A 139,869-nucleotide genomic window follows, 5' to 3' on the forward strand; every position below is an offset into this window, starting at 1 on the left:
ACCCTTAGAGTTAGTCCTAATATCTAACCTAAATCTCCCTTGGTGCAGATGAAGTGCATTACTTCTTGTCCTACCTCTCGTGGACATGCAGCACAATTGCATCCTCTTTATAACAGCCCTTAATGTACTTGAAGACTGTTACTCGATCCTCCCTCAGTCTTCTTTTCTCAAGACGGAACATGCCCAGTTTCTTTAATCTTTCCTCACAGGTCAGGTTTTCAAAACCTTGTCGCTTTTGCTGCTGTCCTATGGACTCTGCAGTTTGTCCAGCTCTTTCCTAAAGTGCGGTACCCAGAATAGGACACACTACTGCTGAGGTCTCGTCAGTGCCAAGTAGTGTGGGACAGTTACCTTCTATGTCTTACATATGGCAGTCTTCATACACCCCAGAGTGATATTAGCCTTTTTCACAACTGCATCACATTATTGTTTTATATTCAGTTTGTGCTCCACTATCATCGCTAGAGTCTTTTCACCAGTAATCCCACCTAGCCAGTTGTTCCCCATTTTTGTAGTTGTGTATTTGATTTTTTCCTTCCTAAATTAAGTACTTTGCACTTGTCTTTATTGAATTTCATCTTGTTGAATTCAGACCAATTCTCCAATTTGTCAAGGTCATTCTGAACTCCAATTCTGTCCTACAAAATGCTTGCAACTGTTCCCAGCTTGGTGTCATCTGCAAATTTTATAAGCGTATTCTCCATTCCATTACCCAAGTCATTAATGAAAATATTGAATAGTACCCGGACCACGGACTGACCTCTGCGAGACCCCCCCACTAAATACTGCCTCCCTGTTTGATGACAAACCATTGATAACTACTCTTTTGAATATGGTTTTTCAACCAGTTGTGCACCCACATTCTAGTAATCTAATCTAGACCATATTTCCCTAGTTTGCTTATGCAAATGTCATGTTGGACTGTCAAGAGCCTTACTTAAATCAAGATATGACGGGAAGGAAGCTTCGAAGCTGCTGACGTTCGATTTATTCTCACACAGCCCTCACTGCTCAGTGGGGCGATCCCAGAATCCCTGTTATCCAGACCCAGACGCTCAGATCACCTCAGTCTCTGACTGATTGGCTGGGGCACCTGCCCTTCAACTGCTCACTACTCTGCAGCCTACCCAATGGAGGGAGCTCCCTGTGCCTTTCTTCTCTTCTTGCTTATGGTTTTCCAGCCCTGGCTCTTTGGAGCGTCTGCTGTCCGGTGTGGTGACTCAATGCCACTGAATACCATGAATCCCTGTTCAGGGGACATAGGAGGGGGAATTGTAAAGGGCTGGGACTGTAATTCTCTGCTGCACAGTGGGGCTATGGGACCCAAATCACTCCTGTGAGTGAAAGACTCCAGCCTGGGAGTCGCTAGAGAAGGGCTGGGGGTTATTACGATTGTCCAGAAAACCCCCTTCAAGTGACAGGGCTGGGATACAGGGCTGAAAGGGAGTGGGGGGACGGGACTTGGTCAGTTTCCTCAAGTCTCCTTTGTCTTCTGTGTTAGATGCGAGTCCGTTCACAGTATCTTGTCTCCCAGTGACAATGAACGGAATTCTGGGAGAATTTGTCATTTTCCCTCGCCTCAATCCTGGAGCCTTCAAAAGCATCATCTGGCACAGCCCCTCCCCTGCTAATGCTAAAGCCTATGTGTCACAGTTATACTTTATAACTTTAGCAGTTATCACCCCAGGGGCCCCTGGAGCGCTGCCCCACGTTTCAATGGAGGACGAGAGATATCGAGGGAGAGCAAGACTCCACAACCAGAGCTATTCGCTGGAGATCAGCAACCTGATGCTGGCAGACGTTGGCATGTACAGCTGGGAGACAGCAAGTGCAGATAGCAATATCTTCTGTAGCTATGACCTGCACATCCACAGTGAACGTGTGGAGGGGAGATGGGATTTGCACTTAAAATAGACCCCAGCTCTGCAGAAACCCTGTAATGCTGTTTCAGCACTGATCAGCATCAAAGTGATGGCTGGGCTGGGCTTGCTGGTAGCATAAAATTTTTATAGATTCCAAGACCAGAAGGAACCATTGTGATCCTTTAGTCTGACCTCCTGGATAACCTACCCCAAAAGGATTTGCATTTTACCCAGAGGAGATCATCTGGCACAGCCCCTCCCCTGCTAATGCTAAAGCCTATGTGTCACAGTTATACTTTATAACTTTAGCAGTTATCACCCCAGGGGTCAAAAATCATGAGTCAGGACCCTAAGATCATGAGATTATGTTAAAAATAATAAATTTTGGAGTGGAGGGTTAGTTGTCTTCTGGCTTTGGGGCCTTTAGGGTCTCACTTGCTTCAGGCTACCAAGCTTTGCCCTGCAGCTATGAAAGCTACAGACTTATTTCTTTTTTAAATGAAAGCTGAGATCCTCCTGCACTAGGAGGATGAAAAAATACAACACTAAAAATCGTAAGGCTTGCTATAACATCACAAGAGTGGGCAACTGGGCCCCAGAAGTTTAGTTTGGGTACAGCAGAGCAAGGTCAGCTCTTATAGAAAGTGGCCCAGTGCAAAGGACCAGGGCGTAGGCGGTCTGGCCTAGTGATCACAGCTGGGCTAGTGCCCACAGGTTCAAGGATATCCATGAAGTGGTAATCAGCAAGCAGGGATCAGAGTAAATGCTGAAGCTGGGCTTGGTAGGCAAGAGTCAGACTCAGGCTAGGGTCAGAGAGTAGAGATCAGAGATAGTTACCAGACTTGAAACAGGAGGTGAGGGTCGGGTCGGGTCGGGTTGGGTCAGGCCAGGGTCAGATCAGAAAGCAAGGTGAGGTGTGACATCACAGCAAGCCAAAAATTTATGTAGGTGCCCAGATAACTTCCTAGTCCACCCTCAGTTTAAATAGTGAGCCTGCACCAATCAGAAGGCTGCAGGGTGCTGTCACTCTAGTCCCTTCGGGTGGTACTTCCTGCAGTGCTCGATCTCCCTAGTGTGCCTTGAAAATGGCTCTCTACTGCCTCCCAGTGGCAATGTAGCTGTCCTGGGCTCTGCAAAGCTGGGTTCTAGTCCCACAAATCCTTACAAATCCAGCCTCTGTAATGCCCTCACAGAACAGAGAGTTATAATGACTGGGTGCCATTTGGAGCGTTGCCCCTTGGGCCTGAGCGGGTTGCCATCATCCAGGGCTGTTTCTGCTAGGAGGAGAAATTGACGCTCCATGGGAGAGGTTCTCTGGTGCGATCTTGCTTATTTGCAAAGAACGTCCATAGAGTCATATCTCCCTGGCTGTAGTAGAAATACAGAAGAGCAGGTAGTTCAGAACCCCCACATCTGCCCCTCCAGTGGGCTCCGTGCCCAAGAAGTCCCATATCTCTGTTCCCTCTCAGAGTTGTCACATTCACTCCTCCTCCTCGCTTTGTGCAGCTCAGGATGCTACCTTTAAAAGATTTGCTGACATACTTGTGTCGGTCATGAGTGTGAAAAATCCTTCTCCTAACTGCCATAGCATTGCCGGCAAAAGGTTTTGTGTTGACGCTTTTATGCCAGCAAATAGATCCTGTTGCTGGAATAGTTTATGTCATCAGGTGAGCTAGTATAAGCGAAGGAACTCTTGCTGATATAAGCCACTTCTCTGCTAGGAGGGTTGGCAGGTGTGCCTCTTCTGATATAGCCTTGGTGGCAAAGTCTTTCTAGAGTAGATAGTGCGTAAAACACACTCCATCTGCTGCCAGTCTCCTAGTCCCTGCATCTACAAGCAGAGAAACCCCTCGGCCCACACAGCTTAGCTCTGATCTTCCTTGGGCATTCCCTATATTGTTTGTAGCAGAGGTTTTCGATATAAAGGGGCTGGGGGGCTCCTTCTGTGGAGCCTGAAATAGGATGTTTGGCCTCCACTGGTTTTAAGGGGATCTGTGATTGTAGATCAAACACGCCCCCCATGGCAGCTGTTTGCACCTTTCAGAGCATTATGACAATCTTACCTTAAAACGCAGGCGGATAATGATTTTTTTTTTACTTTTTAACACTGAAAGTCCTACAGAATCAGGGTCTGCCACTGGAGGGGGGCTCAGCTAACCTCTGGGAGGCTGGCATTGTTCTCACCCGTGGGAATCAGTCTCTAAATGAGAGGCCATTAACTCTCGGGTTTCAGCACTCCCCACCACTGTAGCCTCTGGCTGTCACAGGGAGGGCCCTGCAGTCGGTTCTCTCCACAGCAGCCTCTGTGCAAAGTTATTTTGTATTTCCCACCCCCAACCTGGGCCCCAGAGCGACTGTCGGAGCTGGAGATCAGGATCCAGTCTGTGATGGCTGGGAACGGCACCTGCAATGTGATCTTCACCTGCAGCGCTGGGGAGGAGAACGAGACCATCAAATACATCTGGACACGCCCAGTAGGGGCCCCTGTTTTCTCCATTGAGGAATCTCTGCTGGTCCAGCACAGACTGGGAGACAAGGACTCTCCCGTCACCTGCACAGCCATGAACCCCGTTAGCAACAGCTCGGCAAGCGCCTCCCCCAAGGCGGCCTGTGAAGGTGACGCTCGCTCCATCCCTCCCCCTCGAGCGCATGCCGCACGGAACGGTCTGTGCAGGGCTGGCTCTTATATATACACACTGCTGCTCTGGCTGGGTTCTAGAGCACAGTGAGCACCACTGGAGGGCTCGCAGGCTTTTTAAAGGGCTACTTCCCAATTCATCCTGGTGCTAGGCAGGAAGATCTATGGCTGGGGGTTCTGAGCATTGTGCTGCATCTGGCCCAATGGGAACAGCTGGGCATCTGCGTCCCATCCCCATCCAGGCTCTTCGGAGTCGGAGCTCCCAGCACCTGGTGCAGATATGGGTTTTCCAGACTGAGGAAATCTCCTAACCATTGATTTATTCCTTCAGGTCCCAGCCTGCCCCAGGCCACGTCACTGCCCTACTGCCATGCCAAGGGGATCCTTGTGTTGGGGGTGCTGGGAACCCTGATGGCTGGATCCTCACAGTGAACGTCCTCGCCGCGCGGGAGCAGAGACAGCACTGAGAGGAGAGGAGCTTCCACTGTGGCGCTGAATCCATCCTGACACTTCCCACACTGCCAGACAGGGGGATGCGGCAGCGGGGTTGGCTGTGGTTCCCAAAGGGTTAATACGTCCTGAGCGGGCAGAGGAGGAGCAGCAGCTGCCTACACAGTGCTGAGGACTCTGAGCCCAACATGACTCCCTGACCCGTGCCCTGCTGCTGTGGGGCGTAGGCTGGGGAGTGACTCCGGGTGGGAGGGCGTGAATTTCTGGGGGATGCCTGCTCCCACTTTTCCTTGTGACCAGGAAAGCCCCAGGGAAATGCAGCTGGGCTCAGAATTGGGGATGGGAGGAGCCATGCAGAATCAGATCCAGGCCCCATTGTGATGCTGCCTGGGGGTATCCACGGCTGTGGGCACCTCGCTACCACCTGCCCTTCACACAAAGCAGCCTTGTCTGTGCCTGCCAGGGTCAGCTCTGCTCCCCAGCTCCATCAGCCCTCCCCTCTAGGCCTACACAGGCCCTGCTGTCCCTCTCCTGCTTAGCAGTAGCCACAGACTAACCCCCGAGAGCTCCCATTGTCTCCCTGGAGCATCCAGCCCCTGCTCCACTGGACACTCGCAGTATTCACTGATCAGCTGCTTCCAAATAAACTATACCAACTCCACCCCACATCACCACTCTGCTTAACACACAGCACTTACACTTTTATGTCACTCTAAACAAGTCTAAGTTTATTTAACAGAGCACAGAGACTCCGGTCATAGCAAGTAGAGAGACTGGAAACAAATGGCTGCATATGTCATTAAATCATCACACATTCTAGAGCCTAGATTAATAAAATAGCATAATGTCTAATGAAGTATTGTTCATGCAAATCTCATGCCTAATAAAATATTGCTCACCCAAAGTCCTTGCAGTGTTTTCCACCTGTGACCCTCCCTCCAAGAGACATGCATGCTGTCAGTTTGCCTCCTCGGGGAAGGATTCAGTTCATCCTTTTGCATGCCGAGACAGACCAGACCAAGCCTTTGTCTTTATTCATAAACGGGACCCTCCCGCCCCCTGCTTGTTTCTCTTGTAGATTTCACAGTCTCTCAATTGGCATCTGGCTCAGTGTGCCAATAGGCGGACAACACAGTCCTATGGCCAGACAGGGAGATAAGTGTCAGTTACCGCCTACCAGATAGGAACATTTCCAAGATACATACCCTCGTGGACTCCAAGCCCTTACGAACACAATTTTCTGCACAGATTCATAACTCCTTTAACAGTATGAGAACATAATCACAATTATGGTGATCACTGGCTCTTGTAGAGACCTCATGTGCCACCTGATATTGGCAGATACCTGATATTCGGCTGGGGATCCTTGTAAAACCCTATGCACCCCTCTTCCAGTCAGCAGCAAGGGGTCCCTAGGTCCTATTCATCTGCTTCAGCATCCCCTCTCTGACAGTGACCATGCTGAACGCCGGGTCTTTGTGGCTAAAGTCTTGGCCTATTCCCAAGGATCTCTACGATTCAGTCATCCCTAGAGCTGTAGCCTAGACTGCCTCCCCTGCATAGCTCCCTTGCTCTGTCAATGAAAGCAACAGGGGGAGTGGGCGCCCACAACTGAGAGCCTCCCAGCCCATTCGGGAAGCTTCGTATCCAGGATCTCTTGGGGGCGGTGTTAGAATTCCACCCCCTGAGCGTTCCACGTCTGGTTACTCACAGACACGTCTGTTCAGTGAAAGGTTTAATTCATCTGCTAATGCTAGTATGCAGACTTCTGGGGAGGAGCACACCTGGGCAGAAGAACAGTGGAGAGCTCTTTGCAGAGAACACACCAGTAGGGGGCAGAAAACAATTCTCCTGGCTCATGGCCTTCCCAGCATTTTGACTGCTGAGTGAAACCTGCTTTAGCTGGAGCCTTTGAAGCCTTGCAAAAGCTGTTAAAGATTTTGTTCTCAATAAATTCGTCGAACTACCATACTCGATACATTGCTCATGTCCTGCCCAATCTTGGCTTACCCACTGCCACTGTCACTATAAGACATTACAGAATTAAGCCATTTGTATCTATTGCCTGCAAGGTGTCTGTTACTACCAACCCTCTTAACCAGATCTCCTAGTGGTACCGTTTGGTCATGTGTCCATGTATGGTCTAATTGCTGGGGTGGAACTGACTGCCACCTACTATGGGCAGCTGATATTTTTTGCATAAGAAATGGGCAGAAACTGCTTTATCAGGAGGAATGAAATCACCTGCTTTTTGATTCCATATCCACGTTTCTAATTTTCTCTTTATGGCGCAGACGAATCTCGGGCATTGTCCCATAACTGTAAAATGGAAACTCCCATACACAGCACCCCCTAGTGCTGCACTGAAGGTCTGTCTCTGCTTAGCTGAGCTCACAGCAGAGGAAGAACAAGTGCAGCCCACACTGGCACGGCTCTCTGGCCTTTAGATTGCATGTTTTACAGATAGGAAAACTGAGGCACAGAGCAGGGGAATGACTCGCTTAAGGTCACCCAGTAGGCTAGTAGCAGAGCTGGGAATAGAACCCAGGTCTACTGAGTTCCAGTCCGGTGCTGTGTTCACTAGGCCACACTGCTTCCTACACCCTGCTTATCTGCACAGTCTCCCTAAGCTATTGGCCTGCAGGTCCCTTCTACTCTGGCTCCCCCACAACCATTCCTGGTGCCCTCCCATGACCAGGATCTAATGCTTTCAGTTCCACCTACTATGCAGCTCCCCACTCTAGCTCCTACCACCTGGCATCCTTGGTCTCCACAGAGTCCTCAGCTCCTTCCCACTGCCCCTCCTCCCTGGCCCCTGACACTGCCTCTGCTTCTTCCAGTTACTGTCACTGTGGATCCCGCTGTACATATGCACATGCCTCATGCATGGAAAATCAGGTTCTTTCGAATTGCAGTGTCTTTCAGTGCTGTGCATGCCCCCTATGGCTTCCCCTGTTCCTGTGGAGGTGTGTCATACCCGGAGTACAATCCAGACCAATGAATAGCTGTGTCAGCCTGGGGTGCCCTTTACACTGCTTTGCTGTTGTAACCTCCAGGCTGGACTGCTCACAAACAGCCTCCATCATGCAAGTCACTCCCAGCGATGTCTGGGTGCTCTTACCAGTCTTGGTTGTACTGCAGAGTGACCCCAACTCACTCCCAGTCTTAGATTTCCCCCCAGAAATGTACGTCCTGTACTGCCCAGCCCTCTCCCGGACAATACAAGTTTATATAAAGTCAGTTATTGCTTTAATAGAAAAAATGCACATAACTTGCCACCCCAAATGGATTTTCCCAGAAACTTCAATTTAAACACACTGGATTAGATAAAACAATAAAACAAACTGCTTTGCTACAAAGAGAGAGCTTTTAAGTGAATACAAGCAATGAGGAATTAAAGTCAGAAATGATTATGAAAAATAAAGATAAGAGGTTTACTAACATCTAACTTAACAAACTATCAGATTCAAGCAAAATTTCTCACCACATGCTTTCAGCAGTTTTACTGGCCAAACTATAGGTCAGGAACCTTTCCCAGAGTCCAGCAAATGCTTCTTTTGTCACTTCAGGTGCAGTGAATGCAATGGGCAGGAGTGGGGGTCCCGTGATGTGTTTGTTCCTCCTTTTTATAATTTCAGTCCCTCTCTTGAAAAACATTTCCAGCTAGGCAGTAGGGGACGAAGAGTCTGTGTGGAAGGATGTTCCCTGCTGCTTTTTTCTCACCTGTCTGAGCTTTCTTTGATTCCCTTCCTGCTTGATGACTCTGTTTACTGCTTAAATGCAAATTAAGTAGAGTGAGTGGCCGAGGCCGTGTGTGGCAGAGCAGCGAGTTGTTACTTGTGTTCAGTATTGTTTCTCATTCAGATTTATCAGGACTGGGTCTCCTGAGGGAGTTTAAGGAAGAGGAAGGATAGGCCAGTGCTTAGAACACTAGCCTAGGACTTGGGGAAGACAATTCCCTGCAATGTCAGACTCCCTGTGTGACCTTGTATAACCCACACACCTTCTGGGTGTAGTGTTCTGTCCCATCTAGTGGCACCAAGACCACTTAGAGAGAGAGAAAAAATGAATCTGCTCTACAGCCTTAGCTAACAGCCAGTCGGGTTTTAGCTCTTGCGGTAAAGGCTCATGCACTAAGCTCCAGAAGCCCCAGGTTCAATCCCGCCCATTGCGGACCGGGGTCTGTCAGTGTTACACTTGCACAAGTCACTTAGCTTCTCTGTGCTTCAGTTTCCCATCTGTAACATGGGGAGAACAGCATGGCCCTGCCCCACAGGAGTGTTGTGAGGATAAACACATTAAAGCAGCGGTAGGCAATTATTTTTTTGTCAAGATCCAAATTTCTTGTCAAAGGTATAGTCAAGGTTCAGCCTCCGGAGAAAATAATAATTAAAAAAAACCCCCAATGATAATGATAGAAAGTAAATGAAAAGATTTTAAGGTCTGTTCAAAAGCATCTGGAGGTCTGGATTTGTCCCACAGTCCGGCTATTGACTACCCCTGCATTACAGGTTGTGAGGTGCTCAGATAGAATGGCAAGGGTGGGGTGTCATATTGGTAGACAGCTTTGGGCTGCATTTTAGCAGTTAAAGAAGACCTGATTTGGTGTTTCTCAACCTCATGCCATTTAAAGGAGAGGCACATAGGGCAAAACTCTACCTATAAGAGTTGGCATATTTGTTTTGAGCTGTCACTCCAACCATAAGTAGCTGAGCTGGGGTTAGTGCTGGATTGACATCGGGGATAACATGGAGTCTTTTTGTCAAAGAATCCTCTTAGTAAACTGTTCTGATCTTTCCACCACCCTTTGTGGGTAGTGGGGACTGGAAGAAAATATGTCTGAAGTCATTCTGTGGCCTCAACACTTGGAGTTCGGAAGTAGTAAGCCGTGGTCAATAGCTACTTCTTCCAGAATGCCAGAATGAGGCTTTTAATTTTTTTTTTGACCTGCTGAGTTATAGGGCTAGTGAAAAGCAGAATTTCTACAGCTGATTATTAATATATTACAGGAGCGTCTGGAGAGTCCAAGCAAATCAGGGCCCCATTGTGTTAGGTGCTGTACAATCATATGGTGAGAGGCAACCTCAGACTCAAGGAGCTGACTAGCTAAATAGACAAGACAGATAAAGAGTGGAGGGTGAAACAGAGTCACAGAGCAGGGAAGTTATTTGCCTAAATACCAGTGGTTTCCAGAGAGGCATGTCTCTTTTTCAGACATCCAGTGCCATTTATACAATACAATACACAACGCACACAAGCAGCTCCTAAGCACCTTTCTTTGTAGCTGCCTCATCCCTATAAACCGGAGTAACTTTTTTCTCAACATGCTTTTCTGCGGGCTAGCCCTTTAAATTTGACAGAGCCAAATACCAGCAGCCCTAAAATGGTGATTTGCCACTGCACTGGGTTGCTGGCTGCTGATTCTTCTTCCTTTCCAGTTGGTATGTATTAACCCTGGTTATGTTTTCCTCTGCTTTTTCCCTTCTTATTTCTGAGAAGCTGACACATTCTCACAGTAGATTAATGACAATTCAGACCTTAAGGCCCTGATCCTGCTAGAACTGACTAGTACAGACTTAGACCCAGCTGGAGTCACATATGGGTCTCTGTTATAAACAAGGAATATTTGACCACAATATTAAAATATGTATTTTAAAAGAAATGCATATGGATCTACATAATAATTCTTAGCTCTTCTTAGCACTTCTCAACTGTAGATCTCAAAGTGCTTTCAAAAGAAAATTAATGTAAATATTATTTATCATCTACCTAGGGCCTGATCCTCCAAAGACTTAACTGTAGATCACAGAATCATAGAAATGTAGGGCTGGAAGTCCACCTCCCTGTGCTGAGGCAGAAACCTAGGACTTTCCCTGACAGGGGCTTGTTCAACCTGTAAGGGCTGGTTTAGGGTTAGTTGATCTGGAGGACTGCTTGCAGTACCTAATGACAATAATGCCTAGTGCTTATATAGTTTAGTTTAGTTAAACTCATGTCTTTGTCGGATTAGAGAATTAGATTGTGAGCTCTTTAAGGCAAGGATCATCTTGTCTGTATCGCTGTGACTATGACTTTAGCGCATTGGGACCTTGCTCCCTGCTTGGCGCCGCGGGCCAGACACTCTCAGAATAGAAATAAATAGTAATAATGATCCCCATATTACAGATGGGGAAACTGAGGTGCACAGGCAATGACATGCCCAAGATCAATGGCTGAGCCAGGAATAGAATCCAGGTCTCCTCATTCCCAGCTAACCCATCAGCCCTCTTTATAAACAGCAATTAATAACAATATTCCTAAGGCTAATACAGGCAATAGCAAGAGAGAAAATCTGCATCAGGCAAACCAACGCATTAAAACTGTATGGTTTCATAGTAGCAGCCGTGTTAGTCTGTATTCGCAAAAAGAAAAGGAGGACTTGTGGCACCTTAGAGACTAACAAATTTATTTGAGCATAAGCTTTCGTGAGCTACAGCTCACTTCATCGGATGCATTTACATTTTATTTTATTTGCTGTAGCTCACGAAAGCTGATGCTCTAATAAATGTGTTAGTCTCTAAGGTGCCACAAGTCCTCCTGTTCTTTTTTTAAAACTGTATATTATTGTGCATGGTTTTTCTTGGCCCGGTGTTGACAGGTGTTCGGCACTAGGCCTGTTTTATTTAGATCCTAATCAATACAAGGGAACGTTCATCAGCTGCGTTCCGTGAGCCGCTCCAAGAGCGGACCCTACTTTCCAACGCGCCCATTTGCCCTTAACAAAGATGGTAGCACTCTCCCATTCTCTTCAGTAGTGTGAAGTCAGATGCCGGATGTGCCCGCCCGTCTGCCCTCTACCAACATGGCGGCCGCCTCCCCTTTCTCATGCCATTGAAACCACCCACGAATACCCCGGATGGAGCCGCCAGCCTCCCTCCACAAAGATGGCGGCCGTGCCCCATTCCTTCCTGGGGCGGTGAAGGAAGGCGGCGGGATCCCGGATGTGTGCAGCCCCTCCTCCTCCACCGCCGCCCCCCCCGCCCACTCGGGAGGAGGTGCCGGTTACCCGGATGTTGCTCCTGCTCTAGCGGCAGCGGCCGCCTCCCTCGGACGGGGAGAGAAGCTGACGGATCCAATATGGCCGCCCTGATCCTGAGGAGAGAGTGAGAGGCCTAGGGAGCTCGGGGCAGCCCCCCCAGTCCGACAGCAGCAGCCCCTGGGGGCGGGGAAAGGAGGAGCGGGGGGAACCAGCCCCTGCAAAGATCCAAGCTCCCCCCAGCTCCTGCCACCCCCCCGGGCCCTGGGTGTCCTGTTCTCCGGGGGGAGGGGCAGCCTCTAGCTAATCCTGGGGGGAGGGGAGCACTTGCCATAGCCCCCCCTGTGCCAGCTCCCACTGAGCCCCACCTCCTGGGGTACGGGGGGGATGGGGAAGAGAGGGTAGAGAGCAGGCAGCTAGGAGGGTCCCTGGGTTGATCATTTCTGGGGAGGAGCGAGTCATTCATTTCTAGCTTCCCATCAGCCCTCTTTCCCTGGGATCTTTATTTTTGTTGGGGGGAGGGAAAAGGGCAATAGAGTTGGAGAGAGACGCATGACAGGCAGGTGGAGAGTCTCAGGGTGGCTTTTTCGGGGGGGGGGGGGGAATAAGCTAGTTAAAAACATCCACATTTTCCAGCTTCTAATAAACCCAGTTTTCCTGATTTATTTTTTAAATGGGGAGGCAAGATTAAATGTGTATATTGACGTGTGGGAGAAGAGGGGATCGTCTCTGGGGGAGAGAGTTGCAGGAAATTAAAACAAGACACTTTAAAAAGCCTTTTCTCAGCTTCATATTAAACCAAATTTCCCTGGCCTAGGAAGGGAGAGGAAAGGGGGTCAGGGACAGGAAAGCAGGACTAGAACTGCATATTGAAATGTGGGAATTGCTAGGTAGTTATAGCAAATATTAGTTAATAAAAAAGGAGGAAAGAAGCAATCACAGGTAAAAAGCAAGCTGTGTGATGACATTAAGCATCTTCAGATAACCCTGTTTTGGTGGGTTAGTTATATTTTGGGAGCTTATTCTTAATTTCTGGGGGAGTCAGATTTTTAATTTTTTTAATATTTAAAAAATGTAGGAAGATACAGCTGTACAAAGTGGGGAAGAGCCTTAAAGTTGAACAGCTGCATGGCCAGTTTTCTGAAAATTTAACACCCAATTTCTAAATCTCCTGCTTTTGGAGAGGGGTCTGTTCTTTGGGGTAAAGTAGTATTATGGGAAGAGTGTGTGTGGGGGAAGACAAGCACTAAAAGTAACAATCACAATTAAAAATAAAGAAGAAAGTACAGGTTGAATTTTCAAGTATTTTGGAGATTCTAATGACTTTTTTTCTTGGTTATTGTGGTAGAGTCTTTAACTTAAATTTCCCAGAAATTCAGTTAGTTCTAATAAAACTAGAACAAAATAACGTGGGAGCAGAGGAAAGTAGACAAACCCTCCTTTTTAAAAAAAAAATATCTGTTTTTTGCAAGAGTGGCAAAGGAGCTACTAGTAATAAGGAAACAGAGAAGCATCAAAGCTTTAGAAAAATGATGTTTTTAAAAGAAATGACCTAGAGGGTGCAGGATAGATTTTGGATCTTCCCCTCCTCCCCTTCCTTTTCTCAGTGGGGTGAGGTAGATGGGGAGATTTTGGCATCAGAGTTGTTAGGAAAATTCTTTAGGCAAGACTACCTGCTTTAATACCACACTCTGATGATCTAACTGTAGAAGTTAGGCTTCCCTGACACGAGAGACATACTGTAAAATCATTCACAAAGAGCTTAAGCTGTTCTGCTGGGTTTTTTGTTTATCTAAAAAGTAAAGTAAAAGGGAGGAATAGAAGAACTCTTCAAAAATTCTTGTTCAGCCCCATGTTCGAATCAGTGCAGTAGAGCGGATATAAACAAGACAAGAAGAGCTTCAAATTAAGGTTGGTCTCTGTTTTGTCTGTATTTATGTATCATTTTATAATATGCTAGTGTTTCATCCACTTCAGTTTGTCTTCATGGGAGGTTCTATTAGTCCATAAGTGGAGATATTGTGCCTTGTGCTGGCTTCTGTTGTGTGAACTAACTTAGCCTCCAACTGCCCAGCTGATGTGTAAAAGTTTCTCACAGGGTCTAAGCCTTAAACCATTGATTCATTTAAAACTGAACATGTGATTTGAGGGAGGGGTGTGAGTATGGATCTCAATCCAAGACATGATACTAATTGCTGGGACTGAGTCCAGTTGCTCTTGGTTTATCTTCTTACCAGCCTTCTAGAATCATAGAATAAAGGAGAATACTAGAAATTCCATGACTTGAAACATTTAAAACTAGACTGGATAGTGCTGTAAATGAGCATTTCCTAAAGTGTGGTATTACACCTCCCTGGGGTTGTCTGAAGCTTTGTGCACATGTGTGTGAAGAAGACATGTACCTTAAGGTGGGTAGGCTTTTAACAACACATGGCACGGTTCTGTAATGAGTTTCATTTTCTTGATGGTGGGATTCAGCTTCCAAAAGTTTGAGAAATGCTGCTCTAGATAAATACGTAGCAGAAAGTTCTGTCCTGGAGATGAATGGGAAGGGAGGATGGATGAGAAGTGACTTAATATATCGGAAAAAGAAAAGGAGTACTTGTGGCACCTTAGAGACTAACAAATTTATTTGAACATAAGCTTGTTAGTCTCTAAAGTGCCACAAGTACTCCTTTTCTTTTTGCGAATACAGACTAACACGGCTGCTACTCTGAAACCTGTTAATATATCGGACATGTCTGACCTCTTTGCTTATATAAACAGGTTTTTGGATAAGGTTGGCTAGACTTGAGAAGTTTTCACAGTGTGGTCCAGGTGATAGAGTACCGGACTGGGAGTCTGGAGATGTAGGTCCAATTCCTGGCTCTGACGCTGACCTGCTGTGTGACTGTGAGCAAGCTGCTTCACCTTTCTATGCCTTAGGTTCCTGATCTGTAAAATGGAGATAATGATACTGACCTCCTTTGAGTTTGCTGGATTGGGACAATGCTATATTAGAGCTCAGTAGTGTATAAATAGCCAAAGCGCTGTTCAGAACACTTGTTTTTCAGAAGAAACTCTGGATTCTTAGTTGAACTTCCATGTAGCCTTAGACTTGGGGTCCAAACCTGAATTGAGCCTGACATTTGGCTAGATCCATCTTTGAAGCCCACTCATTTAAACTAGCGTGTTTGGTTAGTTCTACTGCCTGTGGCTCCTTAGGCCCTGCCTACACTATAACTTTTAACTGAGTGTGTAACTAGCCCTCTGTTTGGCTGTAAACATAGCTTGTGTCTATGCCCAACATGGTTATATTATAGTTAATAACTCTCTGGTAGCTGTTACGCCCTTGCCAGCAGCCTGGGCTACTGCGTGGCTGTTTTTCTCTAACTATTCTGACAAACTTAATTTGCTTTGTAGATGGATTCCCTCACTGTGCTTGTGCTTCTCAATTGGCTGGTCTTATCCTCCCAGTTTTCTGAGTGGTAGGAAGTATCTGAGTGCATTTCTGTATGTCTTACTCATCTGTGTGTGTGTCCTCCTGGCACTCCATCCATTGCTAAGGCATTATAGTAGAGCACTTGGATACTTTGCTGGTTAGTGGTATAAATACCTGAAAAGAAAACTGCCTAGTTTTCCCATGATACGCTGACACTATGCTGCCTACCAGTGTTTGTAGCGTGGATGTGCAAACAGGATGGATATGTGGTTGTGCTGTGGGAATAAAAGCCTGTTGCGTGGCCACAACCATTTTTGTTCTAACCTGGTTAGATAAGGGTGTCGTGACCAGGATACAAAACCATGGCTGCCGTTATAGTGTAGACAGTATTTTAAGTTGTTTGGCATTGGAGTCGGAATGGGCGTGTCATATTGAAAGCCATCTCTGCACTGAAGAAGAAACTGTTGAAAAGACTACTTTAAAACAGTGGGTCACCCCAACAGGGTTACAATCAGTTTGTCTAACAGTGTAAACCATCTTTAAAAAAAGAAAAGAGTACTTGTGGCACCTTAGAGACTAACAAATGTATTAGAGCATAAGCTTTCGTGAGCTACAGCTCACTTCATCGGATGCATGTTTAAAAACTTTGGCTACACTAGTTCCTTCTCTAAGAGCCCTTCTCTAACCCCTGTCTGTGCTACAGATTGAACCATGTTGATTATAACAGGTTACTGACACACTCATGACCTGGTAAACAGTTCCCAGCTGTACTAGAAAACTTGTAACAGTATTTGGCAGGTGAATAGCACAGGTGCAACAGGCTTTTTAATAACTAGCCACTGAGCAGGACTAGCTGATGTTGAATGCCCATGTCCTGCCTGCAATACAGCTTAGAACCCCAGTAATTCAGTTTCAGCTGTTAGCTGTGTAACACACATTGGGCTCAATCCAGTTCAATGCAACCACTCTGTGGCATTTCTGCCAACGTACAGAAATCTCCATACTGTATCAGATCAATGGTTCCTGCAGTCCAGAATCCTGTCTCTGGCAGTGACAAATACCAGTTGCAGAGGAAGGTGCAAGAAACTCCATAGTAGACAATTATGGAATAATACAGGTTTCTTTGAAACTCCGATTAGTGATTGGCTTATGCCTTGAAGCAAGAGTGTTTATACCCCTGATATTTAAAAATAATCCTATCTAATGTGCCTGATCTTGTTATCTGTATACATGTCTGGTTCTTTATTGAATTATTGTTTGCTTGTCCATACATACCATGCTTCGCAGTTACATTTGTTTGCATTCTGGCAAAAATCAGGCAGTTCTCCCATCTTCCCTCTCCAGATACCATAGGTAGAGGATTGTGGGTGTCTTTCAGAAGATATAGTCCACATTGGGGTATCCCGTGCTTAGAAGCCTGAGAATTAAGAAGACTTGCTAACCTTGTTATACACTCATTTAAGTATTCTAGTCTACGTGGCAGAAGAACCATCCAAGAACCTGATTGCAGCAGGCCTGACGATCATTTTGTTGTTCATCTCATGAGCAGGGTTGAAACATTATGCCATGTGCACAGTTGGGAACCTTGAGTTAAATATGTTTAAGCTTGGCATGATTCAATTTAAATAATTAATTGTCGGTAAATGTCAATTTCATCGATACACAAAAATCGATGGGAAAAAAAATCCATCAATAACAGCTAGTAAGCGTGGCCTCCACAACATCTTGGGCCTGTAGAGATCTGGTGTCCCTGGCCCGGAGCTATTCAGGGAGCCCTGTGCAGTCCCCTGTCATGGCTCTGCCTGCCCGCTCGCTCGTTCACTCATGGCTGGGCGTATGGGGCCTATTCAGCAGTGGGATGGTCTCTCCAGTGGCTGGGAGCTTGTCCTTCTCTTCATGAGCCTGGCCTGGGGTCACTGCTCCACAGCCTTTCCTGTGCCCGGGTGTCTCAGGCCCTGCTGTTAGCACTAAGAGCTCCCTACAGCCCCGCTGTCCATACTGCACTAATCCAACCCCCCCTTAATTTCCTGCAACTGCAAAAATTAAAATGATTAAAAATGAAAAATTCTTACAAATAAAAATTATTGTGAAGCTTTACAAATAAAAACAATATTAATTGTCAAAATTACAAAATAATCAAATTTTGTCAAGTCTAAATATGTTGTATATAGACACTCAAAGGCTCTAGTGTGATTTTTAAAAACAACCTATGCTATTTTTTTTCCTGCTTTATGATATAGAAGGCCTTAAGTTAGCACCTCCTCCACCCCACTCCCAAAAAAAGTTTTGCTTTAGAAAGATTGGGAATGCTAACTGTACAGTGTCTTTATTTGTACTGGGTCTCAGTGATGCTGGATGGGAATGGGCCAGAGACACAAAAATTGGGTCACTGGTCAACAGCTCACAAACCAGACAAATAAGAAGTGTCATTCACATACCATAAATTAGCTTTCAAGCAGGGCATTTGAAAGACATGCTGATTCATAATATGGAACCAAGAGAAGGAGGATTCTTGATGCTGGAACTTATGGAACTTGGATACAGACAAAAAATACTGTATTGGTCCCTTTGAGTAAAGAATTAGGGAGTTTATGGTGGTTGTGATGGTCTGGGAACTTGAAGAAAAAGATAATCCTTGAGGAAAGAGACATTTTTAGTATTATAAGAATAAATAAATGCTTCTGTCCCTCCAGAATTTTGCACTTACATAGTTAATTGCATTTAAAAGGGAAAGGCATATGTTTTTAAAAAGACCTTGTCAACTTAATCAAATTTTCAAACAGGGGTTTGACTTTTTTCATGTACTCTGATTTCAAGCAATATGTAAGGGCAAAACAGTTTTGCAAAAACTTAAGTATGAGAGTATGTGTTTGGACATATGACTTCAACAGGACTATTCACATGCTTAAGTTTTTGCAGGATTAGGGTTTACGGTCCTGATCCTGCAAAGACTTTTTCCACATGCTTAACCTCATGCACTGGTGTAGTTTCACTGAAGATTAGTGGAACTGTTCGCAATGTGTAAAGTTAAACATGTGCATAAGTCTGATGGATTGAGACCTAAGATTGCCATTACTAAAAGGGATAGGGTTGGGGGGGGTGTATATAATGGTACTTTGTCTAGTGTCAGTTGAAGTATTTCCCCTGTATAGTGGGCTTCCTCTGTTTTTGTGAGTCTTTCACTCTACAACAGATGGAGAAAGCAATGTGTTTTAAAACAAAAAAACTAATAAAGTGTGATTGTAAAACTAAAAGAATAGGCAGGGCTGACTCGGGACTGGTGGAGAAGCTGAAACTATCTAAACTTTGATTAGATTTCAAAGTTGATGGTGGCCCTTTTAAAAATATTCCTTGTGTGTTACTAGTAAATTCCTGAATTATGAAAACAAGACTTAAAAAATACAATTTACCCTGCAAGAGGTAGAGCGTTAAGGTTGACTTTGGAACATTAACCTTCCATTTTCTGAGTTTTATGCAAAATCTCAACCTCAGGTTTGCACTTGTATAGCTTTTAATATACTGCGTGCGTGCAGTTTTTATGCATAAAGGATAGCGTAGATCTATTACTCCATGGAATAATTTTTTGGCCATTGTCTTAATTTAAAAAGTGAGTATTTTGAGAAAACACCCCAGGAATCTGTGTGTAGTAATAATCTAGTCTCCTAATACTATTTGAATTGATCTATTGTAGAACATATGGGACTTAAGTAGGGTTGTGGTTTTTTTGTTTTTGTTTGTTTGTTTGTTTTTTTTTGGCTGTTCAAGTTACTTATACCTATAGCTTTCTGAGTAGTGTGGAAGGGGAAAAAAAAACAATAACAACCACCCCAACTCCTTCATTTGAATAGATGTGTGTGGGGGTGAAATAAATGTTTATATACTGGCTATTAAACTCAGTAATAGCTAGCTAGCCTGTGATGCTAGAATGATCACAAACTTTATATCACGTGTGCAGGTGTAGTGGTGTTTTTGTAGCCATGCCATAACAGGCTTGTCTGTCTTGGTTACAGTGAACACAGTTGAGTTGTACCTGTACATCCATTTTCTGCAGAATATAGCCATGTGGCTCAGATAGATGCTTGCAAGTACATGCAAGCTGTGTGTGTTTTTGTCAGTGCATTCTGGGAGAACCTGGGCAGCTGTCTAGTGCCTCAGTGGGACAGAGTGCCCAGAGGATATGTGTGCATATAGTGTGAACAGCCTGTGGACAGCGTGCTCCTCGAGCATGAAGAGCTGGGAGGAAGGGGGAACAGGCAAACCACTCATACTTGCTCACTGCCAGTGGTCTTGCGTATGCTGCAAAATAAGTGCTATGAAGTGTTTACAGGAAAACAACGGAGCATGCCAACAGCATATTAAAGGGATGCCATCAACTTAAAATCACACTTCTGCATACAATTTTTACCCATTTTTGTTACAAATAATAAAACACCTAAGATCACTGAGTAAAAGAGAAGAACTCTTCTCTGTTTTTGCCATTTTGCTTCATGTATCTTACAGCAGTTTTTATCGTTCACTTTCCCTGTTTGTGTGGGTCTTTCACACAACAGCAGGAGAGAGAGAAACATGTTTTAAAAAAATCTCTAAAATTGGCTGGAAGAGTTAAGACACGTAACTACTACTTTGTAATTAAACTTTTGAAACTGGCTGCCTCTCCAGTTGACTATGTCCCTTTAATCATGTAGGGTGTGGACACAAACAATTGGAGCAGATCTTCACCTGGTTTATTTTGGCAGGAAGCTATTCCAGTTTGAGGAGCTGGACTCACTTCCTCTCCTCCCTCCAAAAAAACATGCCACTTGCTTGTTGCAAACTTGGGTTAAGAACTGTCCTGTACACAGGGTTTTAGTCTTCAGTGAGAGAGCGTTTCCCATCCATACACCCACACCTTCAATCACAGAGCAGCTGTAAAAGATCAAAGGATTCTAGTCCTTTATACATATATGCTACTTTACAACAAAACAGGTTGCGTTCTCCTAGTTGGGTGACTTTGAAATTGGAGGAGAGCAGAGTTGGAGGGGAAGTGGAGTGTCTTCTATCCTGTACACAATGGAAGCCCCTGATTAAAGCAGCCTGAATACAACAGACTTAAATGTTGTTCTGGGGTATTGCAGCAATGAGAAGCTGCCTGCTGGGACTTCAAGAGACTGGAGTTTTTGTGCTGAATTCTCATTTTTGTCCAGTGTGTACAGCATAGAATTTCCTTATGCTTATTAATTTTTTTTTAATTTTGCACTTCATTTTCCAGGTGTTTGGTACTTGTGTATATATAAAATGTACACACATGCCTTAGAATTCTAGAGTAAGGGGTTGTTAATTTAGTTTATACCTCAAGCATAGGTTTTATAAATCCTAATGTCCCTAGAAATGTCATGAAAACAAAAATACTTATTTAAACAAATTGTGTGTATGCATATGTATAATTGGCATTCAAACCTTGCCCTGCAGTGTTGGATTCCCAGATTCAGCATCAGGCCTACAGCATGGGAACCAGGAAGTGAAACTTGAGTGAAGTGAGCTGTAGCTCACGAAAGCTTATGCTCTAATAAATTTGTTAGTCTCTAAGGTGCCACAAGTACTCCTTTTCTTTTTGCGAATACAGACTAACACGGCTGCTACTCTGAAAAGAGTGAAACTGAAGTGCCCATAATAAACAAACAGTATAAATGGGGGGGGGGGAGAGAGGAAGCAAGCTAGACTTTTAGAGTTGGTTTTTTAAAATATGTTTGTAAAACATGGAAGGTAAGTTATTTTCTTGATAGTGCCCCTTAAACTGACCTGAGTGTGTGGAGGCTGAGGAGTGCAAATTATGTACATAGGTGCTTCAGGATAGAACTTTGGTTGCATGGGCTATTCCCCATATCTAAAATGATTAGTGTTGCCACTCTATTCTTTTGTGTTATTGCTGCTACTGGTGGATTGTGGGAAAGAGAAGGAGGAAAGTGTTACTGTGTAAGCTGCTAGATGCAGTCTAGCTAATGAATTCGGCTGAATGATACTTGACACTGCTTTGGTGTCATCTCTGTAGAGATCTCAAAGCATCTCACAAACACTAAGACTTATGACTGAGGAAGGCGAGCGTCATTCTCACTTTTTTGTAACTGGAGGAAACTGAGTCACAGATTATGAGCCTACATCCAGTGAAGTCAGTGGATCAACTCCATCAGCTTCAGTTGGGTTGGGATCAGATTCTAAGTGACACACACAAGGTCATGAAGCGAGTGTGTGTGGATCCCTGCTTGCTATCACTTCATAGACAGCCAAAGTAAAGAATATGTGATGGGGACGATATGATCCTAGCTCCTGCAAGCTAGGCACTTCTACCTTCTGCACTAGCTCTAGGCAGCAGAGAGGGAACTACTATAGTTAATCCACTTGGTCATGAAGAGAAGTTGTCACACAACAAGGTTGGCTTGCCCAAATGCAGCAGAAAGAAACTTTATACTACATCCAGCATGTGGAAAGGGTATGTATGTTAATGATGTGGTTCTTTAAACTGCTGTAGTTAAAGCAGTATGACCTTCCTCAGTGGATGTGGTTGTATTGGTACAAAGGTGCTTATACCAGTATAGCAATCCCTGTGTGGAAAGGGGAATAAGCAATACTGGTGTAAAGTACCTTTATATTGATATAACTGTGTCCACACTTGGGGTATAGTGCTATAACTATTTTGGTTAAAAATAATCAGACCCCTGACCAAAATGGTTATACAAATATAAAACCTGTGTAGTCCAGGCCTAAAAGTTGGAATATATTGTTGGCCTCTAAATATAACATTGATTGCTCATTTTGAAAAATGCTTTTGGCCACTTTTGTTACAGGAATTAAAAAAAATCACTATCCATTGCAGTCTTAATATTTCACACTGTTATAGCACCTTCTACCCAAGGATCTCAAAGCATTTTGCCTTAACCAGTTAAACTTATTGGTGTCCTGTGAGTTGGGGAAGAAGTATTTAGAGATTGGTTTGCTTACTGCTGAAATGCACTCATTTCTGGCGTGGAACATGAGTGCACTTTAGCATCCTGTATCAACAGCACACAGCACTTAAGAGCAGAAAGTGAATGAGCTTAGCACTTGCAGCTCTTATATCTTCAAAGTGCTGCACAAACATTCATTAAGCCTCACAACAACCTGTGAAGTAGGTCAATATTGTCATCCTCATTCGTGAGTCATTGATGGAGCCAGAAATAGAATTACGATTCCTGTCTCTCCATTCATGCTTACTCCATCAGGCCATGTAACCTCTCAGAATAACACACCTTGGCAGTGCCCAGCCTCATTTTGTTGAAGTCCCCCCCATTCTGTGAGTTGGTAGATGGGTGCCCTCTTTCTATATCCCCTTTTTGTACCATGCTGTGATTAACTTCTTGTTCTGTCCTTTTTTTTTTTCTAGTTGTCTCCATTGCCTCCATTCTCTAAAAGGCTATGTGCTACTCAGGGTGATCGTCCACTGACTCTTTGGGTTTGGACCTTGTTTTCTTGCACCTGAGTCAAGTGCCACAGGACTAGAGATTGGGGGATGGAAGGGAAGCATGATCAGGTCAGCAGCTGCCTGCAGCCCTATGCGTGTGAGCTGCTTCAATGGCCAGCTGCAGTGGGGGGGAAAAGACAGGTGGTTTTCTAGGAGCCACCACCTACAGTAAGGGGAGCAGGTTGCAGTGGATGGAGAAGATGATCCAGGGTTCTGCAGTTTTCTCGGCCTCCACTGCTCTTTTCCTTTCCCAGTCTCCAAACTGGTTTGATATCCCTGGGCCTGCTCTCCTAAGCAAGAAAATGTTGCTGTATCTGTGGGTTGAAACCACAAGGCCAAGTTAGGAAGACTCCGTAGTTAACATCCTGACTCTTGTGAAAGGACTGCTCAGGACCTTGGTTTGACGTGTCGAAGGAAAGAACAGGAGGAAATCTTGGACAATGTAAAGAACCTGCATTCTTCGAAGGAAACAAAAGCGGTTTGATTAAATGAAGCTGCTTGATCTCCCCAAGCTGGCAAATTGAACATCTCTTGATGTTTCACCACTTTTGGTTCTCTTTTAAAATGCTGTCTCTCTTCAGCCCACCACTCATTTGAGAGGGGTCTCTTTCCCGTGGCTTTTTTTACTGCTTGCTTTTACATTCTGTCACAACCTCAGACACATATCTCTTGACTTAGGCTATGTCTTCCCTGCAGAGCTAATTCAGGCTCTTATTTGGCTGTTTCCCCTAACCCCCATCCTGCCCACAATCACATCCCTCTCATCTGTGCTTGGTGCTTTCACAACTTGGGCTGGCTGGAAGCGTAGGGTAGAATTCTGTGCTCCTTTCAACTGGGCTGATAACCTGCCTGCTTTGCAGTGAGGATGCAAGCTAAACCACTTGAGTGTTTCAATGCTCCTCCAATGCTTTTCCATAGTTTCCCTCTGTGTGCCCAGAAGGACAGACAAGTTCAGTGGGAAAGAATCATAGAGCAGCTCAGCTTATTGCAGCACAAAGAACCATAGGATATGCCCCTTAAAGTCCTAGTATCACACACGTGGGTGAGTTCAGCACCAGTGAGGGTGCAGTGATTTGAGCAGGGCTTTCTTTGGTTGCTCACACCCGTGCTAGGCCTAGGTGCTGATCACTAGAGTTAATTGTGCAGTGAGGACATCCCTGTAGACGTTTCTGATGGTAGGGGTGTCAGTGACCCTGATGGAAGACCTACAGTTGAAGTGTAAACATGAGTTAACTTACACTTTCTTTATTTGAAAAGAGTGTGTGCGCGTGCGTGTGTGTGCGCTTGCCCGCACATGCCTGTGTGCACATGTACACTTTTAATTGGAGCGTGAGGATTCCATAGCAGCCCTGGAAGAGATTAATTCCCAGACAGCATGAAAAGTCAGGAGTTCCTCTGTGGTACAGATTTTTGACAGTTAAAGGATATAATGCTATCAGTCCCCAACTGTTAGGCAACTGTGCTTCCGCATGGTCATATTCTTGCTGTAGGTGGGCCTGAGAGACAGGAGCAGGAGGTGGAAAGAGGAGATCTCTTTTCTAAGATTTTAATTGGCAACATATATACACTCCCTTGGTTGAGACTTTGAAACAACTTTTTCTCTATTGTTTGATCTTTACTTTTAACAGTTGCTACATCTAAGTCCAGTGTGTACCTTGTAAAAGTACAGCTCCTTCAGGAGAAGCTGCATTTCAAAAGAGATAAGCAGGGCTCCTGATTTTAGATTTTAACCAATAAAACATCTCTTCCCCCACATACACACAAGTGCAGTATTTATTCAATAAATACCAGAAGTGGTTACTCAATTCATATTGACTTCACCTCTTTTTCCTAGTGCAGTTAGTTTATTTATGTGATGTTCCTGCTCCTTGGCTCATATCTAAGGGCTTGTCTACACAAAGCAGTAATACGGTCTATGGGGATTGATTTCTAAAGTGCACAAAGGTGTTCCACGTGAATTGGTCTGTATAGACCCTACTGGTTCGCGCTCGTAACATAGTGCTGTTTGAAACAGTACTACATGTGTATATACAAAGAGAGATCCCTAAAACCCACTGATTTTTGGACAGCTACATGGAACTCAAATTAGTTTTTTAAAAAAATATATACATCTTCCCCCCCCCCTCAATTAAATTAATAAACTCCAAAAACCAGAAGCCTTCAATACAAGCCTTTTTAATGTCTTTAAAATGTTTCTCTGTCAGTTTTTTACAGCATTATTATTTGTGTTCCCACAGTGTGCTTTGTGCTCTGCAGTGCCTGCTTCCAATCTAGTGCAGTCTGTTGAAACAATTCAGACATGTGCAGTTTTTTTTCCCCATGTAGCTTAGCAACTATGGAGGACAACCTTCTCTGAAAGGGGGTAGGCAAAAATAAATCATAGATGCCTCCCATCAGAGGCCCAGTGCAGCAGGAGGCAGAGATCGCACTGTGTGTGACCCAAAATTGGACATGCGAAGCATTCTCTGCCTACCCCAAGCAGCCTACCTTGCCTACAAATATCCATGCTGATGATGTGCAAACTTCATATTGGGTGTAAAAGCTATGTAAAAATAATAGTAAGTTTATTTTTTAAAAGACGAGTTCAGAAATTCACAGCTGTGGCTGTCTTGTCCTGTGAGAACTTTTCAACTCAAAATTGTCCTAAAACTTAAATTTTTGCTTTTAAAAAAACCAACCTGTTGCTTCTCTTCTCCCCCCCACCTCCACCCCAACAAACCTTCCCTTGTAGTGAGAACCTGGAAGTCGAGCTGATTCTAAACAAAACCATAACTGGCTAAATGGGGCATATGTCAAGATGAGAGAAATGCAAAAAATAATACTGCAGAAAGAAGGACCAGGAAACTGGGTTTTTAAAAGATTCAGTTTTAATAATCTAAGGTGGAGTTTTAATATTGACCGGGAACCTATTTAAAATACGATTAAATTCAGTCCCATTAATGTACTTAAATATTGACAGGGCCTGTCTTTATGAGGTCTCTTAACGCTGAACAATCTACCATGGGCAACTTTCCTTAGCTATGTTAGTGTCCAGGTATCCTCTCCTGTGATCACTTTCAGAGCATGAGTAGGTAGATAAGGTTTATGTTCTCAAAGCTCTGAGAATTCCCTCTTCTCTCCTCACCTGCCCCCAGATTGGGGGCTTGATACAACCTCCTTGTTGGAACAAGTCAATGCGACTTTTAATCAGCTATGGAAATGAGAACATTAAGATGAAGACACCTTCCAAATCAGCTGCTCTAAACTGACAGCCCCTGTCACCGTGGGAGTAATGTCTGGCCATCAGACTAGGGTATCTGGCATGGCAGGGTTTTGACTCGTAGGCCAATAATTCCCAGCCTTTTGGGGCAGTTTTATAGCAGGAGAGTGTGCGTAACTGAATGATAGACAGGTGACATAGACTAGTCTAGAGATTCACTGAAGCAAGAAGGGGTCACAAAAGTCTGTTCCTATCTGATTTTAAAAGTGAAACAGGTTTGGGACTGCTTAGTACCTAAACTGGTTCTTGCCTAATACTTGACATATTGGGCTTGCTGTTTCATTGTGATACCAATGGCTGCTCTCAATGATTTTGTATATTTGATGGCCTTTATTGTAAAAACCCTGCTCATAGGCCTTGGATGGGGCCATTAAGCAGACTCTGCTTTATCTCCATAGTTGGATGCACTACTGTTAGATGCAGGGGTCGTTGCTGGAATGGAAAAAGCTAACTGTTCACTTGATTACTTGCTTGGATTCCTTTCTGTATTCTACACTAACCACTTCAGGCATTGTAACTTGTATATATGCTTGCTAGAAGGTATTTGGGATCATAATAGTTAAAGATGGTATCACAGAAAGGCTGGTCCCTGTAAATGAAGTAGGTTCAGTGCCCCTGTGCCAGGACAGGCGGTCCCATTTGGCTAATTAAGAGTGCTGGGCAGTATTAGGCTGTTCAGCTTGGGGCTCTTCGGTATTAGGAAGGGGAGTCTCCCTGAGTCAGAGCAGACTGGTTCAGTCAGGAGGGTAGTGAGAGCTGCCAGGGGACTGGAGGAGTCCAGATAGGAAGCAGGAGGCATTTCCTGGGAAAAGGCTGAAGGCAGGGAGAGCAGCAAGACGGGTTTGCTGGCTGGCATCCCCAAACCAGAGAGCAGAACTGAAGGAGCACCATAGAAAGTTGCTTGCTGGCTCTAAGATGGAGGGGTAGGGGAATGGGGGTGGGGGATGAAGGCAGGGTAGTAGTGGAGGGGCTTACTCACCGGGCCAGAGAGCTGGACCTAGCGGAACCATGAGAGAGCTGGGGGAGTGAGGGATGCTTCCCTGGCGAGAAGGCTCCCCAGCAATGAGGTTGTGGGGGTTCCCACTGGGAAGGACAAGGGTGCTCTCCAGTTGGAAGGGTTAGGGGGGCTATTCTGGTACAAGGAGAGGAGAGCCAGGGTATGGTGAGAGATGTCAGGGCAGTGCTAGGGAGCTGGAGTGTGCTGAGGTCTGCTGAAGCTGTATTTGATGCTTTGTCTAGACTGTGGTGTTGTGACTTATGTGCCCAAGGATGTGTGTGTTTCTCTTGTAATATGTTAAATGCACAAGGCTTATGGGAACTAAGAGTCTTTGCACTGTTTCTGGCGACTCTGAAGGAGGGAAGCCGAGGCAGGTGTGCCTGTCATGCCACAGCCTGTCACAGGAGGGCACTCAAGGTGGGGCAGCCTGATGACCGATGAAAGACTTGCAATACAATTAATTATATTCCACCCCTTGAAGGGTTGGATAGAGTTTGTGCCATACATTTTGCACCAAGTCTCTCTCTCTCTCTCTCAATCTAAGTCTTACACATGTGCAGGTGGCAGGATGACAAATTACCAAGCAGGGTGAGAATTGAATCACATGGTGTGAGTGGGAGGAGGAAAAGTTAAACCACCTTAACCTCCATAAATGAAATGCTTCAGTTGTGCTAGTATTTAGAGAGGGGAACTAGGTGTCAGGGCTCCTGGGTTCTCTTCCTAGATTTGCCACTTGTCCATTGGATGGCCTTGGGCAAATCGCTTACTCCCTCTATGTGCCAGAGTATTCCTCTGTAAAAGAGACTGCACCTTTCTCAGAAGGGAAACTGTGAAGCTAAATTAATGTTTAAAATACTTTGAGATGCTTAGATGAAAAGTGATATAGCACTTTATATTGGTCTATAGATATGTTCATGCTAGCCATTCAGATACCATGGGAGTAGCGTCAGTATCTGGCTAGATACCTCATGGAAAGCTTCTCTCCCCCCTCTCCTTTGTGAAAAGCTGGTTAAACACTGTTTTTGCATTATGTCTTGAAGGCCAGTAGACTGGTCTCTAGTGAACAGCAAGATGGAGTGATTTCCAGCATCTTTATAGTAGGAGGAGTTGGTAGAGGAGATCAGATACAGGGCTGGTGATCAGGACTCCTTGTTTCTATTTCCAGCTCTGACACAGACTTGTTGTTTGGCCCTTGAACATACTCTGAGCCTAAGTAATCCCACTTTCCAGATGGGGGAAATATAATCCTGCCTGGTCACCGTAGGGACTTAGGTGAAAAGCACTATATAGAGAGAGGTGGGAAGTATTGGTATGAATATTATGACTCTGAGCACAGACTGTTCCTGATGCAGGAATTCAGACCACAATTTTCATTTAAGTAACATGTGAAGAGTAATTAGGGAACAAACCAGCAAAATTCTTGATTAAAGCCTGTTGGACCTCTTTATCTTCCAGGGTTGCAGGGCTGCGAACAGCCCCCCAATCCTTTGGAATTGGGTGGCACGTGGTGGGATCAGCCATCGTGCAGGATGGACACCTTGAAACGGAGTCGAGCACAAGCCTGGCCAGAGGAGACTGGGGACAGAGAGCATGGACTCTATAGTTTGCACCGCATGTTTGACATTGTGGGCACTCACCTGACCCACCGGGACGTACGTGTGTTGTCCTTTCTTTTTGTGGATGTGATTGATGACTACGAGAGAGGGATGATCCGCAGCGGCCGGGACTTCCTGCTGGCACTAGAAAGGCAGGGCCGCTGTGATGAGACCAATTTCCGCCAGGTGCTGCAGCTGCTGAGGATTATCACGCGCCATGACCTGCTGCCCTATGTCACGCTGAAGAGGAGAAGGGCTGGTAAGTCATCTGATCTGTGTCCTAGGCTGCTCTTAGTGCTCTATTGAGAGCTTTAGAACTCTGTTGGCAGTTTAAGTCAAGCTGCTGCTGCTTTGTGTTGCTGAGAAGTGAGATGATAAAAACTTGTCTGTGGCTGTCCAGTAACCATGTGGGCAATGGTCTGTGCTGCCGTGAGGGACAACCTAGTTGAGTTTTGAGGGCTGTTAAGATAACCTGTCCCATCAGAAGGCAGGGGTAGACCATACAGTAGAACCAGAGTTACAAACACCAGAGTTATGACCAGTCAACCACATACCTCATTTGGAACCGGAAGTATGCAATCAGGCAGCAGCAGAGATCCCCCCCCACAAAAAAGCAAATACAGTGGAGTATTTTGTTAAACATAAGGTACTAAAAAAAAGTTGACAAGATAGCATTTTCTGTTCTTGTTTCATTTAAATTAAGATGGTTAAAAGCAGCATTTTTCTTCTGTTTAGTAAAGTTTCAAAACTATATTAAGTCAGTGTTCAGTTGTCAACTTTTGAAAGCACTACCATAATGTTTTGTTTGGAGTTATGAATATACCAGAGTTACGAACAACATTCATTCCCGAGGTGTTCATAACTCTGAGGTTCTACTATATTATGAAGTTGATCAGATCAATGAGCAGCAGCAGAAAAGTGTCCTGAAAGGAATCCCTACTGGTCCCCATGAGCCTAAAGCATAATGGGGATGATGGAGGACATTGAGATTTGGAGGGGATTAGTGTACTGTTGTGAGATGCTCAGACAAGGAACGTGGGGGAGCTGAGATGCAGATGCCTGCCTCTTTCCTCCATTTCTTTGCTTACCAATAGCAATACCATGCAGGATTTCAGTGACTGATTGTCACCCTGAGAAGATACAAATTGACACACTTGAGAAGCAAAGAAATCCTGAACTATGGTAGTCTGGTTATAGTTCCCACATGCAGCAGGGTCTTCCATTTTCTCTAATAGCAGAGAGCTGTAGTATGGTCTCCTGTTGCTAATGCTTTGTTACTCCTACAAAACAAACCACTAAATATCTGTTAGTACTTGGATAGAGTTAGGGCTGCATATTTGCCATGTAATCATGGATCATCTTTTTTAAAACAAAGCAAAATTAAGCTACCTTTATTCATTTATTTACAGAAGTTTTGGGGAAAATATTCCTTTTTAGACTGAAGTCTCTCACTTGGTGCTGTTCCAGTTGTGAAAGTCTTTTGGGGAAAAATGGAATAAGTTCAGTTGGTTTTGATGCTTGTATGTGTAAGGTGAGGATAGGAATGGCAAGCACATGCTTGGGAGCTTTCGTGATACAAATTGTTTTCACTTCTCTTGCACTCAATTCAGAACTGGGTGTTACAAACTCCAGTGCACTGTGTACCTGCTGTCTTTGATGATGACTTGATATTCACTACACTGTGGGAGGGAAGCATTTTGAAATGTTAATAATGTCCTGGTTATACCCTCCCCTTGCTAAGCCCTGGGGATATGCACATTGTAAGTAAATCAGGGTGAACTTTGAAATAGACTAGGGTGCAGGGGTGTAACTCTCTGAGAGTGAGGCTTCAAAAACACATTTGTCTTCCAGGGTCAAAGATAATGTGTATGGGGGGCTAGGACTGTTTCTCAATCCCTCCTTCTTTCCTTCATCCCACAAAAAATCTGTTCAGAAGGGGTTAATGACCCTTCTGCTTTCTCCTCTGCCCTATCCCATAACCTGCTTTCATACATTGTGTGCTCTGCACACTCAGCATTCTGCAAAGCACTGGTCTGGGAGATGTATTTGAATGTGGGATGTAATGAACATTTCAGTAACCACCCAGTTACAGTGATTCTCCCTTCCAGATCTGAGCAAATTAACCTGTAGGGTCTCAGCCACACCACAACTCTGTACCAATTTTCCAGCTTCCAAACCTTCCTGGATCAATGCCATGCATCCATGGGCTGTGTACTGCCTTAGAGCATACCAGGATTCCAATGCTTGGCCTAAGAAACTTTGATCCAAATTAAACAGAACCTGAGAGATCCACCTGCCAGAAGTGGGATGGAAACTTTCACTTATAACAAGGAAAGATTGTAATCAATTTTTTGCAGAATTTAAACTTCCATTTTTATAAAAAACAAAACACAACTAGCCCTTATAGTTGCAAATGTAAATCAACGTAATTCGGGCTGAGTCAGCTGCTTTTGGCCTTCCTAAACCACCATGAAATTGACATGTCTCTGATCAGTTTTCAGAGTGAAAATGAAAACTGACCTTAGACTTGTCAATTTCATGCAGCCAAGTTTCTGGTCAGTTTGCAGAGTGAAATTGACAAGTATTTGATCAGTTTTCACTGTTGTTCATAGCACTATGGACAGCAGTGGCATTTCATGCTACTGCTTGGGAAAGCTGTGAGCAGCTATATAGGCAGGCATAGAAATGATACACAGGTGGAGGGAAAAGGGGACCAAAAACAGGCTGGGGGAGGTGTCAAGTTAGTAACTACAGCCCAGACTTTCTCCTGAGCTGGTTGTTCCCAGGCTTTCTCCTAGCAGGACACATCATGCTCTCCATCTCATTTGCCTGAGAGACTTTAAACTTCGATACTCTTGATTTGGAGCTAAGGAGACCCACCTGGTCTGGTAACTAGGGTGAATCAGAATAGCTATTTGTCCCCATGAAAACTCCTAGAACATGACACCTGGGTTCTCAATAGCTCTTGCTGCTGTCTATATTAGTCTCTTAATTTAATCTGATTACTTTTAGCTGTGTCACCTTGTAGCACCCTGAAGAATCCTCCTCCTTCTTTAGTGTTTAGGCAAGGGTTAACATTAAAAATTGATGGCATTCCAGTTATCATATTATGGTGTTGTCTTGCCTATATGGCAACTGTAGGTAAACGTTGACAATTTAAAGGTATCCACTATAAATCAGCGTATATTACCTTTCTCTGAGAAGGACACCCATTTGCTCTCTGTTCATTGACTTGTCTTCACAGCATTGGTAGCTCAAGATATAACTTAAGTGTTGCCTCTCACCCAACTCCTGCCCACACCCACAAATGTCTTGCTTGCGTTAAGTGGTCCTTTAAGCTCACGCTAGATGGCCTGTTGGGGATGAGAGTTGGAACTGGAGTGCTGCTGAATCTAGAGCTGGGGGATGCAGTGACTTGAGTTACAGCTCCTCAGCTGCTAATCCAATCATTCTGTGTAGTGAGAAGAACAGGAGTACTTGTGGCACCTTAGAGACTAACAAATTCGTTAGTCTCTAAGGTGTCACAAGTACTTCTGTTCTTTTTGCGGATACAGACTAACACGGCTGCTACTCTGAAATCTCTGTAGTGAGTGTTTCACAGTGTGGCTGCCCACACTTGAGCTAAGCTAGTTTGAATGGTGTGACTGGAGGGTATTAGTAATTCAAGCTAACTGTTGCAGTGAAGACAAACCCTAATAGAAGAGAAGATTGGGAGGAACATATACACCAGCTCTTAATTTTTCTTGACAATAAAATGTTGGAAGTAGTCGTCAGCATAATAGACAGTTTCATTTCCTCAATAACATATGGTAAACCTGGAAGTGAATCAAAGAGCTGTGATGAGCCGAGTGTCAACACTATTTTTTTTTTAAATTGGTATTTTGCCATATAGTGTTCTAACATAATGGTTATACAGATGAAAGTAGATTTGCATTTACCCGGAAAGTGAATAGAAGAGCTAAGTTTACTGCACCTTTGGGAAGAAGGGATGACTGTGGTCAAGGCACTGGACTGGAACTTGGACATCTGGGTTCTCATCCTGATGGCCACAGACCTTGACATTGGGCAGGTCACTTAATCTGTGCCTCAGTTCTCCATCTGGAAAGTGGGGATAAGGTTTTTCGTCCTGGTCGTGGTGGTGTGACGATAAACTCCTTTGTGTTTGTGAGGTTCTCAGAGATTGCTGTGCTGAGGGACAGAGCCATAGAAAGCCTCTAAAGAAAAAGTAAAATAATTCAGCTTTTTATCAATCGTGTTTTAAGGCTTCCTTCATTATAGTGTCTGGGATCCACCTTTCCTTTAAGTCAGGAGGAGCTTCAATAGGAGGGCAAGTATCTTTCCTCCATCCTGGGGGGGTGGCCTTCAAATGTTAAGACCTATTGGCCAGAGGCTCATAATAGAACTCACAAGCTGTGTCCATAGTCAGCAACCTTGGAGTAGGGCTGGGCTTTTCATTCATGCATCATTCCTGAACTTCATTGTGTATGGGGCCCTCCTCTTTTGCTCATGCATCATCCTCTGGCCAGTGAGTAACTGGCAAACTTTTAAGCCCTGACATAAAGGCTCCAGTGACTTGAATGTGCAGCCACACTCAATTATATTTCATTTTTCCTTCCCCTGTTTGGGTTTTAACCAACAAAATTAAAGGGAAAAAAGGAAAGTTTGAGAATTGAAGCAGACTGAAATCCAGAGTTAGTTCCCCCACAGCAGTGTTAACCATATTAGATATATATGATATATATCTTAAATTAGATATATATTAGATATATACATAAATTCACAGTACAAACACTTATGCACATTGTGACTGAATTAATATTGCTTTGAGATTCCCTGAAGACACCTGGATTTTAAAAAAAAAAGTTAAATAATGATTTCATTAGTTTCAGGTAATTCATGTGTCCCAGAACTCCCCCTGCCAGTTTTCTGAGCATTACAATAACTTTCAAATTTTCATTAAATGGTTCTCTTCCCTCTTGTGTGACAAATCCAAACAAATAAGCAGTAACTGAGAAATTGAGTGTGTAAAAAAATGCTGAGAACAAGTTTTTTTTTCTTGATTTTTGTTTGTGTTTGCGGTGTACGGGGTCTCTGATATTGGAACAATAGTAGGTAAAAATTCAGTGAAGCGTGATGCTTATTTTAAAAAAATCTAAACTGAAGGTCTCTTCTGAATTTGCACATAAGTTCTCACATTTTACATTTGTACAAACAGCACTTCTATTAATCTTCATCTCTATGTCCTGTTGCATGGCGGATTGATTGAAATCATCTGTTTCAATCTAATTTTGCATTTGTACTTTTTAAACTCTTCTCTTCCTAAAGATTCTCAAAACTTGTTATAATTAATTACATTTTTGTTCACCAGCACAACATTGTATCTATACACACTTATTTAAGCATTTATATAGCTTAACATAAACTTATTCAGATTCATAATTTTTGTGTTTTATTGTTGGAAAACAGTGAAACATTTCTTATTTACTAGATTAACTTTTTTTACTGATTGTTGAGCTGCATTTGGAGGGAAATTGAAATGGAATTAACACACAAAACCAGCATTTTAAAATTATTGGTTGAATTAAATTATCTTAAATGTGCTGTATGCATAAGAAAAAACTTATCAAAGCATTTACCATTTAAAACTGATTTATTAAACAAAGGACATTTTTATATTTAGTGAATTGAACTAATTGTTTTTGGTCGACATATCCTGCAATATTTTAGAACTAGTAGACCTTATCCTCTCTCACCTCATTTTTATTTATAGGCTGGAAGAGGGCAACGTGCTTTTTTATTAACACTCTGAATGAACTAACTATTGAACTGAACTGGTTGAATAAACTGGAATGAAGGAAATAGAAGAGGCTGCTGCTGCTGACAAAAGCTGCTTTAGCACTTCAACGAACTCTATTTCCAGATACTCAGCCAATGATTTCCAGATCTTGAGCCTGTGATTTCCACCAGTTCAGGGTTTGACTTTCTTTAAAACTTTGGCAGCATATGTGTACTGCTTGAATATTATTTTTATTTAATTTAAATGATTTTAGTAGTTTAAAGTAAGTTTAGGTGTTAACAAAGGATGTTGTAATTTAAATTTATTTAATTTGAATTTTAAAAATCAGAATTTTTCATCAATTTTGATAGTCTCCAGGTTGTTTTCACTGGCATAAGAGGATAGTAACTATGCTCAATGATTGCACTCTGATCTTGCATAATAGCAGTTTCCTGCCAGTCTCCTCTAATACAATTTTGAAACTGGCTGGAATCAAATGCCTAGATCAATGGTTCTCAAACTGTGGGGCATGGAGGAATGTTCATGGGGTCATGCGGTGGGGCCCAGGCCAGTGCCCCCATGGGGAGCAGGAAAGGGAGTGCCATACTTCCAGCCCTGCTCTGCCCACAGGCCCGGTTCCACCCCCAGTCTAGCGCTTCCCCAGACCTGCTCTGCCTTTAGCCCCTGCTACTCCCCCATTTCCAGTTCTGCCCCCGGCTCCGCCTTCAGCCCAAACTCCACTGCTGAGGAAGCCTTGGCTGTGCATTAATGTGTGAAGGAAGGGGGCGACAGATTCCGTTAATAGTAAGGGGGGGAGGTGCACAACTGGAAAGTTTGTGCACCACTGACCCCAGACTCACGTGATCTTACTATGTTTCAGTCCACTGCTGCATGATTCATAGATTCCAAGGCCAGAAGGCACCATTATGATGATCTAATCTGACCTCCTACCTAACACAGGTCAGACAGCTTCCCCAAAATAATTCCTAGAGCAGATCTGTTAGAAAATACATCCAGTCTTGATTTAAAAATTGTCAGTGATGGAGAATCCCACTACAGTCTTGGTAAGTTGTTCCAGTTGTTAATTACTCTTACCATTAAAAATGTATACCTTATTTCTAGTCTGAATTTGTCTAGCTTTAGTTGCCACGCATTGGATTGTATTATACCTTGCTCTGCTAGACTGAAGAGCCATTATTAAACATTTGTTTCCCATGTAGGTACTTATAAACTATAATCAAGTTACCCTGTAACCTTCTCTTTGGTAAACTAAATAGATTGAGTTTCTGGAGTCTGTCACTATATATGATAGGTTTTCTAATCCTTTAATCATTCTCATGTCTCTTCTCTGAACCTTCTCCAGTTATTCAACATTCTTCTTGAATTGTGGGCACCAGAACTAGGCACACTATTCTAGTGCCAAATACAGAGGTAAAATGGTCTTTCTGCTTCTACTTGAGATTCCACTGTTTGTCTCCCAGATCTCATTGTGTCTTTTGGCCAGTGTCTCACTAGGAGCTCATGTTCAGCTCATTATCCACCATGACCCCAAATCTTTCAGTCTCTCTTCTCAGGGAGAGTCCCCTATCCTGTAAATATGGCCAATACATTCTTTGTTCCTAGATGTATACATATACATACTGTTTGCACCCATTTATTAAGTGGTCCAAAGAGAAATAAGGAAGAGTTCTGCAATTGTTGAGCATACTTAAGTCTTTCATCTGAGATTTCAGGTTGTAATGTGGACAAGCCAAATGGGTGGCCAAGTCTGAACTCTGTGGGTAGCCTGGAATATACTGGGTTAAGATGCAGAGGGAACACAACTACTAAGTATCTTTAAAAGTAGGTAATAGATTCAGAAACTAATACAAAATTTGGTCAGCAAATGTAGGGAGTGTAAGTCAAGGATGAAAAGTTCATTCAGCTGAGGACCTGTGAGAATAGACTGCGCTGTTCTATACATACTGCTTTCTGGACAGGACACACCTGCAAATGAAGGAAACTGAATCATGCCCTGAAGCAAGGAAAACTTGGATTAGTGATTCCTTGCGAATGTAAGAGTGGAACCTGGGTGAGATTTAAATGAGAGGACTGTTATGGTTATCAATAGATTGCTCAGGCAATTAGGCTATAAGGAGGCCTTTGGGAAGTTTGACCACTGGGAGGCATTCATGGACAGAGGACAGTTCTCAAGGGATGGACTCCACCTGAATGGGGAGGGAAATAGACTTCTGGGATGGGGTGGGCACAACTCATTAAAAGAGCTTTAAACTAGGAACTCAGAGGAGACTGTTGGGAGATGCTCATGTAATCTCCACGCCTGATTTTAACATTGAGAGGGAGGAAAATCAAGTAAGAGAAGATACATTAATGAAGAAAGGAACAGCCATGAGTGGGAGAATGGACATTAAGAGGAAGGATAGATAAGCGATACTGGCAGTGGAATGACTGTACCCAATTAGGTGAGGAATGTGGGCGAAACCAAGCAGCAACTGCTAAGATGTTTGTAAACCAATGCAAGGAGCCTGGTAACAAAATGGAGGAACTAGAACTACTGGTGCAGGAAGTGAAATCAGATTTATAGGGATAAGAGAGACATGGTAGAATAGTAGTCATGACTGGAAGACAGGTATTGAAGGGTGTATGCGGTTCAGGACTGGAAGACTGGTATTGAAGGGTGTATGCGGTTCAGAAAAGACAGAAATAAAGGCAAAGATGGTGGAGTAGCACTGTATGTTAATGTTGAGGTAGACTGTAAAGAAATGAGAAGTGATGGAATGGATAAGACAGTCTGTTTGGGCCAAAACCACTTTGGGGAAGAAAACGTCTAGAGGTTCCCCTGATATAGTGGTTGGGGTGTGTTACAGACCACCAGGATCCAATTTGGATCTGGATAGAGACCTCTTTAATGTTGTTACTGAAATAAATACTATGGGGAATTGTGTGATTATGGGAGACTTTAACTTCCCAGCTATAGATTGGAGGGCAAATGTTACTACTAATAGTATGGCCCAGATTTTCCTGGATGTGATAGCTGACAGATTTCTTCACCAAATAATTGTTGAACAAACGAGAGGTGATGTCATTTTAGATTTGGTATTGGTGAGTAGTGAGGACCTCATAGAAGAACTGGTTGTAGAGGACGACCTTGGTTAGAGTGATCATGAGTTAATTCAGCTTAAACTAAAGGGAAGGATACACAAAAATAGATCTAAAACAAGGGTCCTGGATTTCAAAAGAGCTAATTTTAAATGAATTAGTAGGGAAAGTGGACTGGATTGAAGAACTCAGGGATCTGAATGTGGAGGAGGCTTGGAGTTACTTTGGCAAAGTTGCAGAAGCTATCTAAAGTCTGGATCCCAAGCAAGGGGAAAAAATTCATAGGGAAGGGTTGCAGATCAAGCTGGATGAGCAAGAATCTCAAACAGGTTATTAATCATAGAATATCAGGGTTGGAAGGGACCTTAGGAGGTCATCTAGTCCAACCCCCTGCTCAAAGCAGGACCAATCCCCAGTTTTTGCCCCAGATCCCTAAATGGCCTTCTCAAGGATTGAACTCGCAACTCAGGGTTTAGCAGGCCAATGCTCAAACCACTGAGCTATCCCTCCCCCCCCAAGAAAAGTCTACAGCACCCGTTATTCCCAGGAGGTCTCCCATCCAAGTACTAACCAGGCCCGACTCTGCTTAGCTTCTGAGATCTGAGGAGATCGGGCATGTTCAGGGTGGTATGGCCGTACAGAAAGCTTTCCTTGGTGGTTCCTCCCATCTTCCATTTCTTGTAGGCTCTCGTGGAGTCAGAAAGTGTAGAGATAAAGTGAGAATTGCCAAAAGCCAAGCAGAGTTGGACCTTGAATCAAAACCAATAATTAAGGGTTTTGTAGCCATATAAATAAGAAAACACAGGAAGAAGTGGGACCACTAAGCACTGATGATGGTGTGGAGATTAAAGATAATCTAGGCATGACCCAACATCTAAACAAATATGTTGCCTCTGTTTTTAATTAGGCTAATTAAGAGCTTAGGGGTAGTGGCAGGTGGTTAATGGCAACAAGGATATGGAGGTAGAAATTACCATATCCAAGGTGGAAGTCAAACTCAAACATCTTAATGGGACTAAATCGGGGGGGCCTGGATAATCTCCATCCAAGAATATTAAAGGAACTGGCACATGAAACTGCAAGCCCAATAGCAAGGTTTTTTAATGAATCTGTAAACTCAGGGAGCATACCCTATGACTGGAGAATTGCTAATATAGTCCCTATTTTCAAGAAGGGGGGGGGGGTGATCAAGAAACTATAGGCCTGTTAGTTTGACCTCAATTGTATGGAGGGTCTTGGAACAAATTTTGAAAGAGAAAGTAGTTAAGGACATGGATGTGAACGGTAATTGGGATAAAATACAACATGGTTTTACAAAAGGTAGATTGTGCTAGAACAACCTGATCTCCTCCTTTTGAGAAGTTAAGTGCTGTGTTTTTGTTTTTGTTTTGTTTTGGACAAAAGAAATGTGGTAGATCTAATCTATCTGGATTTCAGTGAGGTATTTGATACAGTTCCATGTGGTTTCAGAGTAGCAGCCGTGTTAGTCTGTATTCGCAAAAAGAAAAGGAGTACTTGTGGCACCTTAGAGACTAACAAATTTATTAGAGGATAAGCTTTCGTGAGCTACAGCTCACTTCATCGGATGCATGAGCTGTAGCTCACGAAAGCTTATGCTCTAATAAATTTGTTAGTCTCTAAGGTGCCACAAGTACTCCCTTTCTTTTTAGTTCCATGTGGGAAATTATTATTTAAGTTGGAGAAGATAGTGATTAGTACGAGCATGGAAAGGCGGATAAGGAACTTAAAGGGATGACTATAGTGTGTCATACTGAAAAGTGAACTGTCAGGCTGGTGGAAGGTTGCTAGTGGAGTTCCTCAGGGATCGGTCTTGGGACCCATCTTATTTAACATTTTTATTACTGACCTTGGCACAAAAAGTGGGTGTGTGCTAATAAAATTTGTGGATGACACACAGTTGGGAGGTATGGCCAATGTGGAGGAGGACTGGATTATTGTACAAGATCTGGGTGACCTTGTAAACTGGAGTAATAGAAATGGGATGAAATTTAATAGTGCCAAGTGCGAGGTCATGCACTTAGGGACTAACAACAAGAATTTTTGCTATAAACTGGGGGTTTATCAATTGGAAGCAACAGAGGAGGAGAAGGACCTGGGTGTATTGGTTGATCACAGGATGATTATGAGCCATCAGTGTGATGCAGCTGTGAAAAAAGGCTAATGCAGTCCTAGGATTCATCGGGTGAGGTATTTCCAATAGAGACAGGGAAGTATTAATGTTATGTAAGGCGCTGGTGAGACATCATCTGGAATACTGTGTGCAATTCTGGTCTCCTGTGTTTAAGAGAGATTAATTAAAACTGGAACAGGGCAGAGAAGGGCTGCTAGGATGATGTGAGGAATAGAAAACCTACCTTATGAGAGGAGACTCAAAGAGCTTGACTTCTTTAGCCTAACCAAAAGAAGGATGAGGGGAGATGTGATTGCTCTCTCTGAATGCATCAGCAGGATGAATACCAGGGAAGAAGAGGGAGTTATGTAAGGTAAGCACCAGTGTGGACGCAAGAACAAGTGACTATAAACTGATCATCAACAAGTTTAGGCTCAAAATTAGGATCCAAGGAGTGAAGTTCTGAAACAGCCTTCCAAGGGGAGTAGTGAGGGACAAAAAACCTAACTGGGTTCAAGATTGAACTTGATACGTTTATGGAAGGAATGGTGTAATGGAACGGTCTACGATGGCATGTGGCTCATCAGTGTCTGCCAGTTGCAAAAATCCCCAATGGCCAGAAACGGGACACTCTGAGTTATTACAGAGAATTCTTTCCCAGGTATCTGCCTTGCAGATCTTGCCCATATGCTCAGGGTCTAACTGATTGCCATGTTTGAGGTCAGGGAGGAATTTTCCCCCAGGTCAGATTGGCCAAGAGCCTGGGGGGGAGTTGCCTTCCTCTGCAGCATGGGGCACGGGTCACTTGCGGGTTTAAACTAATGTAAATGGTGGATTCTCTGTAACTTGAAGTCTTAAACCATGATTTGAGGACTTCAGTCAGAGGTTAGGGGTCTATTTGGTGACTGGGTGAGGTTCTGTGGCCTGTGATGTGCAGGAGGACAGACTAGATGATCATGATGGTCCTTTCTGACCTTAAAATCTGAGTTTGAGTGCGTCACTGGTTGAAGCCTTGCACAGGGCTAGGTCATCTGCATACCTTACGATGTGCTTTTACTCAGACGCTGCATTGCCTGGTTATGGTTGTTAACTTTCTAACAAAGGGTTGTGTGTATATGCGTGTGACATGTAACGCCCAGTTAAATCTGACCAATCATTAGGTCCTCCAGCTTCTAATGAGTTGGGATGATGTAAGTAATAGTGGTAGTAAATCCAAACAGAAGTGCTTCTGTAAGTTCTTTTTTATAAAGTCATTGGTATGCTCTCACGTTTTGAGTATTTCGTTTTAAAATATGTCCAGCCAAAGGGAGTCTGATCTTAAAGAACAATTAATAGTTCTACACGCTGCAGTTCTTGATGTGCTGTTTAATTTGAAAATGGGTTGTTGCTTTTTGTTAGGTAATGTCTATCATTTTTGCAAACTTAACTCAATTAAGTTTGGGAATAAATATTAGATCATCACTATTAGGGCTAGAAAAATCTTCTTGTCCTGGGATCCAAGCCATCAACTTTTTTAGAATCTAAGGTTTAATTTAAAAAAAAAAAATCTAGCCATTACGGTTGGGAAGAAAACCATTCAAAATGTGAATGAGCGCAGAGCCATGTTCCTGAGACTGCTCACAGGTCCACGGCCTCAACTGCTGCTTGTAGATTTCTCAAGTAGCAAAGTGAAACTGACAACAGTTCCATTGCTGCTCTTCAGAACCCAGTGGGCAACAGTGAAAGTGACGAGAATGATGTTAAATTGCCTTCTTGGGAAGGCAGTCTCTGCATTGGAGCTCTTGCCCCTGGACCTCCTTTGTGTGAACCCTTCCTTCACCCTGAAAAATCTTTCATGTTGGCCTCTGGCAGGTAGATGTAAAATTTCACACCCTGCTTTTGAACAGTTCCCTCTGCCTTCATGTTAGTGTCTGCTAGATCAGCAATGGTCTCCTCTGCCCTCCTTTAAAAAAAAAAAAAAAATACATTTTCCTCTTTTCCAGTGTGCCCAGACCTCGTGGACAAGTACCTAGAAGAGACGTCCATTCGTTACGTGATGCCCCGAGCTCACAGCGACGCAGAGCATGGTCTCGCCCCGCCCCACAAATCAGGTCAGAGTTCGGTACTGCTGCCTCATACCAGAGTTTCACTGGAATCCTTGGTCGTAAGCAGCTGGGATCTCCTAAGATTTACACATCACTGTGTTGTAGGTTAAATGTGGATTATCGGAACTGTCCTTTTTCCCCTTTGATCTCCTTGCTGCATCCCTTTACTTCCATGCAACTAAACTCTTAACATATTGAAGCTGATGCATATTACACCCTGTTTAGAGGTGCTCTAGTTTAACCAGAAGTTTTGGGCAGGAATTGCTGAGGGAAATTCTCTGGCCTGTGTTGTGCAGAGGTTGGATTAGGCGATCATAACTATCCCTTTTGGGTTTTAAAATCTATGAATTTATAAATGTTTGTAAAGCCAACCGAGATCTTCCAATGAAAGCTCTAGAAAGGGAAACTGCTACTTAGCAGCAGTGCTTGCAGCAACCTGGAGTCCTGGGCCCCCAAACTGTGGTCCCAGGTTGTCCCAAATGCTCACTTTTTTTCCTGGAAAAGTTCAAGCCTGTAATTTCTGGCTCAGAAATGTCACTTGTTACAAGTCCAGCTCACAGTTGTGATTTCAAGCGTTGTTCAGGGTGAGAATTAACTTTTCAGCTTGTAGAACACGCTCAATGGAAAAGGTTCATGAACTTTTCAAGTGAGGTTCTTTCCATGGCAAATGGAGTGTTTTCTTCAGCAGGCTGTTGGAGGCACCCACTACTCTGTGAAAGACTTCTGCTCAGACATAGTCCTGCGTATCCCAACACAGTTTACGGTGGAAAAATATTATGACCAAATCTCTACTTCTAAAATCAAAATATATTGTTACCCTCCGAAGAGGACCCAGTGTGACTCCATGTTGCTCCTCTGTGATTCCAGACCAAGTGTGCTCTATTAACAAGTTAGGGAGGGGGGAAAAAACTTCTAACTGCTGGTATTGCAAACTCCTCTTGGAATCTGAAAATCAAGCTGCTGCTGCTTCTGACCTTGACCAGCAATTATGATTCTGCATTTGGCTGTGCTCAGCAACCAGACTCCCAAAGGATGAGCCAGAGTGTGAATTCTAATTCTTTGGGTTTTGATTAAATGAACATTAAGGGCAAAACCATCCTTGCTATTGTACTTTGCTACAATTGCTTAAAATGCGCAATATAACTCTGACACACACAGGGAATGAGGTAGCAGTGTTTTTACATAGCCACTTTCAAAAAGAACACATGTACAGGCGCTCCTTGGGTTCCAGAGGGTTGTTTTCCTCTGACTATAGATTTTAGGCCAAAATATGCTTTAACCCCGCATAGGAACAATAAAGCAACTCCTTGTAGATAGGCTGCATCCAAAATGCACTTGCTTGCTGCTATACTGGAGCCTGCCACTAGAGGGTGCTTGTGACACTTCAAGCTGGTTCCGTGGCAACACAGCTAAAGGCTCATTCATGGAATCAGGGCAGAAATGATATTGAAACCGACTAAAAGGCTCTCGGTGAGGAATGAAATCCCAGCAGGTGCAAAACAGAATTTAAGGAGCGTCATTTCCTCAAAATGATCAAATGTTGCCTTGGCAGGTGTCTCTAACTTTAAGCTCTGAGGCTGAAATTTTCAAACGTAACTCTCCGAGCATACGCCACCCAAACACCTCAATGGAGGGTTAACTGCAATAACAGCCATGCGTTGAATTCAGTGAGCAAAGTCTTAGCCTCAGACACCCAGGCCTGTCTCTGAAATCCTGTCATTTTGTTCCAGAGCAGCAGGTTGCTGTGGTATGTGCCGCCGCCCTCGATTAGCCAGAATTATTTTTCTTGTCCCATTGTGCTTGCTAATGTCTGCCTCGGCACTGTCCCAGCCTGTGCTATGATCTTGTCGGAGCTTGCAGACTCTGCAGGCTTGGGAGAGTGATGTTAAATGTTCAGAAGGTGGTGCTTTTTCCTCAGTGGGTCATGCTGTGAAAAGCACTGTGCTTCTGGAGGAATTTCTTTTGCATGAGATGCCAAACTGCAGTCCTGACCATATGTGGCCATTAAATATGTTCTAGCACTCTTAGTAAGAGCTGGAGTGCTAACCTGGCCAAATGCCATATGTTCTGCTTCCTTAAATTCCTCCCTGTAGTTTGAATTGGGGATAACCTGGAATGAGAAGTGCAGAATGCTCTAGTGAGCAGCGTTGTGAGCTGTTAAACAGCTACCATGCCCCACCCAAGAGGCAACTGCATTTAAGTTGTGGTTAAAAGTGATCATGGACAGTAAATTAGACTGGTGTTTGCATTGTAATATTTGACCAAAAAAGATGAGTGCAAGTTTGGGCAGCATGAGCACAGGTATCACTAAGCAAGAAAGTGACCATCCGTCTCTCTGGCTCAGTTCTCTCCGTCTTTGGGTATTGATGCTGTGTTTCCAGAAAGACGGAGGGAGGCTGGGGAGAGTTGAGAAGAGCAGCAAAATCATCTGGGAGTTGGAGGGTTTGGCTGGGTGGGGGTGACGAGGAGGAGATCGAGTGAAAGCACTGGGCAAGGCTGGGGCATACATCTGCTGATCTTTAGAAGCTGTGCACAGCAAGAAGGGTGAGGAATTCTCTAGGGTGCTGCAGGGGTCAGGGCTAACTGAACAGCTTCCATACTGTAAGGAACTTCCAGACTGTTGAACACCTTCCCAAAGGAGAGGCTGCAATCCCCATCGCTGGAGACCTACAAAACTTCCCACAACAAGTGCTCTGCCATGGCGGGGGAAGGAATACATGGGAGCTGAGAGGCTTCATCTGTCTTTACTTCGTGTGATATTGTTCCCCCTTGGAGAAGCGATGTGATTCCGGGCTCTATTTACCCTTCCCTTTCTAACCCCTGGCTCCTCTTTCTCTGCATTAGTGCCTCCCCATCACCCTGTGGTCTGCCGCTCCTCCGCTGGACCTCCAATCTGTACCAAGAGGCCTGGCCGTGGGAGAGCCCTCCTCAGTAGCCAGCATAAGAGGAGGAAGTCAATGACGCCAGATCCTAAAGAGAAACAGACTTGTGGTAAGAACTTGTGAGGAGCCTAAGTTCCTGGAGGATAGGTCCATCAATGGCTAATATCCAAGATGGTCAGGGACACACCACCATATCCAGGTGTCCCTAAACCTCCAACTGTCAAAGCATCTAACACTGACCACTGTCCGAGACAGGACACTGGGCTAGATGGAACCCACTGTGGCCATCCTTCTGTTCTTATGCCTGTCGGTGGGTTTGTGGGTTACGCACTGGGGTGCTGGGAGAAGTTCGTTCTTCCTCCTCCTAGGGATGGGTTTTATTTCATATGGTCATCTTGCCTGGCTGGTAAAAAGCTCTGCGTCCCCACTGCCCATTACCCAACTCTCCCAGCAAGGCTCAATGGGTGGGGCAGAGTTCTATTATTTTTACTTTGCAGATAATATAAATTAATACTAAGTTCCTGGGGGGGGGGAGGAGAGCTGAATTGAACACCGTGCTGAGGTCTCTAAACATTTCTGGAGCATTTTGATGCCTGTATTTTCATCCATCAGCATCCAAAAGATGCTGAAATGCATTGGAACAGCCTGACAAAATTCAGCTTTGCTTCAGATCCGGAGTTCTGGCTCAGCCTGTTACAAGGTTATTGGAAATTGGAATCTAGCCCAGCCTGGAACTGGTCAAAAGCTTTTTATTTTGATTTTGTTGTTGGGGCACAGGGGAGTAGCTTGGGGGCGGGAGAGAGGGTTGGGGTCTTTATTTTGGACTAGGGAGTTAAATTTTATTCCCCTCATTGTGCGAAGAGTGGAGCTGGCTGATCTTGTACCTGAGCTTGATAGTTTGGCACCTGTCTTCCAAAGGCTGCATTAGAAGAAATTAAGGAAAATATCAATAGTCTGATTTAAACAACCCAAGCCCATTTTGTGTGTGCAGCTGGATCATCAGCCATTGGCGGGGGGGCAAGGGGGAATGAAACCTCCGACTATTGCCTCCTAAACTGGCGTGCGCAGGAGGAGAAAGAGAAAGTCCAAAGAGTAGGTTTAGTAAAAATTAAATATCTCAATGCAATTTCTAGACCGGAAAGAATCCATTGTGCAGATGCTCACAATTCAAACCCTAGAAGTCACAGGCACCTTAAGGGTATTGGACATAATAGGAGGAGCAGTTATGTTGATCAGCAGCTTGAGGTTTTTAATCTCCCATCCTTGGAGTTTTTTAAGAACAGGTTACACAAACACTTGACAGGGCTGGTCTCCTTTACTTGTCCCTGCTGCATTGTGTGGGGAGGGCCTAAATGCCCTTTGGAGTTCCCCTCTATCCCCCCATTTATAGGAGTCTCTAGCTGTCACAAGGGCTAGATTATTTTAAAAAATAAAACATTGGGACTAACATGACACTTGCAGAATGAAGAGTGACAGTTGGCTTGTTGTTATATCCCTTTTACCCAGCGTACCCACAGTGGGGTCCTGGTCTGGCTTGGTGCCTGTAGAAATTTCTGGAATACAAATAATAGATGGTGAACCTCCAGTTTCAGGTGGTGAATCTCTGCCTGTACAAGAAATCAACATTTGTATAATCTCAGCCCCCGCAAAAGGGTTTTTTAGTCCCGGTCTGAATGAGAGGTTTCAGAGTAGCAGCCGTGTTAGTCTGTATTTGCAAAAAGAAAAGGAGTAATGAGGAATCTCTCCAAGGGGTTGAGAAGCAGTTGAGGTCTTCATTGAGATGCTAAACGTTGTGTGATGGGAGTTGGGTACTTACAGCATGGTCAAGTTTGGAAGACATGGCATCAGTAGACCCCCTTCTTTACTCTGCTTCATTGTGGGGATGACAGTCTCCTTGGAGATCAGTAAGTTGGGAGGGGCTCCTGGCCATGAGCTCTGTCGCTTCAGCTCTTCCCAAGGGGCTTGGAAAGGCTGCCTTCGATTGTGACGGCAGGACTTAATTCCAAACTTTCCCATTGAAAGTGAGGTGCAAAAACAAGTCAGCTCCTTTGATCTCCTCCAGATGACCCTGAACGGCCTTAGCTCTCTGCACAGGCAAGAGGAGATCTTCTGCGATGAGTGAGATTGATTGGTCATGACTTCCAGTTCACTGGTGCTGTGGCATCTGGGCACATGATATTTAAACAGCCCTCATGAGACAGCATTAATACCACCTCCACCTGTCAAATCCACCTCCCAGCAGTGAGCGCAGCCTGGGGCTCTGAAGGCACTGGTGGGCAGTTTGCCAAAAGGAGTTGGTTCCCCGGCCGGGGACCCTCTGCTATCTCCACTCTTCAAGCATGATCACCATCTAGGGACTGTCAGCAGAGTGACCTCTGCTGTTTGCAGCCATTAGTACTGCCTGGAGGAGAAGTGGTCCCTAGGCCAGGTGGGTCCCACACCACCTGGGACTGGGTAGGTTAAATGTACACCTTCCATCACTCTCTGAATCAAGTGAGAAGGTGGCAGAGTCCCTGGAGCACAGGAGACTGTGCGGCCAGCGGGTGCCTCTAGATGGGAGCTTGTTGAGATAGTCCCACCTGGAGGTGTTGACAGGTGAGGAGAGCGTGTGGCCTCTTAGCCACTCACACATAAACCTGTTTGAGCCACCACTACTACCTGCAAAGCCAAGAGCAGCCCAGAGTCCTGGCCTCTGGCAAGGGGTGACGTGTCTGCAGCATATGGAGCAGGCAGAGACCCCATCCCTCTTCTCGCTGTGCCCTCCCCACCAGCCACATGGCTCCATTAGCCAGACTGAGACAGCTCGTTCGTGCCTGTCTCACCTGAGCCTGGAGACTGCGCTGCATGACTCTGAGAGCTGTTACAGCTGGCCCTGCCCCCTTGCCTTCCCCCATCCTCCTCCTCCATACGTCGACCAGGACTTGGGAGTGGAGGGCAGCAGCCACTGTCAGAGTTTGGCCCATGTTTTAATTCACGAGAAAAAACGGGCCATGGTGCTGCCGTGGTGGGAAAGCTGGTGCTCGACGACAACAAGGCCTGCTCGGTGCACTTGGGCTCAGTTAGACAGCGCCATGAGCTCAGAGCTGGCAGTCAAGCTGACCTGGTTTGTCCGTGGGAATCTGCATGGGCATGTGGACGTCGGGGCACAGGTTTGGATCGCACAGCTGATGTAAATCAGCAGAAGGGGTTGGGGCTTTGGAGGAGACAGGTTGTCGTCTCTGCAGCGCACTGGGTGGTGATACTGAGCTGGGAATCTGAGCACTCTGGGTTGGGTTTTCGGAAGAGCTCAGCTCCTGGTTAGGCACCTATAGAGAAGGGCTTGTCCAGCAGCTCCTGCTCAGGGGGATGCTGTAGGGGTGCTGCTGGCAACAAGCATAGGGCTGGGCATGAGGCCCTGCCCTGTCAGCTGGAAACAGACCAGCTGTCATTGATAAATGTGACTGTTCATTGTCTCTTGGTTTTCGTGGTGGTGGTTCTGACATCTAGGCACACAGCATACGGGAGAGGCAAGACTGGGTCCAATAGCCAGGACCTGTGGTCCCACCTCCCAACCCACCACCAGAGCCACCTCTCCACAGCTGATGCTTGGTGACAGACGTATGGGGAAGTGCAGAGGGCGTGGGGAAGGAGCGGTGAGCTAGTGGCCACTCTTGGGTTCTAGTCTGAGCTCCGTTCTTGGCTCTGGCCTTGGTTACATCCCTCCCCTCTGCCATCTGGACAGGGCAGCTACCCCTTCCCGGGGCACAGAGCCTCCTGTCCCCAGGGCAGAGCGCTGGGATCCTCAGGCAGAGGGGGGTTGCAGTGAACTCGCTAACTCCTGCCCTGCCTTCCGCCCCCAGACATCCGCCTGCGAGTCCGAGCCGAGTACTGCCAGCACGAGACGGCGCTCCAGGGCAACGTCTTCTCCAATAAGCAGGATCCCCTGGAGCGGCAATTTGAGCGCTTCAACCAGGCCAACACCATCTTAAAATCCCGGGACCTGGGTTCGATCATCTGTGACATAAAATTCTCAGAGCTCACCTACCTCGACGCCTTCTGGCGCGACTACATAAACGGCTCTTTGCTGGAGGCCCTCAAGGGTGTCTTCATCACGGACTCGCTCAAGCAAGCTGTGGGCCATGAGGCCATCAAGCTGCTGGTCAACGTGGACGAGGAGGATTACGAGATTGGGCGCCAGAAACTCCTGCGGAACTTGATGCTGCACACGGCCCCTTGACCCTCCCCCGGGCTTGGCCTTGGCGGCTCTTTGGGAGCCAATCGTTTCATTTCATTTTTTTTAAAAAGGAAAAATCATTTAAATACCCACCGTACACCCCCCCCACAACACCACCGCCCCCCAGCAAACTCCTGCCACGTGCTGTGTAACTGTAGGACCTGCCTGAGCGGGAGGAGGGCTATGCTGCCACTTAGCCAGCTCTCTGGTGGCCCCAGCCCAGCCAAGAGTACACGATACCTGGGGCAACCTGGAAAGCAACTCCCTGCTCTGCTCCAGGAGCCTGGCCGGAGGACGCCGAACTGCCCAGCGGTAGGAGGAAGGAAGAGCTACCGGCAGGAGCGCTGGGTGCTCACCTGTCCTGTCCTCCCCCCCGGTTCTCTTGTGCTGGCTTTTCTTTTATACGGTCTTCTTTTTAAAAAAGGCAGAACTGTCATGTGGCACCGGGGCCCTGTGCGCGTGGGGGACGCGGGGCGGAGATGGGCTGGGGAGGTGGGACTCTTGATTATTCACTTTAATAAAAATGAACGAGTGCAGCGGGAGCTGTGTGTGTGTGGAATGAACAGCATGCGGGGGGGAGGGGGCCTGTGGCATTGGCCTTCCGTTGCTGGGAGCCCGTTTCCACTAGTCCACTTAGCACTCAGCTGGTGATCCGGCAGGGGTGCCCTTTAGCCAGTTTGGGCATCTTTCCGGTGTGGGATGGTGGGGAGGGAGGCTGAGCTAAGGCGATTGCTGTCCCAACCCCTGGCGGGGTCCTGGGGCATCGTCTGCTCTAGGCTGGGTGGGCTTGTTTCAGGAGTCACATCTGCATGAACGGAGCCCATGCTGTTAATCTGCCTCCAGAGGCAAGAACTAACTGTTGGGTCAGTGTTTCCTTCTCCTAGCCTGCGTGCCTTTGTTACCCCCTTCCCTGCAATCCTCCCCTCATCCTTGCCAGGCCAGCATCTGCCTCTGACCCCAGAGAGGAAACCTGAGCAAGGGGCTCCCTGCCCATCTGATGCATAGAGTTGGTCCAGCCACAGCTGCTCTCCTCCCCAGAGCTGAGAGATGCTTGCAGGCCCAACAGGAGAGTTCTGCACATGGAGATGTGCATCCTCGCTCCCTTTGCCTGCAGGGTGGGAACGCATGTGGACAGGGCCAGGCTTTTGGGATGTTCAGGGGCAGTGTCATGGCAGCAGGGCCTGGGGGTGGTGAATACCCAACCCTGGCCCGTGTCACAGATGATGCCCCAATATCTCCCTCTTGGTACTACGAGGCCGGGCCCAGCAGCGGTGAAGATTCCTCTGGCGGTGGGGTTGGCTGTGTCCCCTGGGCTGTGCAGTAGGGAGGGATGCAGTGGGGCAGGTTGTAGAGTAAGGCTTTGGCACAGGGCCCGTTCCCAACTGGGAAGAAGATGGCTCCTGTTTGATCCTACCCCATAACGGAAGGTTTGAGAGTGGAATTTGTTCCCCCTGCCCAGATGTACAGACTCCAGCTGGGAACCTAGAGGTGGTGGAAAAATCCAAGCAGGGGCCAATGGGGGTGGTGCTGCCTGGTTTGCTCCCAGTCAGCTCCTTGGGGCTGGGTCTTGTCTGTCTGTCTGTCGGCACTGGACATCCCAGGAGGAAGGAGCTGCTCCCAACAGGCAGGACTAGGAGGTGCTGTCCTGCATTAGGCCTGTCTAGTTACAGTGATGGCTCTGGGGCCAGCAAGCTGGCTGTTTGCAAAGCACCTGGCACCTCAGGGCTGCTGTAATACAGTCTCAGGGCTGGCCCTCTGCCTGCCCCTCCCTTATGATCCCCATGGCTGAGAGAGCCCTCACCCAGCATGGGGAGTGGGGCTGGCTAAAGCAGTAACACACTAGAGGCTGCAGTCCAAGCGCCTCCCGCCACTGCATGCAGGATGCCACAGGCCACTGAGCGACCTGGGCCAGTGGCTGGCTTAGCTGCATATTTTAATTTTGGGCTGACTTACGTTACTTTTTGGTAACATGCCTCTGGGCTTTTTCCCTCCTGCTGAGCCCAAACGTGGTGCCAGGGCAGACATAGTCAGTTACATGCCCGCTTGGTAACATCATGTCAGGGATACAGTGGGCCTGGGGCTGAGCGGGCTTGTCAGTGAAATGGTCATTCTCAGTACCAATCTTCCAGGAGCCACGAGTGTATTTTAATTGGAAAATTCTCTTCCTCCCCAGTTCTTTTCCTGGTAACTCAAGTAAACACGCCAGGATTTAGGAGCCTCAAATCTAAAGCAGCTCCACAGAATTCCACACTGAGTTGAGGGAGAACAAATGGGTCTGAGGGTTATTTTTTCTGCATTTGATTTTCTTCCCACCCTCCCAAATCTCCGCTGAGCTGCAGGATGTTTTCCATATTGGCCCAGATGCGCAAAGGTATGCAGGTGCCCAACTCCCATGGGGAGATACACACCTCCATACTTTTGAGGAGCTGTGCCTTGAAAGACTGTTGGAAGCCAGGTCAATGCACATGGGGTGGAGGAATGTTTGTTATGGATTGTTGCCTCCCTACCCGGACATGGGCAGAGGGATAAGAAAGAGGGTGTTGAGCTTACCGAATCCCCGTCCAACGAAGATGGCATGTGATAGGCCTGCAGGCTGCAACCCTCATGCCTTGATGGGATTGTTTGGTGTGTGTGTGTGTGTGTGTGTTGATGCATTTTCTATCCACAGGCTGTCTCAGTTGAGAGCGTGTAGACCCCTCCCTACCCACACACACCTCCCTGTTTAAGGACAATTCTGGCACAAACTGTGTAATTTCTGTGACTCTTCTGTATTTTTTAAACTTCCAATATAACAGTCATAATCCCCGTGTAGCTTTCAGTTTTCTTGAAATAAACATCTACTGCATCTCGTCTGCTTCCTTACTGCACGGCTGCTGGGTCGGCCTGACCGGCTGCTGCTGGGTCAGTTCCGTTCCCTTCTAGCTGTTTGGGGTGGTTTGTTTTGAGTGTCGCATCTGGCCTCAGGTTTTCCATTTCTTTCCAGGGTGACCTTGAGCTCTGCAGAAGCACAGGTGCCTGGGAAGTGCAACGTTCATCTTGTTTTTAAGATCCCAGCTGGCCTAGCTCAGCTAAGCCCCAGAGCGATGTTACCCTGCAGTGCTGTGGCTGGGCCCCTGGTGTGCTTGGCCACCCTCGGTGTGGGGCTACTAGTCCTCCCCCTTTGGGTTTTGTAAAGGTGGATCCTTGTTGTTGTGTCACATCTGCACTTCAAGTAAAGGTGCTGTGCTGGGAAAAGAAGCCACGAGTAGCAGGGGCCCTGGGGGTTAAAGAATGCCCCTCTTCGCTGCTGAATTCAGCTCCAGAACCATTCTGCAATGTCTCCTGAGTCTGCAGCCAGCCTGAACTGCCCCACTGGATTTAGATCAGCCTGCAGATGATGTAAGTGTGGCCTTGATTAATTGCACTGGCTCAGCCACTGCACCCAGCTAGGTTAGGGCTGGACCCCCTCTCCCCCCATACAGGATGCTCACTGCCCCCCCAGTCAGTTCACAATTCTCTATTACGAACTGAACCCTCACATTCTTCCTGGGAGGAAATCCAGCCTCGGCCCTGGTTTATAGATGCAAACCGAAGGGCCACCGCAAAAGGACCGTCCCAACAGTCGGTCTCACTGTGAGTGCACCTGCCTGAACAGACAGGTACTGGTAGTGTAGAAGAGGCTGGGGAAGTCACTACAAGCTGGGCATAGGAGCCAGAATTCCTGCTTAACCATTAGAGTGACGGTCCCTTTACTGGGGTAGGGAATGTTTTTCCTGCTAAACTGTGGGTCTTTGGGCCTTGCTCTCCATCAGGCCAGTGGGCTCGGAGGAGGAAGTGATACACAAGAGGGACAGTAGCTTAGATACAAGGCAAAGCCACCATGAAACGCTGGGATGGGAGACATTGCTGGGGAGGCACTGGCTGCCTGCAGAGGGGAGATAATAGCAGGGAGGGGGTCCTGAGCTGTGAGAGAGAGGTACAGTGGGAAGATGATCCAGTTCTCCTGCTTCACCCCAGGGTTGTGGCCAGCATCCAGCCCTCTGCACTGCCTATTACCTCAATTACTAAGTGTCACTTCTCCTTTCCCCAGCCGCCTGGGTCTCATGCTAACATGGAGCTTTTCACCTAAAGATTGCAGAGCATGTGTCATTGCACAGATGGGGAAACTGAGGCAGAGGGGAAGGGACCTGCCCAAGGGCTCAGAGCAGCATTGTAGGGGCTATAACTAAGGTGCAGTTCCCTGCTTCAAGACCCATGAGCTCTAAAGGTGAAGTAGCCCAGGCCAATCCATCCCTTGCTGAGGCCAAAGGGGGGAATCATGCACACCCTATATGCTCAGAAGTAACAGACTTCTTGCCCTCTTAGAATTTCCTAACTAGTTATAAACAACAGGGGAACCGCCCAGGGTGGAAAGCCCCTCTCCCTCTGCTGGGAAAATTGAGCCCCACCCCACCTCAGGCAGGAGTGGAGCAGGAGACCATGGGGCAGTTTTAGGGCACTAAAAGAGGAGACTAAGGGGGGGGAATCTGATAGAGGTCTATAAAATGAGTGGTGTGGAGAAAGTGAATAAAGTAAAAGTTATTTACTTGTTCCCATAATATAAGAACCATGGGCCACCTAGTTCTTATATTATGAATTGGGTAGCAGGTTTAAAAGGAAGTTGTTCTTCACTCAGCACACAGTCAACCTGTGGAACTCCTTGCCTGAGGAGATTGTGAAGGCTAGGACTATCAGGGTTTAAAAGAGAATTGGATAAATTCACAGAGGTTAAGGCCATTAATGGCTATTAACCAGGATGGGTAAGGAATGGTGTCCCTAGCCTCTGTTTGTCAGAGGGTGGAGATGGATGGCAGGAGAGAGATCACTAGATCAGTACCTATTAAGTTCACTCCCTTGGGGGCACCTGGCATTGGCCACTGTCAGAAGACAGGATCCTGGGCTGGATGGCCCTTTGGTCTGACCCAGTGTGGCTGTTCTTATGGCAGGGAAGTAGCGACAAGGGCAGCAGGCAGGACGCCTCAGGAACTGGTACAGCTCGAGCGTTTGCTGAGAAGGGAACGGGTCTGACACACCAGCTAGCCCCAGCCTCCCCAGGAGGCTCTCCACTGCTCCGTCTCTGAGCTGGGGTTTTACCAGCAGCCGCCTCACTTCCACTTCCTCCCCTCTACCTGCTCAGCTGCTGGAGCCCACTGCGAATGCTCCTTGCACGGGGTGGCTGCCGCATCAGCTGCTGCCTGGAGAAGCCAGAGGCCCAGCTGCAGCTGCTTCCTTCACCCTTAGGAAATGCTCCATCTTCGCTAGGGCCTGACAAGGCAGCACCAGCTGGAGCAGGAATTGTTGGGGGATGCTGCAGTTCCATGCTGTCCCCCCAGAGGGCGCCTCTGCCCAGCACACACCAGGAGAGCCCTCAGCCCAAATCAGTGGGTCTGGGCGGGGTGGGATGGGGGGAGGAGGTGATACCGGGAGGGGTCTGTGCGGGGTGGGATGGGGGGAGGAGGTGATACCGGGAGGGGTCTCTGCTCCCTGCTCTGCCTCCTGATTACGGAGGATGGCAGGGCTTGGCTGGCAGTGGCTGATTTTCCTGGGGGGCAGCCCCTCAGGGAGGCGGGGGTTTCTTCAGCACAGTGACCCTGCCGTACAGATCAGCCCGCCGGTGGGTGCAGACTGGCATCTCCCGGCGGATGCGGCGCAGGTAGCCCAGGTCGATCTCCGCGTAGCACAGGCCCGGCCCCTCCTGGCACTGGGCGATCACGCAGCCCCAGGGGTCCACCACCATGGTGTGGCCGTAGGAGGTGCGGCGCTCGTGGTTCTTCCCGGTCTGAGCTGCTGCCACCACGTAGCACTGGGTCTCGATGGCGCGGGCCCGCAGCAGCGCCTGCAGCAGGGCGGACAAAGGGGCAGGGCAGCTCACCACGGACGCTCTCTTTTAAGCTCCACACCAGCCAACCCTACCGGCTAGCTCCTAGGCTAGTTTTGTGCTGCTGAAAAAGGCAGGAGGCTCCAAGCCCAGGCTTCCCACATATCATCCCGCCAGTGGGTCTCAGCTCAGTCTCAGCTGGAAGTGCTGCCTATAATTAAGGTTGCCTGACACTTCCCATTCCGAGACCCTGTTTTCAGTTGCTTCTAACTTTGTCAAACTTGAACTGTTGGGCTGATTCCCCACACCAGGTGTCAGCCTCGGGGTGAACGCTTTTGGAAAGTTGCAGCTAAAACGGCTCAGCCATTTCCGAAAACGGGATTAGGAGATATATGGCTTTGCCAGAGTTAAACGCATTCTCACCACTCTTTCACTGAGCGGCTCTAGTGCCCAGAGGCTTTGGAGCAGGGACTGGGTAAATGGCCTTGGGGCCATGGAGGTGCCTTTTGCCATCACCTGGAAAACTGGCCCAAATCTGGTCAAGTTATGAGCCTCTGAAATATTCTTGTTAACTGCTGGAATTAGCCTACCTGCTTGTCACCATGAAAGGTTTTCCTCCTTCCCCCCCCTGCTGTTGGTGATGGCTTATCTTAAGTGATCACTCTCCTTACAGTGTGTATGATAAACCCATTGTTTCATGTTCTCTGTGTGTGTATATATAAATCTCTCCTCTGTTTTTTCCACCAAATGCATCCGATGAAGTGAGCTGTAGCTCACGAAAGCTTATGCTCTAATAAATTTGTTAGTCTCTAAGGTGCCACAAGTACTCCTTTTCTTTTTGAAAAATCTCAGTTTGCACATGCTCAGTAGAGACTTCTTAGAGTGGACAGCTAAATTCTCCCCGCACTGAGTATGTTCCAGCCTCCCCCACCCCAGCTCCTACATGCTCCAGCCTAGGGATGCCAGAGCTGAGCGGGACTTTCACTGCTTGTTTCTCCTGGAACTGGGGGCTCGTCTGGCATCAGAACTGAGAGCATGGGCACCCAAGAGGAGGAGGGATTGGAATTTGGAGTGGTGAGGATGGGGGCTGGGCGGGGCAGAAGATGGAGAGAGGAGTAAGAACAAGAAGGGGGAAAGGGGCAGGATCCAGGACAGGGAGGGAGATGAATGGGGGAGGGGAAGGATTGGGCATTGGTAGGGACTGAACTCAGGGCTGCCAGTACCAAACAAACACACAGACCTCTAAAGGAATCCCCCCCTTCTTATAACGGTCAGGAGCTGTTCTAACGGCTCTGTGTGTTACACCCGTGGCCTCATACACACAGGCTCTGCATTGTCCGTGTCACTGTCCCTGTCCTGTGACAGGCAGTCACAGCTGGACTCACCTCCCAGTGGGCGGAGCCTGTGGTCACTGTGAAGGCTGATGGGTAGGTGAGAATCTCTGCCCCCTCCTGAGTTAGCGCCAGAGAGATTTCTGGGAAACGCAGGTCATAGCAGATGGCGAGGCCGACCTGGGGGAGGAAGAGGGGTTCTTTGAGCCGGCGAATGACACAGAGATCACCATGGGTGCTGCTAGTGATGGGCCTCAACCAAGCAAGGGCCACATCTGCCCTGAGCCCCAGAACTCACCCCCATGGCAGCTCCAGCCCTGTTTGCACAACAGCTGCCACCAAAGTGTGTGTGGGGGGGAAGGGGGAAGGGCAGGGATCCAAGGACCTGATTGTGCCTGCTGCTCCCCAGACCCCATCCTCCTCCACCCCAAGGATCACTGGTTTGGCCCTCTTGGGAGAGGGATTCGAGGCAGCTCCATGATGTGCATCAGCTCAGTGTGTAACAGCATTAGCACATTCAGCTTGGGCCACCTCATTGCAAGGAAGGCCTAACACAAGAAGAGCAGGGAGCCATGGGAGGAGAAAGCCAAGTGACTAGGGCTATTTCACTGGAGAGAAGGCCAACTAGGTTCCCATTTACTCTGTGCCCAAACACCCAGGGGTGCTAGATGCATTGTACAGGCCACCCATGGAAAGTTGCAAGAATATACCTTCTAGATGACCCACGGAACTCACTATTGCAGGATTTCACTGCAGCAGACATTGGCAGGGATCAGTCGGGGGCTGGAGCCAGGATGGCACCTGCACTGATATTAGCAGGAATCAGAATGACGTGGACCACGGGTCCTCATGCTCCAGGGGTTACTGGGGGCCAGGCATAAAGCCACACTGCACACCAGGGTGCATCATGGTTACTGTTGGGGGAGGGGTTGGGCATGCTGTCCCCGCGGTCTGTCATGCGTTAGTGAAATAAGGGAACTGGTTCTGACACACCGCTGTATCTGGAAGCGCTTACCTGTACCAAATATGGTGATGGCAGCCAAATATTCAGCCCTGTGAGATGCCCCCCCTCCCGCTCCCGCTGTGGCAGGGAAACACAGAAGCCAACACAGGTTACTGGGGCTCCTGGTTGGGTCCAGGGCTCCCCCAGCCTCAGTTTGCAATAGCCTCCCCCAGTGTGCTTTGAACTCTCATTTTCCATGGAACAATCCTACCTGGGGCAGGCAGTGGTCAGGGGCCCTGAGTAATGACCCAGCCAGACCTCAACTCCCAACGGAAACATTTCTGAATTCTCAAAAATACTCGCCAGACGGGAAACCTGTCTCCAGCCCAGCCCTAGCCAGAGCTGCCTAGGTGACCAGGAGATGCCGACTCTGAGGGCTCTGTTTCGGCAGCCATGGGAACTGCTGCCATAAGGCTCAGGCTCAGTGGCTGTGGGAACACTGCAAGGGCCCAGCTCTGCTCTCAGCTACTCCAGGGTAAGTCCAGAGTCAACCCCGCTGTTGGTGCCATCGCTCCAGATAGACAGCGCCAGGCTTGGCCTGAGAATCTCAGATCTTAGATCACCCGGCCCTGTCCAGACCCTCCTCCCCGCCACACCCGGGCTCCTACCTTCCCAGCAGGGGTGCTGACGGGCAGCACAATCTCAGGCCCGGGGTTGGTGAAGTTGCTCTCCTTCATAGACACTCGCCCTTCCAGGTCTACATCGCAGAGGTGGGTCTTCCTGTATGTGGCCACGACATGCCCTGGGAACGAGGGGGGAGAAGAGACCACCGGCAGCATGGGCATCTGGGGAATCACTAGGAGAAGGGGGTTAGGGGAAAGGGCCAATACTCCATGCTCTGCAGTGCTGGCCAGATGAGATCTCCAAGTGCTTTGCAACCCCACCTCTCCACAGTCTCTGGGTCAGCAGGATTGTCCCCATTGGAGGCAGGGGGAAGGGACGTCCACAGCAAAGGACAGAGTTGGGGACAGAACCCAGAAGTCCCCACCACTGCTCTAACCCATTGGACCCCACTCCTCCTGCAGAGCTGGGGATAGAACCCAGGAGTCCTGACTCCCACACTGCCTCCTCCTTGCCAGCTTGGATGAATTGCGGGTCTGGTTCATGCCCTGGCCCCGAACTGCCAGAATGGGTGTGATGCTGTCTAAAGGGGAAGGTGGAAGTCTACACTAATATGGTCACCACTTTTACAAAAGTGTGATAAATCTTGTTGAAAGTATGTATTGTGAGGTATCATTGGAAAAGTTGTAAGCCGCTGAGTATTATCATCCTGTTATAATGTATGTATTAACACTGAATGGGGAGTTATGAAATTCTGATATATATTTGTAACTCAAACATGTTATATGTCTGAGAAATGCCCACAGGCTGGCTCTTCAGGTATAACAAAAGAACTGTAAATAGGGGCCTCTGCATGTTGCCCCGAAGACCCTCAGACTGTATGTGCACAGGAGGTGCCAGCAAAATTTGTAGTTCACATCCAGGACTGATGGCAAAGCATGTACACCATGGAACTGCCTGACCCATGACACAGCCAGGATTTTTCCAGTTAAGATATAAAGAGGGAGACCAAAGGCCCCCTCACCACCTCTTTCCTACCTCATCTCAGGACTGGTGAATTCTAACTGGGGAAATTTCAAATAAATGGACTGAGGTCCCCAAAACTATTTGACCAACCAGGGAGACTTATAGACAACTAGAAAAGGAGTACTTGTGGCACCTTAGAGACTAACAAATTTATTAGAGCATAAGCTTTCGTGAGCTACAGCTCACTTCATCGGATGCATTTGGTGGAAAAAACAGAGGGGAGATTTCAGAGTAGCAGCCGTGTTAGTCTGTATTCGCAAAAAGAAAAGGAGTACCGGTGGCACCTTAGAGACTAACAAATTTATTAGAGCATAAGCTTTCGTGAAGTGAGCTGTAGCTCACGAAAGCTTATGCTCTAATAAATTTGTTAGTCTCTAAGGTGCCACAAGTACTGCAAGGAGAGTGATCACTTAAGATAAGCCATCACCAGCAGCGAGGGAAAGGAGGAAAACCTTTCATGGTGACAAGCAAGGTAGGCTAATTCCAGCAGTTAACAAGAATATCTGAGGAACAGTGCGCATTGGCACCCTGACAGCAGGATTGTCTGGCTATGTAGACTCCCTCCTCAGGCCCTACGTTACCAGCACTCCCAGCTATCTTTGAGACACCACTGACTTCCTGAGGAAACTACAGTCCATTGGTGATCTTCCTAAAAACACCATCCTGGCCACTATGGATGTAGAAGCCTCTACACCGACATTCCACACAAAGATGGACTCCAAGCTGTCAGGATCAGTATCCCTGATAATGTCATGGCTAACCTGGTGGCTGAACTTTGTGACTTTGTCCTCACCCATAAATATTTCACATTTGGGGACAACGTATGCCTTCAAGTCAGCGGCACTGCGATGGGTACCCGCATGGCCCCACAGTATGCCAACATTTTTATGGCTGACTTAGAACAACGCTTCCTCGGCTCTCGTCTCCTAATGCCCCTACTCTACTTGTGCTACATTGATGACATCTTCATCATCTGGACCCATGGAAAAGAAGCCCTTGAGGAATTTCACCATGATTTCAACAATTTCCATCCCACCATCAACCTCAGCCTGGACCAGTCCACACAAGAGATCCACTTCCTGGACACTACGGTGCTAATAAGCGATGGTCACATAAACACCACCCTATATCAGAAACCTACTGACCGCTATTCCTACCTACATGCCTCTAGCTTTCATCCCGATCATAACACACGATCCATTGTCTACAGCCAAGCTCTACGATATAACCGCATTTGCTCCAACCCCTCAGACAGAGACAAACACCTACAAGATCTCTATCATGCATTCCTACAACTACAATACCCATCTGCTGAAGTGAAGAAACAGACTGACAGAGCCAGAAGAGTACCCAGAAGTCACCTACTACAGGACAGGCCCAACACAGAAAATAACAGAAAGCCACTAGCCATCACCTTCAGCCCCCAACTAAAACCTCTCCAACGCATCATCAAGGATCTACAACCTATCCTGAAGGACGACCCATCACTCTCACAGATCTTGAGAGACAGGCCAGTCCTTGCTTACAGACAGCCCCCCAACCTGAAGCAAATACTCACCAGCAACCACACACCACACAACAGAACCACCAACCCAGGAACCTATCCTTGCAACAAAGCCCATTGCCAACTCTGTCCACATATCTATTCAGGGGATACCATCATAGGGCCTAATCACATCAGCCACACTATCAGAGGCTCGTTCACCTGCGCATCTACCAATGTGATATATGCCATCATGTGCCAGCAATGCCCCTCTGCCATGTACATTGGTCAAACTGGACAGTCTCTACGTAAAAGAATGAATGGACACAAATCAGACGTCAAGAATTATAACATTCAAAAACCAGTTGGAGAACACTTCAATCTCTCCGGTCACACGATTTCAGACCTGAGAGTGGCTATCCTTCAACAAAAAAGCTTCAAAAACAGACTCCAACGAGAGACTGCTGAATTGGAATTAATTTGCAAACTGGATACAATTAACTTAGGCTTGAATAGAGACTGGGAATGGACGAGTCATTACACAAAGTAAAACTATTTCCCCATGGTATTTCTCCCCCCCCCCCCCCACTGTTCCTCAGATATTCTTGTTAACTGCTGGAAATAGCCTACCTTGCTTGTCACCATGAAAGGTTTTCCTCCTTCCCCCCTGCTGGTGATGGCTTATCTTAAGTGATCACTCTCCTTACAGTGTGTATGATAAACCCATTGTTTCATGTTCTCTGTGTGTGTATATCAATCTCCCCTCTGTTTTTTTCCACCAAATGCATCCGATGAAGTGAGCTGTAGCTCACGAAAGCTTATGCGCTAATAAATTTGTTAGTCTCTAAGGTGCCCCAAGTACTCCTTTTCTTTTTGCGAATACAGACTAACATGGCTGCTACTCTGAAACCCGTTATAGACAACTAGCAGATTTAACATCCTGCTATCATTTTGGATAACATAGTTTGATCCAACTTTTATTTCCTTTGGCCTTTTAGTAACTCTCATTCCTTTTTCTTAGTTCATAAATCTTTAGTTAGTTTACTAAAGGATTGTCTTTGGTCTAAGGTCCTGAGCATCCACTGATCTGTTTTAATAACCTTTGCTCACAGACGTCTAGTCTGCCTGGGTGGTGATATAGGCTGGAATGTCTACGGGGACTGTCTGCGGCTCCGGGTTAAGCTAGTATGGCGATCCAGGAACACACATTTGTTGCAGCTCTGGTTAAATCTAATTCTAGACTATACCCCGAGTGTGGGAGTATCCGCCTAGTTTTTGACAGTCTGACCTGAGATTGGCCCTCTCAACTGTGACCCATACCGGGTACGGTGACAACGGACAGAGAGCGGTGACGCCTTCACATCCATCAGTTACCCCACAATGGTAGGGGCTCGGAGCCAGGTCAGTGGGCACAAGGGGCAGTGCCAGGAGATTTCCCTGCAGAGAGTGGCTGGCACAGTGCCCGATGCTCTCACCTGTGGGGTCCAGGAGCAGGTGGCAGTTATAAATCCTCCGGGTGCTGGCCCAGTCCTCACCTCTCTCGTGAAAGCCACCCAGAGACAGCCACACTCTGCACTCCCTGCCAGGCAGAGATGCATCCACATTACACAGGGAGAGCGGAGCCCTCCCTGAGCCCTTGCTGCCCCCCGCGTGCCCGAGCAATGGCTCTGGAGCATGACAGCCTCAATCCCCAGAGCAGCTGCAGCCCAGGGCAAGCTTCCCTCCCGCACTTCCCTGCTTGTGTGCGTGCGCCCGCCCTGCCAAGGCCCCGCCAGAGGATAGTGCTGGTTCCATGGCTCACTCAGCGCTTGGCCCTTTTGCCGGCTAGTGTCAGCCACGTCTGTCCAATAGGAACAGGGACCGATGGGGAGAATGCCCCAACCGGCAGCCCAGAGCGGACGGGCTCCACTGCTTGTCTCAATGAGAGCGGCTGTTGTACACGCTGCCATTTAGAGAGACGCTGTCAACGCTGGGAGGCTGTAGTGAACCCTAACCAGCTCTGCTTTGCTGCCTCTCCTCATCCCCTGCCCACCCGGCCTGGGAAGGGACCACAAGCCCCATCGGCCCCACCGGGGCACTTAAACAGGGGTCTGGTCACGTCTGACCTCTCCCCCTTGAGGGTCTGACCCTTCAGAAATGTGACACCACCTAAGGTAGCTCATTCCTGCTCCCTCCCATCACCCGGCTCTCACGCCGAGTCCCTTGCTTCCAGAGCGATATTGACAGAGCGAAGGGAGTTCAGGAACAATCGTGGATGACAAAGGGGAAAGATTCAAAGTGACCTGGGCAGGGGAGTAAGCTCCAGACAGACGAGGGATAGACAGGGCGGGACATGGGGGCGGAATAGTAGGAGAAGGGCGAAACGAAACACGGGATCACAGTTTGGCTGGAAAGCAGAGTATTGCCGTGGGCCAGCTCCCCACGGATGGGCAGGAGCCCCATCACACAGGCCATTTGAACAAGGGCTAAGTGAGTGGGCCCAATCCTGCCCTGGCCCTGAAAGGGATCTTCCAGCACCGCCTGTGCTGCTCTTCTGTCTTACAGAGCTGTACCTGGCCAGGCTGGCGTAGCGCTGAATCTGGGCCCCCTCCAGGCTCTCGGCCAGGCTCAGGGTTTCTTGCGTGTCACTGCCGATGAAGTCGAAGGCCTCGGGGAGGAAGACGACGCAGGCGCCTCGCTGCGCTGCCTCCCGGATGAGCTGTGAGCAGCTGGCAAAGTTCTGCTCCTTGTCTGGCGTGGAGGTGAGCTGGCACACGGCGATGAGGGGCTTCAGCGCAGTGGCAGCCATGATGCCAGGCTGCCAAGAGGCACAGGACAGCAGGGCAGAGCTGGGGGCCAGGAACAAGAGGAGAGTGGAACAGACTGATATGGGGAGGGGCAGACGGCTGCAGTTTCTGGGCTCCAGCCCAGAGCCCGCCCAGCTCTCTATGGTCCCAGTGGGGAGGCTATGTTGTCCTCCCAAAGAAGGCCTTGGACAGGAAGCCTATGCAAAGGCCTCAGAGGATCAGGCATCAGCTTCCTCCAACCCTCCCCAGGAGCCCAACTCCCCACAACCCTGCCCATCGTACCTTCGGCTGGCTGTGCGGGATGGGATCCTTTGCAGCTGCCTCCCGGGAACCCGGCGAAAGGAGCGGTGCAGCGGGCACAGGGCAGTCTGGATCACTGCTCTCAGCCTGGGGGATGCACAGAGAAAGGGGGGTTAATGATTCAGTTCAACCCCTGCAGCAAGAGGCCCAGACCAACTGCCCTCCTCGGAGGGCTGATGCTGGCAGCCCGGGGTGATGGGTGGAGGTAAGGGCCAGGAGGTTTTTAAAAGAAGATCAGTGTCTCCCTTTTCAACAGAAAATAATCATAATGGGAAATGGGAATAGTCCAGCACTCACAAACAACCCGACCACCACACACCAGCTGGCCAGCCCAGCACTTGTGAACAATCCTACCATAACAAACCAGCCCAATTTTCAAGAACAACCTGACCACTACACACCAGCACAGTGCTCAGGAACAACCCTACCATAACAAACAAGCATAGCCAGCCTAGCGCTTGTGAACAAGCCTACCACAACACAGCCAGCTGGCCCAACACTCGTCAACAACCCTACCACAACAAACCTGCCCAGTGCTCGTGAACAACCCTGCCACAACACACCAGCCTAGTGCTCGATAGCACAGCTTAGCACACTCCTTGAAAAGTTTTCCAAAATACCTGTGCCAACAAACACCAATATTTCTTCATCCAGATTCATGTCTTTTGCAAAAAGAAAAGGAGTACTTGTGGCACCTTCGAGCCTTTTGCCATCACTTTCCCTGAACATCTGACCCAAGAGGCTTCCTGGACTGGCCATCCTAGAAACATGGCCCCAAGAAGGGGGCTCAGGCAGCCAGAGACAAGAATCCAGTTTCTTGCTCTCAGTGAAAAGAAAAGGAGGACTTGTGGCACCTTAGAGACTAACAAATTTATTTGAGCATAAGCTTTCGTGAGCTACAGCTCACGAAAGCTTATGCTCAAATAAATTTGTTAGTCTCTAAGGTGCCACAAGTCCTCCTTTTCTTTTTTGTGAATACAGACTAACACGGCTGCTACTCTGAAACCTGCTCTCAGCGGTTTATCTCAGCAACAGCAGGAAGGTCAAGTCTGGCCTCCCCGGGGTTGCTTGGAGGAGCTATGGGAGGGCTCAGTGATATTTGCTCAGTGCTCTTTGAGCTTGCCTTCTCCCAACACAAACACAGAGCAACGTGCATGTGAAAATACTCCCAACAACCTGCCCCCCCTCCATAAGAACAAACCCCACCAAAGCAAAACCATCCCCTGAACACACTTATTCTCCTAGGGAGAGGGAACAAACCACACGTGCCAGATGCCGGGCAACTGCTTAATGCATGACCAGAAGGGGCTCCTATGCCAGTGGCGAGCTTGATGGCGTAAGACTATGGAGAAGAGAAAGCTCCAACACCTTGATCAAAGGGCCGGGGAGTTGTACAAAGGCTGCCTTTAGCCAAGATGACAGGTTTCAGAGTAGCAGCTGTGTTAAGTCTGTATTTGCAAAAAGAAAAGGAGGACTTGTGGCACCTTGGAGACTAACAAATTTATTAGAGCATAAGCTTACTAACAAATTTATTAGAGCATAAGCTTACTAACAAATTTATTAGAGCATAAGCTTTCGTGAGCTGTCGCTCACGAAAGCTTATGCTCTAATAAATTTGTCAGTCTCCAAGTTTCAGAGTAGCAGCCGTGTTAAGTCTGTATTCGCAAAAAGAAAAGGAGGACTTGTGGCACCTTAGAGACTAACAAATTTATTAGAGCATAAGCTTTCGTGAGCAACAGCTCACTTCATCGGATAGCTCACGAAAGCTTATGCTCTAATAAATTTGTTGGTCTCTAAGGTGCCGCAAGTCCTCCTTTTCTTTTTAGTCTCCAAGGTGCCACAACTCCTCCTTTTCTTTTAGCCAAGCTGTGCGCTTGCTGTTGAAGTCAACACCAATCAGAGCTTTGAAGAGTTTGGCTCCCGTCCCCTTTCAGCTCGGACGTGTGGGGCTCTGGGGCTTGACACCAGCTCCGCAGCTCGCCCAGGGGCTGCCCGCCGAGACACGAGCCGAGCTTTGAACGGGGAAACCCAGGCCCAGGGCCTGTATTTTGCGGCCCCGAAATCCCAGTCTCCGGATGGACAGAAATGCAAGGGCGGGATCAGATGCACCCCAGACTGCCGGGGAAAGGGCCCGGCCCAGCCCTAGCGCCTGGTGCCCCGCTTCCCAGGCCGGCGCCCCCCGGCCATACCCAGCCCGCACCAACTGGCCGGTCACCAGCCCCGCGGGCCGAGCCCAGGAGCCGGGCCGCTTACATGGAGCAGGCCGCGGGGGACGGGGCGACTCGGCTGCTCGGGCCCAGGGCAGCCGGCGGGGCGGGCGAGGCAGCGCCTGGCTCCCCGGGACCAGCCGGCGGAAGCCTGCGGGGGGCGGAGACCGGAGCAAGGGCCAGCGAAGCCGGCGGCGGCCCAGGAGCGCCGCGAGGGGACGTGCCCCAAACAAATATGGCGCCCGAAGGGCCCTTTTCTCCGGCCGGTGGAGGTGGCGAGCCCGGAAGGCGGAAGGAACGGAGCATGCGCAGAACGGACGGGAAGATGGCGGACAGCGGGAAGAGCAAGGCGGCGGCGGCGGCGGCTCCATCCACCGGCAAAGCGCTGACGGCGGAGCAGGTACCGAGCGGGCCCATCGCACCCGATGCGGGGGGGGGGAATGTGTGTGCGCCGGGCGAGCTCATCGCACCTGATGGGGGGGGAATGTGTGTGTGTGTGTGTGTGTGTGCGCGCGACGGGCGGGTCCATCGCACCCATGGGGGGACGTGTGTGTGTGTGTGTGTGTGTGTGTGTGCCGGGCGGGTCCATCACACCCATGGGGGGACGTGTGTGTGTGTGTGTGTGTGTGTGTGCCGGGCGGGTCCATCACACCCATGGGGGGACGTGTGTGTGTGTGTGTGTGTGTGTGTGCCGGGCGGGTCCATCGCACCCATGGGGAGACGTGTGTGTGTGTGTGTGTGTGTGTGTGTGTGTGCGCCGGGCGAGCTCATCGCACCTGATGGGGGGGGGAATGTGTGTGTGTGTGTGTGTGTGTGTGCGCGCGACGGGCGGGTCCATCGCTCCCATGGGGGGACGTGTGTGTGTGTGTGTGTGTGTGTTTGCCGGGCGGGTCCATCACACCCATGGGGGGACACGTGTGTGTGTGTGTGTGTGTGTGTCGGGCGGGTCCATCGCTCCCATGGGGGGACGTGTGTGTGTGTGTGTGTGTGTGTGTTTGCCGGGCGGGTCCATCACACCCATGGGGAGACGTGTGTGTGTGTGTGTGTGTGTGTGTGTGTGTGTTTGCCGGGCGGGTCCATCACACCCATGGGGGGACGTGTGTGTGTGTGTGTGTGTGTGTGTGTGTGCGCCGGGCGAGCTCATCGCACCTGATGGGGGGGGGAATGTGTGTGTGTGTGTGTGTGCGCGCGCGACGGGCGGGTCCATCGCACCCATGGGGGGACGTGTGTGTGTGTGTGTGTGTGTGTGTGTGTGTCGGGCGGGTCCATCACACCCATGGGGGGACGTGTGTGTGTGTGTGTGTGTGTGTGTGTGCCGGGCGGGTCCATCGCACCCATGGGGGGACGTGTGTGTGTGTGTGTGCCGGGCGGGTCCATCGCACCCATGGGGGGACGTGTGTGTGTGTGTGTGTGTGTGTGTGTGTGTGTGTGTGTGCCGGGCGGGTCCATCGCACCCATGGGGGGACGTGTGTGTGTGTGTGTGTGTGTGTGCCGGGCGGGTCCATCGCACCCATGGGGAGACGTGTGTGTGTGTGTGTGTGTGTGCCGGGCGGGTCCATCGCACCCATGGGGAGACGTGTGTGTGTGTGTGTGTGTGTGTGTGTGTGCCGGGCGGGTCCATCGCACCCATGGGGAGACGTGTGTGTGTGTGTGTGCCGGGCGGGTCCATCGCACCCATGGGGGGACGTGTGTGTGTGTGTGCCGGGCGGGGTCCATCGCACCCATGGGGAGACGTGTGTGTGTGTGTGTGCCGGGCGGGTCCATCGCACCCATGGGGGGACGTGTGTGTGTGTGTGTGTGTGCCGGGCGGGTCCATCGCACCCATGGGGGGACGTGTGTGTGTGTGTGTGTGTGCCGGGCGGGTCCATCGCACCCATGGGGGGACGTGTGTGTGTGTGTGTGTGTGTGTGCCGGGCGGGTCCATTGCACCCATGGGGGGACGTGTGTGTGTGTGTGTGTGTGCCGGGCGGGTCCATCGCACCCATGGGGGGACGTGTGTGTGTGTGTGTGTGTGTGTGTGTGTGCCGGGCGGGTCCATCGCTCCCATGGGGGGACGTGTGTGTGTGTGTGTGCGCCGGGCGGGTCCATCGCTCCCATGGGGGGACGTGTGTGTGTGTGTGTGTGCCGGGCGGGTCCATCGCACCCATGGGGAGACGTGTGTGTGTGTGTGTGCCGGGCGGGTCCATCGCTCCCATGGGGGGACGTGTGTGTGTGTGTGTGTGTGCCGGGCGGGTCCATCGCACCCATGGGGAGACGTGTGTGTGTGTGTGTGTGTGTGTGTGTGCCGGGCGGGTCCATCGCACCCATGGGGGGACGTGTGTGTGTGTGTGTGTGTGTGTGTGTGTGCCGGGCGGGTCCATCGCACCCATGGGGGGACGTGTGTGTGTGTGTGTGTGTGTGTGTGCGCCGGGCGGGTCCATCGCACCCATGGGGGGACGTGTGTGTGTGTGTGTGTGTGTGTGTGCGCCGGGCGGGTCCATCGCACCCATGGGGGGACGTGTGTGTGTGTGTGTGTGTGTGTGTGTGTGCCGGGCGGGTCCATCGCACCCATGGGGGGACGTGTGTGTGTGTGTGTGTGTGTGTGTGTGTGTGCCGGGCGGGTCCATCGCACCCATGGGGGGACGTGTGTGTGTGTGTGTGTGTGTGTGTGCCGGGCGGGTCCATCGCACCCATGGGGAGACGTGTGTGTGTGTGTGTGCCGGGCGGGTCCATCGCACCCATGGGGGGACGTGTGTGTGTGTGTGTGTGTGTGTGTGTGTGTGCCGGGCGGGTCCATCGCACCCATGGGGGGACGTGTGTGTGTGTGTGTGTGTGTGCCGGGCGGGTCCATCGCACCCATGGGGAGACGTGTGTGTGTGTGTGTGCCGGGCGGGTCCATCGCACCCATGGGGAGACGTGTGTGTGTGTGTGTGCCGGGCGGGTCCATCGCACCCATGGGGGGACGTGTGTGTGTGTGTGTGTGTGTGTGTGTGTGCGCCGGGCGGGTCCATCGCACCCATGGGGGGACGTGTGTGTGTGTGTGTGTGTGTGTGTGTGTGTGCCGGGCGGGTCCATCGCACCCATGGGGAGACGTGTGTGTGTGTGTGTGTGTGTGTGTGTGCCGGGCGGGTCCATCGCACCCATGGGGGGACGTGTGTGTGTGTGTGTGTGTGTGTGCGCCGGGCGGGTCCATCGCACCCATGGGGGGACGTGTGTGTGTGTGTGTGTGTGTGTGTGCGCCGGGCGGGTCCATCGCACCCATGGGGGGACGTGTGTGTGTGTGTGTGTGTGTGTGTGCCGGGCGGGTCCATCGCACCCATGGGGAGACGTGTGTGTGTGTGTGTGCCGGGCGGGTCCATCGCACCCATGGGGGGACGTGTGTGTGTGTGTGTGTGTGCCGGGCGGGTCCATCGCACCCATGGGGGGACGTGTGTGTGTGTGTGTGTGTGTGTGTGCCGGGCGGGTCCATTGCACCCATGGGGGGACGTGTGTGTGTGTGTGTGTGTGTGTGTGTGTGTGTGTGCCGGCGGGTCCATCGCACCCATGGGGGGACGTGTGTGTGTGTGTGTGTGTGTGTGTGTGTGTGCCGGGCGGGTCCATCGCACCCATGGGGAGACGTGTGTGTGTGTGTGTGCCGGGCGGGTCCATCGCACCCATGGGGAGACGTGTGTGTGTGTGTGTGCCGGGCGGGTCCATCGCACCCATGGGGAGACGTGTGTGTGTGTGTGTGTGCCGGGCGGGTCCATCGCACCCATGGGGGGACGTGTGTGTGTGTGTGTGTGTGTGTGTGTGTGTGTGTGTGCCGGGCGGGTCCATCGCACCCATGGGGGGACGTGTGTGTGTGTGTGTGTGTGTGCCGGGCGGGTCCATCGCACCCATGGGGAGACGTGTGTGTGTGTGTGTGCCGGGCGGGTCCATCGCACCCATGGGGAGACGTGTGTGTGTGTGTGTGTGTGTGTGTGTGTGCCGGGCGGGTCCATCGCACCCATGGGGGGACGTGTGTGTGTGTGTGTGTGTGTGTGCGCCGGGCGGGTCCATCGCACCCATGGGGGGACGTGTGTGTGTGTGTGTGTGTGTGTGTGCCGGGCGGGTCCATCGCACCCATGGGGAGACGTGTGTGTGTGTGTGTGTGTGTGTGTGCCGGGCGGGTCCATCGCACCCATGGGGGGACGTGTGTGTGTGTGTGTGTGTGTGTGCGCCGGGCGGGTCCATCGCACCCATGGGGGGACGTGTGTGTGTGTGTGTGTGTGTGTGTGTGTGTGCGCCGGGCGGGTCCATCGCACCCATGGGGGGACGTGTGTGTGTGTGTGCCGGGCGGGTCCATCGCACCCATGGGGAGACGTGTGTGTGTGTGTGTGCCGGGCGGGTCCATCGCACCCATGGGGGGACGTGTGTGTGTGTGTGTGTGTGCCGGGCGGGTCCATCGCACCCATGGGGGGACGTGTGTGTGTGTGTGTGTGTGTGTGTGCCGGGCGGGTCCATTGCACCCATGGGGGGACGTGTGTGTGTGTGTGTGTGTGTGTGTGTGTGTGCCGGGCGGGTCCATCGCACCCATGGGGGGATGTGTGTGTGTGTGTGTGTGTGTGTGTGTGTGCCGGGCGGGTCCATCGCACCCATGGGGAGACGTGTGTGTGTGTGTGTGCCGGGCGGGTCCATCGCACCCATGGGGAGACGTGTGTGTGTGTGTGTGCCGGGCGGGTCCATCGCACCCATGGGGAGACGTGTGTGTGTGTGTGTGTGTGCCGGGCGGGTCCATCGCACCCATGGGGAGACGTGTGTGTGTGTGTGTGTGCCGGGCGGGTCCATCGCACCCATGGGGGGACGTGTGTGTGTGTGTGTGTGTGTGTGCCGGGCGGGTCCATCGCACCCATGGGGGGACGTGTGTGTGTGTGTGTGTGTGTGTGTGTGTGTGCGCCGGGCGGGTCCATCGCACCCATGGGGAGACGTGTGTGTGTGTGTGTGCCGGGCGGGTCCATCGCACCCATGGGGGGACGTGTGTGTGTGTGTGTGTGTGTGTGCGCCGGGCGGGTCCATCGCACCCATGGGGGGACGTGTGTGTGTGTGTGTGTGTGTGTGTGTGTGTGCCGGGCGGGTCCATCGCACCCATGGGGGGACGTGTGTGTGTGTGTGTGTGTGTGTGTGTGTGCGCCGGGTGGGTCCATCGCACCCATGGGGGGACGTGTGTGTGTGTGTGTGTGTGCGCCGGGCGGGTCCATCGCACCCATGGGGGGACGTGTGTGTGTGTGTGTGTGTGTGTGCGCGCCGGGCGGGTCCATCGCACCCATGGGGGGACGTGTGTGTGGGTGCCCGGCGGGCTCACCGCACCCAAAGGGGGGGTATATTGAGTGAGGTCCCGTCCCCCCCCGCGACTGACTTTCCTCTCTCTCTGCAGGTGGTGGCCGGGTTCAACCGGCTGCGGCAGGAGCAGCGGGGCCTGGCCTCGAAGGCGGCGGAACTGGAGCTGGAGCTGAACGAGCACAGGTGGGGGCAGGATCGGGCCCCCCCTCCCCCACGCTGAGCTGCCCTCTGACCAGCCAGCCTGGAGCCCTGCGCTCGGAGCCCCTCGGCGCCCTGGGGGCTCCCTGCTGCTGCAGCACGTGGCCCTTCTCCCAAGTCCCCCGCAGTCCAGCACAGGGGCCGAACCGGACACGGCGTGGCCCTGATCTTGGTGGCTCTGCGTCTGGGCCCCGCCCCTGCTCTTGCAGAGAACCCCAGTCTCTGAGGGCCTGGCCCAGGGTCGCGCAGGGACTCTGGTGGAGTCGGGAATTGAACTCTGGTCTCCCAAGTCCCAGCTGGCACCCTGAGTGAGCCGCTGTCCTTTTCAGCTCCTCATGGGGACCTGCCTGCCGCTGCCTCTTGCCCGCCAGTTCTCCCTGCAGGGGATCCTTAATTGGATTCCAGTGTGTGCTCCCTGGACTGTTCAGTGGGGCCAGATGGGGGAGCGAGGGGGGCAGAGCTGGAGTTTGGGTCATTGGGGGCTGTAGGCAGGTGAGCTAGGGAGCCTGGAGAACAGCACAGCAGCCAAAGAGATGAGTCACCCCCTCCCGCCCCCCCCCCCCGGCAGGGGCGGAAGGGAGGAAAGGAGGTTCTGGGTGGGCTGCCTAGAGATCATGGCAAGAGCTGGGACCCTGAGAGAAGGCACCCAAAGAACCAACGCACTGTTTGGAAATAATGCTGGCCTGGCGGGCTTTACCAGTCATAGTCAGGTGATGGTGGCGGCATCTCATGGTGATGTAGGGCTATGGCCTTGGCGTGCAGGGCTTGCTTTGGGCCCTGATCCCATCGTGACTCTGAACCCAGGGCCATGGGTATAGTGTAGGCTGGGCCTGAGACTATCCCGCGTAGCCAGGCCCTGTGAATCTGCAGCCCTGGCCGTACGCTCTCCGTGGTGTCTGGGGGGACCTCAGCAGCGTCTGCCTTTCTCACAGCCTGGTCATCGACACGTTGCGAGAGGTGGATCCCACTCGCAAGTGTTACCGCATGGTGGGCGGGGTGCTGGTGGAGCGCACCGTCAAGGAGGTCCTCCCTGCCCTGGAGAGCAACAAAGAGCAGGTAATGCAGGTGCCGGGCACTGGCAGGATCTGGGGAGGGCACTGCGCCCACTGTGGAATGCCGCTGTGCTCTGAGCCCCACTGGTATAGGGGTGTCACGGGTGCTGGCTGCACCCTTTTTCTCTTGGTGATGGAGTGTCTTCTCCATCTCGCTGGAGGGGCTATGACGTGATTAGTGCAGGGTGGATGGGGCATCGTGTCTGGGAGTGGGGAGGTACTGGACCCCTCTCTGTGGGGCTCTGTGTGGGAGCTGGAGAGGATCAGTGTCTGCTGGATTTCACGGGGAGTTGAGCCTCTGTGGAACTCCCAGCCATGGGTCCCAGAGAGACCCTACCAAGCCATCCCTTGTCCCAAAGGAGAAATTAACCCCTTCACACCCAGGGGGTAGCACAGAGTGTGAGTGGGGACACTGAATCGCGTCTATTTTGCATTAAAATATTACAGTTCCCACGTTTTCCCAGGACGGGCTGTCGCAGCGAGTCAGTAACCGAGACAGGACTAGAACCCAGGCATCCGAGCTCCTGTGCTTTGGCTCTTCTCAATTCCTAATTTGAATCTTTGGTCTCTGGCAGGGCTGTGCTGATTGCTTCTCTTTCCCCTTCAGGGAGCTGGGAGGGGGCCCTGCTGGCATCACAGTGAGCACAGCTGTCCCCTCGTTAACTGACTGACCCACTGCCATATGCTCCCCTGCTATGTCCCACTCCTGGCCAGTGTGGCCCTGATCTCCTCCCTTGGGTGGTGGTGCAGCGGTTTCTGGCCATACACACTGCCATCATACATGGAGAGGAGAGCATGGCCCTGTTCAGCCTGGGATTGCAATAGACCAGAGGTGGGCAAACTATGGCCCGTGGGCCGGAGCCGTTTTAAGCCAGCCCGAGAGCTTTCACTGGGGAGCAGAGTCTGGGGTTTTTCTCCACTGCGGGGCACTGGGTCGGGGGCCACACCACACAGCTTGGCCCTGCTCTGGCGCTCCAGCCGGGGGGCTGGGTGGGGGGCTGCCTCACGTGGATCCTGGAAGCCACAGCATGGTCCCTTTCTAGCTCCTGTGCGCTCCAATTGCCCCCTCTGGCGCTCCAATGGGAGCTGCAGGGGTGGTGCCTGCAGCTGGGGCATCATTCAGAGCTGCCTGGCCGTGCCTCCGCATAGGAGCTGGAGAAGGGACATGCCACTGCTTCCAAGAGCCACTTGCGGTAAGCGCTGCTCAGAGCTTGCACTCCTGAGCTCTCCCCACGCCCCAAATCCCTGATCCCCCTCCCTCTCTCCAAACCTCTCAGTCCCAGCCTGGAGCACCCTCCTGCATCACAAACCTCTCATCCCCAGCCCCACCCCAGAGCCTGCACCCCCAGCCAGAACCTGCACCCCAGCCCTGATGCCCCTCCTGCCCTCCGAACCCCTCGGTCCCAGCCCAAGAGCACCCTCCTACACCCCAAACTCCTTATCCCAAGCCCCACCCCAGAGCCCTCACCCCCTCCCACACCCCAACTCTAATTTTGTGAGTATTCATGGCCTGCCATACAATTTCTATTCCCAGATAGCCAAAAAGTTTGCCCACCCCTGCAATAGACCCCACTAGGGGGGTGGAGGGAGGCACGTGCCGGTGCCCGCCCTGCACCCCAGCCCTGACTCCCTCCCTCCCTGCTTCCAACCCTGCAGATCAACAAAATCATCGAGACCCTGACCCAGCAGCTGCAGGCGAAGGGCCAGGAGCTGAATGAGTTCCGGGAGAAGCACAACATCCGCGTGATGGGGGAAGACGACCAGAAACCGCCGCCCAAGGAGAGCTCCGACGGGGCGGGAGCCAAGACCAGCTCCGCCGGGGTCCTGGTCTCCTAGTAGGGAGACCACTGTGTCCAGGCCCCTTCGCAACGGACTTTCTGCATCCCTCCCCCTCCCTGAGGCTTAACTTTATTATTTGGTGTCGCTCTTGTAATATTTTTTTTTTTTTTTGGTTAAATAAACATTTTTCTGTCACGAGCTTAGGTGAATGTGGGGCTGGGGGAGGGGCTGGACTGGCCCCCTAGAGATTAGTGTCTTCTGCCCACTGAGCAGGGGCACCAGCTACCGGGAAGGGATGGCCACTCTATAGGTGGATCCTTGAGTTCTCACGATATTGCCAGTGCAGGAGCCAGACACCACCCTGGGGTTTTTATGCGGATGCCTGCTCCCAGTACCTGCTCTGAGGCATGGCTCTCGTACGCCAGCAAGCAGGTGTCCCTCACGACCATGCCGTAGCTGGATTTGTGCTGCTGTTCAGAAAGAACAAGGATGTGCGGCCCACCACCAGAACCTCCAGCTGGCCGAGGCTCCTGTCTCGGGGAGAGGCTCCTTTTCCGGAGCCCTGGCTGGCGGCGAGAGACAAATGAGTCTAATTAGCCCCCTGGAAACAAGTGGAGCCAGATGTGCAGCCTGGCCACAGCATTGGCCATGTGGAGGGATGGGAGTCAGAGTGGCTGCATTGCACCTGTTTTGTTCCATGGGAATCCCCTCCCGGCTGGTCCCTGCCGCCAGCAGGGAAGTTCACTGGGAGCCTTCCAGTTAGGGCTGGTGGAGAATTTTCCCTCCACGGTTTTATGGAAAATCAGGGGGATCGTGAAAAATTGTGTTCGGTCGCAATGTCTGCTGTCTGCAGAAACTCTCGCCTCGGACACTGCCACGCGCTGGGGCTCCCAGGCTGCTGCGCCCCGCATCTGCTAGCTGCTTCTTGCTGTACAGAACTGAGAGAGAGCAAGTCCATGCCCTGCTCCCACTGGCCTGACCACCTGCGGGCTCAGGAACTGAACACACAAAAACCAAACCAAGGATGAGAGCGTTGGCCCTGCCAGCAGCACCCTCCATGTCTTCAAAACCCCACCAAACCCAATGGTCTTGGCAACATCTTCACAAGTTCTGAGTGGAGGCCAGGCTCTGGGCTCCCTGCTGGATGCATCTGACGCTCATTGACGAAGCTGATTTCCCCATCTGTGGCCATTCTCTCACGGGGCTCTAGCTGCGGGGTTGACGTCAGTGGAGGTTGCTTGGCTGTAGCAGAGCTCTGTGTCACAGGGACGGGTCTAGAGGCATCTCGGGACCCGCTTTGACTGCCCCAGCCTGGGGCCTTCAGCTCTCCTGCCATGGAATCCTGTGATTGATTTAATTGGGGATTGGACCTGCTTCGAGCAGATGACCTGAGGTCCCTTCCAATCCTCATCTTCTATGATTGTCCCACTTTTCGCATGGGCCCTGGACTACAGCCCCCAGCATCTCAACCTCACTTCCCCACCAGGTCCCGCTGGGTTTGGTTCTTCCCTTCGGCAGCTGGGCCCTGTGGTGAATACAGCAATCAAGCAGCTTCTTAAACCCCAGGCTTGTTTATTTTAACAAAGTGACTAGGAGGGAATGGATTTCAAATCACAGACTGTCTATACCGAGGCCTGTCTTACCTAAGGCCTTGCCCTCTCCAAGCCACGCCTGACTTCACACACGCCAGTGGGGTCTGCGTAAAGCGGCATGGTTCCCCCAAAGCCCTCCCTGAACAGCTCCCCCACAACGCACACATGCAATGGTCTAATTTTGGGTGTCAGCTTGTGCGCGTGTTGTGTTTAACGGCCTATGCTAGAGGGGAGCTCAGTCTACCTGATCTGGCCTTGAGTTCAAGGACTCTGATCTCTTTTCAAACTGCTACTGTCTGGTTCCCAGCCCTCTTCCCAGACTAGCACTGTCTCTTGACTTCTCACGTATTTGCTTAGCTGGAGCTGTTATTCCTTACAACTGCAACCTCATTAAACTAAACCACTCTAGTCTTCCAATAACATCTCAGTCAACAAGCCAGCACGGCAGGGGTTATAAATTAGCACAGAGCAGTTCTATTTCCATTACACTGTGAAAGGATATTGCTTTCACAGCTCTGCTGCCCCCGCTGCTGAAGGGAGATCACAGTTCAGGACATCTCCCAGTTCAGCATAATCCCTGGCCTAACGCAAACCTGTCCAGTTCCCTAAAATTCCACTGGGATACTGGGAAGATCTCCCCAGCCAGAAACTTGAGCATGTTGATCTTTTAAAATGTACAGCCAAAAAGCACAGAGCTAAGCAAGAAAGTTTGCAGCTGCAGCATGGCCCACATCCCGATGATGATTTAATTGGATCAACCTGGACTCAATCAGGGAAGGAGATTGAAGGGTTTGACAGCCTGAACCCCAGGATGCATCTAGAAATAGGACACAGGGTGGGACAAACAAATGGACAGCTAGGAACTGTACAAAATTTCAAGCATTCATCACTTAGCTCTTGGTTAATGCAAACTGACTGTATTTGGTGTTCGCTCGCTTTTCGACATAAGAATGGCCCTACTGGGTCAGACCAAGGGTCCATCTAGCCCAGTATCCTGTCTTCCAACAGTGGCCAATGCCAGGTGCCCAAGAGGGAATGAACAGAACAGGTAATCATCTAGTGATCCATTCCCTGTAACCCATTCCCAGCTTCCAGTAAACAACCTCCCTGCCCATCCTGGCTAATAGTCACTGATGGACCTATCCTCCATGAACTTATTTAGTTCTTTTTTGAACCCTGTTATGGTCTTGGCCTTCACAACATCCTCTGGCAAAGAGTTCCACAGGTTGACTGTGCATTGTGTGAAGAAATACTTCCCTTTATTTGTTTTAAACCTGCAGCCTATTAATTTTATTTGGTGACTCCTGGTTCTTGTGTTATGAGAAGTAGTAAACAACACTTCCTTATCTACTTTCTCGACACAAGTCATGATTTTATAGACCTCAATCATATCTTCCCTTAGTCGTCTCTTTTCCAAGCTGAAAAGTCCCAGTCTTTTATTAATCTCTCCTCATACGGAAGCCGTTCCAGAACCCTCATCATTTTTGTTGCCCTTTTTTGAACCTTTTCCAATTCCAATCTATCTTTTTTAAGATGCAGCAACCACATCTGCACACAGTATTCAAGATGTGGGCGTACCATGGATTTATATACAGGCAACATGATATTTTCTGTCCTATTATCTATCCCTTTAATTATTCCCAGCATTCTGTTCGCTTTTTTGACTGCCGCTGCATATTGAGTGGATGTTTTCAGAGAACTATCACTGACTCCAATATCTCTTTCTTGAGTGGTAACAGCTAATTTAGACCCCATCATTTTATATGTATAGTTGGGATTATGCTTTCCAATGTGCATTCGCATTTATCAACATTGAATTTCATCTGCCATTTTGTTGCCCAGTCACCCAGTTTTGAGAGATCCTTTTGTAGCTCTTTACAGTCTGCCTGGGTCTTAACTATCTTTAGTAATTTTGTATCATCTGCGAATTTTGCCACCTCATTGTTTACTGCTTTTTCCCAATCATTTATGAATATGTTGAATAGGACTGGTCCCAGAACACACCCCTGGGGGACACCACTATTTACCTCTCTCCAATCTGAAAATTGACCATTTATACCTACCCTTTGTTTCCTATCTTTGTCTGGCTATGTAGACTCCCTCCTCAGGCCCTACGTTACCAGCACTCCCAGCTATCTTCGAGACACCACTGACTTCCTGAGGAAACTACAGTCCATTGGTGATCTTCCTAAAAACACCATCCTGGCCACTGTGGATGTAGAAGCCTCTACACCAACATTCCACACAAAGATGGACTCCAAGCCGTCAGGATCAGTATCCCTGATAATGTCATGGCTAACCTGGTGGCTGAACTTTGTGACTTTGTCCTCACCCATAAATATTTCACATTTGGGGACAACGTATGCCTTCAAGTCAGCGGCACTGCGATGGGTACCCGCATGGCCCCACAGTATGCCAACATTTTTATGGCTGACTTAGAACAACGCTTCCTCGGCTCTCGTCTCCTAATGCCCCTACTCTACTTGTGCTACATTGATGACATCTTCATCATCTGGACCCATGGAAAAGAAGCCCTTGAGGAATTCCACCATGATTTCAACAATTTCCATCCCACCATCAACCTCAGCCTGGACCAGTCCACACAAGAGATCCACTTCCTGGACACTACGGTGCTAATAAGCGATGGTCACGTAAACACCACCCTATACTGGAAACCTACTGACCGCTATACTTACCTATATGCCTCCTGCTTTCATCCAGACCACACCACTCGATCCATTGTCTACAGCCAAGCTCTACGATACAACCGCATTTGCTCCAACCTCTCAGACAGAGACAAACACCTACAAGATCTCTATCGAGCATTCTTACAACTACAATTCCCACCTGCTGAAGTGAAGAAACAGATTGACAAAGCCAGAAGAGTACCCAGAAGTCACCTACTACAGGACAGGCCCAACAAAGAAAATAACAGAAAGCCACTAGCCGTCACCTTCAGCCCCCAACTAAAACCTCTCCAACACATCATCAAGGATCTACAACCTATCCTGAAGGACGACCCATCACTCTCACAGATCTTGGGAGACAGGCCAGTCCTTGCTTACAGACAGCCCCCAACCTGAAGCAAATACTCACCAGCAATCACACACCACACAACAGAACCACTAACCCAGGAATCTATCCTTGCAACAAAGCCTATTGCCAACTGTGTGCACATATCTATTCAGGGGACACCATTATAGGGCCTAATCACATCAGCCACGCTATCAGAGGCTCGTTCACCTGCACATCTACCACTGTGATATAGGCCATCATGTGCCAGCAATGCCCCTCTGCCGTGTACATTGGCCAAACCGGACAGTCACTACATAAAAGAATAAATGGACACAAATCAGACGTCAAGAATTATAACATTCAAAAACCAGTCGGAGAACACTTCAATCTCTTTGGTCACTCGATTACAGACCTAAAAGTGGCAATTTTTCAAAAAAAAACAACCCAAAACAGAGTCCAACAAGTGACTGCTGAATTGGAATTAATTTGCAAACTGGATACAATTAACTTAGGCTTGAATAAAGACGGGGAGGGGATGGGTCATTACACAAAGTAAAACTATTTTCTCATGTTTATTTCCCCCTCCCCCTCTCGCCACCGTTCCTCAGAAGTTCTTGTCAACTTCTGGAAATGGCCCACCTTGATTATCACTACAAAAGGTTTCTCACACATACACACCCCCGCCTCTCCTGCTGGTAATAGCTCACCTTACCTGATCACTCTCGTTATAGTGTGTATGGTAACACTCATTGTTTCATGTTCTCTGTGTATATAAATCTCCCCACTGTATTTTCCACTGAATGCATCCGATGAAGTGAGCTGTAGCTCACAAAAGCTTATGCTCAAATATATTTGTTAGTCTCTAAGGTGCCACAAGTCCTCCTTTTCTTTTTGCGAATACAGACTAACACGGCTGCTACTATGAAACCTATCTTTTAACCAATTACCAATCCATGAGAGAACCTTCCCTCGTATCCCTCTTATTTGTTTTTCTTTCCATTTGCTGGGATGCCACTAAACCTCCTGCTTTTTAGTCCTGGCCTAATTTTAGAGCCAAAGTCGGTAACCACATGTGGGGTACTCTGCCTGCGGAACCAGTCCCTCTGCTTCTCCATGGATTTCTCGGCTGCATGCAGGGCATCAAACATGCTCGGCCATCGGCTTTGACAGGCTTTTGGAGAGAGGACTTGAACTTCAACAGCTTGGCCTCCAGCAGCAGGGATCTTGCAACTGGTGGCTCCGTTAGCGTCAGCACAAGGACACGGGAGGCTGGAGAATTTGTAGCTGGTTTGCTCTAGGCTGAATCACTGCAGCTGCTCTACAGCAGTGGTTTCAAAACAGCGGGTTGCGACCCAGTACTGGGTTGCAGAATGTAAGGCGCTGGGTCGCGGCGGCTCTGGTCAGCACCACTGACTGGGCCATTAAAAGTCACCACCGTTGGCGGTGCTTCCCAGCTAAGGCAGGCTAGTCCCTACCTGTTCTGACATCGTGCTGAGCCCTGGAAGCAGCCAGCAGCAGGTCCGGCTCCTAGACGGGGGGGCCCAGGGCTCTGTGTGCTGCCCCCATCCTGAGCACGGAAACCAGCCAATGGGAGCTGGGGGTGGGGGGTGTGCCCACAGGCAAGATCCATGCAGATCTGCTTGCACGCTTCTGCCTAGGAGCCGGACCTGCTGCTGGCCACTTCTGGGATGCAGTGTGGTCCATGATACCAGGACAGGCAGGAAGCCTGCCTTAGCACCCCCGTTGCGCTGCTGCCAGGGAGCTGCCTGAGTTAAGCCTGTGCCCCAATCCCCTGCCCTGAGCCCCTTCCTACACCCCGAGCCCCTTCCTACACCCCGAGCCCCTCATTGTGGCCTCACCCCAGAGGCTGCACTCCCAGCTGAGCCCTGCCCCCTTCCCACACCCCAACCCCCTGCCCCAGCCCTGAGCCCCCCAAACCCAGAGCCCTTTCCTGCACCCCAAACCCCTCATCACGGTCCCACCCCAGAGCCCACACTCCCAGCCGAGCCCTGCCCCAGCCTTGAGCCCCCACAAACCCAGAGCACTCTCCTGCACCCCAAACCCTGCAGCCCTCACCCCCGCCTCCCAACCCTCTGCCCTAAGCCCCTCCCACTCCCCAAACCCCTCATCCCCAGCTCCATTGGGTCACGGGCATCAACAATTTTCTTTAACTTGGTGGCCAGAAAAAAAAAGCTTGAAAGCCACTGCTCTACAGCCCATCCAGCCACGCCTCAGAACAAAGTTAGTTGTGGTACAGTTTTTGGTGAAACAAATTCTAGTCCTGCCCCTTAGCTGATGGATGCATGGTGCTGCACCCTTTAAATCAGCAAAGGATCCATCCTTCTGTTCCTACCCTCCGAGCCCATTCAGGTGCTGGCTGTCAGAGAGCTTGGCTGTTCCAGCACAAAACCCAGCTTACGCGTGGTGGTTGAGGTTCACTGTCCATCCCTGCTCCCTGCTGAAACTGCAACCCTGAGCCTGAAATAAAACACTCCTGCACCGGCCGTGAGGAATGGATGGCTGGAGCTAAGCCAGGAATCGGAGACAAACTCTCTGTGACCTGCTGGGTAGAAGCAACCTGGACCCAATCTGCGCTAATCCCTCTGGATTCCAGGCCAGGACTTTGGAGCTGTGACCCCCAGTGATGGCTGGGAGATAACTTTGGCCATTCAGCCCAGTGTTTTGGGGCTTGATTCCAGAACCCGAGGGAGGGGCTGGGACATGCACAGACCTTGTTCTCCACCGTCTCAGCAGAAGACATTTTTAATAACTCAATCTCTAGGTGTTATGAGTGCAAAGAAAACCCACCTCGGCTACAGAGATGCCCGCCTGAGTTTGCAGAGAGTCTGAAACAGTTAGTGCATGTAGTCCAGTAGTGCTAAGGGGACCCCAACTCAGATCAGGGCCCCTGTGCTGGATGCTGCACACACAACACACTGGGGGACCAGTCCTCATATCAAAGAGTTTACAGCCTAACAAGACAAGCCTGGTGGAAAGGGCTGGAACATACAGAGGGGTTAGCACAGCTGGGCGTGGGCATGCACATGTTGGAGCAGGCCTTCCCCACCCTCTTCCCCATCCCCTCCCCAGCAAGGGTGGTTCTCTTTGCTGCTCTACAGCATCCAGAGGATGCAAGCCGCCCTTGGCCCAAGGGAAGCGGTGGGCACATACGGCTCCACTGTAGGCTGGGGTACATCTGCAGGACCATGTGGCTGGCAGAAGAGTCTGAGAGGGTGTGATGCCCCATCATATCATGCTCTGAATGGGGAAGCAAGCACGGTCCCACATTATTTTTAGGAGGTGATTAACGCCAAGTCCTTTGGCTGGGGTCTTGTCCCAGCAGGGGCCTCTTTCATTTACAAGCGCTCACTTAGCATACGAATATGGGAAAGTTTCTGGCCGCGATGCCGGGAGAGTTGTACGGAAGCCAAGGTCCCTTCTCCTGGCACGAGCTGAGGGCCGGGCTGGCCGTACGAAGCGATCCGCCGACAGCGCGGCTTGGAACTTTGGGGAAACCAGTCTGTGTGCTGGAGGGCACAGCCTCCTTCCTGGCGGCTGATGGTGCAGGCACCCCCCTGTTCGCCCCCTCAAGTCATTTCACACGCAAACTAGGGAACGGCTGGGAACAGCTTTTGTTCTCCAGGCCTGGTTCTAGCACCAGGCTGCTTCCCGGCCCTGCCTCGGGACAAGGGACGGGCCAGCCAGTCGTTTCCACTGATGAATTCTCGAGAGGGTGGAAGGCTTTAACGGTGATCCGTGGGGGAAGAGAACAGCTCCCTGCCCTTCCCTCGCTCTCGGCAGACCACGCAGACCTGCCCCATTCAGCCATGTTTGGTTTCTTTTTCCCCTGAGACATGTCAGCACCACCACACCTGGCCTCTCCTGGCTGTGCAGGAGGCCGCAGAGAGCCGACTGCATGTTCCTAGAGACCCGCGGGGGGTGGGGGGGTCTGACTCTTTAACAAAGAAACTTTTTCTCCCCAATCTCTCTCTTGTTTGAGTTAAATCCCTGGTGCCAGCGTGCAGCTCCCTGTGGAGAAGAGGGGGAGCTGGGCCAACAAGGGGCACTTTTATTACACATAAACAGAGCTGGCTCTCAGGGTCGCTTGCAGGAGCCGCGCGATTGCCAGGGAATGAGTGGGGAGGGCGCCGGAGAGGAGGGGGATGTCCTCCTCTCTCTCCTCTTCCTCACTAGGGGATCTCTAAGACGCAGATCTCAGGGCAGGGGGTCTTCCCATCTGGGCCAAAGCCCCCCACAAGATAGAGCTTGTCATTCCAAAGGCATGTGCGGTGCCCGACTCTCTTCTGGCCCCGATCTGAGCAGGGGAAGCGGAACCAGCTCGGTGGCGAGCATCCTGGAAAACACAATAGGAAAGGAGCAGCTTGATGCTCTCAGACAGCTGGGCCAAAGTTGATGCTCAATGCCCTCCGCCCCTCTTGCTGTGTCAGTTCCCAGGCCGCTCTCCAGGTCAGAGCTATTGCACATCAAAGATGACAGCTGATACAAAACAGCTGGGCTTGGGACTCCTCCAGGATTTAAATAAAAAAAATAGGAGGAGAATGAGATTTAGGGAGGACTGGGAACCAGGACTCCTGGCTTCTAACCCCAGCCCTGTCCCTGGGTGACCTTGGGCAATCACACGCCCTTACTGTGCCTTAGTCTCTCCATCAGTGAAATGGGGATAATAGCTCTTTTCACAGGAGAGCTGTTACAATTCAAATGATCAGAGGCACCATGCTTCAGGGACTGCTTCCTCCAGCTGGCCCATCTTGTCCAGCTTCCTGTCACTGACAGTGACCAGTGTCAAAAGCTACAGAGGCAGATATTAATGACCAGGACCTTCCCCTTGCCAAATGTACCACACCTGTGCCATGCAATACATTCCTTCCTGACCTCCAACCAGCTGAAGCATGAGGATTGAAAACCCTTAGAAGTTTCTCCTGGCTACTGTGACCGCAGGGGCTGTCTTCAGCTGTATCAGTGTTACAATCCCTTCTTTGTAATCCTCACTAATCAACTTGCCTCCACTGTATCCTGCAGCAGTGAGTTCCACAGGGGAATGATAACATTGCAATGGAATTTTTTTTTCTCTTTTAAAGATGCTTCCCCCCCTTTTTAAAGATGCTACCTTATGAAAATGACCAGCAGCAGCTTCCAGGGAGGGCAGGGGAAACTATCATCGGTCATTAGCAAGAGGAATTGGCTCTTATTGAAACCCTACACAAAATAAGCCTCTATTGACTGCAGGAGAAATATTAACATTTCATTTAACTGTATGTGTTTTGAGGGCACGTTTGGCTCTGCTCTAGATCTCTGAAGTTCTTATCTGGCCCCGGGCCCGGTATGTCTAAGCATCCCCCAATGTTTGATGTATTTATCGTCACAACACACCCAGGAGGCAGGGCAGGGCTGTTACTCCCATTGTACAGGTGAGGAATGGAGAGACTATGGCCTTGAGATTCACAAAAGTGCCTAAACCCCAGGCTTAGGCACCTAAATTCCAGTTTAAGGCTCCACTGCAAATCACCAAATTCCCACTGGCCCCATAGGCGACTACGCTTGGCACCAACATGTTTGCAGGCAAAATTTCTCTCGGCGCCTACGTTCCTGCCTCTGGGCACATGCATTGCTGCCCCTTGTAGGTGCCTGGACACCCGTCTCCCAGCTGAGCCCCGCAGGAATTCATGAACCGGGGAAGACAGACATCAAGCCACCTACCTTGCAGGTAGGATCTGAGCCGGCAGGCGTCCTTAGAGGCTGCCTACCAGAGGGGGCCCTGGAATTGAGTTCACACACAGCAGCTGAGGGGGTTGGAAGAGCAAGACACCCCTCCCCGCCACTTAGCCCAGTGGTTAGGATGCTCACCTAGAGCATGACTGACCCCTGGTTCAAGTCCCTCCTCCCCAGTAAAGGAAAGGATTTGAACAGGGATCTGCCACCTCTCAGAAAAGTACCTTAATCATTGGGCTATGGGACATTCTGAGATGGGGCTCATCAATCTCTCCTGGTGTGGCTGGTGCACTTCAGATAACTAAATTGTCAGTGGAGCAGGGGACTGCATCCCCCACGTCCTGGGTGAGTGCTTGAACCACCAGGCTACAGAGCCATTCTCATGCTTCTGCTTTCTCTCTGTAGTTCAGATGAGACATTATTAATATAACCTGTGACCGTATAGATCATTGGTGCAACCACGGTTATATATTTGCAGCAAATATTGTACAAAGGTTGTCGTGTAAGGTGTCTATGGAAAGGTTATGATTTGCTAATTATGATTATGCTGTCTGTATGTGTGTATCATTTTTGTATCTGAAGTTATGAATATTGGCTATGTACTTGTATATCAATGCGTTTTGATTCTGAAGTAGCCTTAGTAAAGCATTTGGTCAGCTTCTTGAGAAAGGAATTTGCAAATTAAGTGCCTAATCAAGAAACACTTAACGGACAATGAACCTTGAGAGACTCCAATCCACATAAGAAGTCTTCCTGGGAACCTTCAAGATAGCATGTGAGCAATGGCTGCCGCCTGTAAAGAATTGAGTCACGCATGAACATGTGACTTGCCCATATGACTCCAAACTCCATTTTGCTGTAATTTTCCACAGTAAGAACAAAGACAGACACTATAAAGACACTATAAAAAGTGGAAGATGGAAGACACTGTAAAAGGCAGCTGCCTTATCTCCATCTGGTCTTCAATCCTGCTTCTGACCTCTGGAGGGACTTTGCTACAAACTGAAGCTCTGAACAATGAGCTGAATCATAGAATATCAGGGTTGGAAGGGATCTCAGGAGGTCATCTAGTCCTACCCCCTGCTCAAAGCAGGACCAATCCTAACTAAATCATCCCAGACAGGGCTTTGTCAAGCCTGACCTTAAAAACCTCAAAGGAACGGGATTCCACCACCTCCCTAGGTAACGCATTCCAGTGCTTCACCACCCTCCTAGTGAAAAAGTTTTTCCTAATATCCAACCTAAACCTCCCCCACTGCAACTTGAGACCATTACTCCTTGTTCTGTCATCTGCTACCACTGAGAACAGTCTAGATCCATCCTCTTTGGAACCCCCTTTCAGGTAGTTGAAAGCAGCTATCAAATCCCCCCTCATTCTTCTCTTCCGCAGACTAAATAATCCCAGTTCCCTCAGCCTCTCCTCATAAATCATGTGTTCCAGTCCCGTAATCTTTCTGTTGCCCTCCACTGGACTCTTTCCAATTTTTTCACATCCTTCTTGTAGTGTGGGGCCCAAAACTGGACACAGTACTCCAGATGAGGCCTCACCAATGTCGAATAGAGGGGAACAATCACGTCCCTCGATCTGCTGGCAATGCTCCTACTTATGCAGCCCAAAATGCCATTGGCCTTCTTGGCAACAACGGCACACTGTTGACTCATATCCAGCTTCTCGTCCACTGTAATCCCTAGGTCCTTTTCTGCAGAACTGCTGTATAGCCACTCAGTCCCTAGTCTGCAGCGGTGCATGGGATTCTTCCGTCCTAAATGCAGGACTCTGCACTTGTCCTTGTTGAACCTCCTCAGATTTCTTTTGGCCCAATCCTCTAATTTGTCTAGATCCTTCTGTATCTTATCCCTACCCTCCAACGTATCCACCACCCCTCCCAGTTTAGTGTCATCTGCAAACTTGCTGAGGGTACAATCCACGCCATCCTCCAGATCATTAATGAAGATATTGAACAAAACTGGCCCCAGGACCGACCCTTGGAGCACTCTGCTTGATACCGGCTGCCAACTAGACATGGAGCCATTGATCACTACCCGTTGAGCCCGACGATCTAGCCAGCTTTCTATCCACCTTATAGTCCATTCATCCAGCCCATATTTCTTTAACTTGCTGGCAAGAATACTGTGGGAGACGGCATCAAAAACTTTGCTAAAGTCAAGGAATAACATGTCCACTGCTTTCCCCTCATCCACAGAGCCAGTTATCTCATCATAGAAGGCAATTAGGTTAGTCAGGCATGACTTGCCCTTGGTGAATCCATGCTGACTGTTCCTGATCACTTTCCTCTCCTCTAAGTGCTTCAGAATTGATTCCTTCAGGACCTGCTCCATGATTTTTCCAGGGACTGAGGTGAGGCTGTCTGGCCTGTAGTTCCCTGGATCCTCCTTCCCTTTTTTAAAGATGGGCACTACATTAGCCTTTTTCCAATCGTCCGGGACCTCCCCCGATCACCATGAGTTTTCAAAGATAATGGCCAATGGCTCTGCAATCACATCCGTCAACTCCTTTAGCATCCTCGGATGCAGCGCATCCAGCCCCATGGACGTGTGCTCGTCCAGCTTTTCTAAATAGTCCCGAACCAATTCTTTCTCCCCAGAGGGCTGGTCACCTCCTCCCCATGCTGTGCTGCCCAGTGCAGTAGTCTGGGAGCTGACCTTGTTCATGAAGACAGAGGCAAAAAGAGCAATGAGTACGTTAGCTTTTTCCATATCCTCTGTCACTAGGTTGCCTCCCTCATTCAGTAAGGGGCCCACACTTTCCTTGACTTTCTTCTTGTTGTTAACATACCTGAAAAAACCCTTCTTGTTACTCTTAACATCTCTTGCTATCTGCAACTCCAAGTGTGATTTGGCCTTCCTGATTTCACTCCTGCATGCCTGAGCAATATTTTTATACTCTTCCCTGGTCATTTGTCCAGTCTTCCACTTCTTGTAAGCTTCTTTTTTTGTGTTTAAGATCAGCAAGGATTTCACTGTTAAGCCAAGCTGGTCACCTGCCATATTTACTATTCTTTCTACACATCGGGATGGTTTGTTCCTTTTAAATTTTTTAAAATACAGCCAGTTCTCCTGGACTCCTTTCCCCCTCATGTTATTCTCCCAGGGGATGCTGCCCATCAGTTCCCCGAGGGAGTCAAAGTCTGCTTTTCTGAAGTTCAGGGTCTGTATTCTGCTGCTCTCCTTTCTTCCTTGTGTTAGGATCCTGTGAACTCGACCATTTCGTGGTCACTGCCTCCCAGGTTCCCATCCACTTTTGCTTCCTCCTACTAATTCTTCCCAGTTTGTGAGCAGCAGGTCAAGAAGAGCTCTGCCCCTAGTTGGTTCCTCACCATTTGCACCAGGAAATTGTCCCCTATGCTTTCCAATGACCCATCCCAGCTGTGGATGTACTCCAGAGATGTAATTTGAACCTGCAGTTTATTCCACCACTGCTACAAGCCTGAACCAAGAACTTTGCCATTACTGTTTGTTATTGATTCTATTTAACCAATTCTAACTCTCATCTATATCTTTTTCCTTTTTTGAATAAACCTTTAGATTTTAGATTCTAAAGGATTGGCAACAGCATGATTTGTGGGTAAGATCTGATTTGTATCTTGACCTGGGGCTTGGTTCTTTGGGATCAGGAGAACCTTTTTTCTTTTACTGGGGAATTGGTTTTCATAATCATTTGTCCCCATAACGAGTGGCACTGGTGGGGATACTGGGAAACTGGAGTGTCTAAGGGAATTGCTTGTATGACTTATGGTCACTTATGTGACTACCCTGCTTTGAGCTATTTGTCCTGAACTGACACTCTCAGAAGTGTCCCACCAGCATCACTACACCAACTCACAATGAACAGGTCCAACAGGAGAGGTAGAGGGAGCCCCCCCATCAGAATAGCTCGTAACCCAACAGTTTGGGGTGCAAATCTGAGAGGTGCAAGACTGTTCTTCCAATTCCTTCCCATATCGGGCAGAGGGGGATGTGAACTGGGGTCTCCCACATCATCTGACCGCAGGGCTGAGAGGTATAAGGGAGGGGTCTCCCGCATCCCCTTGCCACAAGGAGCCGGAGGTGCTAACTTCCAAAGAGGAATCCTGGCTGTGGATCACGTTGTGGGAGTTAAGACACACTCCTCTTGTCAGGATCTCCCGTTGCCTAATTCCTAGCTGGCTGGCTTTTGCAGATGACAGTCCAAGATGCCTCTCCCCATTGGACTTGTAGGGAGCCTGGGGGCAAGCGGTGGCTTTGGGAATTGCAGCGTGTACCAGTGGGCTTGTCTACGTGCCTAAAAGTGCCTCTGTGACACTAGGCCCACGTGACTTGCTCAAGGTCCCCCAGGGCATCTGTAGCAGAAGTGGGGATTGATTCAAGGTTTCCTAGAGCCCCGGTTAGCTCACTAGCCGTTGGGCCATCCTTCCTTCCAGGCTATTCTTCCTCTCTTTGCTGGGTTTGTGACATCTGAGGTGATGGAGCCCAGCTAGCTGGATAACCAGCCTGGAGTTTGTGGTTCGCACAGGAAGACCACAATGCTTGGTCACACTCAGGCCCTGGTAGTGGGTGGTGCAAAGGGCGTTAGTATAAAGGAGAATCATAATATCGCCAGCCCTAACCATTCAAAAATCACAAGCCAGGACCCCAAAATCAGGACATTAAAAAAAACAACAACACAAAAACGAATACAATTTGGGTTCTTCCTATTCACCGTTAGGCTTCGGGGCTCAAACGTTTGCATGCTTGTCTCTGCAGCCGGGATGGGAGGGCTAGAGCCTGACTTTTTTTTTTTACGAGGTAAGAGCTGTGTTTCGCCTCTAAGTGCGTGATTCCAGGAGCCGGGGCTTTGAGAAAAGCACCAGATCTTGCAAGACATGCAGTAACATCGTGAGAGATGGCAACACTGGAATCCAGACCTGAATCTCTGAATGCCCAGCTCTGAAATCCTTCCCTCTTGTTGTATCCTGGCTGGGAAAGGCTGGCAGAGAAGAGAGCTGCAAACTATGCCCAGCCCAGGTCTGGATTGCCAGCTCGACTGGATTATAAGATCTGCCCGACCGACAGGCGAGGAAAGCCTGAGAGGTCACATTCATCTTCACACCCCAGGGGCAACTACAGCTCCCAAGAGACAATGCACAATGGTGAGCAAGATGGAGTGATGCATGTTGGAAACTGTAGTTTGTAGAGGCTGCACTTCAACATCAAGACAAAAGTGGCTAGAGGGAGGCTGCATGGGCGGGGAGCTCTGTGGGGATGTAAAGGTTGCCCCCATGGGTGTAGGGATGTGACACTAGGATTCCTGTCTCCAGTATGAACTCCTGGCACCTGAGCTAAAGGAGACTCCCCATTAGGTCTGTTGTTACTTCTCCCAGAGTATCTAAAATGGTTGTACATGCCTAAAATATGCAAATACCAGTTTTGCATATGCAAAATATGCAGTACGGGGGCTGTGATACATGGACTCAGCAGTTCTGATTCCACCCAGTGGAGGGCAGTAGTACATACACACATGCACGCCCGCTGTCTCCTCTCTTACTTGTATCGTAGACATAGAGATCGTTACAGACGGTGTCTCGCCCCTTCGTTAGGGTCTCCCCACCAAAAGCCACTGCGAAGGGACCCACCACCGTGCAGGATTGGTGCCTCAGGCCTTTCGGAGCCTGCCGTGAGCCATTCTCGGAGCCAACCAGACGGGTGAGCTGCTCTGTTAGCTTGGGGGCATGGATTGACTCTACCTAGGAGGAAGGAGGAGGGTCAGTTTGTGGATTTGCCAGCTATTCTACTCCAGCCCTGGCCTCTCCCACCAGTGGGCGCTGTGGGGAGTGGGGCAGAAGCACTGGCTGCGGGGGGAGCTCCCAGCTACTCCAGTCCCAGTCCCTCCCACCAGGGGGCGCTGTGGGGAGTAGGGCAGGAGCAAAGGGCTCATTCTGGGGCAGTGACAGTCCAGAGCCATCAGACACTCACGTGGATTTTCCCCTTGCCCCAGCGCCCGGCCACCTCGCAGTCGGAGGAGTCACGGCCCCCGAACACCACCAGCTGGTAGCCACCTCCATTGCGGAGCAGCATGGCCGAGTGTCCGGCCCGAGAGGCTGTCCGTGATTCCTCCTCCTTGTACCTAGAGCACAGAGAGGCGTTACGGGTGCTTGGCATGGGCCACCAGGCCCACCCACAATGCCCAGGGGTATTAACTTAGGGGAGCATCCCAATACATGGGGCCCTAGGACCTGAGCACCCTTAAACTTTGGGGGTGTGGAATCCACATGGGCCAACCAAAACCCTGGATCCTAACTCTCCTGGGCATTGGGGAGTTGATAATCCAGATCTCATGCCCAGTGGGCACTGCAATGGCCATTTCTAGGGCACAGGCCTCCCCAGTGCTGGGAACAGACCTGATGGCCGCTTCCCCCACAGCCTGGATCTCCGGGGGATCACACGCCCATAAGTGAATCTCTCCAAGGGGTGCATCCAAATTCGAATCTGCTGCCCAGTTTTAATCAGATCCCACCCTGCAGGGGGTGGGCAACTCGGCCCAGCTGTCCCCATGTCAATGTGCACCTCTCTCAGTTGAGGGGGGACCCAGCCCCAGAGCCCCCTCGGGGACACAGGGACCTACCAGTAGGTCTTGGTGGCAGGGTTGAGGTGCAGGGTGTAGATGCTGGCGAAGCGCCGCTGGGTGCGATGCCCACCCTCCCTGCCCACCACCCGCAGCTCATGCTCCGACACCTTGGTGCAGGTGTGGCTGCTGAGCCCCACGGGGGGGTCGTTGGAGGGCCCCTCGGCCCAGCGCTCCCACTGTCCCTGCTCGGTGTCCCAGCAGCACACAGCCGAGACCCTGTGGGCGCTGTCCCAGCCCCCCACCACGCACAGCCAGCGGTTGGCCAGCACTGCTGTGTCATGGTGGCTGCGCTGGTACCCGCTGTCGGGGGCCACTGTCTCAGCCGTCAGCAGGGTGGGGTCGAAGGCCACCACGTCCCCCAGTGGGGGCTCCTTGACTTCACCCGACTTCAGCCCCCCGAAGAGCAGCAGCTTCCCTCGCACCACATCACATGAGTGGTAGCCGCGTGCAAGCAGGGCGTCCCGTGCGATGGGCTTCCACGCCCAGCTGCTGCCCGTAGCCATCGTGCCGGCTCCCACCTGCAGGGGCAAAGCACCACCAGCCAAAGGACACACCACCCGCCTGTAAGGGAAGCAATGGAGCTAGTGAGCGGGCCTGACAGTCAGGACTCCTAGGTCCTGTTCCCAGCTCTGCCCTTGCCTGCTGGGTAATGTCAGGCAAGTCACCTCCCATCTCTACAGAGGGGCTATCAATACTGTACTGTGTTGTCTATTGTAAGTGTTCAGCATCGCTCTCTGCTGGAGGGAATCACAATGGGTCAACTGTGTGTCATAGGCACTATGTTGCTAAGAGCTTATGGCGATTCTCTCTCGCCCATCCCTGCAGTATCTCAGATAAAGGCTCCCTCACACTATAGGAATTTGGAGGCAGGTTTTAAACTCTCCCTCTGGTGTGGATGGGTTTTGCCCTGTGAGTCCCTATAAGACACCTAAAATCGCATTTGTTGCAATGGGTGCCGCTTGGAAGGACAATTCTGGAGAACTGTCCTGACCCAGATTGCACGTGCCCCTGCAGTCACAGCTCCACCCTACCAGACACACTTGTGCATCACTCCACCCTCCATGCACCCACACCTCCACACCCAACCCCATGCACCTGCATGCGCACCTCCCCCCATGCATCTACACACACAGGTCCCCCCAAACACACACATCTCCCCACCTGCACCCACATACACACCTCCCTTCACCATCTCACCTAGGGCGACCAGACAGCAAGTATGAAAAATTGGGACAGGGGGAGGGTGGTAATAGGCACCTACATAAGACAAAGCCCCAAATATTGGGACTGTCCCTATAAAATTGGGACATCTGGTCACCCTAATTGCACCCCACCCACATGTACCCATCTCCCCACCCAACCTCCCTGCACCTGCATGCACACGTCCCCCATGCACCCACCCCCACACCTCCCTTCACCACCGCACCTGCCGTGCACCCACCCGCAGCTCCCCTCCCTACCCCCATGCACCTGCACCCCACACCCCTACCCCCACATGCACACCTCCCCATCCCCCATGCACCCACCCCCCCAGCTCCCCACCACCATGCACCCGCTTGCACACCTCCCCATCCCCCATGCACCCACCCCACCCCACCATCATGCACCTGCTTGCACACCTCCCCATCCCCCATGCACCCACCCCGCCCACCTCACCACCATGCACCTGCTTGCACACCTCCCCATCCCCCATGCACCCACCCCACCGCCATGCACCCACTCACACACCTCCCCATCCCCATGCACCTACCCCCCAAGCTCCCCACCGCCACGCACCCGCTTGCACACCTCCCCATCCCCCATGCACCCACCCCACCTCACCACCGCCATGCACCCGCTTGCACACCTCCCCATCCCCCATGCACCCACCCCACCGCCATGCACCTGCTCGCACACCTCCCCATCCCCATGCACCCACCCCCCCAGGTCCCCACCGCCATGCACCCGCTTGCAGACCTCCCCATCCCCCATGCACCCACCCTCCATCATGCACCTGCTTGCACACCTCCCCATCCCCCATGCACCCACCCCACCGCCATGCACCCGCTCGCACACTTCCCCATCCCCATGCACCCACCCCCCCAGCTCCCCACCGCCATGCGCCCGCTCGCACACCTCCCCATCCCCCACGGTTCACGGACTCCAGTTGCCTTGGGCAGCTCAGTGCATCGGCTCAGCCAGGGACCCCCCCTTGCACACTCCCACCAGAGACACCCGCACACCCCCATACCCACGCGCAGTGGAGGGGTCCGCGGCAGCTCGGGCCCGACCCGCTCTCGCTCTCCCAGGCCGCCCCCGCTGCAGGGACCCGGGGCCCGCCCCTCGCTCCGCCTCCGCCCGCCCCGCGGCGGCTGCAGCTGCAGCTGCCGGGGGCGGGGGCGGGCTCCCCCGGCCGCGGGGACGGCGCCGAGCGCAGGCGGGGTCCCCCGGGGCGCAAACGGGGCGGGGGCCCCTGAGGCCTTTGAAAATCCCACTCGTGGCCTAGTTAGCTTTCAAAATCCGGCCTAAGGCCTTGGACAAAATCCTCCTGCGCCCAGGGGAGACCCTCCCGTCCAGAGTGTGGGGGAAGGACCCGGACCCAGCTGGGGGGGAGCCCCCCTGCAGTGGATGCAAAAATTGGGGGGGGGGGCAGAGGGGTGAGTCCCACACCCACTTCCCGGGCTCAGGGCCAGACAAGGCCCCCTCTTCCCGGCTGATCCCACGCACTGAGCTGCCCAAGGCAACCGGGGTCCGTGACCTCTTTCACCGAACCCCACCTCCAAACATCCCAACGGTTCGAAATGTTGCTGGTGTTTGAAAGAATCCCTACGAGTTACCCGAATGCATCCGAGGAAGTGAGCTGTAGCTCACGAAAGCTTGTGCTCCAATAAATGTGTTAGTCTCTAAGGTGCCCCAAGCCCTCCTTTTCTTTTTGCAAATACAGACTAACACGGCGGCTACTCTGAAACGAGTTTATCGGTGTGCATTGAAACCTCATTGCGGTCCAAACAATTTGTCTTAACTGCGATCGCAGACTGAGCCTGGAGAGCGGCCCCTTAATGTTGCTCCCACGGCTCTTTGCAGCACATGATTAAACACAGCCTGATTTAATTATTAACAAGCCTAAGTTATTAGCAAATCAGGATGTGTTTGCTATTTTATTAATCAATTGGTAAGTCATTTTGCTGGGAGATTTATATGTATATAATGCTGAGTGCTAATTTGGCTCCTGAACACAGAGGTCTGAGTACTTGTGGCATCTTAGAGACTAACAAATTTATTTGAGCATCAGCTTTCGTGAGCTACAGCTCACTTCATCCGATGCATTCCTTGAAATGCATCGGATGAAGTGAGCTGTAGCTCACGAAAGCTGATGCTCAAATAAATTTGTTAGTCTCTAAGGTGCCACAAGTCCTCCTTTTCTTTTTGCGAATACAGACTAACACGGCTGCTACTCTGAAACCTGAGGTCTGAGTGTCACTGTGTCATCTGGTTGCCTGAATGGATGGCCTCTTCCTCCACTCAAATGGAGTTTCACCCTTTTAAGTCATTTACTTGTTAAAATGTTATTTTTATTACTCTTAGCACAGCATCATTTGCCTTCGTTGGCATTGTGCAGATGGCTGTCACCGCGCTTCATTGTGCAGGTTTTTAAGAGCAACTAATTATTGAAAATATGAAGTTGCGAGAAGCTTCAGCAATTGCATCTCACTGTGGCATTACGCTGTCTGTTTCTAGTGCAAGATTAGTTTTAAATTCCAACTTTTTTCTTTTTTTGTATTAAAAAGTTTATTCTTAGGGATCATGTGGCTTTGAGGCTGGTTGATTTCCCAGGTTGGTGTGAAAACGTCTTCAATTTCCTTTAATCCGCCAATGGGGATGACCTTTATCAACTGTTATTTAGCCTCCCTATCCAGCACCTTCATGCTTTTTCCCATGTTACCACTGTTCTGTAGAACCTATTGCCCAAATAGGCATTAAAGGCTAGATTTTTAAAGGTTGAAAGTGCTTAGATACTTAAAAATCCAGCTAGTTGCCCAAATACCTTTAAAAATCTGGACCAGAGGTCATTATACTTGTATGACAATCTTCAAATTTCTAGTGTAATGTTTACTTCATATACATGTACAACCCCAAGATATATGTCCCTAGCTTCTGTTTGCCAGAAGCTGGGAATGGGTTACAGGGGATGGATCACTGGATGATCACGGGTTCTGTTCATTCCCTCCGGAGCACCTGGTATTGACCATTGTCAGAAGACAGGATACTAGGCTAGATGGACCTTTAGTCTGACCCAGGACAGCCATTCTTATGTTCTTAACCATAAGGATTAAAAAGTCTTGAGCAATGCACCCAAAATCATGAAATTAAAAAAATAAATAAATACCCGTTGGGTTCTTTTAATTTGCCTTTTTATTTCTGAGCCTTAGGATACAAGAGCTCCATACGTCTGTTGTTACTTCTCCCAGAGTATCTAAAATGGTTGTACATACCTAAAGTATGCAAATACCAGTTTTGCATATGCAAAATAAGAAATATGCACTACCGTGCTTGCTTGCTTGCCATGTACCCACCTGCTAGATTGAAGCTTATAGTGTGGTCTGTTTTGGGGCTGTGTGCTGAGCCTAGCGGTCGATTAAGCAAGGCTGAAAACTTTCTAATGAGCCTCTAGCCTGCCATCCTTTGATCCCTCATCCTGTCAGGATCCCTCGGCCAGGGGGCAGGGCTAACTCAGGGAGAACAGGGTTGTACAAAGCCAGCACCTAAGTGACCAAAGGAGCTAGCGAACGGGTCAGTTTTGCTTGGGAGTTTAGAGAGGGAGTACAAGAGGCAGGTACACCTAACAAACATTTTCTAAATTTAAGCCAATAACCACCCCCCTGCCCCCAGCACAAGTGCAAAAAATCCAAAGAACAAACAAACATAAACCCCTGCAAGAGTAAAAAGAATGCAGGCAACATGGGGGCATCCCACTGCATGTGCGATTACCGGCCCTATGAGCAGGTGGCGTATGTATGCATTCAGTGCAAGCAGTTCATAGCCCTCAGAGACTGACTACAGGATCCTGAGGCCAGAGTGGTTGAACTGGAGGATCTAAGGGAGACAGAGAGGTACACAGAAGAGACTTCTCAGGACACAGTACAGCGGTCCCATCCCTAATCTGACAGCACCTGTGCTGTTGAGGAAGATTAAAGTCTTGGGGAAGGAGAAATATCGTGCTGGAGCAGAGGGAAATGATCCCGTCATTGGCACCCTCCCTCCAGATGGTGTCATGATATCCTCTCACCCTCAGGATACCCGCCCTGGGGGACAGAACCCCAGTTACTGGGAAGATACAGGCAATAATACTGAGGGATTTGATTATTAGAAATATAGACAGCTGGGTCTGCGATGACTGGGAGAAGAGCATGGTGAATTGCCTGCAGGCTGCAAAGGTTGTAGGCCTCTTGAGACACTTAGACAGACATATGTGCAGTGCTGGGGAGGAGCCTATGGTTATGGTACGTGTAGGTACCAGTGACATAGGGACATGTAGAAGAGAGGCCCTGGAGGCCAAAAGTACTGTAGGCTGGTAGGAAAGAGATTAAAGTCCAGGACCTCCATGGTAGCTTTCTGGATGATCAGCAGGAGGTGCCGGGCCGCTGAATGCTCGATCTTCTACACCTCCTTTTGGTTTTTTTCAAGTCCAATGAGAAGGAGCGAAGCAGTGGGGCACTCCTCTGAACTTCCCAGAGTGTGGCCCTGTTAGAAAAGTCTTGACAATATTTTACAGGTATCAATTTTGGCCTGACAAAATGTCAATAAATGCGGTAAGGTTAAAATTGAAGGTGATCTCGCTCCTTCTCTCTGCCCGGTGCAGGTCAAGGCATCTTTGATGAGCAGGAGAATGAAGGCCTGAGAGGGTCCTGATAGATTTTGCTGTGCACTCAGTGGGTGTTGGTCTAGCTGTACAGGAATCCTCTCTATAAGCCATACAAAGTGGGGGCATTCTTGTCCCATTAGAATTAACACATTGATCCACCTTTTTTGTGCTTTAACTGTAACATTTTCTCTTGGATCTCAGCCTCTACCTGCCCACTAAACACTCCTGATATAAACTGTCTTTTCCTAACTAGGTGCTCCCAGGAGAACGTAAGTTACAACAAACACAGCATTGTCTGTTACGCCTCTCTTCCATTCTGATGGCAATATTAAGGAGTCCACCACTGCCGTAGCCACAAAGGTGTGAAGACACGGTCTGATCGGAGCCACAAAAATATTTTCGGCTCACCTAAGACATTGTGACGTTCTGCCTCAGCACCCATGCAGAGCGCAGGGCCGATCATCTGGCCCAGAAACATCCAGAAATGGTGTGGCGTTTAACTAGACCGGCTCTGTATTTATTTCTGAAGCTGTGTAGGATATTTTCATTGTAGGCCAAGCACCTGGCCAGGAACTCCCTGTTTACTCACCTGATAGCTGAGCCTGTCAGAGCTCAAGGGGGGAAATGTAATAACCAGGTTTGTCAGGATTTGATTTAAATCAATAGATGTTGGCAGTTCTGCGTGGGATTAGGCATTTGCCTAGCTCTTTCTCACAAGAAACTCCCAGGAAAACATAACTCCAGGAGAGGGGTTCCCATCTGTGGATCGCTAGGCAAAGCTATTTGCAGGCTGGACTTAGGTGCCAAACTCTGTGAGAGCTGCAGGGCTTCGGACACACCCCTCTGTCACATTTTGGGGTTCAGACCAGTTAGGGGTTTTGCAGGAGACTGAGCAAATGTTTCCACAGACGATCCCTGCAGAGGAGACGATTATGGGCAGAAGTTCAAAGTTTGTGTTGAAAACTTGTACAATATGTGTAACAGTGATGGGGCGGGGGGAGTCCGTATAAGGAACCAGAGGCGGATTAGGGGTTTGTGGGGCCCTGAGCCAGAGCACGTGAGGGTCCCTCCCCACCCCTTCTGCCTGTAGTCCCCCTACCCTGCCTGGCACTCCTGCTGGGGAAATGGGGTCAGGTCAGGGCGAGGAGGCTTGTCCCGCTCCCTGGCAGCAGCGCTGGGCAGGTGGAGCAGGTCAGGGCGCTTTCCAGAGACCCCCAATTGGCCGGGGTCCCTGGGCACGGGCCCTGTTGGCCCAGAGACTAATCCGCCACTGTAAGGAAGAATGGCAGATGTCCTGCCGAATCGCTTGTGTTTCAAAGGCATTCATAACGATTTCAAGTGTCATTTTCCGCAGTGTAGCTGTAGCCCTGTCGATCCCAGGATAGTAGCGAGACAAACTGGGTGAGGTAACACTGTTTACAGGGCTTTCCACATCTCCAGTGTTTTGTGTGCATGAAAGGTGTGTCTACTATAGAAACTCTGAGGCCTACAACAGAAAGAGACTAATAAGAAAGAGCAAGACCTTCCTTCAGGGTTTTACATACAACAGCCCTGCAGTGCAACGCTGCGGGATGCTTTTCTTTACTTGTGTCCAGATTGAAACTAGAGATTTCACAGTGGTACCAAATTGTGATGGGAGTGCCCCCATCCGTCACAACCTGCTACCCCTGGACAGGGAGAGGGGGAAAGGTAGAGGTTGGGGAATGAGGAGAGGTAACACGTTGTGATGGGAATTGTCCCCATCCATCAGAATTTGATCCCCCGGACTAGCAGTCCGGACAGGTCAGCCAAAGAGGACCCCTAGATGTCGGTAAGTGCTGGAGTAACACACTGGGCTGGCAGCAGGTTATGACACGACACCAGCCCTGCCTGGTGCCTGGGAACAAGCAGCCCAGAGGCCTGGCAGGGGGAGGGTGACACAGGTTGCTAGCCCGAGACCCGTTTGCACCCATGTGTCCTAGAGGACCCAAGAGAGAGGCAGCGCCGGGCATGTGGAGCGGGTGTCTAGCAATTGTGGAGAATGCCTGGGCGGAGGAGGGGGGATACAGAGCTGGGAGCCAGGACTCCTGGGTTCCATCACCATTCAAGGGAAGTGTCTAGTGCTTACAGCAAGGGGGCTGGGGCCAGGACTCCTGGGTTCTATCCCCTTCAATGGGAAGATTCCATGGGGAGTGGGGATCTAGTGGTTAAAGCAGGGAGCTGGGGAACCAGGGCTCTTGAGTTCAGTCCCCATCCACAGGCAGTGGTGTGGGGGATGAGTGCTTAGAGCTGGGAGTCGGGGCTGCTGGGTTCTATGCCCATCTGTGGGAGGTTAGTGGTTAGAGCAGGGGCTGGGAGCCAGGACTCCTGGGTTCTGCTCTCAGCTTTGAGTTGTGGGGTATAGTAGTCAGGACTCCTGGCTTCATGACTTGGTGTGAGTTTTTTCCTTGCCCCGTGCTTCAGTTTCCCCAGCTGTACAATGCGTGTAACAAACCCATGTCTCAGGGAGTTTGTGAGGATCTGTCCCCTGAGGTTTATGAAATACATTACTGCCTGTCGGTGCCATTTCGCAGGTCACCATCACCCTGGCCTCTAAATGCATAGAGCTGAGTTCCTGTCTCAATAGGCGCCCTGGCAGACCATTAAAGACCCTTTTTGGGAGAGGAAGAGTTGGCCTTGGTCTCCTTGCTGACACTGCCCCTTCCCCTCCACTGTGCAGCATCCTGTATGCCCCCTGTTGCACTCCACCCCAGAAGCAGCTGCATTCCCACATAGAGGAGGATTTCACAAAGGGTCAGAGAAATGGTTAGTGTTCTCATAGCCTGTCCTCTTGTCCGATGCGAGATTGATCCCTGCGGTCCAGGCTCCAGGGCTTGGTCCAGCCTAGTTGTCAATAGCTCAAGTGATGGGACTCCTGGGATGAACGGAGCTGGGACTGAGGAATTCCTCTGGGGACTGTCCTGGGGTGAGCACATTTCAGGGAGGGCAGAGATCCCGGGAGGTGGGTGTGCCAGGAGTTAGGATGAAGTGACACAAGGGGAGCCCCTCGCTTGGGGGATGGTGGAAGAAGGACAGTCCCAGGGGAATCCCGTCCGGGAAAATGAGCCCTGGGGCCAGCCTGGTGTGTATGTGTCTTGAGCCCCCAGACGTATTAACAGCTGCTGCGTCCCATCCCAGAATAGGCTCGGTGAGTGCGCCAACAGATGGAAAAGGACGTCGAGGGCTGCTCAGGCCGCCTGGCCTGGGGTGAGCTTAGGGGACTGACAGTGGTTGGGTGAGCTGCAGTGGGATGGTGGCAGGAGGGAGCAGCTGGGCAGGGACAGACGGGGAGGGCAACCGGACATGGAGCGGTGGGGACTGTTTACAGTTGCTGGAGCTGAGTTCTCCGTTTCCTGACTCCCCTTCCAGTGACCTCCATGCCCGTCCCCAGCTCCCTAGAACCTGCTTGGGCTGGAACTGGTTTCAAGGCAGGAGGGAGCCAGACTTGGCCCTGTCCTCTCTGCCTCCCTGCCGTATAAACCCAGGTGAAGGCAAGGCACAGTCCAGGTGACTGCTCACAGCGTGCCAGCCACAGGGCAGAGGGACAGACAGAGCCCGAGAACAGCAGGTAGGAAGAACTCTCGTCTGCAACACCACTTGCTATCTGGCTCTTTAAGAGCAGGAGGGGAGTGGGAATCAAGACTCCTGGCTTCTATCTCTGGGAGGGGAGTGGTGTCTAGTGGTTGGAGCATAGAGGGATGGGATTCAAGATTTCTGGGTTCTATCTCCAGCTCTGGGAGGGGAGTGGGGCTAGTGGTTAGATCTGGGGACAGGGGTGCTGGGAGTTAGGACTCCTGGGTTCTATCCCCAGCCCTGGGAGGGGAGTGTGATTTAAGGCACAGAGGACTTGCAAACATACCTACGTGCCAGTCCCTTGTTGTTACTCAGACTCTGGCAGGATGACACAGAAAATCCCCTCACAGGGAGATTTTCCCCTCCCACCGAGAGAGGTTGTTTCCCTGAAGCACAGTTTCGGGGCCCTATTTTTCATCACTCGGAGCCCCATGTTTGCCCCCTCCCTAGCATTGAGACTCATTTATTACCCTGAAGTTTTCCAGCCTGGCTAACTGGTGTCCATGGGCTCTGCTGATTTAGCCCCGGGCGTGCCCCGATCTAGAGGCTCCGCAGCAGCCCTGGAATGCCGGGTCCTTTCCTCTGAACCCACCACAGGCCGTGGATTCAAGGGGCACTTCAGGCTCTCCTCCCCCACGCCTGGGAGTTACCCACTCAGTGATGGCGCCTGGCCAGTCTCCACTGTCTGCCCCGTGGGGAAGGGTAGGTCACTTCCCGCCCCCCCTGCACTCCTCTGCAGCCCTACCCTGGGTGATAGGTGATAGGAGCGGCTGGCCTAAGTCTTTCAGAGAGAACCTGGCTGTCCTGCTCCAAACACCTGCCCTGACCCAGCCAGGAATAGAGTCCAGGCATCCCGATTGCCTGACCTCTGCTCTTCCTCTTCGGGGTAGAACCCAGGTGCTCTGATGGCTCGTTCGCTGAGTCTGGGGTCCTGGATAATGCCACCAGCTCAGTACATGGGCCCTAAAGCTGCACTGTTGGGAAGCAGGGGCAGTGCAAACCCACTGAGCCACCCCAGAGCTTGGGCTAGCAGATTTCCGTCACATCCAGTCGGCCTCCTTCTCACCGGCTGCCTGGGCTGGCTCCTAGCTCTGCACATTCTCTAATTAGCAGGGTTTGCGCTTTACAGGGGTTTTGGCAGCTGCTGCTCCCCTCCCTGCAGGGCAGGGCTCCCCCCAGGGGCTGGCACAGAGGTTGGTTCCTCCCTCCCCTGCAGCAGGTAAATGAAACCCAAGCATGCCCTTTGCTGCGTCTGCCCATGACAGGTACCTGCCAGCCGGGGCTGCCCGTGCGTCGCTGACAAGGAGAGCAAAACCAGGGCTGTTGATGTGAAACACCCGAGGCTAAAACACTCCCTTCTGTTAGCCCAGGCTCTCCCCACCCTCTGTGTGTGTGTCCCAGTCACAGTGCAGATTCGACACAATCCGCTCAGGGCATGGCCCTGCCAGCAAACGGCCCTGAGCCGCCCCCCCCCCCCCGCCGCATGGTACAGGGGGCAATGGGGCTTGTGTGAAACGAGCTGGTGGGTTCTCAGTGCAGCAACAGGGTGTCCTTGGATCCCGAAGCACCTTGGCATTGTTGGTCCTGCCCTGGGTGGCCAAGGAGTGGATGGGCCATGGAGACTGAGTTCCCTACACCTGGGAAGTCCATGCAGGGCAGTGTGAAGGCGGGTGCAAAGTTTGTGAAAACCAGGCAGCTAGCTTGTCAACCACAGTGGGCCACAGCTGGGGCTTCAGGGGAAGGTGACCTTGGTCCTACAGCGCATCACGGATCAGCTGTGCAATACTCCGTGTCCCCTTCCTGATCTGACTGGTGTAATCGTGCCCTGAAGCCTGAGGGTTGATCAGCCTTGTCCAGGCGTGCTGGAGCAGTGTGTACAGTGTGGGTGCTGAGAGCCATTGAACCAAACTGTAAACCCTGTATATGATGGAAACCACTTCAAGCTGGGGGTGCGGCAGCATCCCCAGCACCCCTAATTCCAGCACCTATGGCCCTGTCTGCATTAGCACAGCTGTAAACATCACCCAATTTCCCAGTCCCGGTTGGTCACAGAGTGTGACTCAGGCACCCGCAGCCCCTCCCCCCTGGCCCCCGTCCTTTCTTCCTGGACAGGAGTTGAGGGCTCAGCGCGTTTCTCAAGGGGTTTGAATCAGCCAAAGGGGCGGCCGGTCTGGGATTTGCAGTACTGACATTAGGGGGGTGCCCATACCTTTGGGTGCTGCGTACCCAGAATCCTTGGCTGTTTGCCTCTGGGTTGCCCAGCTCAGGAGCAGGGATTTAAAACCTGTTCAAGCCCTGGCTGTTCAGCCTTCCCCTCTGCATTACGGGGCCTGCTCTGTCCTCTTGCCCAGAAGCGCTTGAGTTCTAAACCACCCATGCTGTGTTTTGTGGCACTAAGTCCTGGTAAGGACATAGGTACTGGTGCCCGTGCGGGCAGCTGGCTAGGTCTGCAGGGCACCAGCAGAGCCAGTGACTGGTTTGGTTTAAACGTGTTTCTTTTTGGAAACTCAGCCGCCACCAAAACCCAGAGCTGGTTCCCTGCCTCACCGGAGCCATGGAGTTCTCCAAGCTGCCCAGGATAGAGGATGTGGAAAAGGAGAGCGTGCTGGGGTTTGTCCACGGTGTCTCTGGGCCAGGTAGGTGATGGGGATGCAGCTCCAAGGTAGATGTTGGCAGGATGCAGCCACGGCCCGTGCGGTGCTAGCAATCCAGGCCTGGCAGGCCCAGCTGGGACAATCTGAGGACAATCAACCTGAGGGTCTGGGGTGCCAGCCACGAGGCCTGGCTGCTAACTCATTCCCTGGGCTCACTGGGGAAGAAGCACGTCTGGCCACAAAACAAGAGGAGAGGAAATAAATCTGGATTTTTCCCTTTTTTAAAATACAATTTTAAGCATTTATTATTATTTAATTTAAATGGCTGGTTTAAATGTCCATCCAGTTATTTACTTTCCCGTGGCTAATTTTTGACTTTCTTCTCATTGTCAGTAGCTACAGTGGATAGTTTCGACCTGTTCCTTTAAATACTTTCCCAGCTGTTAGTGAGATTTCAGAGATCACAGAGGGCATTTGCTTTTTTTTTTTTTTCCTCTGGACCGAGAAGTTGGATACATTAGCAGCCCTCCTGTGACAACAGCACACATGCCTACTCCCTGGATAGCCACACAGCCCCTGCTCTGGTGACAGCCAGCTCCGCCTTCTGACAGCCAGCTTGTGCGTCTAAAAACGTTCCCAATTACTCTGTTAACGTGGCAAGAGTCCCCATTGCTCTGCACGGCCCATCTGGAAGCAGTTTTGGTTGGAAGCGATAAAGACTTTATGCCACTCATGGAAAAGTTTTAGTAAAAATCCAGTTGCAGCTGCAGGCACTTAGCCCTGGGTTTAATTTTAAGCACACGTGACCCTTGTGCCCGGTGGAGCCAGCAGAAACAAGGGCCAGGTTCAGTATCTGGGGGTTCCTTTTCAACAATACAACACAAAACCAGCTCCAGCCCCACCCAGTGACCTGGGACAATTTCACACCACCCCCTGGGTGCTGCTATGAAGCAATACTTCCCCTCTCGCAAGCTCAGAGTGTAGCAAAAACTTTTAATGAAGGGAGGGATGTAACTCAGCATTAATTTGGAAAAACACCGCAACTAAGATTCATAAACACAAAGCATGAGCGAAAGACCCACCCCCGAGTAAGTTGGGCAGTGTCCTTTTCCCCTGAGGGTCTCACGTCCCTTTAACGGGTCCATCCCTCACTCACAGTTTCTGTCCTTGGCCCGTGCAGCCCCAGAATTCAGAAGTTCATCTGCAGAGTTCACCTCCCACCCTGGGTAGAAAGGGGGTGGGGGGCAAGGAGGCACCTTACACCCTTCACTATCAGGCGCTCGCTTGTCACTCCAACGGCAATCGGCCGCATCTCTCTGTGGGGCTCTGCTCTGGCCCTTTCCATCCGCCTCCCTGCTGGCCCCTCACCCCACCTCTCCACCAGCCAGCGGCTCACCAAGATGTCTTCAGGGCCCCCCATTTAACACAGCACTCAGTGCATTCAGCTGTTAATGGGGGAGCCTCACTGCTGGGGCAGTCTCTTGCAAATGACACTGTCCCAAAGTGGGTCTAATACTTAAAACCTAGATATCAATGATTTCAGCTCTGCAGTATCTAACAAGCCTCTCAACTGAGTCTAAATTAGCTCTGTTATTACACAGTGGAAAGAGAAAAAGTCAAATGGTGCCTAAGACCCTCCTTAAACAAGGCCCACACCACAAACTACACATACCTGTCCCTGTAGGGAGTACAGGGGGCAGGTGAGAAGGGTGGGGCCAGGGGAGAGGAGTGGGGGTGGGGGATCCAGGGGTGGGTGCAGGGGATTCAGGGGGTGGGGGAGAGGGATGGGGGTAGGGAGATGAACGGGATATAGGAGTTGGGGGAGAGGGGTGGGGCAGTGGAGAGGAGTGGGAGTAGGGGATATAAGGGGCAGGGGAGAAGGGTGGGGTAGGGAGATACAGGGGTGGGTAGATACAGGGGGTGGGTGCAGGGGTTACAGGGGGCGGGGGAGAGGGGTAGGGGTTGGGAGATACAGGGGGTGGGTAGATATGGGGGGGTGCAGGGGATACTGGGGCGGGGGAGAGGGGTGGGCCAGGTGAGCTCCGCTGTGGAGACCGGGTGCTAGGGGCCATGCAGGCCCCCGGGTCAGAGGCGTCTCCCCTCCCCTAGCCCAGCCCTGGGCGCCATCCCGGGGTCTAACCTCCCGTCTCTCCCCACAGTGGTCACCGCCAGCAGCATGGCTGGGGCCGCCATGTACGAGCTGGTGCGCGTGGGGCACGCCGAGCTGGTGGGCGAAATCATCCGTCTCGAGGGAGACCTGGCCACCATCCAGGTGTACGAAGAGACCTGTATCCTTCCTGCCAGGCTATGCCCCCTGAGCCCCCCAGGCCCTGTGCTCTGAACCCCCCCACCAGGCCACGTTCCCTGCCCTCCCCCAAGGCCGTGTACCGTGAATTCCCCCCCGCCAGGCTGTGTCCCCTGACCCCCCCAGGCCGTGTACCCTGAATTTCCCACCACCAGGCCATGCCCCCTGAACCCCACCCCAGGCTGTGCCCCCTGAATTCCTCCCCCCCCAGGCTGTGCCCCCTGCCAGGTCTGCACCTCACGTCCCCCGATCTCCCTCATCACCTGGCCATGCCTACCTATCTGCACCCCCTCTATCTATCTATCATGGGGGGACCCTGAATATGTTTGAGCCCGTTCCCACCCACCCCACCTGTCCCTGTGCATGTCTCTGGGCCCGGAGCCCTCTCCTGAACACTGGGGGCAGCGGGGGTCTGCGTGGGGGACCCGGTGCTGCGGACGGGGAAGCCGCTCTCGGTGGAGCTGGGCCCGGGCATCATGGGCTCCATCTTTGACGGCATCCAGCGCCCCTTGAAGGACATCACGGAGCTGACGCAGAGCATCTACATCCCCCGCGGCATCAACATCCCCGCCCTGTCCCAGGACGTCAAGTGGGACTTCGCCCCGAGCCAGAGCATCCGGGTAGGGCCCGGCGTGAGGCAGCGCCTAGTGTGGGGGAGTCTCGCCCTCCCTGAGCCGGTTCCCAGGCACCTGGCCGGAGCCTCCCGCAGGGGTCTCTGCAGCTCCAGGCATGGGCTGCGCCCACCTCAGGCTGCGGCCGGCACGCCCGGCGGAGGAGAGAACCCAGGAGATCAGGAGGCTCTGGCCTTTTGTAGACGTGCAGATGCAACAGGACTCATGCAGGGCATGGCAACAGGGCAACAGGCAGGGCAACAGGACTCATGCACCAGCTCCCGGGGACCATGCCCTGGGGACTCAGGCACAGGCCGGCACCTCCAGCTGCACAGCACCCCCTGGTGCTGGGTGGGGCCATCAGGGTCACCCCTGACTGCTAGGGAGAGCAACCCTTAGCGATACCCTCACTCCCTCCAGCACAGCGCCCCCTACTGAGTCCTCACCCCGGCCCCCCGCAGCACAGCGCCCCCTACTACACCCCCACCTTTCTCCCTGCAGCACAGCGCCCCCTACTGAGCCCTCACCCCGCCCCCCCCGCAGCACAGCGCCCCTTACTACACCCCCACCTTTCTCCCTGCAGCACAGCGCCCCCTACTGAGCCCTCACCCCTCCCTCTCCAGCACAGCGCCCCCTACTGAGCCCTCACCCCGCCCCCCCGCAGCACAGCGCCCCCTACTACACCCCCACCTTTCTCCCTTCAGCACAGCGCCCCCTACTGAGCCTTCACCCCACCCCCTGCAGCACAGCGCCCCCCACTGAGCTCCCACCTCTTTCCCTGCAGCCCAGCGCCCCCTAGTGTTGCACTGGGGCACCGGGGCCCACCCTGACTGTCAGGGGAGAGTGCCCCCTAGTGACCCCTTCACTCCCTGTAGCACAGCATGCCCTAGTGCTGCTCTGGGATGTTGGGCTCAGCCCTGACTGCCTGAGGCCAGCACCTACTAGTGAAAACTTTGAAAAACTTGAAATTTGGCTCCTGCGTTTCCTAAACTCCTCTGCCTCTGGGACGCAAGGAAACCAGCACTTTTGTTCCTGGAATTATTCGTCTGCTCCTGCTGCTCCTTCCCACCCCCCAGCTCATCATGACAACCAGAAACCACCTGTGGGGAAGGGGCTGCAGGGGCAGATGAATCCCTGAGGATAAGGCAGGAGCGGGGAATGGAAAGGAGCGAAGAGCGGCAAGGAGAGACACAGGGAGTCCGGCCTAGGCAGCAGAACTGCTTGTGGTTGAGCATGCTCCCCATAGGAGGCAGGCAGCTCTTGGAGAATCTTGTGAGGGTCTGTGCCAAGCAGCACCCCCTGCAAGCCATACATGTGCAAGTACAAATCACGTCAAACCAACCAGATAGCTTTCTTTGATAGGGTAACAAGCCTTGTGGAGACAGGGGAGGCGGTAGATGTGGTATATCTTGACTTTAGTAAGGCTTTTGATACTGCCTTGCATGACCATCTTATACACAAACTAGGGAAATACAACCTAGATGGAGCTACTATAAGGTAGATGCATAACTGATTGGAAAACCGTTCCCAGAAAGTAGTTATCAGTGGTTCACAGTCAAGCTGGAAGGTTGGGGTCCCTCAGGGATCAGTTCTGGGTCTGGTTCTGTTCAATATCTTCATCAGTGATTTGTATAATGGCATAGAGAGTACACTTATAAAGTCTGCGCACAATACCAAGCTGGGAGGGGTTGGCAAGTGCTTTGGAGGATAGGATTAAAATTCAGAATGATCTGAACAAACTGGAGAAATGGTCTGAAGTAAATAGGATGAAATTCAATAAAGACAAATGCAAAGTACTCCATTTAGGAAGGAACAATCAGTTGCACACATACAGAAAGGGAAACGACTGCCTAGGAAGGAGTACTGCAGAAAGGGATCTGGGGGTCATAGTGGATCACAAGCTAAATGAGTTAACACTTGCAAAAAAAAAAAAGCAGACATCATTCTGGGCTGCATTAGCAGGAGTGTTGTAAGCCAGACAAGGAGAAATTCTATGATTCTATGATTCTATGATTCTATGAAATTCTTCTGCTCTATTCCGCGCTGATTAGGCCTCAACTGGAGTATTGTGTCCCGTTCTGGGCGCCACGTTTCAGGAAAGATGCGGACAAATTGTAGAAAGTCCAGAGAAGAGCAACAAAAATGATGAAAGGTCTAGAAAACATGACCCATGAGGGACGATTGAGAAAACTGGGTACGTTTAGTCTGGAGAAGAGAAGATTGAGAGGGGACATGAGAACAGTTTTCAAATGCATAAAGGGTTGTTACAAGGAGAAGGGAGAAACATTATTCTCCTTAACCTCTGAGGATCAGACAAGAAGCAACGGGCTTAAATTGCAGCAAGGGCAGTTTAGGTTGGACATTCGGAAAAACTTCCTGTCAGGGTGGTTAAGCACAGGAATAAATTGCCCAGGGAGGTGGTGGAATCTCCATCATTGGAGATTTTTAAGAGTAGGTTAGACAAACCCCTGCTAGGGATGGTCTAGATAATACTTCGTCCTGCCATGAGTGCAGGGGACTGGACTAGATGACCTCTCGAGGTCCCCTCCAGTCCTATGATTCTATGGTGACTGGGCTGTCTTGGCCCTGCAGCCTCACCAGTAGGCACTGTCCTGTATCTCACGCTTCTCTTCCCCCTTTCCAGGTTGGGAGTCATGTAACCGGTGGGGACATCTACGCCCTGGTGACCGAGAACTCTCTCATCAAGCACAAGATCATGGTACCACCCCGGAGCCGGGGCACCGTGACCTACGTCGCCCCGCTGGGGCACTATGACATCTCGGTAGTGCCACTGCTGAGGGCAGGGGCTGGTGTGGGCAGCAACTGGTCAAGAGCAATGAGTATTCCCCATTATTTATACAGCAGCCACCGGGCACCAGGGCCATGGGCGCTCTCCTGTCGTGCTGGGTGCTGCTGAGGCCAGAGCTGTGGCTTTAGCGCTGGTCCAAAGGGCAGCCTGACTGGCCAGCTCCACACAAACGGGACTGCTGGACCTGAGCTGCCCCAGAGCTCAAGGGGGATGTGAGTTCTGATCCAGTCTTCCTGAGCTCATGAGCAGTATTTTCCCCCACTTACAGATAGGGAAACTGAGGCACAGTGAGACACCAGCGGCTGGGCAGGGGCCAGAATATGGGGAGCACAAAGATGATTAAAACCCCTTAGCCCCCTCCCCCCAGTGCAGGGATGGGGTAGCTGAGAATCAGCCCTGGGGTCTCCCACCCCCCTGTGGTGGCTGGCTCTGGGCCCCGCTTAGCCGGGTCTGCCTGCCCCCAGGATGTGGTGCTGGAGCTGGACTTCGAGGGCGTGGCAGAGCGGCTCACCATGCTACAGGTGTGGCCTGTGCGGCAGATCCGGCCTGTGACGGAGAAGCTCCCCGCCAACTACCCGCTACTGACTGGCCAGAGGGTCCTGGATGCCCTCTTCCCGTGAGTAACACCCCCAGCCCCACTCTCAGCCCTGCCACCAGGTGGGGGTGGGAGTGTGGGGGAGACCTCAGGGAGATGATGGGGTTGGGGCTCTTCCACCACCTCCTCTGGCACTGAAGACGAAGACAAGGGAGAGCAATGGGAAGAGGGTGTCTGCCAGTGTCCAGAAGCAGGGGGTGCTGTGGGGAGTGGGGCAGGAGTGCTGGCTATGGGGGGACCTCCCGGCTACTAGCCCAGCCTCTCCCAGCAGGGGGCGCTGTGGGGAGTGGGGCAGGAGCGCTGGCGGTGGGGGGAGTTCCCGGCCCTGACTTGGTCAGCCGGAAAGTTGGAATCTCAATAACTGATAAAAGCGTGGGATGTATTTACCCGGCTTTGGTTTTCTCTGATGCCTTGACACCCTCACCCCAGGGCCGGCAGCTCCCTCCTCCCCATGCCACAGGGAGTCTGGGGGAATACCGATCATTTTCCACCCACTCTTTGGTATTTTGGGGCAATGTCAATTAATCCTCTTGCCAGCATGGCAAAACTTACCCTTCCTTCACTCCCCCCTCATTGCTCCCGCTTCTAGCCCCATGCCCCGCCCCACAGGCCTGACTCCTCCTGCTCCGCTCTTGGCGTTCACACAGCGTTTCACACGCTCTTTGCCCCCGGGGCCAGTGACCCTGCTGCAGCTGGAGAAGTCACGGGGCCAAGCAGACAGCTGTGAGCCTGATGTGCCCCCAGCCAGCATCAGTGGAGTCCCGGCTAGGGTAGCAATTGAGATGCAATCGAGAAGTTAGTTGCTAAGAGGTCTGCCTTGGCATCTATAACCCCCCACCCCCTTTGGTACTTAGGGTATCTGCAGCCTCTTCTCATGTCCCCTGGCCCAGAATCAGCGTTGCAGCCTGAACCCACCGTGGCTGTCAGCAGGGATTGAGCCTGGACCTGAGGCCACCCAGGGCGCAGCTCTGTGCCGTTTGAGCTACAAGACCAGCCATGGGGGGTAAAGAGGAGGCTGTTATAGCCACTGGCCACCAGTGGGCACCCTGGTCACCTCCCCCTGGGCCAGCATGGGGCTGCCCTGAGTGACCACAGGCAGCTGCGGGCCGGGAACATGCCCTGCCTGCGGGCAAGCTGCTGAAGCCCTGAGCTCCCCGGGCGGGGCGAGGGCTGTGCCCCAAGGCATCTCCTGCGCTGCTGGCTCAGGGCCCCTTTGCCCCCCCAGGTGCGTTCAGGGCGGGACCACAGCCATCCCGGGGGCCTTTGGCTGCGGCAAGACTGTCATCTCGCAGTCGTTGTCCAAGTACTCCAACAGCGACGTCATCATCTACGTGGGCTGTGGTGAGCGCGGCAACGAGATGTCGGAGGTGCTGCGGGACTTCCCTGAGGTGAGCTGGGGGGGGGCGTGGGAGGTGAACCTGGTTGGGGGGCAGGAGCGAAGGAACATGGGAGATATCTCACTGATGGGATTGTGAGCCATGGACGATGTGGGAGTGGGGTGGGAGCTCTGGGCCAATTGGGGGGGCCTTGCCTTATGCTGGGGGCAGCTCATGAGCCGGGGGGTGCTGTGGGTTTGGGGGGGATCATAGGTTGTCTGGGCTTCTCCAATGAAGCTTGGGGCTCAGGAGCCGTTTCCCTCCTGTCACCAACACCTGCGGCTCCCCTGGGGCCATGTCATGACTCTCCTGGCTCTGGGCTGATCCCAGCTGCGACCCCTGTGAGGTCCCCAGAGACCTCTTCCACTTGGGTCCCCAGACCTCAGTCTGACTCATCTTGTCACTCAGGCAAAGCACCGGGGGTGGGCACAGGGCGCCCCACACAGCCAGAGTCACACAGTAGACCTCTCCCTTCCGGTGCCTTTACTGGACGTTTGGGGCCTGGCTTGGTCACAATGTAAGAGCCATTCCCCATGCAGCAGGCTCCGTCCACGCTCGACCTGCTCGTCACCTCACCTCTACATCCCCCACGTATCTTGTCTATTGTTATCTTGTTGCCAGTAAATGGGTCTCTGGTTGTTCTCCCTCTTATCTTGGCTGGCTCAGACATTCTTTCTCTCCGTTCCTACACCCACGCACTGTATCCTAGTTAGCACAAACATCCTGTTTCCAACTTGCTGAGCGATTTCCCTCCCTGCTCCTGTCTTCCAAGAGATGAGGTCTCCCCATGTTTAATTATGTACATCAGGCAGGCCTACATTCCTACACCCCGTGGCCTGGCCAGCAAGAGCCATCTTGGCCCAGTCCCAGCTGGGAGCCCCTGGACGATTCAGTAGGGGTGTACTGAGCCAGTCCCTGTTCGGAGCCCTTGGTCAGTTCAGTAGGGGTGTACTGGGCCTATCCCAGCTGGGAGCCCCTGGCTGGTTCGGTAGGGCTGTATTGGGCCAGTCGTAGCTGGGAGCCCCCTGGCTGGTTCGGTAGGGGTGTACTGGGCCAGTCGTTGCTGGGAGCCCCTGGCTGGTTCGGTAGAGGTGTACTGGGCCAGTCCTTGCTGGGAGCCCCTGGCCGGTTCGGTAGGGGTGTACTGGACCTGTCTCATCTGGGAGCCCCCTGGCCGGTTTGGTAGGGGTGTACTGGACCTGTCTCAGCTGGGAGCCTCCTGGCCGGTTTGGTAAGGGTGTACTGGGCCAGTCCTTGCTGGGAGCCCCTGGCTGGTTCGGTAGGGGTGTACTGGGCCAGTCGTTGCTGGGAGCCCCTGGCCAGTTCGGTAGAGGTGTACTGGGCCAGTCCTTGCTGGGAGCCCCTGGCCGGTTCGGTAGAGGTGTACTGGACCTGTCTCAGCTGGGAGCCCCCTGGCCGGTTTGGTAGGGGTGTACTGGACCTGTCTCAGCTGGGAGCCCCCTGGCCGGTTTGGTAGCGGTGTACTGGACCTGTCTCAGCTGGGAGCCCCCTGGCTGGTTTGGTAAGGGTGTACTGGGCCAGTCCTTGCTGGGAGCCCCTGGCTGGTTCGGTAGAGATGTACTGGGCCAGTCGTTGCTGGGAGCCCCCTGGCCGGTTCGGTAGAGGTGTACTGGGCCAGTCGTTGCTGGGAGCCCCTGGCTGGTTCGGTAGAGGTGTACTGGGCCAGTCGTTGCTGGGAGCCCCCTGGCTGGTTCGGTAGGGGTGTACTGGGCCAGTCGTTGCTGGGAGCCCCTGGCCGGTTCGGTAGGGGTGTACTGGGCCTATCCCAGCTGGGAGCCCCCTGGCTGGGGGTGTCAGGGCCTGGCTGAGCCAGGCGTCCGTTTCTGCCCATCCCACTCATCCCTGGATGGGAACATCTCCCAGGGCTTCTCCAAGTCTCCTGGACCAGGGTTGCGTCTGCGCCGAGAGCCCCTCCCTGGGACTGACCCTGCTGCCTTCTGTCCCCAGCTCACCATGGAGGTGGATGGGAAGACGGAGACTATCATGAAGCGCACTGCGCTGGTGGCCAACACGTCCAACATGCCCGTGGCTGCCCGGGAGGCCTCCATCTACACAGGTGAGCACCTGCCCTGCCCTTGGGGCTGGCGGACACTGCTGTGCCCCTGCTATCTGCCATGCATCCCCCAGCATGGTGCTCGCAGGAGGGACTCCATGATGAGTGGACGGAGCGGGAAGGGCTCAGCCTCCCAGTCCCCAGCCAATCACCCCTGTGGGACAAGCATCACAAAATTCAGTCTGACTCACAGTTTGCCCAGGACTGGGCTAGCAGGGGACTGCGGGTCGGGATTCACAGGCACCGGCAGAGCTGTGGAAGGAGGAGCCGAGAACTGGCAAAGCAGAGGGCTGCGGGTCAGGATTGAGGGGCACCGGCAGAGCCGTGGAAGGAGGAGCCCAGAACTGGCAAAACAGGGGGCTGCGGGTCAGGATTGAGGGGCACCGGCAGAGCTGTGGAAGGAGGAGCCCAGAACTGGCAAAGCAGGGAGCTGCGGGTCAGGATTGAGGGGCACTGGCAGAGCTGTGGAAGGAGGAGCCGAGAACTGGCAAAGCAGGGGGCTGCGGGTCAGGATTGAGGGGCACCGGCAGAGCCGTGGAAGGAGGAGCCCAGAACTGGCAAAGCAGGGGGCTGAGGGTCGGGATTGAGGGGCACCAGCAGAGCTGTGGAAGGAGGAGCCCAGAACTGGCAAAGCAGGGGGCTGTGGGTCGGGATTGAGGGGCACCGGCAGAGCTGTGGAAGGAGGAGCCCAGAACTGGCAAAGCAGGGGGCTGCGGGTCGGAATTGAGGGGCACTGGCAGAGCTGCGGAGAGCTGGCAGGGATCCGTGGGATTCATATTTCCGATGCTCCCGTCCCCGCAGGGATCACGCTCTCAGAGTATTTCCGTGACATGGGCTACCACGTCAGCATGATGGCCGACTCCACCTCCCGCTGGGCCGAGGCGCTGCGTGAGATCTCTGGCCGGCTGGCAGAGATGCCTGCAGGTGATGCTCTGCCCGCTGTGCAGCTGAGGCCCTGCGCCGAGGACGGCTGGGGGCCCGCAGGGGGGGCAGGGCAGGATTAACCCCAACTCTGAACCCTCTCGGAAAGCAGAATGGGGCCCGGCGAGTCTGTTTCCCCCCGAATCCAGCCATGTTTCCTGGGGCAGCTGGTTCCCATCACTGCGGTATGGGACTGGTCATTGGGGCATGGGGCCGGGCATGTTCCCACTCCATTGCCAGGGCTTGTGACACTGTCTTCTCTGCCCCCTTCACTGACCATAGCTGGTGCCACCCTGCCCCCAAGGGTGCTGCCTTGATGGGTGTTCTGATGTGGCTTCCCCCCTCCACTGCCTGTGATTGGCTCCGACCCTTTTCAGTGGTCACACATACCCACCCCCCGCTGCCCCGATTGGTGCAATCCTCAGGGGCATCCCCAGACAGCCCCCCGATCGGTGTCATCCTGTCCCTGGGTGCCTCCTGACCCCAGTGTGCTCAGGCTATGGTGGGCAAAGAGTTTCCCAGCTCCGGCGTGGGGACCAGTGAGGTTACAGCCCTGAGCTGTGGGGGGCCGAGTGCACTGCGAGAGGCGAGGCTGTGCCGAGATGGAGCCCCCCTTTCCCTTGTGAGAGGGACCCTAGGCACATTGCTGGCCAGGGTGCTGTGCAGCCCCCCATGCCGTCCGCCCATTGGCTTGGGATCCCCTATCTCCTACCCCCTGACTCAGCCTGGTCCAGAGGGCTCCTCCTGCTGGTGCCACTGGGACCCGCCTGCTCCGAGCATCCCCAGGCACACGGTGGCTTTGCTTTCCAGACAGCGGGTACCCGGCCTACCTCGGCGCCCGCCTGGCATCCTTCTACGAGCGTGCAGGACGGGTCAAGTGCCTGGGCAGCCCGGAGCGGGAGGGGAGCGTGAGCATTGTTGGCGCGTGAGTTCTTCCTGTCTCCCCGAGCATCCAGCCTTGATGCCAACGAGATGGGGGAGTCGGAGCTGATATGGAGAAAGGCCCCTGACACGCCCCAGAACTCCTGACACCACAAGCATCCCGAAACCCCCACAACCCCCGACACCCCAACACCAGCCGACACCCCCCCAGGACTCCCGACACCCCCCAACCCCCGATACCCCCAAGATCCTGACACCTCCCACAAACCCCAACACCCTGACATCAGCCGACACTTCCCAGGACTCCCAATACCCCCACAACCCCTGACACCCCCACACCAGCCGACACCCCCCACCACTCCCGACACCCCCACAACCCCCTGACACCCTGACAGCCCCACTACCCCCAACACCCTCACACCAGTTGACAACCCCCACTACTCCTGACACCCCCACAACCTCCAACACCCCCATGCCAGCTGACACCCCCCATGACCCATGACATACCCATAACCCCTGACAACCCCCCGACACCCCAATGCTGCCCAACACCCCCAAGCCCCCTGAGCCCCAAACACCCACATCCATCCATCCATCTCTGCATTTGTCCATCCATGCCTGCATCCATCTGTCTGCCTATCCCTGCATCTGTCCATCCACCTATCCACCGATCCCTCCATCCACCCACCCCTGCATCTATCCACCCATCCCTGCATATGTCTATCTGTCCATCTATCCCTGCATCCCCCCACCTGAGCATCCATGCACCCATCCATCCATCTCTGTGTCTGTCCCCCACTCATTGCTGTGGTACATTAGCCCCACTCTTAACGCCAGTATGATCCGGCTGTGGATTAGAGTCCGTACCGGCCAGTTGCTCAGACTAAGCCCCTCTCCATGTCATCCCAGGGTGTCCCCTCCGGGAGGTGACTTCTCCGACCCTGTGACCTCTGCGACCCTGGGGATTGTCCAGGTGAGCCTCCCTGGGGCCTTCGACCCCCTTGGGAATCCCGCCCCTCCCCAGTCCTGTCCCCTTCTCACCCCCTGTGGCATCTCTCCTGCCCCGCCCAGGTCTTCTGGGGGCTGGACAAGAAATTGGCCCAGCGGAAGCATTTCCCCTCGGTGAACTGGCTCATCAGCTACAGCAAGTACATGCGGGCACTGGACGAGCACTACGAGCGCCACCACCCTGAGTTCACCACCCTGCGCACCAAGGCCAAGGAGATCCTGCAGGAGGAGGAGGACCTGGCCGAGATCGTGCAGCTGGTGGGCAAGGTGAGGGGGCACGGGCTAGGGGAAGGGAAGCAAAGGCAGGAGGAGAGGGGAAGGGATGTGGGAGGGAAATGGTGGGAGGGCCGAGCTGTGCCCCTCATGTCCCCCATGCTCTCCTTACAGGCCTCCCTGGCTGAGGCTGACAAGATCACGCTGGAGGTGGCCAAGCTGATTAAGGATGACTTCCTGCAGCAGAACGGCTACTCCTCCTACGACAGGTACCAGCCACCTCGGCCGCCGGCCAGCCCCACAGCCATAGCCCCTGGCCACTCTACATCCCTCCCCATTTACCCCCATTGCGCTCCGCCCATCCCCGTCCACCCCCATCGCTCTCTGTCCATCCCCTGTCCATCCCCTTCGCACTCCGTCTGTCCAGTCCACCCCCAACATGCTCCGTCCCTCCCCATCCACTGCCATCGCGCTCCGTCCATCCCCATCCACCCCCAACGCACTCCGTCCATCCCCATCCACCCGCATCGCGCTCTGTCCATCCCCGTCCACCCCCATTGCTTTCTGTCCATCCCCTGTCCACCCCTTTCATGCTCTGTCCGTCCCTGTCCACCTGCATAGCACTTCGCCTGTCCCCATCCATCCCCATCGCACTCTGTCCATCACCGTCCAATCCTATCGCTCTCCATCCATCCCCTGTCCAACCCCATCGCTCTCTGTCCATCCCTGTCCACTCCCTTCACACTCCATCCCTCCCCGTCCACCCGCATTGCGCTCCGCCCATCCCCGTCCATCCCCATTTCACTCTGTCCATCCCCCGTCCACCCCCATCACTCTCTGTCCGTCCCCCGTCCACTGCCTTCACGCTCCATCCCTCCCCATCCACCCGCATTGCGCTCCGCCCATGCCGTCCATCCCCATTTCGCTCTGTCCGTCCCCCGTCCACTCCCATTGCGCTCCGTCCATCCCCTGTCCATCCCCATCACTCTCCGTCCGTCCTCATCCACCCGCATTGTGCTCCATCCATCCCCATCCACCCCCATTGCGCTCCATCCATCCCCCATCCACCCCCATCACGCTCCGTCCGTCCCTGTCCACCCCCTTTGTGCTCCATCTGTCCCCGTCAACCCTCATCGTGCTCTGTCTGTCCCCTGTCCATTCCCATTGTGCTCCGTCCGTCCCCGTCCACCCGCATCGCGCTCCGTCCATCCCCATCCACCCCCATTGCGCTCCATCCGTCCTTGTCCACCCGCATTGTGCTCCGTCCATCCCTGTCCACCCCCTTTGCGTTCCATCCATCCCTCGTCCACCCCCTTCGCGCTCCATCCGTCCCCGTCCACCCCCTTTGCGCTCCGTCCATCCCCGTCCACCCCCAGTGTGCTCTGTCCATCCCCATCATGTTCCGTCCATCCCCATCCACCCCCATTGCGCTCCGTCCGTCCTTGTCCACCCGCATCGTGCTCCGTCCATTCCTGTCCACCCCTTCGCGTTCCATCCATCTCCCATCTACCTCCTTCGCGCTCCATCCGTCCCCGTCCACCCCCTTTGCGCTCCGTCCGTCCCCGTCCACCCCCAGTGTGCTCTGTCCATCCCCATCATGTTCCGTCCATCCCCATCCACCCCCATTGCGCTCCGTCCGTCCTTGTCCACCCGCATCGTGCTCCGTCCATTCCTGTCCACCCCTTCGCGTTCCATCCATCCCCCATCTACCTCCTTCGCGCTCCATCCGTCCCCGTCCACCCCCTTTGCGCTCCGTCCGTCCCCGTCCACCCCCAGTGTGCTCTGTCCATCCCCATCATGTTCCGTCCATCCCCATCCACCCCCATTGCGCTCCGTCCGTCCTTGTCCACCCACATCGTGCTCCGTCCATCCCTGTCCACCCCCTTTGCGTTCCATCCATCCCCCATCTACCCCCTTCGCGCTCCATCCGTCCCCGTCCACCCCCTTTGTGCTCCGTCCGTCCCCATCCACCCCCATTGTGCTCTGTCCGTCCCCATCATGTTCCATCCATCCCCGTCCACCCCCTTTGTGCTCCGTCCATCCCCATCCACCCCCATCACGCGCCGTCCCTCCCCGTCCAATCCCATCGCGCTCTGTCCGTCCCGTCCATCCCCATTGTGCTCCGTCTGTCCCCATACACGTCCATTACTCTCCATCCCTGTATCGCCCCATCTCTTGCTCTCCTCCCATACCCTCCCTCCATCTGTCGCAGTAGCACCTGGGCACTGGCCCACTGGGTTATCTCTAGAGCTCACTCCCTTTGCCCTACCTCAGGTGGCCCAGCTGTTCCAACTGAAGAAGGCATTCTTCACTTTCTGTCCTAAATGACTGCCGGGCGTTGACGTGCAGCACCCCAGAGTCAGCTGGGTTTAGCAGAGGGGGAGAAACTTTCCTCTCGCTTCTGCTGGCGCAGATGGGGTGGAAATGGGTGTTTGGGGTGAAGCAGGGACCAGGCCCAAGGGACCCCCTGGGGTGATGAAAGAGGCCATGATGGGCTCATGTTGACGGGGGAGAGCTCTGACCTGGGGGAGGAACTGGGGGTTGAGTATGGCCCAGCTGTGGTAGCCCTGCAGCCCAGGCTGGCAGAGGTGCCCCCCAAGATCCCCATGGGGTCCATCACTGCAGATGGGAGCCTCCTTCTCTAGCTCCTTTCCCACCCTGAGCACTCTCTGTTGTTGATTGACCTCTGCCCACCCCACGAGCTGCTCCAGGCCGGCTATACTCTGGGGCAAGGCTGAAGTCAGGGAGCAGCTCTGGTGCTGTGTCCATGGGAGCCACTCCAGAGGCTCCGTGACACCCCAAGGCCTTTCCTGTCTCTGCTGTGGCAGGTTCTGCCCCTTCTACAAGACGGTGGGGATGCTACAGAACATGATCGCCTTCTATGACATGGCCCGGCATACGGTGGAGTCCACGGCCCAGTCTGAGAACAAAATCACCTGGGCCATGATCCGCGAGAGCCTCGGGGACATCATGTACAAGCTGAGCTCCATGAAGTTCAAGGTGAGGCGCTGGGCAGCTCTAGCTCTGCGCGGGCATGGCATTGCATGGGCAGTTGGCTCTGGGACTGAAGGGGTTAACAGTGTGTTAGCTAATTAAACTGCTCCAGAATGGCTGGTGCTGCATGGTTTTCAGATCCATCCATCCATCCATCCATCCATCCATCCATCCATCCATCCACCCACACTTCATCGATTCATCCATCCACTGACCAGCTCATCCTTCCATCCACCCACCCTCCATCCATCCATCCATCCATCCATCCATCCATCCATCCATCCATCCACCTACACTCCATCAATCCATCCAGCTATCCACCATCCTATCCAGCCACTGACCTGTCCATCCATTCTTCCACCCATCCATCCAACCATCTACCCACTCATCCATCCATCCAGCTCTCCACCCACCAACCCTTCAACCCCCCCACTCCCTTTGCATGCACCCCACCTCCTTCCACCTGCAGTTTCTGTACTTAGCCATCCCCTTGCTGTCTGAGCACTGTGAGGTCTGGCTGAGACTCCAGATCACTTGCTACCAGGAGACTCGCTTCCCTGCTGACATGCTGGGGTCACTGAGTCCATGGCTGTGTGACCAGACTGTCACCTCCCAGGACAGAGATGCCACCCAACGCCTTGGTCACACCCCCATGTGGGGGGGTTCCCTTTGGCCCCGCCACTTTGCTAGGGCCTCCACCCAGCAACAGCCTGGCCCTGCTTTAAGAAGTTGGGGGAAGGGCAGCACACATACAAGAGCCACATGCTGGACTCAGGGTTCCCTCACTTTACCTGTTTGGGAAGCCAAGGCTGGGTCTGTCCCAGAGAAGGGAGGACCCCACCCTGCACCCACCTGAGCAGAGTTCAGGGAGGGGGCCTGTCAGCACCCCCCCCAGCAGAACCATGATGAAAGAGTGTCTGGGAGCCCCCCCTCTCCCCCGATCCCTCTGCTGGAGCGCTGTGGGGCACAGCGGATGGTTGTCTCAGGCTCTCTGCAGACTCAGGCAGGTGTCACTGCTGTGGTTACACTCAGGTCAGCCATGAGGGCTGAGAGCCCGTCACCAACATGTAGCGAGGGCCCTGGGTGGGGGCCAGTCACACCTGTGCCTTCGTCCATCCCTGCAGTCTGCAGGGCCCTGTGATGACACCAACCATCTAGTTCATCTCAAAGCACTTTGCAAAGGAGACAAGTATCATTATCCCCATTGTACAGAGGGGGAAACTGAGGCGCAGAGAGGGGAAGGGACTTGGCCAAGGTCACCCAGCAGGCCCGTGGCAGAGCTGGAAATAGAAGTCAGGTGCCCTGAAGCCCAGGCAATGCTCCACTCACTAGGCCTCACACCAGGGGCCGTCCTTGCACTGTGGAGGAACTCGCTCTCCAACCTCTACAAGGCCTAGGTTGCTTTGTGCAACAATTTCAGGGCTTGATCCTGCTTCTGTTCAAGGCCCATTGTCCTGGCCAGACAGACTCACTGTCACATCCAACGCCCAATACCCTGGTGGTGGGTGCAGCGGTGATACCCTGGACAGGCATGGGGCCTTCGCCTGCGGCCACGCTGAGCACATCTGCTGCTGCAATGCTCAGGGTCTGGGCCTGCCCCCCATGCGAGTTTGGTCCCTGACTCCATGGAGCTGGGCCCTTGGTCCTGAGCCTTGCTGGATCGCTCCCCTAGAGCTGCACTGGCCGGGGAGCATGGCTGGAATAGGGGGATTGTCACTCGGCCAAACTCTGGGGACCCTGCCGGGTTTGCACTAGGCCCTCTCCCTGGCGGGCGCCCCCCACTGACTCCAGGGGTTGGGCTCATTGGCCCCTCACCAGGCAACTCAACTGCATCATCAGACATAGCTGCTGATTCGGCTGCCTGGGTTTTTCGGGAGTCCGACTTGAGATACTTTTTGATGGGGCTGGGCTCCCAGTGGGGCCAATCCCACTCCCATCATGTGGGGAAAAGTCCCTGAGAGCTCAGGGCTGGATTCCCCAGGGTGCCACAAGCAGGGCTGGCCTCTCAGCAGCAACTGTCACTGTGACACTCGAACCCTTGGTGCCACGGGGGCATTGACCAGCTGCTCTGTGTTGGCGGGTGGCACGGGGAGCAGATCCTTCACCCCCACTAGACTCCTGCCCAGAGCCAGCACCCGGCTGAGCCATTTCTGTGCCGAGAGTCTCACGTCGGGCTCCCTAAATCAGAGGCCAGTTTGGCAAAAGTTGGCACTAAATTTGTACCACACCTAACACAACGTGGTCCTGCTCTCTTCCCAGGGCCCCTCGCTGCTACGGTAATACACATCATCTATAATACTAACAGTAAATGGAGACCCAGAAGCTGGGCCCCAAGTCCCCTTTGCTCCTTCCCTGGCCTTTCCGGCCTGGCCTGAGTCAAAGGGGTTTTCTAACAACCTACGCTCGTCTCTCCACCTCTCTCCTTTCCAAGGATCCGGTAAAGGACGGCGAAGCAAAGATTAAGGCTGATTACGCCCAGCTGAACGAGGAAATGCAGAACTCTTTCCGTGGCCTGGAGGACTGAGAGTCAGCAACCGGGGCCTCGCTCAGGGCTGGCTGGCTGGTGACCTGGGTCTTTATCAGGAATGTCTCTATTTATAAAATTCTTTTTAAATGGTTCGTTTACTCCCAAATTTCCTCGTTGTGCGTCCGCCGTGGTGTTACCTCTCAGCTCTGTGTTCTTGGGGATCTCTGCTCCAGGTGTTAATGAACCCACGCCTGCACACACCCAGCTCAGCAGTTCTCAGACAAATTCTAGTAATAAATCCTTTATTGGTATCCAAAATACTGAAGCTACATAATTGCATTGTGAGGTCCCGCGAAGGAACACCGCCCAAAGCCAGTAAGGAGCAGTTCCTATTGTCCAGCCTGAACAAAACAACTTTGGTATCTTCCCTTGAGTCATCAGTTTACCCATAAACAAATTGAGTGCTCTCCCTTGAACCATTGTTGTTTCCGTATAAAAACCCCTGACCCATGCTCAAGTAAGTGTTCTGATGCCTGGATCCAAAATCTGCATCAGTTACACTGGGACTTCATCTTCTCCTAACCATGGGCGGCGAGTTATATGGGCCCATGGTGCCTGGGCACCAGGAATATTCCTGGCCTGGGGCCCGGCTCCAGGCATGTCTCTCCCTTGGCCCCGCTCTCCACCCCTGGGCGCTCTTCTCTGCGCATCTCCTGGGCGATTTAAAATGGCCTGGGGCCCCCACCCGCCACCGGCAGCGCAGCGGAGCTGAGCGGCTTCCTGCCTGCTCGCTCCACGTGGTTGCCGGCCCATCCCTGCGGCCCCTGGGCAGGGTGGGTCTGTCTCCCACCGCAAGCGCCCCTGTGGCCAATCGGAAATGCGGGGGCAGTGCCTAGGGGTAGCAGCGCGCGGAGGCCCCCCAGCCCGCCCTGCCTAGGAGCCCTAGGTAAGCACTGCATTCCCCCCACCCCGTCCCAGAGTCTGCACCCCTACCCCTTTCCCACACACCCTCTCCTCCCCCAAATTCCCTCCCAGAGCCTGCATCCCCATCCCCAGTCCAGAGCCTGTACCCAAACTCTGTTCCAGAGCCTGCACCCCTCATCCCCTCTTGCACCCCCACCCCCTGCCCCAGCCCAGAGCCTGCACCCAAACTCCATCCCAAAGCCTGCACCCCCACCTTCTTCCTACACACCCTCTCCTGTCCCCAAAATCCCTCCCAGAGCCTGCACCCCCACCCCCAGCCCAGATCCTGCACCCAAACTCTGTCCCCTCATCCCCCCTGCACACCCAGCCTAGAGCCTGCACCCCTATCCTCTGCCCCAGCCCAGGGCCTGCACCCCAGACCTCCTCCCCCCACCCAAACTCCCACCCAGAGCCTTAGACAGGTGGAAGGCAGAGTTTCGGGGGGCGGGCTCTGGGTGTTCTGGGCACCACCAAAATTTCTACAAATGTGCTGCCCCTGCTCCTGACTGATCGTGCTGGGGGCTCTGTCTGTCTCCAGCACTCCAGACCCTCAGCTACCCCCACCACCTGGGACCCTCGATTGATTCAAGCTTCACGGAGTGGTGAGAACCCAGGTCTCTCTCTCTCTCTAGGTGTAGCCTTCTGACCCTCTGTGACGAAGTGGGACTGTTTTTAATGTTTCTTCTGAATAGTGTGGGGGTGCCTCAGTTTCCCCTAAGCAGTTCTTAAGTCTCTAGGTGGTGGGATAAGGGTGTGTGATCATTGCAGAGTCCTAGAGGGCAGGTGTGTGCAGGGTTCTGGACACAGAGAATGGCCAACACCCTGTTTCCTGGCAACTGATGGCCTGGCCCTTCCCCCTGCAAGGTGAGAGCTAAAGGGTTGGAGAACAAAGGAATCAGGTGCCCTCCTGGCTGGGGAAAGGGACAAAGCCCGGAGGAGGAGGGGGCTGGAGGAGGAAGCAGTTTGGGACTGGCTGGGAACATGGAGTGAAGTGCAGATGTGGTTGTCTGGCTCACTGCCCCCCAAAATGGACCCAGCTGAGGGGTCCTGTTCTCTGCACCTACAAGCTCTGTGTTCGAACATGTTCCTGTCATCTAATAAACCTCTGTTTTACTGGCTGGCTGAGAGTCACGTCTGACTGCGGAGTTGGGGTGCAGGGCCCTCTGGCTTCCCCAGGACCCCGCCTGGGCAGACTCGCTGTGGGAAGTGCACGGAGGGGCAGAGGATGCTGAATGCTCTGAGGTCAGACCCAGGAAGGTGAAGTTGTGTGAGCCGTGTGTCCTGCAGACAGGCTGCTCCCAGAAAGGACACTTCCCGAGAGTCCTGCCTGGCTTCCTGGGGAGCAGTTCCAGAGCATCGCCCGGGGACTCCGTGACACCCTGATGTGTGTGTGATCATTTATAGTTTTCTAAACCTGACTTTTATAATCAATTGCAAGTTAGATTTAATATTATAACTGTTTTGTTTGTTTGGCTCCCCTTGTATGGTTATTACCTGGCAATAAATAACTTTCATGGTTAAGCTGGTTGCTTCTCTCTCTTTCCCCCTCCTGGGTGTTTTTTTGGCTTCCCCATTTGCTCTGCAGCAACGCTCCTCGTACCTACGTTAAAGATCCCTGCAGCAGCCAAAAATCCTGTGGGGTTTGCTCAAGTGGGTTACGACCAGAACAATTGGAATGTGAAAGTGGGGATAAGGACTTGCTGAACCTGGGGCATATGAGGGTGGCAACTTGGAAATGCTGCTCGACCCAGCCTGCTCCGGCGTGCTCTATTCTGGTGCGATGCCCATGGCATATGAGGGGGATAGCTTGGAGGTGCTGCGCGACCCAGCCTGCTGAATCCAGGGACATATAAGAGGTCAGCGTGGGAGTGCTGATTGACCTGGTCCTCTCAGGCACGCTCTGTTAATGTGTGTGTTCGGCTGATTCTGGGGCTGGAAGAACCCAGCCCTGGGGAACCTAGGTCCCGCAGGCTCCACTGGGAGGGAACTTGCAGCAGGGAGAAGTAGAGCTCTGTATGAGAACACAAGTGACACAAGCAGTACATGGATAGAATTACAGACCCCCACCCCAGAAGAGTAACCCTAATAAATGATCGTACCCCGAAGTAACGGGCAAAGCTGGTGACAGTGGTGGGCAGTATAAACCCAGTGGTGCGTTTTCTGGTCTGGATCGCCCTTATGGCTGGGACTTGCTATCAGAGGGGCCTCAGTTTTCTTTGCAAAGGCAAGTGCTCCATTTGTGAAGGGAAGCTGCTGGCCCTGGCTGTATCTGGGCTGTGCAAACAGCAGGGCTGTTGCCACTGTTAACAGCATAGGCTCCAGGAAGGTTGTTCCCAGAAGCAGTGTGGGATTCTGGACTAGTGCCCTGGGAATCTTGGGGACGGGCCAAGGGGCAGGCGAATTCACTCAGAATCCCGTGTGAACTTGGACACAGTGCGCCACAACCCATAAATCGCTGCGTCTGCCACTGGTGCAGCTCTGGGGGCAGGGGCGGCCCAGAAACCCCAGCCCATGTGGCACTGTCACGGGGCAGCTTGTATTGAGCAGGATCACTTGGGATAGGTTCAGCAGAGGTAGGGCTCTTGGACAGACACATCCCTAATGATTAGAGCAGGTGACTGGGAGCCAGGACTCCTGGGTTCTGTTCTCAGCTCTGGTGGGGTAGCATCCCCTTATGGTTAGCACAGGGGGCTGGGAGCCAAGACTCCTGAGTTCTGTGCTGTTTCTGCCACTAACTGTGTGACCGTGGGCAAGTCCCCGCGCTGTTCTGTGCCTCAGTTTCCCCTTCTGGATTAGGTTGCTCCTGGGATTGACCCAACCTCCCTAGAAGAGGAGGATGCAGGGAGATGAGCAGGAGTGTGGCCCAGGGTCTCTGCTGGTTCATCAGCCGCACAGGCAGGCCCCTGAGGCGCACCTGTCTCTGGCATGGTCAGCAATTGTGAGTCAGCCCCAAACGCCAAGAGCTCGGCCCCAAACCATGAGACATTTGCTTCAAAAATAGATGTGTCTGTGTCTGTGCTTTGATGGTTGAACTGAACTGGCTCCCCCTCATGCACCGAGTGGCAGGATTCTGACCCTGACGGCGCCGAGTATCCAGTTTCTCCCCAACACCCCGACTGATTCCTTCAGTGCCCCCCATCCATGCTCCTCCTGCAGCTCCAGAGATTCTTTAACCCCACCCCTCCCCAGCCTGATGCTGTGGGTTGGGGGGAGCAGAGTGACCCATTGCTCAGAGGAGGGGTGGGGGGAGCAGAGCTGCCTGGCTCTTTCTGTCCCCACTCTCTCCCCAAAACTCCTCTTGCTCCTGCGTGGCCAGGGGAGGGGGAGTGCTGCCTGCTGACTGGCAGCAGTGCTGATTGGCTGCTCTTCCCCAGGAGGCTAGATAGGTGGGGAAGGCAGCCAATCAGAGATGATTCCCCCCACACACACACACTAGTGCAGGGCTGAAATTCCCACATATGGGGGGGTGGGCAGGGAGCGGGAGGGAAGGAATGGCAAAAGGGCCCAGATGGCTCTTCTGTCATGGAAACCAGGCTGGAGACCCGGCTGTCGTGGGAGGAGGCAGCAGTTTCGTGTGTGAGCTGCTTGTCCAGGCCCTGCTGAAGGAGCGTGGCCTGCTCCTTGCAGGGACCCTGTGGGGCTGACAAACATATGCATGCATGCACACAAACAGGCGAGCACACGCATGCACACGCGCACACACATGTACACACACAAATCTACATGCACATGTGCACACAGCGGCATGCAGACGCAGAGCCTGCTCCTGCCCTTATTCAGTGGCAAAATTCCCAGGCCCTGTCTACACAAGGCTCTGTTAGCAGAAAACTCCCCCTTTTGGCTGGCGAGTCCCAGCTCAGCTGCCCCAGCCATAGCCCTGGGTGGGGAACCTGCTCCGCCCTCCAGCTAGCCTCAGCACCATCCTTGGCTAGACCTGTCCCCAACAGGGCTTGCTGGTGCTGGAGAAGCCATCTTCACTATCACTGGGAACATCTCATCCTGTTGCAGGCAGTGGTGAGCACTGGCCCCACAGCTGCTTTGATTCCTGGGGTGCCCATGGCCCAGGTGACTCCTCTGGCCAGCACCCTCCTTGCCCATTTTTCCTGGTGGGGGGAGGGAAATGGCCCTGTACAGGGCAACTGGAGGACGCTCTGCTCCCTTTGGGCCCCTCCTCATGGCACTGGCTCCTTCCCCTCCCTCTGCCATCTCCCTTCCCACCCCCTTGGAGCCTGACCCCACTGCGGGGTCCCCTCCCTGGAGTCAGATCCTCTCCCCAGCCCCATCACTGGTGTTCGGCCCCCCCAACTTGCTCACCGCTGGTGCCCTCTGGGTCAGAAGCCCTGGTGGTTGCCCTGGCTATCTCTGCAGGGTCTGCCAGTCCTGCCCTCCACTCCTCAACCTTCTGCACTGCCCTCCAAGCCAGGTCTGGGGCCTCACCCCACAAGCGCAGGCTGCTGATTGTGGCACCTGACGGAGATGCCAGGGCTGCCTCTGTGGCAGCAAAGAGGCCATGTGGAAGCCATGTGGGCCCATGGAAATATCCAGCAGTGTCACTGGAGCCACCCAACAGTTTGCAGCACTGGGCTGAGCTAGATTGAAAATACACCACTTAACTGCAAAGAGGGAGATTTCAGGTGAGTACAAGTGCAAGGATTCGAGTCAGAAACGGTTGCAAGAGTAGCAGAGAGAAAACACTGTCTAGTCACTCCAAGTTCACAAGCTGGACTTGGGTCAAGGGAAAATCCTCACCAAGATGGGTGACCTGGTACCCCGGGCCAGGATCGGTCCCCCAAAGTCAAAGAGCTGGTACTTTTGTTGTCTTAGGTGATCCCCTGGGGTTTTTTGGCCCTGTCTTTTCTAGGTCATCGAGTCTTTGATAGGGATTTGTCTGAGGGAGACCTCCAGAGACAAGCCTATTCCCAGCTCAGAGCCCAGGCAAGATGGGGTCTGTCTCCAAGGATGCTGGATTTGTGGCTGCTACAATGCGGGTGCAGCTGAATACATTAGACATGTGACCATCCATCTCCTCCTCCTCTCTGGTCCTGCGAGGTTTTTGCCTCCCCCCTTGTTAGCTCAAGGGGTCTGTTGCCATGATACAGAAATCCATTCTCATTGTTTTTCCAAGTTCATGGGCAGTCTGTTATTTCGACCTTCAGGAGGAGGCCACCCAGAATCCTTCTTTTTGTAGTGTTGGCAGGAAGGTCCCTGTGGGTTAATACGTTGGTTAGAGGTGTGTTGGAAATATTCCTTACAATCTGAACATGGAACAACTTGGTTATCGGGCTGTCCGTTAGTTACGGCTGGTTGTGGTCAGTTTGGAATCCTTGAGTCTTCTTCGTGTTCTGCATCTGCCACCTGTAGTGGTTGCTCTGTTGATTGTTCCTACTGAGGAACAAAGTGTGGGTGTTGATGGTTTCTGCTGAACTCTTCACTGTCAGTCTTGATCACATATGATCTAGGCACTGAATTCTTTTTCTTTATGACTGCTGGCGTTGTGCATCCTTTTTCTCCATCTGATTTGGCATGAACATGGTCACCAGGTTCTAGACCCGGCAGTTCTCTAACTGAGCGAGGTCTGTTGTATACGTGTTCCTAAGCTCTTTTAGCGTTTTTTATCTGATTTGAGACAAGTAACGTGGGCCCTGGTCATTGCAGATCCCCTTGTGCGTTTCCTCCAGGCCAGGCTCTTCACGCCAGTGCCCTGATTTCCAGCTCCGCCTCCTTCCCCCACCCCCATCTCCATCTGGACCCAGGTTTCTTCTACACTTCATTTTGCTCGGTGGTGTTGTGCACTGATGAGCAGCGATCGTTTCCCACCCAAGGGTGGCTGCCTGTCTGGGGTGGTTGGAGCGACTCTCAGGCTGGGTGCATGGTTGGTAAAGCACGGAGGGCTCCTTTGGGTGAAACGGGAGTGCTTCAGTGAGCTCTGTTCTGCTTGCATTGTTACATTAAATCCTATGGCCGTTAATTCAATCCCTTCATCTGTGTCTTCTCCATGGAATTATTTGAAGAGGGGAGAGGGGCACAGCGCTGTGCTTACTGGGACATTGCAGTTCTAGTGCCATGATGGTGACAAGGCCACAGGACTGGTTCGCGGGGACGGCGTAGTTCTGGTGGCATAGTGGTGGGGGCCACAGGACTGACGTGCTGGGACAGCATAGTTCTGGTAGTATGATCGTTGCAAGGATTGGCTCACTGGGATGATGTAGTTCTGGTGGCATAGTGGGGGGGCCATAGGATTGACTCACTAGGGCGGTGTAGTTTTGGTATATGGTGGTGGTGACAAGGCCATAGGATGGGCTCGCTGGGATGGTGTAGTTCTGGTGTATGGTGGTGGTGGTAGACCGTAGGACAGGCCATAGGACAGGCTCAGTAGTAGCCAGAGGCCCCAGTCAGGATCAGCTTCAGGTGGGTACTGATAGCGTTAGACGTGGCTCCTGATCACCAGGGTTGTGATTTTGCTCTGTTGTTCCCTAGCCTGCCCGGCTGAGCCATGTGGGAACACCTCCCACACCCAGCTGCAGGCCCAGGTTGGGGAGAACATCACCATGAGTTGCCTCTTCTCAGTCTATGATCCCAGAAAGGTCCCAGCGGTCATGTGGAACTATCGGAGCCAGACCAATGAAACCAACCTCTGCATGAGCAGCAATAGGCGCGAGAACCGCTCACACTACAGGCCACGCTTCGAGGGCAGGACGTGGGTTAATGCCAAAGGGCTGGCCCATGGCGACGCCACCCTACACCTTGCCGGAGTCACAATGTCCGACCCAGGGAACTTCTCCTGCTATGTGGGCCTGGGCTACGACTGTGTGTCTGTGGAGGTGCAACTCTGGGTCAGCGGTAAGTAGGAGGGAGTGGTGAGGAGGCACGTGTTGGGCGGAGAGGCCTCCGGGCCGCCTCGGCTTTTGGATTCAGCCTCGGGGAGAAGAGAATGAGATCCTGAGAGCTGAGTGTCCATTTGGGCTCATCCCCGCCCCCAGTGGACACCATACGGCCTGTCTGAACCTGGCAGCATGTGTGTAGCAGGGAGCCAGGCCCTTTCTATGTACAAACACAGCCCCTGCTTCCTAGAGTACCTGAGTTGCTCCCCTCTTTATTCCCAGCCCCCTTGTGCGGTTGGCCGGGCTGTCTCCCCCATTGCACAGCTGGGTAACCGAGGCACAGAGCAACGCAAGGGATGTCTGCATTGCACGCAGTGTGTGGGATTGCAGCCCCTGGAGAAATCCCTGCACTATAGGGAAACCACGGCAGCCAGGGCTGTATAAACTGGGACCCTGCAGGTCAACTTGGGTGGTGAGCCCATGCTGCCAGGACGTGAACTAGCTAGAGTCAGCTCCCTTGGGTGTGTCAACGCGTGCTGCAGTTCTGCCCCCTGATGGCGGGACAGCCCTACCCTAGGGGGTCTGTGGCAGAACAGGGAATTGAGCCTTTATCTCCCAAGTATCTGACTAGTGTCCGAACCAGTGGGCCACCCTGCCTCTCGTCCTGCTCGTGGTGGATCTGTGGCCGCATGGGCCCCATGCTATGACGTGGCACCAACGCACCATGATGCTTGGGTGACGTGTGGGCTGATGACATGCCAGTAGTGTGACATCCCATCAGACAAATCCCCAGGGCCTGGCAAAGGGCAGCTCTGGAAGAGCCTCAGCTCTGTGCGATGCCAGCGCAACATGGTATGGCAGTGCAGACACAGAGCCCCCAGATGCAGTGACTCGGGTAGGAAGCAAAGTCCCAGAGGCCACCACCCTGTGCAAACAGTCCTCTGCATGTGCCACTGTGCAGAACGTCTGCCAGGAGCTAAACAGGAGCTTTGCTGGTGTAGATTCTGGGTTCGGATACTCCCCACGAGCCAGCAGACCAGTTTGCTCCCCACCAATCTGGGAAGCCTCGAGTGGATCAAACCTTTTCCTTCTTGTTTGCAGAGCATCAGCAGCCTAGGTTGGACCTTGACTGCGGGCTCGCTGCCACCTGCTTCTCTGGCCTGGTGCTTTCCCTTGCCGCAGCAGTTACCCTGTGCGGGTGAGCGCAGGGACGGGGGCTAGACCCCAACTGGGGCATGGCTGTGAAACACTCGGAAGCCTCCGTGTGATCAAAGGGGACAGCCGCCTCCTTGAACACGCCAGCCTCTCTCACATCCCAGCGCTGCAGATGGCACGGGACCCTCCAAGACAGGCTGGTACATGAAACATACACAGCTGGGACATTGAGCGCTTGTCTTCACTGATTTCAGAGTAGCAGCCGTGTTAGTCTGTATTCATAAAAAGAAAAGGAGTACATCCGATGCATCCAATGAAGTGAGCTGTAGCTCATGAAAGCTTATGCTCAAATAAATTTGTTAGTCTCTACGGTGCCACAAGTACTCCTTTTCTTTTTTTCTTCACTGAAACTCTACCCTGGCGCCGCTGTGCTTCAGTGTAGACACCACCTGCGCCGACGGGAGGGTTTGTCCCATCGCTGCGGATAATCCACCTTCCCAAGAGATGGTAGCTAGATTGATGGAAGAAGTCTCCTGTTGGCTAGTGCTGTCTACACGGGGAGTTAGGTTGCCTTAACTGTGCCGCTCAGGGCTGTGGATATTTCACATAGCTGGGCAACATAATTATGCCAACCTAAATTTCTTTTTTAGACCAGGCCTTAGGGTCTCGTATTGCTCCTAGCAAGGCACAGAGGCAGCCAGCATATGCTGCTACTGCTAGCTTACCAGCATCCAGTATTTCCCGGCATGGAGGGGACTCTGTGCCTCAATGAGTTTATTATTATGCAAAACCGGACAAGCGGCATTGAGGGTCATGTTGCCGTGAAGAGCTCGGAGGGTGGCGGTTCTCTTCCAGCATCTCTTCTAGCCAGAAACTGAGTGCTTGTCCCACAGAACTATTTCTTCCACTGGTAAACACAGAGCAAACTCGAATCCCGTAGTATTCCCACAAACCCTATCTCCAAATCCAAGCCGTTAAAGTGCATGCCCCGAGATTTACTGATCCCTTGCCACTCATTTATTCTCTCTCAGACAAACTTCTTCACTCAGCTGGCTTTATCAGCGAGTGCCCCTCAGTGATAAATGAAGCTCCCTTTTATGAACACCCAGCCAGCCAGTAGCTATAAAATCCCTCTTAGTAGCTGTTCTCTAATTGCTCTACCTCTAAAGGGTTAAAAAGTCTCACTGCTGTGCATAGGTAAAAGGAAGTGAATGGGCACCTGTTCAAAAGAGCCAATGGGAAGGCTAGAACTTCTGAAAATTGAAACAAGACTTCCCTTTTGTCTGTCTGTGGTTGTTCCCTGGGGAGAGGCGGACAGGGCAGAGTTATACTGTAAGAAGTTGGGACAGGTATGAAAAAAAATCATCAGTATCATACCTAGAAACTACTCATTTAAAACCTCAGGTATATAAGTAGATCAGGAAATGTCTATGAAGATGCGATTAGGTTTATTCCTTTTTTTTTGTTATGGCTTGTGGATTCCTCTGTGCTAACCCCAAGTGCTTTTTGTTTTTCTTGTAACCTTTCAGCTGGACCTCAAGAAAGCTATTCTTGAGGTTAATCCTTCTAGGGTTGTTGTTTTTTAATCTAGCAAATGCCTGAGTTCTCAGTTGTATTTTGTTTCTTTTTTTTTATTAATAAAATTTACCTTTTTTAAGAACAGAATTGAATTTTTTGTGTCCTAAGAGGTTTGTGCACATGTTGTTTAATTAGCTGGTGGCAACAGCTGATTTCTTTTTTTTTTTTTTTCTTTCTCAGCTCTTCCCCAGAGGGGTTGAAAGGGCTTGAGGGTACCCCACAGGAAGGAATGCCCAAGTGAGCCTTCCTGGTCTCTCAAAGGGGTTCTGCACTTGGATGGTGGCAGCATCTACCCATCCAAGGTCAGAGAGAAGATGTAACGTTGGGAGTTTAATGCTTGGAGTGGCCAGTATTAATTTTTAGAGTGCTTGCTGGCCCCCACCTTCTGCACTCATAGTGTCAGAGTGGGGATCAGCCTTGACACCCTCCATCCAGCTCACCCCCCTCATGACCCTTCTGGAGTTTGGAAATGTGCTGGCTGCACGTTGCGTGCTGAGAGTGTGCCAGGGACACAAGGCAGCGGTTCATCTGTAGTTACCAGGCGTTCCGATGGGCGAAGGGAAAACCTGAGATATTCCAGCTGTCCCCGGAGATGTTCTTGGGACAGCGGGATGTTGCATTATGAAGCAGGCCGGATTGTCTCTTTGCTGCTCTTGGGAGCTGCTGTCCGTGCCACAGGAACACTAACCTGCAAATTCCACTGCTTTCTGTGCTGTGGATCCATACAGCAGGGGACCGTCCGCTTCCTCTCTACTCCATGCCAGGGGGGTGAGATGGAGCGATCTAAAAGGATCTAAAAGTTCTCCACTGCCCCCCACTCTGATACTGAGGGGGAGATGTAATGCGGGAAACTCGCTCTCCCTGCCTTCTGCTCTATCTCCCAGTGGGATCCCAAGAACCCACTCATTCTGGCTGTCTCCTATATCCTGGTATCTAAAGGGACCAGCTCAGACTGTCTGCTCGGTCCCGCGAGGGGATGGACAGCAGGGTTGAAATGATCGACTTGGTCCCACTGCCATAACACCCCGGGAGTGAGGAGCAATGTACTGTGATCGGAGCGTCATCCCCTGCGGTTTGTAGTTGAGAAAGACACCAGACAGACAAACTGAGACAGCTGGAGCAGGAAACCTCATGAAAGAACCGGCCAAACCAGGAATGGTTCAGCCTCTTGGCAACAGCGTTAGAGTGAGGGGGACACATGCCAGCTCCAGCCCACCACCTGCCATGTGCACTCCCTGGGGGGGCAGAGGTATTCACCATGGTGTGGTGCCCAGGCAGGCTGAAAGTTTCTTTGTGTTTACAAAATGGAAATGTCACCCCCAGATTTCCATTTTTGTCAAAAATATTGTCAAAAATAAAAAAAGGATTGTTTTGGGGGACAAAAGTGAAAAAATGTCTTGTTTTAATAGAATTCCTTTTGGGGTGGGGGCGGGAAATAAATCAATTTCCCAACTAGTTCTATGTCACGCCTGGCATTTGTGTGTAGATGTGTGTGGCATGCGCACTGGTGTATGTGCATGTAGGTGCATGTTGCAAAAAAAAAGCAAACATCATTCTGGGCTGTATTAGCAGGAGTGTTGTAAGCCAGACGTGAGGAGCAATTCTTTCACTCTACTCCGCACTGATTAGGCCTCAACTGGAGTATTGTGTCCAGTTCTGGGCGCCACATTACTGGAAGGATGTGGACAAATTGGAGAGAATCCAGAGAAGAGCGACAACAATGATGAAAGGTCTAGGAAACATGACCCATGAGGGAAGAATGAAAAAACTGGATTTGTTTAGTATAGAAAAGAGAAGACTGAGAGGGGACATGAGAACAGTTTTCAAAAGCATAAAGGGCTGTTACAAGGAGGAAGGAGAAAAATTGTTCTTCTTATCCTCTGAGGTTAGGACAAGAGGCAATGGGCTTAAATTGCTGCAAGGGAGGTTTAGGTTGGACATTAGGAAAAACTTCCTAACTGTCAGGGTGGTTAAGCACTAGAATAAATTGCCTAGGGAGGTTGTGGAATCTCCATCATTGGAGATTTTTAAGAGCAGGTTAGACAATCACCCGTCAGGAATAGTCTAGATAATACTTAGTCCTGCCATGAGTGCAGGGCACTGGATTAGATGACCTCTCGAGGTCCCTTCCAGTCCTATGATTCTATATATGTGTGTGTATTTTTGTGTGTGCGTCTATATATGTATGTGGATGTGTGTGAGTGGATGTGCAGGTATATGCGTGTGTGTGTAGTTCTGTGTGTAGACGTGTGCACATTGTTAGAATATAGATATTCAGGTCTGCCTGTAAAGCCTATACTTTAAGAACTTGTATGTTTTTATCACTTAGCTAGTTACAGGCATATAAAACAAAGAATCAAAATCACAGTCCGCCTGTGTACAGGCCTTCTCTCACTAGGACAGTCTGAGGCCTTGTTCTTAGGCTAAGGCCTTCGGCTAAGCCATAAGCTGGGAAGCGAACCGTCACCTCCTCACATCCCAAACCCATTACGCTGAAATAAGGTGGTATTGGGCTGTTAGGAAAATGATCCCGTCCTGTTAGTGCCCACCAGATAAAGAAACAGATCTTAAGATGGTTAAAGAAAACTTAGTTTGATAGCATCCTGTCTAGCAAGAAATCACTTATCAAGAGTTGTGGTTGTGAAACCCTCATTTCTATATGTTTTATCTTTATGGCCCCCACTTTTCTATTGTCAATCTGTCTGGTTCTCTAATTGTTTCTGTCTGCTGTATAATTAATTTTGCTAGGTGTAAGTTAATTAGGATAGTGGGATATAATTGGTTAGAGAATTATGTTACAATATAATAGGATTGGTTAGTTGAATTTCAGTGAAATAATTGGTTAAGGTATAGCTGAGAATATTACTGTACAAACTGGGGTCAAACAGGAAGAGGAAGGGAAATAGGTAAATGCTTTGCGGCGTCGGAGCTGGGAAGGAAACACTGGGGAACAAGCTCTATCCCTATATAGAGATAAGCCCGACTGGTGTGAAGGGCTTCAGAATATGCTTGCTGGGAAACTAAGCCCAATAAACATCACGTTGTCTGCGCTTTAGACTTCTGGTCTTTTGCTGTCTGCATGACAAGAAGCAGGGAAGTGGTAGGGTTGAGGGAAAGCCCTCTAACACACGTATGTGTGTTTGCATGTGTGCACACATGTGGATGTGGATGTGTGTGCGTATGTATGTCTGGGAGTGTATATGCCTGTGTATATGTGTGTTGTTGTGCGGGTGTGTGTAGTTCTCTGTGTGATTCTATCTGTGCACATGTGTGTAGATGTGTGTGTATATGCATGTGTTGTTAGGTGGGTGGGTGTAGTTCTGTGTGTGAATGTGTACACACGTGTGTTTCTATGTGTGCACACGCATGTGAATGTATGTGCATGCGTATATGTGTTTGTGTTGGTGGAATTCAGATTGTTCTATCTATCCCCATGCAAATGTTAGGAACCATTAGGAAAGGGATGCATAAGAATGGCCATCCTGGGTTAGACCAAAAGTCCAACTAGCCCAGTATCCTGTCTTCTGACAGTGGCCAATGCCAGGTGCCCCAGAGGGAATGGACAGAACAGGAAATCATCAGGTGATCCATCCCCTATCACTTATTCCCAGTTTCTGGCTGGGTAAGTGAGCTCTGTGACCAGGCCAGGTCTGGTAGAGAAGAACGTGACAAGGCTGTTTTTGGACAACACCAAAAAGATTCTGTTTCAAAATGTCAACCAACTCTAATATTAAACTACCTCCCAGGGAGGTTGTGAGTTGATCAGGTACCACGGTGATGGGCACAGCATACAGACCTGAATAGAATAGAGGCATTGTTAACTACTGTCTGCAGAGCACTCTGAGATCCCTGCGTGCTGGGCTCTAGAGAAGGACCCTGACCCACATGGGACCTCCATCCTGATCCCACACAGACAGAACAGCTGTACGGTGACATTCCCAGTATTTACTTAGCTGCTGGAGAACTGTGACGAGGAATCCCAGGTGCAGCAGAACGCACCCCATCTCCACTGGCTGTTATGGCAGCTGTGCTCCCCCTGACCTGAGAGATGGAGAAGAAAAGCAGAAGGGGTCACCACATGCAAACAGGAGGGGAACCTGGCTGAGCCAGCAAAACCCCAAGGAAACTGCACCAGGGAGCAGTCCTGGTCTGGAGGGGTGAGCCCCTCCCTCCAAGATCAGAAACCAGGGACAGCTGCAAAGCTCAGACGCAGCCCGAGGAAGGACATATCTGGATCCTTAGAAGAATCTGGAAATAGCAGTGGGAGATTTCCCCATACTGCCCATCATCATTCACTCCCTCCCACCATACTCTCCAATAGGGCAGTGATTCCTCTCCGGCCCGTACCACCTTTCCTCCCCTCTCAACGCAGCAGAGGCTGATTGGGGGCAAATTCTCCTTGCTTCCTTCCTACCTAGCAAAGTGAGATGGTTTGTTACCATAAGCAGCGTTTTCCCCAGGAATTGAAATGGGGGGGAGGGTGTTCGAATTTACATGGGTATGTGTGTCAGGGCCGATGAGGGGTGAGACCGTGAGGGTGAAGCTTGGCTGTATGCCACCATAGTAAAAACTGAAAAATGTTTCATGACCATTTTATTAGATTTAACTCATGTTTTAAAATCGTCACACAAATTAAAGTTGGCTACTCAAGCCTTCTATGAAGCACTACATCTACAACCTTCTTGGTTTCTTGTTATAATTTTGCACAACTCTGTTAATGAACTTCTTGAATGCAATGCGTTCATCTTTGGTGGCTTCCCGTGTGTCCGGTACTTCCATTCCTTCAACTGATATGCTCATTAGTTCATTCACATGATCAGGCAGAAGGCAACTTCTTTCAGAACACAAAATTCTATTCAATGACGAAAAACAACGCTCAACTGTAGCTGTTGTGACTGGGAGTAGCAAGAGATGAAGTCCTACTTCTTTCATCCTAGGAAACAAAGCACAAAGATCGGGTTGAGCCACTAGTGATGATAAAAAAGAAGTTGAAGTCAAATCTTCATTCGTCATATGATATTCCACTCTGTGTTCAAATTCTCTGTTCTGTCCTGAGCACATGGCAGCCCCATTGCTGGTAGTGCCTCACTCCACTCAACCGTCAGTGTTTTATAGGACTGGGATCTATAAAAGCTACATTGAGGTTGAGTAGAATCTAGAAGTTGCTGTTGTAGATTTTTAAGAATCAAGTCTGTGTACTTTTTCAGTTGTCTTAACAAACACTTCTTGTCCTCTTCACTTAAGGATTCAATATAAATGCCTTCATTAGTCAACTTCTGGACTGAAGTCTTTGCTTCTTCCAGTTCTTCTTCAATGGATAGCTCTCTGATTGATCCAAATGTAGCTTCTATTGGTGGACAATGATCTACTACTGTTGTAGCCGATGCCTGGATGGCATTGTTTAATGACCCAAGTGGTTTCAACAGTAGACTTACGAGAGAGAGAATGGCAATAGTCTTCTCTGAATGTAGTAGCAAAAGTAATCCACAAGCCTCACTACTTAAATCCATCCCATCTTGGTAGATAATTTCCAAAGCCAGTAATAACCACTGGAGTAATTTTAAGACAACAGCCAAGGATCACTCCTGAGAAAGCCAGCGGGTTTTCCCAGGTAGGACTAATTTGAACTCCAGTCCCAGTGTATTTTCCAAGATATTCAGTCTTTTTGGACTCTTGCTGAAAAAAGAATCTAATGAAGACATTAAATTTATAGCTTTTTTAATGTCTTTTGAAGAGTCTGCAGCTCGTGCTAGCACTAGTTGGAGTAGATGGCCTCTGCAGTGTGGATAGGAGAGACTAGGGTTACACTTTTCTCTGAGCAAAGCTTGTACTCCACCATGTCTTCCACAGAAGTTTGCAGCTCCATCAAATGCAAAAGCAGCTGTCTGTTTGGGGTCCAGCTGACAAGCACTTAACTCTTCTAAGATGTGGGTTGTCACAGACACAGTCAATGTGTTTTCTGTAACTTGAACATCTAGAAATGCATCTACTGCCCTACCACTGACATTAAGATAATGTACACAATGACTTAATACTTGATGCCCATTTGCATCGGTGCATTCATCAGCCACGTATACAAATTTTTTAATGTGGTGAGAGAGTTCTTCACTTTTCCAACTGTTGAGTCTTTCACTGTTGCACCACATGCTTCTAGCCAGTCAGCTGAGTTTCTTGCAGAAAGATAGTGAGCATTTGCTGGTCTTGTTCGGAACCAGTGTTCAACTTCAGGATGAACAAGTGACAATGCACTTAACATTGGCCTCCAGTTTGCAGTGTATGGTATTTCTTGCCTAAATAGAAAGTATGATGCTTGTTTGTTTGCATGAACTGTGTTGTGTCTCCAACATTCTTAACAGCCTCATTAAGTACTTCTAAAATTGGCTTTGAAAGGGGGCTTATAAGGCTTTCTGCATGTTGATGCACTCCAGAGGCGTGGTGTTTTGCAGCCTTTTCAAGTAGTTTGTCGGGATTGGCTTTGCTGATCGGTCTGACAAACCAAGCTCCTCCACTTTTACCAATTATAGCATTGGAAAGCTTTCCTTCTTCGTAAGCTTTTTGGCAAGAGGTGCACCAGTAGCCATCTTTTGTAACTTCAATAAATGGGAACACTTTGACCAACAAACATTGGGAACTGCCTTTAGGTTTTGGAGACACTGTTTCTTCAGTAGGTAGCTGTATTTGTGCTTTGGGCTGATAGGCTGTAGATACGCCACTTGAACCTTCAGATGACATGTTGATATTTTCTTGGTTCTTGATGTGTTCTTCACCTTGGTTAGTTTTTGAGGCCTTGAAGTGGAAAAATTGTTGCATTGTTTTTTGTCTTTCCATTTTTACTTTGACCGGCAACATATAAAAGAGATATGAATAAATTAAATGTTTTTTAGGATAATGCAAAATACACCAAAACACATGACAGTTCTAGATTTCTAAAACAAATATAATTTTTTTTAAAAAAATATTTAATTTAAATTGACTTTTGAAAAGTAAGCCATCATGGGATAAGAGGGAAGTCCTCTCATGGATCAGTAACTGGTTAAAAGATGGGAAACAAAGGGTAGGAATAAATTATCAGTTTTCAGAATGGAGAGAGATAAATAGTAATATCCCTGAGGGGTCGGTACTAGGACCAGTCCTATTCAACATATTCATAAATGATCTGGAAAAATTGGTAAACATTGAGGTGGCAAAATTTGCAGATGATACAAAACTATTCAAGATAGTTAAGTCCAAAGCAGACTGAGAAGGATTACAAAGGGATCTCACAAAACTGGGTGACTGGGCAACAAAATGGGAGATGAAATTCAATGTTCATAAATGCAAAGTAATGCACATTGGAAAACAATCTCAACTATACATATAAAATGATGGAGTCTAAATTAGCTGTTACCACTCAAGAAAGAGATCTTGGAGTCATTGTGGATAGTTCTCTGAAAACATCCACTCAGTGTGCAGTGGTAGCCAACAAAGCAAACAGAATGTTGGGCATCATTAAGAAAGGGATAGATAATAAGACAGAAAATATCATATTGCCTCTATATAAATCCATGGTACGTGCACACCTTGAATACTGTGTGCAGATCTGATCATCCCATCCCAAAAAGATATATTGGAATTGGAAAAGGTACAGAGATGGGTATGAAACAGGAGGAGAGATTAAAATGACTGGGAATTTTCAGCTTGGAAAAGAGACGACTAAGGGGGGATAAGATAGAGGTCTATAAAATCTTGACTGGTGTGAAGAAAGTAAATAAGGAAATGTTATTTAATCTTTCACACAACACAATAACTAGCAGTCACCCAATGAAATTAATAGGCAGGAGGTTTTAAAAAAACAAAAGGAAATACTTCTTCACACAACATAAAGTCAACCCGTGGAACTCTTTGCCAGGGGATGCTGTGAAGACCAAAACTATAACAGGATTAAAAAAAGAACTAGATAAATTCCTGGAGAATAGGTCCATCAGTGGCTATTAGCCAGGATGGGGTGGGATGCAACACCATGTTCTGAGTGTCCTTAGCCTGTTTGTCGGAAGCTGGGAATGGGCAACAGGGGAGGATCACTTGATGGTTACCTGTTCTGTTCATTCCCTCTGAAGCACCTGGCCTTGACCACTATTGGAAGACAGGATACTGGGCTATATGGACCATTGGTCTGACCCAGTATGGCCATTCTTATGTAAAAATTAATTATAATAATAAAAATGTTTAGTACAGAAACTCCCCAACATAATGACCTCTCAAGACAGCAACAATGTGAGATAACAGCCTTGGCAAATAATGCATTTTAAAAATCTTGGCCTACTAGGAAACATATTTCTATAAGTTTCCATTCCCAGTCACAAATCTAGCATTCTGGAGCAAAGTCACTAAAATATAGTTCAACAAACAAATGTT

General features: G+C 51.2%; 6 protein-coding genes and 1 pseudogene across 8 annotated transcripts; 4 read left to right on the top strand and 3 right to left on the bottom strand.

Moving 5' to 3' along the window:
• The first annotated feature begins 1,008 nt into the window (after positions 1–1,008).
• Positions 1,009–7,311, top strand: LOC119848052 (SLAM family member 9-like). Its single transcript, XM_043501822.1, has 4 exons — positions 1,009–1,186; positions 1,500–1,873; positions 4,212–4,518; positions 5,958–7,311. The coding sequence occupies exons 2-4, from the start codon at positions 1,540–1,542 to the stop codon at positions 5,989–5,991; spliced, it is 675 nt and encodes a 224-aa protein (XP_043357757.1). The 5' UTR covers positions 1,009–1,186; positions 1,500–1,539; the 3' UTR covers positions 5,992–7,311.
• A 3,000-nt stretch (positions 7,312–10,311) lies between these two features.
• On the top strand, positions 10,312–51,741 carry DEDD (death effector domain containing). 2 transcript variants are annotated; one of them, XM_043501722.1, is made up of 6 exons: positions 11,870–12,092; positions 13,814–13,876; positions 28,572–28,970; positions 41,700–41,807; positions 44,646–44,792; positions 48,523–51,741. In XM_043501722.1, exons 3-6 carry the CDS (start codon positions 28,646–28,648, stop codon positions 48,897–48,899), a joined length of 957 nt encoding a protein of 318 aa, XP_043357657.1. In that variant the 5' UTR covers positions 11,870–12,092; positions 13,814–13,876; positions 28,572–28,645; the 3' UTR covers positions 48,900–51,741. The 2 variants fall into 2 exon arrangements, with proteins under 2 accessions (XP_043357656.1, XP_043357657.1); XM_043501721.1 differs by lacking the exons at positions 11,870–12,092; positions 13,814–13,876 and adding an exon at positions 10,312–10,391.
• LOC119848158 lies at positions 38,109–38,227 on the bottom strand (annotated as a pseudogene).
• Positions 51,742–52,050: 309 nt separating the features above from the next.
• NIT1 (nitrilase 1) lies at positions 52,051–65,884 on the bottom strand. Its single transcript, XM_038383087.2, has 7 exons — positions 65,476–65,884; positions 63,205–63,309; positions 62,689–62,964; positions 61,612–61,715; positions 57,675–57,808; positions 56,118–56,243; positions 52,051–54,750 (listed from the first exon to the last, which is right to left on the bottom strand). Exons 1-7 carry the CDS (start codon positions 65,844–65,846, stop codon positions 54,472–54,474), a joined length of 1,395 nt encoding a protein of 464 aa, XP_038239015.2. The 5' UTR covers positions 65,847–65,884; the 3' UTR covers positions 52,051–54,471.
• A 4,807-nt stretch (positions 65,885–70,691) lies between these two features.
• Positions 70,692–73,792, top strand: PFDN2 (prefoldin subunit 2). Its single transcript, XM_043502278.1, has 4 exons — positions 70,692–70,703; positions 70,801–70,889; positions 71,837–71,960; positions 73,613–73,792. Exons 1-4 carry the CDS (start codon positions 70,692–70,694, stop codon positions 73,790–73,792), a joined length of 405 nt encoding a protein of 134 aa, XP_043358213.1.
• Positions 73,793–80,491: 6,699 nt separating this feature from the next.
• On the bottom strand, positions 80,492–92,860 carry KLHDC9 (kelch domain containing 9). The gene is made up of 5 exons (XM_043502064.1): positions 92,807–92,860; positions 90,674–91,237; positions 90,025–90,175; positions 89,597–89,795; positions 80,492–82,696 (listed from the first exon to the last, which is right to left on the bottom strand). The coding sequence occupies exons 2-5, from the start codon at positions 91,177–91,179 to the stop codon at positions 82,533–82,535; spliced, it is 1,020 nt and encodes a 339-aa protein (XP_043357999.1). The 5' UTR covers positions 91,180–91,237; positions 92,807–92,860; the 3' UTR covers positions 80,492–82,532.
• Positions 92,861–99,970: 7,110 nt separating this feature from the next.
• Positions 99,971–121,109, top strand: LOC119847752 (V-type proton ATPase catalytic subunit A-like). Of its 2 annotated transcripts, none has more exons than XM_038382790.2 (15): positions 99,971–100,104; positions 102,621–102,745; positions 104,863–104,991; positions 105,414–105,628; positions 108,264–108,401; positions 108,893–109,044; positions 110,249–110,411; positions 112,368–112,476; positions 113,275–113,397; positions 114,205–114,319; positions 115,186–115,249; positions 115,348–115,551; positions 115,672–115,766; positions 118,326–118,497; positions 120,923–121,109. In XM_038382790.2, the coding sequence occupies exons 2-15, from the start codon at positions 102,664–102,666 to the stop codon at positions 121,013–121,015; spliced, it is 1,854 nt and encodes a 617-aa protein (XP_038238718.1). In that variant the 5' UTR covers positions 99,971–100,104; positions 102,621–102,663; the 3' UTR covers positions 121,016–121,109. The 2 variants fall into 2 exon arrangements, with proteins under 2 accessions (XP_038238718.1, XP_038238719.1); XM_038382791.2 differs by having other exon boundaries at positions 108,264–108,338.
• The last annotated feature ends 18,760 nt before the right edge of the window (positions 121,110–139,869 follow it).

The sequence above is a fragment of the Dermochelys coriacea genome, chromosome 24 (assembly GCF_009764565.3).
Source record: "Dermochelys coriacea isolate rDerCor1 chromosome 24, rDerCor1.pri.v4, whole genome shotgun sequence".
Taxonomy (NCBI): Eukaryota; Metazoa; Chordata; order Testudines; family Dermochelyidae; genus Dermochelys; species Dermochelys coriacea.

What these genes read in the sequence shown, in the direction of transcription:
- KLHDC9 (XM_043502064.1), bottom strand. Translation starts at nt 91,179, where the DNA reads ATGGCTACGGGCAGCAGCTGGGCGTGGAAGCCCATCGCACGGGACGCC. An exon ending in CCTGCCACCAAGACCTACTG is followed by an intron (nt 90,176 to 90,673) that starts GTAGGTCCCTGT and finishes TCTGTGCTCTAG; the next exon opens with GTACAAGGAGGAGGAATCAC. An exon ending in TCTCTATGTCTACGATACAA is followed by an intron (nt 82,697 to 89,596) that starts GTAAGAGAGGAG and finishes TGTGTTTTCCAG; the next exon opens with GATGCTCGCCACCGAGCTGG.
- DEDD (XM_043501721.1), top strand. Translation starts at nt 10,334, where the DNA reads ATGGTGATTTGCCACTGCACTGGGTTGCTGGCTGCTGATTCTTCTTCC. An exon ending in TTCTTCTTCCTTTCCAGTTG is followed by an intron (nt 10,392 to 28,571) that starts GTATGTATTAAC and finishes TTTATCTTCCAG; the next exon opens with GGTTGCAGGGCTGCGAACAG. An exon ending in GCTGAAGAGGAGAAGGGCTG is followed by an intron (nt 28,971 to 41,699) that starts GTAAGTCATCTG and finishes CCTCTTTTCCAG; the next exon opens with TGTGCCCAGACCTCGTGGAC.
- LOC119848052 (XM_043501822.1), top strand. Translation starts at nt 1,540, where the DNA reads ATGAACGGAATTCTGGGAGAATTTGTCATTTTCCCTCGCCTCAATCCT. An exon ending in CTATGACCTGCACATCCACA is followed by an intron (nt 1,874 to 4,211) that starts GTGAACGTGTGG and finishes CCTGGGCCCCAG; the next exon opens with AGCGACTGTCGGAGCTGGAG. An exon ending in CCCCCTCGAGCGCATGCCGC is followed by an intron (nt 4,519 to 5,957) that starts ACGGAACGGTCT and finishes TTGCATGCCGAG; the next exon opens with ACAGACCAGACCAAGCCTTT.
- LOC119847752 (XM_038382790.2), top strand. Translation starts at nt 102,664, where the DNA reads ATGGAGTTCTCCAAGCTGCCCAGGATAGAGGATGTGGAAAAGGAGAGC. An exon ending in GTCCTGGATGCCCTCTTCCC is followed by an intron (nt 109,045 to 110,248) that starts GTGAGTAACACC and finishes TTGCCCCCCCAG; the next exon opens with GTGCGTTCAGGGCGGGACCA. An exon ending in GGAGGCCTCCATCTACACAG is followed by an intron (nt 112,477 to 113,274) that starts GTGAGCACCTGC and finishes CCGTCCCCGCAG; the next exon opens with GGATCACGCTCTCAGAGTAT.
- NIT1 (XM_038383087.2), bottom strand. Translation starts at nt 65,846, where the DNA reads ATGGGCCCGCTCGGTACCTGCTCCGCCGTCAGCGCTTTGCCGGTGGAT. An exon ending in TCAGCACCCCTGCTGGGAAG is followed by an intron (nt 56,244 to 57,674) that starts GTAGGAGCCCGG and finishes TTCCTCCCCCAG; the next exon opens with GTCGGCCTCGCCATCTGCTA. An exon ending in CAGGCTCCGCCCACTGGGAG is followed by an intron (nt 54,751 to 56,117) that starts GTGAGTCCAGCT and finishes GCCCTGCTGCAG; the next exon opens with GCGCTGCTGCGGGCCCGCGC.
- PFDN2 (XM_043502278.1), top strand. An exon ending in CTGGAGCTGAACGAGCACAG is followed by an intron (nt 70,890 to 71,836) that starts GTGGGGGCAGGA and finishes CCTTTCTCACAG; the next exon opens with CCTGGTCATCGACACGTTGC. An exon ending in TGGAGAGCAACAAAGAGCAG is followed by an intron (nt 71,961 to 73,612) that starts GTAATGCAGGTG and finishes CCAACCCTGCAG; the next exon opens with ATCAACAAAATCATCGAGAC.